Consider the following 144,179-nt stretch of genomic DNA (forward strand, 5'->3'; position numbering starts at 1 on the left):
TGGGGAAATTAGTACACAGTAAATTACGGTGTGAATTTACTGTGTACTACCACCCTGCACGAACTCATCATGTGGACTGGCAAAGAAAAAGGATTAAATTCCTTTAAATTATCTCACATTTGCCATGGACAGACAGCTACCATGGATCAGCTGACATGCAGCAACTTCATAACCCGCAGCGAGCCGTTCGCACGGTGAATCCCCTCGGAGGAGAGGGGCAGAGTCACAGGGCACTGTGCCGAGCAGCTCATCCCCTGCAACTTCATGCAAGAGTTTATTAGTCACTAATTTCCCCAGCTGGCCAGATCCTAAGGGGGTTTACTTAAAAATTACAAAGGAAATCTCTGGCAGAACTCAAAGTAAGACTCAAGCATCCTTGCAGCCTTGAAATCTGAAGCTGTGAGTTAAAAGCAAAAATAGCAGGAGGAAATAAGTGGTGTTTGCTTCGAAGGACAGACTGACTGCGGAGTGTTTCTAGGGGATGTATGAGTTAAACCAGTGAGTTAGAGCGGTGAGATCAGAAGGTGAGCCATGACACTTGAAAACCACGCTGATGTCTCGGAGTTTGGGGTGTTAAAGCCGCTTCCAGCAGCTGCACAGCCTAGCAAACCTGCAGGAGTTTGATCTGCAAAGCCATACGGCATCCGTCTGTCCTGGGAGTCCCACCGGGCACCTCCTGCAGCCCTCCAGCTGGGTCAGGTCCGTGTGTGTGTGTGAGAGCAGGGCACCCAGCCTGCACAGTGACCTCCTTGCCAAGTGCCCTTCACCCTCAGCAGTGCCGCTTCTGGGAAGCAGAGCGGCTGGACACGACTGCCGTGGCTCTGCCCAGCCCTGGCAGGGACCTCTGGGCTTGGGAGGCCGCTGGCGAGGCTCCGGGAGCGACCTCCTTGCTCCACAGCACGCTGAAGGGCTGATGTTGAAACGGCTTTGGCAGGAGCACTCCCCATTGTTGCCGACCCCAGCCGGCGAGATGAGCGTGTAGGGAGCTGGGACGGGGGCTGGCTGGTGGGAATACAATTACTGACAAGTTCATTCCACTAATAAACAAAGACATAAATGATGACGCTGTAAAGAAGAAGCAGGATTCTGTGGAGAAAGCCCTAGAGAGACCTAGTAAGGAGAGAGATGTTTAGACGACTGTTTTACATTACACCACTTTGTAAAATATGTGCTATTTTAGCTCCAAGCTTGAGTCCAGTTAGAGCTGCATCAGGACTTAGGAAACAGCATGTATTTTAATGCCCTGTGAACAGGAATAGCTGATAACTAGTACATTTAAATGTGAAAAGCAGAACTTTTCTCTGGGGGATGTATTATTTTTTTCGTATGGATTTAGTCTTCATAGTTTACGTTACAGCTATAGCATTCCACTGGCAGTCATTTATCTAATGACTTACATCTTTCAGGCTGCGGAAAATGCAGGATAAGAGAGAGAGAGAGAAAGTGATTGTGGGGGGGAGTTCTTTTTAATTTGCATTTCAGGGCTGTACCTAGGATCATAAATATACAGAAGTTAGCACCTGCCTAACATCCCTCAGCTATCTTATTTCCAGAGCATTACGATATGAAAACAATGGGATTAGGGCACTATATGCTTCAATCCCTATCACCCCCGATCCCCAAAGTAAGTCTAAATAGAGCTGGATTTGCTTCTGGTATAGCTGAAATTAAGACAAAGGGGTATGTCTGAGATAATTTTTTTTTTCCCCTGTAAAGCTTAATCTTAGAAAATGCTTGTCTGTGCTAGAGAAATGGATTGCACGTAACATGACAACCGTCTTTTATAGAGGCAAACCAGACTCACTGGGCTCTAATGTTGTAAAGGAAAAAGCTTAACAGGTATAATTAACCTGTGGAATGCCCTACCACAAGAGATTCTTGAAGTACTGGCACTAGTACCATCTGTCTTCATAACTCAGGGCATCAGCGGCCTACTAGCTGATAGCAAGAAGCAATCTACTGTGTGCCTGCATGACGTGACTCCACTGAATGAATTAAGAGGTCGCGGTGACTTTTGGAGCAATGGTCAACTGCTGGAGTTGGAGGAGGTTTGGGTTTCTGTGGGAAAGCGTGCAGTTATGTGCAGAAACGAGCAAGAGGGAGCAGCACAGGATCTACCACGAGGATCTCCCAGGCTGCTGGTCTGCGTGAGGAGGAGAGGAAGGCCTGCACACACGAAGAAGGCTGTGAAGGAGAAAGGTAGGTCATGGTGGGGGTTGCACGTATTCCTCAGCTCTCAAAAAACTAGAAGTTGCTAATTGAGATGGTGGATGAATAGGAATATTCAGTGCCTCTATGATCATCGCTGAGTGGTGAAGGAGCAAAAGTGACTGTCCATTTTGGGCCTCAGAGCAGTTTGGCATTCAGCACAGCCTTGGCTCTCTTGCATATGGGAGGCAGCAGTGCCCTCACATCCCGGGGGTTCACACCTAAAGCCTTTGGGGGAGATGTTCCAGATACCAGACTGTACCTGGGAGTTGGGGTGTGTGTGTACAGTGTTGGGGAAAGGACTACTAGGCTGTGCCTGTTTCACTAAAAGCTCATTTGGAAGGAGAGAGAACTAGAAGCAAGGGTGTGAATGAAGCGTCTGCAGAGAGATGAGCCTTGGTCTGAGGATAACTGTGCTTGGAGGTGAGCTGGGCTCCTGTGTTTTGGTGCCATGAAGCCCTTGTACAGCAGTACAAGTTTCAGCAGCGCTGGTCCTCAGGAACTTTGATACCAAAGACATGGGAAACATTTGAACTTTAGATGACTTCAGACTTCAATTGAAGTTTAGCAGGATTTTAAGGCTGGCGCTTTATATATATAAAGGATATATAAATACGCACACACACACAATATATATATGTGTGTGTGTGTGTATTTTTATATATGCTTTAGTTTTTTTCTCTTCTGTCAAATAAATTCAGTAACTTTCTCTTAGGCTAGAACTGGGGGAGCCTCTCTGGCAGGAAGAGGTTTGATGGAGCCATATGAAGCGTTGAGGCGTCTGCATCAGAGCTTCTGCAAATGTTTCATTCAAGGCCAGCTGATCATTAACATGAATATTTGATTTGAAGTCCTGCTGGTTTCACATGTCACGCTACCCTGGCACTGTGTGAAAGTGGTGGGAGGAGAGACTGGAGGAGGGGAGCGAGCAAGCAGAGAAGGATTTGGCTATCAAAGCAGAGGACTTAGATTCAAAAGTAATCGACAGAAGGAGATTACTTCGGCTCATAGTCCAGACAGGGTCTCTATCCCAGTAAATTAGGCCACCGCCTCATCCAGACACAAACCACTCTATGTGCATTACCAGCTTCATCCAGAGAGAAGGAGACAGTGCCATCACTTTGCTGCCAACCTGGCCAAACAGCAGTTTTTGCTGAATCCTGACTCTCAAGAATATTAATAAAAATAAATGATTTTACCCTTTCTGGTCTCACTTACAGCAGGCTGCTAATAATGCCTTATGAGGCTGCTACACAGTTCAATCAATAGTTTGATTTTTCTGCCCTGGAGCTGCCACAAACACAAACCCCATGCTCAACTGGCGGAGCAAGGACCTGACCGCAGAGACAACTGGGGATGAAGGGGGAACACAGGATGCAGCTCCTCATGACTTCTGGGAAACTTGGGCATGGACCACTCCTGCCAAGCCCCATCCCGAGCCTCCTACCACCACGGCCGCATCCTGCTGAACCCACTGATGCTCTTTGGTGCCTGGCGCTGGTTATTTATTTATTTCCACGTCGCCTATGGAAACATTCGAGTTTGACAAAGGGGAAAAAAGCAATTCAGCGTCTTTTGACAGAGGGAGGTTGATTTTCATTCGAGACAGAATGGCTCATTTTTACCTTTTTAGCTCCTGGAAGAGTAAAAAGTGAGAGGTCAAACCTGCATCACCATGACAACCCCTGCAGCGAGGGGTTTTGAGCAGATGAAGGGGAGTGATAATGGAGCCGAAGTTTTCTGCCTGTTCTCATAGTCGCTGGGATTTTTGTTTTGTTTTTCCTCGTTTCTTCTCTTTAGGCCCTGTAAGGTGTGGCCCTGTGCATTTTTCAGGGGTTGAAAGGTAACATAGGGGAGTTTAAAATGCTGCCATACTCAGTTTAGGAGCAGGCCTTGGTGTAGCACTGCCTGGTGTTAAACATACAAACCGTATAAAAAAGAGCATCATAAAGAGCTAGCTGTGGAAGATCAAATATCACCTCACTTGCATTCCCTGCTCTAGTGTAGGTACAATATGCCAGCAAGTGCCTTCACATTATCAGGTTTGCATCAAAGAGAACTGTCATCCCTGCCTTTCCTTGCAGCACCTTTGGAGTCCAAAAATAAGCTCATTAAAACAGCCCTTCTCTGAGGAGAGAAGGGATTGCACTAATGAAGCAATCAAAAATGGGGTGGGGGGCTGAGGTGACATGCTCAGGAGGGATTGCAGGTAAAACTGGAAGCTTATTCAAGATGCTGAGCTCATGTCCTAATTTCTTAGACCTGTGCAAGGAGGAATGCACAACAGCAGATTGCAGACAGCTGAGGCTACAGCCATTGAGCAAAAACAAGTTAAATTAATGTGACCTGGACAATCCTCCAAATTTTCTTCTACCTAGAAACTGAGCCCAGTACAGGGAAAAACACACAAAAGACCAGACTACACATTTTTCTATCATTTTTGCCAGGTACCTACTAAAGCCTGTATTCCCTAAGATGGGAAGCCCTCTCAGACAAGAATATGTCCCCTTTCGTTTGCAAACATAGCACCTGGAAAAGGTTGTGCTCAAACCCCATCTCCAGATGTTGTCTTTTGAACATGAAGCTTCTTCAGTGTTTTCTTCAGTTTTGAAACAACCTTTTGTTGTACAACTGATATTTGAGTTGTGATTGCAACAACAACAAAAAAAGAAGCAGAGCAAGAAATTCTAAAGCATATATTCAAGTGTCAGAAAAGTTAATTTTGCTGGAAGAGGTAGTCAGACTTCAGTGAGATTTATACAGCAATCAGACAGTTATGCAGAGAAGAGGAATAGTCAGAGTTAGCACTAAAAAAGTTTTCAATGACTATAAAACCTCAAGCTGAAGCTGGTCTCTGTGTCCAAAGAATTAGGCTAAAGTTTTCACAGTGGGGATGAATTATTACATTTGTGCCTAGTGAGAGGTTTCGCATATCTTCTTCCAGTGTGGTGGAAGTGGCCCCTGTGTCAGGATGGAGCCCATCATCCAGACAGGCAAACTGCAAAGAAAGAGCACGGCTATGGTCTGTCTGCCATGAGATTTGGGACAATAGCTGCATCAACACATCCACCCAGCAGGAAAGCAGAGCTGGGCTATTGGGATCAGCCTGCAGATAAATCAAAGCAAATCTGAGCGATAGTGATATGATGTTGCAATAATAATTCACTCCTCATGCTGATTTAGAAGAGGAAGCCAATTCAGTGTTTCACAAGCATCAGGGCCAGCATACAGCCCTGTGGGACAGTGTGAAAGAGAATAATCAGTTCAGATGGAAAGAAACTGTAGGTTATCAATTGCATAAAATACAGGCCTGGCAGAAAACAGACGAGATAATTTGTGGACAGGCCTTGGATTATAATCTCTGTTTAGACAAGTGATTTATGAACTGCTGGACATTTGTATTTTAATTGACCAATCTGAGAAATTAAGTTAAATATGAAGACCCTGTATATGATAGTGTTGCAGCAACATTAATTTAAACAAGATGTTTGAGTATGACAGAAAATGCAATTTCATCCTGATAGTGATGGGCTAGAAACCTCAGCTTTCCTCTTCCTGTGATGTGCTTGGGCTCTCTTCAGTGAAATTTGAACTTTCATTATGGTCTTGGAGAAGGGGAGAGCCCCTTTCTGCTGGTGCAGCTCAGGGAAAAACTCTTTTTGGGAGTTCATTCTCTGTGGACAAAATAATAAATGCCAATCACATTGGCATCAGACCATTTGGACGCTTTAATTACATTTATTTGATTTTTGTTCCTCATTGCAACTCCATTCAGCATATTGGAGTCAATGAAACCTGATGTTGTTTTGGATTTACTAATAACTCTTTGAAAACCAGACTCATCTCAATGTGGAAACGTTCTGAAAATGAATTGCAACCATCCACAACTTTGCCATGCCCCCTCCCCCCCCCAAAAAAAAAAAAAAAAAGAGAAAAATCAAATTCCATAGCTTTTCAAACATTTGAATGTTTGAATGATACCTGGTAATTATATTTTCTTTGAAATTATACTTTTAACATCGCAGGTTACTGATATGGCTGGAGCTCATTAACTTTGAAACATTTCAATTTTAAGAAAAAAACTTTCCCATGGCAATGGAGTGCTCAATCATAAGAATAAAACTAGCCTAGAGAAGACATCAGGACTGGCACAGAAAGTGTGAAAACCCATGCAAGCTCTGCAAAAATTCAAAAGGGTATCACCTAATGCTTGAGAGAAGAAAATAACAAGCAATTCATTTCTCTCTCTCCAGAGCTACTCCAGTTTACCTTTCGTCTGTGAAAGATGCTGGCATGGCAAGCAAATATTGCTGTCCATGGGTTAAAGTTCAAATGCATCACTTGAGTAGATGAGGAGTTCAACCAGGGCAGAATGACTACCCGTTTCCTTTGGGGAGTGGTGACAGTGGGGTGGGGTGGGGTGGGGACAGACGTGGGTGTGTGGTGTAGGATGTAGACAGCCACAGCCCTTGTACAGCAGTTACCATAAAGTTTAAATAAATACAATAGCCTAATTTCATATGGAAGTACACTTTAATTAAGTCTCTGCAGAACAATGAGCTGCTTCCATAAGAGCTGTGAAAATCATCACTAGGGACTGTCCAGAGGAAGAGAGAAACAAACAAGAGAAGCTCTCTTTGTATAGAAACTATGTACAGGAAGTATTTTGAAAAGCCGTTTCCAGTTAATTTACCTAGGAAGAATTAATAACGAACTCTATTTTTTTTTGTTCTGTTTTTATACAAACTCCCTAGCCCAGAGTCTCATCATGCTTACCAGGTTGAGGAAGATGCAACTTATTTGCGGACTAATGCAAAAACATCACAATATATTGTGTGTGATGTACACCAGTAGGCTTAGCTGAGACTGAAATGAGTTGCTTCTGGGGTGAAAAGCTTTGTGCAAGATAAACTCCAGATGTATAAGGAAAAAAATCTGTTCTTGATGCATTCCTCATGTTAATATGGTGAGGTATAGAGATCAATAGGTGCTGGGAAAACACCACATTTCCCATTAATTCCTTAAATTCCTTTATTTCCTTAATTAGGTCTGAGTTTCTAATGCACTGGAATTACTATGTGAAAACAAATAAATTTGCCTTAGCATTTCTACTAAACCTTGGATGCTTAAGCACATGTAAGCACAGGTAAGACTAGCCATGTTCATCACATTATTCTCTTCCTCAGACTGGGATGCCCAACAAAGGAAATTTCAGCTGCCAAGAGTCCCATCAGGCACGCTATAACTTGTGATGATTTGGGGCTCAATAACACCTACAGAACAGGTACGTTCATTACAAAGACCAAGTTGAGATGTTCCCTAAACCCCCGCCAAATGCAAATCTGCTCAGGTAACAGAGCAGACTGATGTTCAGCTAGATGTTTCCAAAGTATGATTTTTTCCTTGAAGCCTTGGTGAGTAATGGGTATAAATTACCAGTAGTCTAATTTTTATCTATTTATTTTTTGATTGATTTATTGATTGCCTCATGGTATATTATAGATAATTTTATTTATTTTATTTTCAACTTTTTATAGGTTTAGAAGTTGCCAACTTATCACTTGCAGCTATACAAGACTCAGGCAAGTCAGATCTAGGGAAGCACAAAATCATTTGATGCTTGTCTTATATCTAGGCTCTAAAGGCTTTTGTCCAGGCACTGCCTTTGTTTGCTTTTTTTTTGTTTTTATGCAGCTAGGTAACATAGCTGGGCCCAGCTCCATATCAGTTGTCTTGGGCACGGCTGCACTGCGACCAGAAAATCATTACCACCAGACGATCATCTCTCAGTGCATGCAAGTTTCTGCCACCTGTTTGAAAGCGAGTTGAAGCACTTGTGGAGGTTTAATCGAAATCTAAATACATGTGACTGAAATTGGCTCTCTGTGATTATTTATACAAGTAAATCTCTGCTTCTCAGAAGCTCCCAGAAATCAAATGCCAGCCTTGTATGATTTTTTTTTTCCAAAGGAGTAAATATTTGGTGAAAATACTTTGCTGTATTAATTTTGTTCTGCCTTCTCTCAGGCAGGCCTGATAGGGATGGAGAGACTCCTGGTGTGCATCAATCAGCCCACAGTGAAGAGGGACCAAGCTAGCTGAGTACTTGGTCCATAATGAGTTATCCTCAGAATGAAACCCAAACGTTTCAGGTAGCCTAGAAAAGATCTTAAAATGGCTCATTTTTCCTTATACATCTACATATCCAGCTAAAATCTTCCAGGAAATGTTCCTCATTTCAACACTAGGTACATCAGGTGTATTTTAAGCAGGAGGCAGTTTAAGCAGAGTAACACATATTTTCATGTTTTCCTAACCCCCACCTGAAAGCACATCTGCCAGTAAGTGGTTTATAACTTGACAGTCAGCCACTGCTAATTTCTTAATGCTATATAATGTTCTCATTCCCTGTTGCTGACCTTTTTTTTTTCACTTTTACTTTTTTTTTTTTTTTTGGGTGTGTGGTAACCCTTTTACCTTCTTTTTCCCTGCTCAGGCCCATTAGCAGGATGTTGTGCAATATGGTGCTTGTCATCTGTTTCAAAGACACAGTGATGAGATACAGGTATGCCAGATGGATAAACCTAGTGTGACTAATTATTGTGTATTTGCCTTTAATTATTATCATTTATTACCAGAGAAAAGACAATAGAGGTTCCCAGACTCAGAAAGGAATGTCGGCAGAAGGGGATTTTTTTTTTTTTTTTTCATGAGACTGGTACATCAGCAAGAAAAGTTTTCTTCCTGGGGAGAAATATAAGCAAACGTCAAGAAAAGAGGAGTCAGTGTGACCTGTGCAATGCTCTCCTTTCCTTGACATGCTTGAGAATCAGATATCTCACAGGTAATACATAGTTTCTTTGTAATTGTAGAACAGCTTTTCCCTTGCTTGAATGTACATGCAGGACATAATGAACGTATGGGGATCCTTTAGTCATTTGCAGGGATATCTACCCTGGGATGCAGTGTAGCCTTTGGTCCTCTTTCTGGTCATGTCCTGGGAGGTGAGGACATCCTGAGCTTTGCCTTTTTGGCACTGGAAGAAGGGGGGGTGAGCTGGTCTGGGTACAAATGGGCATCCAGGTGAATGGGAGATGAGGCTTTCCATTGCTCTGTAAGCCAGATGGACCTCAACTGCTTCATGGTGAAGTTAAACCCAGAAGTCCCTAAGCTGCAATTTTTGTATAAAATATAGGCTCAGGGTAGAAAATATCTTCAAAAGGTTTCTGTACCATCAGGCTGAGCCCTCAGACCTTTGGATGGAATTTGCCTCCCTATCCAAACCTAATATACAGGGTCTCTACAGTGTTTGTTATAGACGTAGACTTTCCACTTTTAGGTATTATAGCCTTATTACCAATAAGATCCTCTCAAAAACAAAACAAAACAACAGCAACAAAAAACACATATAAGACAAATATTTTAAAATAAAGGGGATATCTCCATTGCGTCTCAGTAGATCTAGGCCAGACACTTTGCTCAGCTCAGGACCCACAGCCTGGCCTGACATGCTAGACTACTTTGAATGCCAGAAGGTTGATATCAGTAGGAAACTTCTGGAAGTGTTAACACTATGGCCCCCAAAGTAGCTTTCATTTTACAGCTGAAATAGCTATTATTTACTAGTGCAAGTAGGATTATGATGGCTCATAATTCTGATCTTCTTGCTCTTAGGGCACAGCACTTTAATTTGGGAGCAACCATACTGATTTGGTAAACAGATTGAGGAAGAGCTTCAAACATGGTCTTTAAAATTCATAAGAATCTGATTTAGTACATCTTACACTGATATTTTAGCATATTGACTCTATGGCTAAATTGCATCATAACCTAGAGGACCAGTGATACACCATGATCTATCGCAGAAAGTACAAGACATAATCAATGTCACCAATCTGCTGCTATATTTTTATATATAGTATTTGTCAGACAAATATGTGCAAAGGCACTAAAAAAACAAAGTCCATACATGGACAATTTACAAACAGGAGAAAGGGCTAAATTTGCCACTGTTTGCTCTGAATAGCTTACCCAGATTACAGGCCAATTTTGTTTCAGACAGAAGTATTTTCCATAACAGAGTCTGCTGAAGTCAAAAGAGTACTATTCCTTTGGCTGCAGGATGGGCTCATGGGCTGGGTTGTATTTTGGGATTGGCAGCTCTGACCATCTCCCTTTAACCCATTTCACCACAGTTTGACTGGAACTTGACTAAGCACTTAATATTCTGTGATTGCCTTGATCCTGGACTTCTACTTCTAAACCTAATGCAATGTCATTAATATATAGCAAGAAAAAGCTGCCCCTGATAACCAAGAAATATTGCATTAAGTAGGCAGACTGGGAAATAAATATGCAGAATCAGCCTAATGAAATAACTTGCCTTTGGTTGCAAGAACCTTCATCGTTCTTAAGAAGATTTAAAGCTAATCTGACTTGGAGCTGTTTCAGTCCAATTATTTTTCAGGAATTTTTGGGGGCTTTATTTTCCTTTTCAGTACCATTATTTAGTCTTGACAGTTTTTATTTTGTTATTTTTTTTGCATATTGAGTAAATGGGAAATAAGTTTACCACCATTTTTAAGGAGAAATGAAATGCCGCGTAATCCAATTTTGATCAAAATTCATTTTTGCTTTCAGGGACAAACCAGTCTTTGCAGTTATCTCCACATGCACAGAGTTGATAATAAAGCAAAGTAAAGCTCACATTCTTTTCCCAATGAGAGAAAATTGCACGTGGTGGGAATGGGGCATTGTTTGGCTGAAGAACAATGTGCCATTCCTCCAGTGTGTGGCAAAGCAGGAGAATGACTAGAAGATGATTTCTCCCTGTGCTTCCACTTCTGTTTCTCAAATGTTTACAGGCTCAAAGTAAGCCTTTTTTTCCCACCTCTGGCTGGGTGGTTCTCTTCCCTGGAAACCTTTCTGTCTCTCTCTCCATATGCCTTGTGTTCAAAGAAGATAGCTCGCTACCGCAGCACCTTTTCCGAAGGCAGCCTTGAGAAAGACAGACAGATTCATCCGTCTTCACAGACCTGTTTTACAGCTCCTCTGCCTTCCATTTCAGTATCCATTGTCATTTGGTTTTGCGGAAAAAAAAAAAAAAGCCACAATGCATCATAAAAATACAATCCTTTTCAAAACAGTGACTGTACAAACAAGCCTTGTATGTTTTACATGGTGCATAAAGGTATTTTCTTTCTGTCCTTCCCTTCCTTCCTTCCTTCCTTCCTTCCTTCCTTCCTTCCTTCCTTCCTTCCTTCCTTCCTTCCTTCCTTCCTTTCCTTCCTTTCCTTCCTTTCCTTTCCTTCTCTCTCTCTCTCTCTCCCCCTTTCTCTCTCTCTCTTTCCTTTTTCATTATTATTATTGTTATTGTTGTTATTATTATTATTGTTGTTGTTATTATTATTATTATTATTATTATTATGCTGTCTTCAGTGATTCCTGTTAAGTTCCTAGCTTGTTCACCTGGTATGGTATTCACCTTTGCCCTGGAGAACCAATACCTAAAGGAGGCATTGCGTTTCTCTTGTGCAACATCAGCAAAATTGGTGGTTTTGAAACAGTTCTTTGTAATCAAGCAAAGCCACTCCATTCCTCCTATAAATGCCCTTCTTCCTTCCCACTACTCATTTCCTCGCCAGCTGCTCTGAAGTATGGGGTAGTCTTTTCTCCATGTGCATTCTTCTCTGACATCAGTTTACTTCTCCATGTTCTCAGAGGTCCTTTGTGTGTATATATACCTTTTGTCCTGCAATGGCTATATACTGATGTTGCTTCAGGTAGGTAAGCAGTGGAGAGAAAATAAATGGTTTGAGGAACTCTGGGAACAGTGCTGGGAGTTGTAAGTGAGGGGACAGGCAGTAGAGAACAAGAATATAGGGGAATGGGGATTTGGGCCTGTAAAAATCTTTGATCTTCACTTTCGTACTAGTGGAAAACATAGCTTTTAGTGAACTTCCTTTTATCTTCAAATAAAACTAGTCATTCAAAGATAGCTGTGTCAAATACTCATTCATTTACCAATACTGACAGCTTTTTCTTCTCCACGTTAAGGTTAGTTTAAAGATGTCTTATGGTTACAAACATGTGATTCAGAACTGATAGCATTTACACAAGCTCTGCTGCTGGAGAGGATTCCCCGATCTCTGAAATTTTAAGAACGAGTTCCCCCCATGCTGTTGTTCAAATAGTGAAAAAAAAAAAAATTTCAAAAGCAACACGTACAGGAATACTTGTGGACTTTATTCACCTAGATTTGTCTATCTGCATTCATATGGACATCTCCCAGAAATGTGCCTAGCGTTAGCCATTGTCCCCACCAAAAAAGGCCAATAAGATTTACATTATAAGTAAGTGGCCACAATGGGCATATATTAACTGTAAGTATGCAGCATCCCTGTTTCCTTAGAAAGGTTCACAGTTGGACCCTTCAAATTAGACAAAGAGAAAGCATGAACAGTTGGTGTAGTCCATAACTCAGCTGCTGAAAAAGAGGAGACTGAATCTAATTGTTTTGTTCCTGGTTTCTTTCTCTGGAACCTATAGAACTATAAAACTATGAAAAGATGTTGGGCATATGAATGAAGCCAGATGCATTGTATCCTGGCATTATCCTCCACGATATGAAAGCACTTGGAAGCCCTGCTGAATTGTTTTTAGATCCTCCCCTTGAGGTATGGTGCAACCAGATTTATGTTACATCGTGAGCTGATACCAGGGTTAAGAGTAGACTTTGGATTTCCAAGCTTCCCACTAAAGTATATTTCTACTGTATTTCACCTCTGTTTTAAAGGGCTTCAGCAGTTTAGAAAAATAAGGACTGCTATCCATTGGTTCAAGAGAAGGCAATGCAAAGGGCATTTTTCTAGGCTGAGGCAGAGCATTGAATATCAAGTAGATTTATTCAACCAAAAGAGCTTTTTTCCAAGGCATCTGTCACTGTATCACCCATCCATGTGAACCACTTGGGATTCTGAGCCCACATAATTCTGTGAAAAAAGTAGAAATGGAACAGTTCACTCCTGTGTGTGGCTGGGCTGTTCTCTGAGATGAGCCTGGCCACACACCTGAGTCTGTGTTGTCACATAAAGTAAGCATTAGATGGGAGGATCCATTGTTTAATAATCATCTTGACATTATTTGCAACTGCCAATTGTCCCCAAAGGAGGAAGCTGAGAGAGATAATGCATCGGTATGGGATATTATGAAATGGATCTCTATGGTACTCTCCCAAGACAGATAGCAAATGTCTTCTTTTCCACAGTGGCAGGAAGCACCCATGCTTGTAACTAAAACCATGAACTTTTTATACAGGCTGTGTTGCCTTTCCAAGTTACCCTTATTTTCATTTACTTCTCATTAGTTACCTCCTTGTTTGTATCTATTCTCCTTGAGATCTTGCAGTTTCTTGACTCTTCACCCCTTCTATTTTCCTCACCATCTAACCTTAGAGCATTCTTCTTTCTTTCTCTCTCAAAATCTGCCTTCTGGTATTTTCCATGAATCCATCTGCATTGAATTATTTATAGTTACAATAAAGTCCGCTTTTGTCTAATGTTTATTTTCTTTAATAACAAGAAACATGGGGAAAATGTTCCAAAGAACCGAAAAAGGACTTGACTTTTCCTGGACGCTAGGCAACGGTAGCCAAAAAGTACAAAACAAGCCGTAGGATGTTCGTAAGATGCCTTCTAAAAATAATAATACTTAGTAGCTTGGTATCTAATGTGCTTTTTGCCTTCATTATATTTCTCAAGTCTGAGCCCTGGTTATGATGTTGTCATGTCACTCCAAAGGCCCTAATAGACAAGGAGTTACTGTAGAGGCAACCAGGGACAATAAGCAGATGGATATGGCTGATGGGGCCAGGTCTCTGCTACCTTCTCATTGTCCTAGGTGTTTTATATAGGTCATGGAAGTCGCTTATGCTGGTCCTTCCTGGCCAAAGGGTTTATCTTGTGTCTGGGAGAAATTAGAGCAAACAATATATCTTACTTAATGAGTCATTGCTAGTCCTTTGTTACCTTTTATTGCTTGTTTGAATTTTCTTTTCATTATGATTTAAGGGCTTTTCCCATCTCCTTTTCAAGTGGAAGGTTTATGTTGTTCATTTGCTTCTTTCTTCCCTTCAATTATGCGAGTCATGCAAGCATTTCCCCTTGAACACTTTCCAGCATCTCCCACCCCATACCTCTCCCCCCCATGTCCTCCCCCTCATTTACACAGCTCCATTCTCCTCTGTATTTCCTGCACTGCCTACAGTAATTGCACTTAGCATGGATGCCATGGGGGAGGGAATATGGAAAGGGAGATGGTAAAGAAAGGACTTCTGAGTGATCTGGATGAGTTAAAACTGGACATTCCTCTGCTCATGTTAAAGATTGAAGATGTGAAATAAGCAGCGGAAGGAAAGGAAGAGAATAACAAGTCAAAGTCCAGGTCCAGGGTGACAAGAGTCATACCCAGCATGGAGGCAGTTGGATCTTGTCTCTCCAGAGGGAGCAAGGAGGGACCTGGAAGCTACAGAGATGGGATCCCAGAAGATGTGGTTCTTGCTCTCCACTCCACCCACATGAAACAAAAGCCAGAGGGTAAGGCTTACTGAGCCCTCCTTACCACCTCTCCTGGCAAAAAGGTTGTTCGGGGTGGTTGTTCAGATGCAGGGGTGGTTTATTTTTTCTCTCACTCATTCTGTTTCCTTTTCTGTTCCATACCCCTTGACCACTTGTTGTATTGCAATTTCTTGTCTAAAAAAATGTCTTAACTGCTTCTGTTCCAGCTCCAGTGTCTAAACCACAGGAAAAGTAAGATTTGGCACCACGGAAACAGTGTCCTCCAAACTTCGGGGCTGTATCTACAGGCTGGGGATGAAATCTGCCTCCAGGACTTGCAGTGACCTAACCCTGTGCTCCCCAAGGTACATTATGGCTGTGAACACCACCCCTCTTTCTCAAAGCTGCTTTTAAGTGTTTGCCTCAGAAAGAACAAACACATGCCATCAAACAGCCTAACTAACAAACAAGCCTTCAGAGACCGGCAGTTCCCCAAATTAGCCCTCAAAACTCTCTGAAACTTCACTCATTTGGATTAAAACCTATCTGGATGCAGAACACTTGAGCTAGAGGAGCTGCACATCTGTGTCAGGTACCTACTTATTTGTTTGTTTTTCATTCTCACACTCACCTACGTTAGCTGATCTCTAGCTATCAAATTGTGATGGAGCAAAGGTAATAAAATGGCTGCAGGACAGAAAATCCTGCCTGAAGTTCTCCCATGGCTCAGCCAGACCTAGAAGATGCACAATTCAATTAAAAGAAATACAAAGTTTTTCTCTCTTCATCTTCCTGCTTTTTCTGTCTCTTCTGTGTATTTCATATATCCATATATATATATAAATAAATACCCACGCACGCGCATACGCACATACATGCACAAACCCACCCCTCCCCTTTCCAATCCTTCCTTTAAGGTTTAATTTAACAATAACATTTGCGATCGGGGTCCTGAGCATCTCAAGGGCATTGCGCTTGAAATTGCACACACTCCGCACCATTTATCATAGCCTGACATGTGTCATGTTCCAGACTGCAGCTCCAAGAGGTTACAGCTCACGACTGCTCCTTTGTTGATCAGCTGCCGAGACAACTGAGGCACCTTTCTTTCTTTTTTTCTTTCTTTCTTTCTTTCCCTTTTTTTTTTTTTTTTATTATTAAAGCTGCACTGTCCTCTTTTCAAAGGGTTCATTCTGACACAATAGAGAAAGCAAATGAATCCTTCTCCACTCTCTGCAGTCTCCCCACCCAATTTTTGTCAGCACCAATTCGGATCCTATTTACCATCGGTTTGATAGGCTAGCCTGTGCTGGTTAATATTACTGCTTAGTATTAACTGTGAGATGGATAAACTCTTTTCAAGTTAGGTCTCTGCTTCAGGAGAAGAACAGGGTGCTGTTAACTGCTAAGGATAACAGGGACAACGGTAAGGGAGCCCTCAAATGTTTTCTGGTGGCAAAATCCAGGCAAGATTTTGCCAAGCCAGTGAGCTTCTTCCATTGCTGAACGTCAGCCCTGCAACTTCAGGATAATGAATTTTTCCCCCTCCGCAGTTTCTGATTCGATTACTCCATCCCTTCTCCTTTACTTCCTTGGTGTCTTGCAGAGCTCTTGCTGCCTGCAGAGCACCTGAGACCTGCGTGTATCTTTGCAGAAATGACGCCTACAGCAATTCAAGGAACCAGGCTGTTCATAAAGCATATTGACAAGAGCTACTGAATTGTGCTCATAAATCACTTGTAGATTGTACTTCTGCCAGTCTTCATCCTTCCAATCAGCATTCGTACAGGTTATGGGTACAGGTGTCATCACAACTTAATGGGTAAGGGATGCAAAATGCTATTGAAAGAAAGAAATGGGGTTGGCATACTTGTCTAGGATATGAACAAAAGCAGACTTTGCTTCATATTTTTCTGTTTTCTAGAGGAAGTAGGTATGTCAGGTGAGCTAGTCATTTCTTTTATAATAATTTAAAAATCAAGGCAATTTTAAAGCAAGAAATGCTGAGCTGGAGCTGATTTCCACATTTCCTCTCCCTGTTTTCAAGTTCATGTCTGTCCTGGAAGACTCAGAGCCTGAATATTCAGGTCCCAAAGCCTGGCTGTGTTTTGGAATGATATTTGATCCTTCAGATTCCTATTCCCCTCTGAGCTCTAAATCATGCGATGTTCATCACCACCTGTTAGCATCAAGTACAGCCTCTGCAGACACAGTTGGGGTTGCGTTACTTTCTCTCCCTCTCTCAGCTTTTGTTGATGGATATTTTCAGAGGTTTCCTTGGCTTTAGAGGCTTTTGATTAATCAGAAGTGCCAGATGGGGAGGCTCAACTACTACCACCACATTTGTGTCACACGCCTATTAGAGTCACAAATGGAGGTTTGGTGTTCTTTTGCTCCTTGCTGGCAAGATTTGGCACTCCATCCTTCACTGTATGTTGCTCACAGCCACCCATCGTGACCCTCTTGCCTTCCAGATCAGCACGGGCCTCTTTTACAGACCCAAACTGCACTTTGCTGTGTGAAGCTGTCTCTTTTTGTCCCCCCTTCTCTAGTTTTACGGCCGTAGCTGGGTAGCTCCATGCTCACAACACCCTTCCTGGTTCCACAAGGAGCCGGCTCCCCTTGCATCACCTTCCTGACCTTGACTCCTGCTTGCTCCCTTCCCTCCCCCTCTGCCAGTGCTGGGGCACCTGCGGGGCCCTGCAGGGATGATGTAGTGCCACCAGCTGGGACTCAAGGCGATGGCAGGGCTCCGCCAATTTTCAGTCTCATAACTCTCCCTGTCCCGGGGCACACGGCCACCTGCACGGTCTTGCCTTCCCCCACGTTGAAGGATGGAAAAGGATTTGCAAAAGCAGGAGAAAGCATGGAGGAAAGCCATGAGTAAAGGGAGAGACCACCATAAATGCTGCTGCCTCATCAGTCTGCCAGCTTCAGCAAGTGCCGGGTGTTGGCACTGCTCCTCTGCCCCCAAGCAGAGAAGCAGCTTTATGCTGCTGGGCTGCATGGTCTTGAGCGAATATAATGGCTCCCCACAACTCCTAGTGAGACTTACTGAGGATATTTAAGAGGGCTGGAGCCACATTATTTATGGAGAGGCTGTGCCCTGGGTGTGCCTGTGCCTCGCTCTCTTTTTAGGACAGCTGTTCCCATGAAAGCTGCTACGGTGTTTTAATTCCTTGCTCCAGAAAGCACAGGGACCGGTCTGGCCCCCAGCAGTTTTAAATGGAAGATAAATAATTTTAAAAGTATTCTGTGGACTTGTAGGGAGGCTGCAGGAAGAAAGAAAAAAGAACATATTTTATTGTCAAGCCCCCTCCCCCCCCCCAAAAAAAAAGCCCTTCAGCTCCCCCACCTCTGACAAGAGATATTCTCACCATAGTATTGCTCAGGAATGAGTTTCCTTTGGGCAGGGATACATAGATACTCTGAGCACAACAGAAACATGACAAGGAAGGCAGCTCACACAGCAGTCAGGCAAGCGGTCAGTCCTCTGAATATCTCAACCATGCAGTAGCACTATGAGTGGATTCAGAATTGGCTGAACATCCTGGTCTCCCTCTGGAAGGAAATATGGCTACAGCAGCCTCTATTTATTGGGATGGCATTGGGGGAGGCTGGAAGTTAATTGGTTCCTCGGATATGAAGAATAAAAGTAACCTTGGGTCCCTCTGCTAATAAGAAAAGGAGATAACCACTGAGCCCAGCAACATATAAATAAGAGGAGAACCAATAATGACTTAAAAAAAGTATTTAAATGCAATCAGGCAGAGCTGTTTGAGATATCAGAGGAAAGAATAATGACATGTGTACAGTAGACACAATGTAGATTACAATTTATAACAGGATACAGGATGGAGCCAGCACTTGATTAGGGGACCATGTTACAAATTTTTCAGCATATGTCCTCTGTTTTTCTTTGCCTTGGCATAGAGAGCTGGGCACTGATGGTAAGTAAATCAGATTGTCAGAAAATGCCCATGTTGATGAGATTTGCAGGATCCAAAGAAATTAACTTGACTTGTATTTTAGACAATTCTGCCATATCCATTCCTTGCCCAGAGCTGTCAACTGGAAGAGTTGTGCCTGCTCACAGCTTTAATCAGAGATAAAAATTATCCCTAGTTCATGAATATGTTTATCATGAAGATATGTCAGTGGCAGACAATAGATTCTCAGCACAGTTCTGCATGTCTTCCACTAAAACATGTCATATACTGAAGTGTCTTGTTCTCTGAACAGCACCCTCATACTCAACACATTGCCCAGCTCATGCCCAGACACACGCAGAGCCTGAGAAAGGGGAAGTCCTCCAGGATGAAACACAAGGAGCTTCTGTTGATGAGCCTGTAGGACCTTAAAGCTCCCTGGGTATCTGCTTGCAGTGCCTTTGCTGCATACAAACTGTTCACCTGCTTACCAGGGATGAAGTCAGGAAGGAATTTCTCCCTCCATCTCATCACAAAGGCTGCTGGGGCTTCTTTTATCTTCTTCCATGGTTTAAGGCTCAGTTTTCCCCTGGATGTGTTCGCAGAAGCATTCCCTGCAGTTGTTGGGACCTGAGATGTCGGCATGGCTCTTGACCACTCCTGTGGTAAGTTGTGCTTCCAGTGGGGTGGGGGAGGCTGTGATGTGTCATTTCCTACGGATAGTCAGGCTATGACAAAAAGAAATGCTCTCCATGGTTTGAGTAATCCTTTCCACTTCTAAATGTCTTTTCCATGCCAGCCTGGTAACCTCCCAATCCTCGGAGTATCCTAAATTAAAGAAACCAACACCAGAAAAAACAACAAAATCAGGAATGCAACTGGCAGAGTAGCAAAGCCGAATAAATGGTTGATAAGGGATGTTTATGTGTTGCAGTGTGTTATTTTGGCTGCTCTGCTTGTCAAAATCCCCCTAGAAAACAGAGAGAGCACAAGCAGCTAAATGAAGGCTTCTTGCGGGGCAAGGGCTGGCTGGCTGGCAATGTGTGTGCGTATGGTGTGGGTATAGTTTTGTGCGTACAGTGAGGAGGAGGGAAGCTTGTCATTGTGTTTTCTTTTCTAGACAGTCATAAACACCTCTGTTTATTTCCAGCATGCCGTCTAAATTCAAAATTAGCATAAACTGATGATGTTAATTGATTTATATGCATGCAGGCAGTGCTTTATCAAAGGTAGAGGGACATAAGGTCATTCCCCTAAGGGCCTCCAGGGAGCAAGTACCCATCTGAGATAATATTGAGATTGGCATAGTTGGGTATATAACTGCTTCCAAGTATGGAGAAATTGAGTTCTTTGTCATTAGCAAAACAAAAATAAAATAATATTTTTTTTCCTATTAATATTTTAATTCTCCTTTTAATAAATGCTGCCCTCGTTGAGGTCTAGGAAAGTGCCCTCCAGGTCCACCGGGGGGTGGCACAGGCTGCAGCTGGCAGGCTGGCAGCCTTCCCAGGGAGCGAGAAAGTCATGTCACAGTGGCCAGCTGAGCAAGGCACTAGAAATTTTATTCCCTTCAGGTCACTCTACCACAGCCATCGTGGAAGTGTCAGGGTGCTTCCTTAGAGGAGGCCAGCGATGACATCTAGACAGTGAGTAAAAAACAGAAAGTTCTCTACCTTCTAAAGAATTTCATGAAAATATTATTTCATTTCTATCTATTTCTAGAGCTGTACCAAGAGCAGAGCCTCAGCTTGCAAGTTTCAAAGGACAGAAAATATTTCTCATCTTACACTGCCGCCACCTTAGAAAGGGAGGGAAGGAGAGGAAACAGTCTCAAATATACTGTGGTCATCAAAATATCTCACTATTCCAATTGGTTTTCATCACCTGTTTTAAAAACTTAATTTTTGCTAAGCATGAATATGGGATAATCCGAGTTGACAGTTATTATTATTATTAATTATTTTTTTCCCCTAAGTCTGGGGATCTAGAAGTGAGATCTATCTCAAAAAGGAATCTTACTTTTGTAGGCAAACGTCCCCTGCCTGGCAAATTGGGAATTTTGCCTTCCTTAATGGGAGCTGCACTATCTGATCGCTGCCTGATGAAGTAGTAGCTCGGCGAGGCCACCTCTATGCCGAACAACCCCATACATCAGAGGCCATCCGTTTGAATTCAATGGCTTTACTGGTGCTAAGAGAGGATATTGGAAACCTGGTCTTAAATCACACTTTTCAGGTACTAAGTGGCAATGAATGGAAGAGAAAAGGAAGCAGGAAGCTTATAGGATTTAAGGAGTTTCTTTTGAAAAAGGAATCTACCCCACTGCTGATGGCCAGATGCTCATGTGTGTGTGGAGATGTGCAAATAAAAGCAGGGTGTAAAGCTGTTAGCGGTGGTTCACAGCAACAGACTAGCTCCTGTCAAGGAAAAGCAGGTTAGGTAAACTTTTCAGGTGTTTGGAGGTGAATCTTTTCATTTGTGCACAGCCCTCATTTGACCCAACTATTTCACATCATTACCAATTGCTTTGTTCGTACGTATCAAACTTCCTTCTTGTGCTTTATTGGTTTCTGCTCTCACTGACCTCTTCCAGCAGTTTACTTTCTAACATCCTGAAAGCTTCATCATGTCTGTTCAGTGCACCTCACCTAGGGCTGAGATTAAAAGTTAAAAAAGAGAAAGAGTGAACACAACAGGAGAAAAAACAGAAGAGCTTTTGGCAGCAGCCTGGTGACACACTGGAGTAAGTGAAATGGGATGGGTAACCACCTGGAATAATAGCAGGGGGGAAAAAAAGGAGAGAGAAGAAGCTCAGAGTATTGGCTCAAAGAGCAGGGCCTGGGTGAGAGCATTAGTTGAAATAGCAAGCTGAGCAGCCCCCAGGAATGGAGAAAGCAGAAAGTGTATCATCTCAGCTCTCTGTTACAAAGAGAGATGCTGAGAGCAATTAAAATAGAATATGGGCTCATTTGAATCACAACACCAAGCCCAGATTCCTTGTATCCTCTCCCAGAATAAAACTAAAGTGCAAGACGAGTCACAAGGATATCTAAAGTGAGGGGAGGAAGGAGAGAAGGTAGAAATCAAAGAGGGGAGAGCAGATCGCATCTGACCCTGGTTGCCGGACATTTTGCTATACCACAGTGGCCTACGAGGGACAGAAAGGAGGTGAGGGGATATCAGCCTGGCCAAATTTCACTCAGGCTGATCCCAGAATCTCCTGCCTCTTCTGTTCTGGGAACTCACAGCAGGGTTATGTTTAGGCTGCCTAAACAGAGCATTGCTGCCATTGGTGGAGGATAAACATTTTAATCAGCATAGAGGGAGTAAGATTTGGGAGTCTGTCTCTGCTTTCAATGGGAGTGACAATGGAAACATTCAGTACTTTTGCCAGGAAACATCTTAAGATTTATTTGGTGTCAAAAAAAAAAATATTCTTTGACAAAATAGAACCTTTTTTTTTTTTTTTTTTTGGTGTTAATTCTCTACTATGTAGTAGAAAATTAAAGTGCAAAGACAAATATTGTGTCCCCTCAAAAAGCTGGCCTGGATTCGCTAACACAGTCAGAATCTTTCTTTCAGTTTTCCTCCAAAATGTATTTCTGACAAAATTAGTTTGTTGTTATGAAGTGTTTCTATGTTGAAACTATATAACTTGCAGTTGGTATACATGTGACAATCTCTAACTCTAACACACTGAGAAACCCGACCTGCAGGTGTTTGTCTCTCAGGTTATCCTTTAAATTGCAAAATTCAGTCTTTGCTTTAGGTTTACAGTACCATGAAATGTCATGAAGTTCAGTGATGCTTGGATTGGGACTTTTGATTTTGACACATCACAGCAAAACACTGGGAGATCATGTTAAAGGAGAAGGAATTTGAGGAAAGAGCATCAGGAAGTCTATTTTGTAATGACAATAAAAATTATGTGGCTGCCACTGCAACTACATGAAGTCTCTTAGTAAAAGGCACTATGCAAATTTCAAAATAGAACTTTTGGTTTGGGGAAAAAAATGCATTTGGCCTGAACTCTTTTTTAAAGAACTATATGATTTTTTTTCTTTTCTGTGTACATACTGCTTATTTTATAATGCTAATGAAGAATTAAATTGCTACATCTTCAGACTAATGACCCTTTTCAAGACTATTTTAACAATGCCTTCACAGCCTTTCCAAATCACTGCTCTGCATTTAGGAGACAGAGGGAAGTTTAGATTCCATGTCTGCCTTTAGTCTTTCTGCCAACTGTAGATTTGAGAAATGCAATGCCATGTCCCAGGGTACATAAAGCTTTGCTTTGGCGTCCTTGACATCTTTGGTCCTTGTTGTGGCTATCTCATAATTCATGCAAGTGATGCCATACAACTGTAAGTTTTTCATGAGGTCATAAAACTGATTTATAGAGGCTTTTCCCATAATCTCCAAGCAAATTAAAGAAGGCTGATGGAGCTATGCAACTCACTGTTGCCTCAACAATGGTTTCATTCAGAAATGACACTGAATAAGATTGAGGTATTAAGATAGCAAGAATGTCCTTAAGAAGTCTTGTCTGTCTGTAAAAAATGGGGTGCCTAAAAACCAAGAAGGGTTGTTTCTTCTATACATTTTGTTGATTTTACCCATGGCATCTACCATAAGATTAGTCAGACATTTTCTTCCTTTGCTTTCTGCTTCCAAATGCAAAAGTCTGATGAACCCACTGCAGATCTCTACTTGGTAAAATAATATGAGTTTGCAATTCTTTCCTTCTGATATATTTGAAGTTAAAGAATATCTCTCCTTCAGTCAGCATATTATATTGACTTTTGACTTTTAGAATAATTTCACATTAGTAGACTAAATTCTACATGTATATATATACACATAGACTATATATATGCATATACATAAATGTGTAGATACATATGTATATCAATATATGTAAAATTTTGTAGAAAAAAATATTATTGCAAAACACAAACATCAAGCTACTGCATTTCTAAGCTGCTTAAAGTGGACATTTCAGAACTGTAGTAACTTTATACTTCCATCTTTACTTCTGAAGCTGTACGTAAAGTGCTTGCATTTTGACAGAACTATATAGTCCAAATAAGCTCTCAATAAACTGCCTCCAACTTCAATATATGCCCCGTGTCAGACTTGGAGAAAGCTTGGATGTAGTTCCAACCTCTGTGGCTGGGGCTGAGTGCCAATTATACAGTAGCCAATGGTCTATACCTCTCTTTTTTTTTTTGCCTCTGAGAATCTCTCTTTTCTAGCTAAAATGTTCAAGAGAGCTTGCAAATTATTTGCTACTATTGCTCTGGAGTTGAAAATAACCTTAAAAACATTTCTCCATAGTAGCAGTCAAGGTGATTCTTCCATCCTTTCTTAAAAATGGTAGCATATCATTCCTATCTTTGCTCCTCAAACTCTCCCCAGAAGGTTTCTGAAGACCTTTTTGAGGTAGGTGATATCCTTTTTGGCTTTCTTTTACATTTGAATATTTCATCTCAAACTTCACAGGGAGACGACTATCTCCCAGCTGCATGAAACCATCCAGGAGTGTTTTATATGTGTGTTCTAAAGGATTTGATGCAATCTGTACTATGATTATATATAAATAAAGACAGAAATTCTTTTGAAAATCACCTTTTTATTGGAATGAGTGGGCCTCTTAGAGGAAAAAGACCATAAAGATCATACGCAAACTGAGAAGGATCTAAAGGTGAGAAATTCAAATACTTTAAACAGTATTTGAAACACAAACATTTAAACAAGACAGAGCACAGAAGACATCCTTCCTTCAGAAAATTAATTCTTAGAAGGACTCCTTGAGTGATTTAATAATGAAAATACTGGACAAAATTCTGATCTCATAGTTTTGTGAAATAGATGTAACTTGACAATATGAGTTTATTAAAAGGGTGATGGCATCAACTTTGTCATGTTCAGGTGGAGTGTGAATAGATTTAAGTAAATAAATAAAAGACAGCTTCTTTGACACACACAACAAAACTGTATTTCAAGGCAATGCCGGCTCATGGCCAGTGTACTACAACAGGATAGTAAAAGAAAACAATGAAATCATTAGGTACTGTGGCCTTGCATTTTATTTTTGGTTCATGTGTTATTATTACTATTATTATTATTGTTCTATTGTTAATTCTTGTAATTTTCTCATGGCATTCCTTAAAGCCTCATCTGTTAGAATCAAGGGATCATTGGGAGAATTTTATTTATTTATTTTTATATAATACCCTAGATTTTTTAGTTGTAGAAAGAAGCTCAAAACCATATTTTGAGTGCAACTTGCAAACTAAAAGGAGGCACATAAAAAGACACCTATATAAGGCCTGCTATAAAATACAAAATTTACAAAAGAAAAAAAAATATGTGTGTGAAACACAGAAGCTGCCCTAAAGATCCCAGCACTTAATTTAAATGTCCCCAGTGCCAGTAATTAGAAAGAGCCTGGCATTCCTTGTTACCCTGTGAAATTACCTGCAAGGCCTTTTCATATTGTTTTCATGCCACTATTTTCATGCTCAGTAGAGCACTAAGAGTCAATGATGGGCAGCTCTTGTGTTAGTCTGTGAGTCACGGAGTATCCTCCTTTGACCACTCTTGAAAATCCTCAAGGTGTTTAATGATAATTCCTACAGACTTTTGAAATAGAGAATTCTCCTTTTTCTGCCTGCTCCTCGGTACCTACAAGGCCCATCTTCTCCACATGTAAGCACGCTGTTTCAAAAAAATATAAATACTTTTTAAATTTTTTTTCTTCAGTACCCTCTGTAATATACTCCTCAACAGAAGCTATTCATGAAGTATGCTTCTAGACCAAAGGCATTCCAGCTTTGAACAGTGAGTGCACTGCCATTTCCCCTCCATTTTTTTCTATGGTGCTGACTATATGTGCGGCCATCCATAAGGGTGCGGAGATACCCTGGAGAGTGAAGAGATGGCTGTGGTTATTTTTCATTATTATATACTTCACTTTGTAATAAGTGAGATCCACAGCATATGAATATTGGTCTTTTAGATCATCGTATCATCAAGCACAAGGAATCTTATGTGCCTCAAAGCTAAATAAAATAAGGTAAGTAAGCCCAAGAAAAGTAGTCTGGTGAGGCAGTAGAGTGTTCAGGACCGTGCAGTGCATCCTGTCTGACTGAGAATTACGTTAGGACTTAGGGAACTAGAGAACAATTACTTTTAAAGCTAAAGCATTGTCTGTATCTATAACTCATCTCTATCTATATACATAGGTTTTCTTCCATAACATAAATGTATAGACTTATATTTCCATTGTTTTGCAGATGTCTTTGGGATAACAGAGAACAGCAAACAACTTGTGATCCAAAAGGAAATAGCAGCACTAGCAACAAGACTGACGTTCAGCAGTGGTGGTGATGGTGAGTGTTGAGTGTCTATCTAGAGCAGATTGGATCAGATGTGGTATTTTAAAACCAAGCTTATAACAGATCTGGATTTTGAGAAACATCCATGGACACGCAAACAGGAGATCTGTCTGTCTGCATCACAGTGCAGGAGGGTTGGATGGTCCTGCTGAGGCCCTACAGTGAATTTCCAACCCTGGTTAGCATTTTGACCAATAATCCAAGGATGAGAACTATTGAACTCCTAATCAGTGCTAAGAAAGTTATGGATATCTATCCCCAGAACAGCAGTTAAGCTCCAGGAGAAATATATTGTTATTTCCACTGCTCAGTGATGCTTTGGTACCTCCTGCCTTTGCATAGTGATCTGGTTTTTGGAAGCACTAACAGCCAGTCCTAAGGCTGGGCTGATTTTGTGTATGCAGACAAGTGCCAGCAAGAGCCTCCAGAATGCCAAAACTTGGTTTTAAAAAACCACACTCAGAACCACAAATCATCCCAAAGAAAAGGAATTAAGAAAACATATCTAGCATCTCAAAATGCTACCATTATGTCCAGAGTGAGATGTTTAACCCCTTACAATTTAAGCTACAGGAGACAGGCCTGAAACATTTCATTTTGATTTTTTGGTTCTTTTCCTGATCAGTTTTCACTGATTTTATGGGTTTACCCTCTTTCTGAAGAAGGAATGGGATTTCTGTGTTAGCAGCTGAGTCCAGTGACTCCGCCCTATCTACAGCCTATTAGGTATTCATGCTGCAAGAGGTTGGCTTTTTAATTTTGGCAGGGTATCAAAACTCGTGGCAGAGTATAAAGAGTTTATAAGATCTTCCATATTGTAGACTTCTGGAGGGAAGGGCTCTACCTAACAATTCATTTGGCATCATAAAATTGTAAAATTGCACACAAAAATTTACACATGCACATACACTTTCCTACTGTTTCAAAATACAGTGGTTTTCTCCACTGTTTGCCTTGGAGTGAGTTGAGAGAATTCTGGTTTGGTTAAACTTTCTGCCTCTCAGATAAAAAACAGCAGCAATTTTCTGCTTGAATTTCTCTGTGACTAAATCCATTGATCATCCTTTCTCTCTGTGAGTGAGGAGTGTGTTTTCTCTTTAATAACTCCTATCCTTCTCCCTGAATATTTTTTTCTCTCCTCTTCACTTGTTTGTGTTGTGTTGGTCAGTCCACCGCACTATTCCTCTGAGAGACAGAGAGAGCGCAAAATTGAAGTTATTTTATGCTTGGTCTCCCTCGGTCCCAATTTTCAAATCTTCATGTCAATTTTCACACATCAGTGTCATATGGTGAATGCTATGGAAATTTCAGTGGGGTCCTTGGGAGACAATTTATACATGACCCCCCTATTCCCTCCCCTAACCAGGCTGCAGAGCCTGCCTTTATAAAGAATAAGTGTATTTATAATTAATGTGGATTTTAAAACATAACTACATTCAGAATTTTTCCTGTTTGTTGTCTCTTTTGCAAAAGGAGTGCAAAGGAATACAAGCTCTCTCCCTCTCCTAATAAATTGGCTCAAGTTAAATGAATAAAAATTATAGCATGTTGAAAGAAAAAATCAACTCATTATTCATTTTAGTTTTTTTTTTTTTCCTAAAAGGTATGTTGAAAAAGGTTTATCATGAAACTAATTTGGTAATCACCAGTTAGCAAATGCACTCATTGCCACCTACCTAGGTGAATCAGAAGGTTAGTAGCAAATGAAACATGGTGCAGTTTGGATTGGTAATTGTATCTTCTTGTAAACTAATGAACATACATCACCTTAAGAGTCCTTGGTGAGTAAAATCCTAGCAACGGACGCAAAAGCTCAGCTGACACCATCAGAGCATTTCAATCATTGACCTTAAAATGGGCCCCTGACATCAGAAAGGGGTGCACTGAGCCTACTCCATTTTACAGCATTAATTATCCTCTCTGTGGGGGGGAAAGAAATGATAAATTGTCCAGATTATTTATTAGAGCATCTTAAATCTTAGCCGTTCATGAGGAGACCTAAACAGCCCCCCCGATCCTCAGTCTTTTGATTTTACTTAAGGAGGTTAGCAGTGCATCATATGAACTTGTTTCTCTGTCTCACCTATCATTGACACTTAAAGGAAGATTTTCTATCTATGCCAACCATCACGTAGTCTCCTTTTCTTTTCTTTTTTTTCTTTTTTTTTTCTTTTCTTTTTTTTTCTTTTTTTTTTTTTCTCCTAATTTCCAAAGGACCCCATCTTCCCTCAGCCCCATATCTCCTATGGACACTCAGCACCTTTCGCAGATCCCCTGTTCTACCATCTGCCTAAGAAACTTTTTATCACTCAGTTCCTGTATGTCCTTCCCCTCAGCCTTATCTGACTTTTTATGCTTTTGGGAAACTCTTCAGAACCACAGAGGTAGTGGGACAGTTGAGGGTGTTTTTCTTATAAAAACTCTGGAGATCGGTTTTGGGCTTTGCAATTCAATGCCTCATCCACAAGGTATAGAAATCAGAATCACTTCATCCTCCAGTTTGTTTAACTTGCTTCAACGCCAACTGGAATGTGTGCAGCAGTGCACTACAAACCTCTCCTGAGCCCCCTACTCTGGTGACTTTGTGAGCAGCCTCTGGAAGGGATAGCTTTATCGTAATTGTTCTCCTCCTTCGATCCGGTCAGAGGGAAATGACCTGGATGAGCACTCTTGCTTTGCCACCCAGAGACCAGCCAATGCTCTCCGCAGGGTCAGCAAGCAAAAAGCACACCATAGCCCAAAGCTGGTTGGCTAAAACGATCCTCAGAAAGGACTGTAGGAAATATATTTGTATGGCATTTCTGTCACTTCACTGCTGGCTGTGATCTTATCACATATCCCAGGCTAAGGCAGGGAGAGGCCAGGTGAATTCCTGAAGGACAATTCAATAGGGGAAAGGGAGTATCCTATAGATCCTGGGGCTGCCCCTTCCTTTAGGTGCAGGTGTCTCTGGAGTCACCATAGTGTCAGACCCTCTTAAAGAGGAGGAACCCCCTAATGCAAAGCCAAAAGCTGTAGGAGATGTTCACCATGTGAAGAGCTCTTAGTTTGGTGCCTTACTGGAGGAATCATCCCTGGGACTGTGACCAAGCTTTTACACTTTATCAGGGACCTGCCTGTAACACTATTGCAACAAGTCTTCTGGTGGTGCATGAGGTTCTAGCTCTGGGACAGCTTTGCACCATGGAGTCATAGCAACATCATCTGGGAGCTGCAAAATGCACTAAAGCTGAAAATCCATGTTTCCATAGCCCATGACACCTCCAGTACAGTCCTTGTTTCTCCCTCCCAAAAGCAAAGTTACCAACCAATTTCTGTGGCAAATTCTAATGTAGGCAGTTAGGTGCCCCAGTTTCCCCATAGATTAGCAGAATCCGATGGAAGAAGATTCGGTAACATGTCTTTGCTGAGTTGACTAGAGAAGGGTTTAATTCAAAGAGTTGTGGTGGTGGAAGGCAGGCAGTACACCTGGCAGGCCCAAATGCCTACTGGGGACTCTGCTCCATGGGATACTCTGGGGAAGGCAGTGGTCAGACATGCTTGAGACTGAAATCTAGCTCCACTAATGATTCTTTCCAAGATCTTAGTCAACTTACTTATTATTCTTGTATCTCAGCTACCCTTTCTAAAGCTACAAGTACCTCATTTCAGGGACTGTCATCAAGATTTACTAATTATACAGATTCTACCACAATTAATAATTACTGTTAAATTTCTGTGTACCAAGGAACACAAAACTGTGGGCAGAGAAAGCCTGATTTCCAGGGATGTTCTTGCTAGCTCCAGCTGAATCAGAACAGACTGTGTCTAGAGTCAAATCATCTGAGGCATATTCACTGCTGGTGAAGTCTGTGTTACACTGATGTAGCTGACAGAAGGTAGAGCCCTCAGCTATACTATATATATTTCTATGTAGACAGAGGCAATCCACCAAAGCAAGGCACTATAGCACATAACTCACATGTGCCTGTGCGCGTGTGTGCACCTGGGTATGTGAGAGACAGAGAAAAAGATGAGATATATCGGGAAACATATGAGAGATGAGACAGGAGAGATAATTTCCAGAAAGTACAGCCACCATCAGAAACTCTGTCTTTCCAGCTGGAGGGGTTTGTGCTGCTGGCGCTTTTCTCTTAACTTGACAGCTCAACTCTTAGGCCAGCTGATAGTCGCTGCCTATAAATTTAATTAGAACGGGGGTAGGGGAGGAACAAGCCTGTTCGGCACTCGGCACAGAGCTGAAAATAACCAGCTTTAATACCTTTGACATTGAAGCACCTGCTAAGGGCACAAACCGCTGTACAGCTGACTGACCCTTCTCCGAAGACAGGACGTGTCACTTCACTTGTCCTCGATATGTGCTGCCTGGCCGGGGAATCACATGCAGGGCTCTGCAGGTCTGCTTTTCCTATGGCACCACAAGGCAGTACTTCGCTCCAGAGCAATCAGAGAGGGGAGTTCAGCGTCTCCGACCATGTGAAAAGGGGAGAGACTCAGCCACCGTAGTGGCTGGTGTGCCTTAGATATTTCATTTTTCTCTCTCTGATGTAGAGGGTTATTTTCCGTGCTTGCAGCTAAGCACTGTGCTGCAGCCAGCCGTGAACATTTCTGTTGGCCCAGCTGGCCTCTTGCTTTAATGCTATTCTCAGGGCTTTCTCTGGGTAAAGCGGTGAAGTAAACATTGAAACCTTACACTCATATATACGTTTAATTGTGTACTGATTTTATGCTAGGGAAAAGACTGTTCATTTCAGGTAGAAAACTCCCATCTGAGACAAGAGTTTAGAGAATCCCTCACTTCTGGTACTTCTTGAGATGCAGCAGTGCTCACCTAGGTGCTGACTCCATGGTAGAGATGGAGCTTTTGATACCATGTCTTATAACCTCTGGGTGGTGCAGAAGCTGTTTGGAGATTCTGGGGTGTTTGGCCTCTTTCCTAGGCATGCTGCAGGGAATCACTTGTGATGGCTTTTGGTCGTGGGGTTTGGATAGCTCTTGTACTGCCCAGTCTTGACTGTCTGTCAAGAATGCAGACGACACCTGGATACGTTCAACCTTGATATTGCCAGCAAAAGGCACTGTTGCTACCAGAACCATTTTTCAGAAGTGTGATTTTTCATTTTTTTTTCTATTGTTGCTGAATTTAAACCAAATATAATTCAAAGTAAGTTAATCAAAATCAATTCAAGACCATGTTTAATCCCCCCCAAATTTGGGGGTATTTTTACAACTTTCAGGGAAGGACTTTGTGGAGCTGTCTTAACTTCAGGAAGAGACTATCAATGCCTTTAATGCATCTTCCTCACCCCCTTTCTTTTTAGGGTCTCTCTGCCATGCACCATGCTACCTGGCTATGATATCCCTCTGGTCACATTTGCTGGGACCTGAGCCTGAACCAGCACACCCAGCCTCTGAGTAGGGCACGATGCCAGGCAAAAAGAGTCTAGGCAGCCTTTGCATCAACCATGCAAAACCTCTGAGGGCAAGACAAAATGCTGTTCAAATGTGCTACTGAATTTTGCAATATTCAACCTCTTCAGACTTAGCAAATGCCTTCAAGTCAGAGATCAGGCTACCAGGTACCACAAGTATAATTGTGACTATGCAACAGTCCGTAATGCAACAGCTCTAATGTGAAGTTATTACTGGAGGCACAGTGTTGATACCTGTGTTAAGCCTCTGAGCATTGCCCAGTGTGAACTATGTGTTTCCACAAGACTGAGCAGACCCAGACAGAGCTGATTGCTCTTGCAGTTAATAAAAAGCGCTGCACTTTCTCTCTTGACAATCCCGACACCTGAGTGCTTCCTACGTATGACAGTTAGCACATTCTGGTTGCTCAGTGGCCTGTGAGAAATGAGCCTCTTCTCAATTTAGTTCCTATCATCAGACAAGCGGTACACACAATAAAAAACACACCTTGACAGTCAGCCCCCAAAGTAGCCCCGGGGACCAAGGGTCCAGACTTCCCTTTCTCTCATATATGATCCCCATTAAATTGATGCAATTTATTGGACTGGATCCTGCTCCCTACTACCTCCAGGTAAATCAGGGTAACTCCACTGAGGTCACTCTGGTTCAGTGTCAGAGCACAGAATGACCTAGAGGAGGGGAACCTCTCCTGACCCCACCAAGTTTCTTCCCTAGATGGAGCTTGTCAGGCCCCCCTCTAGTCAAGGCATGGTAAAAGTATTGCCTCTGTCATTACCTGAGCATTTGGCTGAGGAATTGCCCTTCCTGCAGCAAAGAGCATCAGGGTGGGTACGAGCTCCTTCTTCCCCAGGATGGTGAGAAAGGTGCATGGCAGAGGCGGGCTGGGGCAAGAGGAAGTGGGTGGATATTGCATGGACTTCACTCCAGCCTGGCCCAGCCCATCAGGTTGTGTCAAACGGAGCTAATATAAATGTCAGTGCACTGCTTTCAGTGGTGAAATCTCTGTTTGTTGTAATATGGTTCATTTTCAGTCTTCCAGCTCTATGGATGCTATCAGCTGACAAGTCTGGCTAGTATCCTCTGCCAAAAATACACGCGCTCTCAACATTTCTCAAGAGTTTTTTTTTTTTTTTTTTTTTTTTCCCTCCTGTGACATACTCACGTCAAATTTTTTCCCAGTGCTGTGAGACACAAGACTGTCCACACCTCCCAGATAATGAGTTTAACATTTCAAGGACAGAAGCTCTCAGTCTGAGTGAGACACGGGTAGGATTTGCAGGCCTGATTTGGGGCAGGTGCCGAAGGTGTCAGTGCTCTTCTAAGCTTCTTTGGCATGCTCTGTTTTAAAGTAATCAAAACCAGCAGAAACAGATGATGTATAGCTTGAAGTACCATCATTATTATTGCTATAGTTAAACAGTATGTTGTTATTAACAGTAGCTTGAATTCTTTCCTCACCATCCTTTGCTTTTAGGATAAATTCAATGCCCTTTTTGCAGGTCAGGATGGAGCTAGGATCTCATCTGCTGCTGGGATCCTCCACAAGGTTATCCTATCCTGGCCCTCCTTTGGTACAGTTATCCAGTCCACTTCTGCTTCACTTTCTCACCCACATCAGAGCCATTTGTCTCCTCTTTCCTGGCAATGTCCTCTCTCTTCCCCTCCTCCAACCCTGGTCCCAGTCTCTCATGACTTCTTCCAACCACATTTTTGACTTCTTCCTCAACTTTCCCCTTTTTGTCTTTGTCTGTAGCAGTGTACAGGCTCTTGCTGATTTCTCTGATGAGAAAATTGAATCAGGTTGTTTTTCTCTTTTTCCTCCTTTTGTCATTACAGTCACAAACATTTTTCTTCCTTTTTTTTTTTTTTTTTTTTAACCCTTATAACCCAGAAGTCTAATTTCATCTCTTCATCTTTATTTTCCCTTCTCATTTCCTTCCTCATACTCCCAAAACCTTTCACCATTCTCTCTTCAACAGGTCTCACAGCTCAATGCTTTATTCCTTCAATCTGTAAGCATTTCTCCTTGTCTATGTTTGCCTCTCTGGAGACCTTGCTCCCTTACCTCTCTAGGCTTGCTCAATAACCTTTCTCCACCTCCTCTGTCCTGTGCACCCAACCTTACATCCCACAGAAATAGCTCTCAAAAAATCTTTCCATATTTCTTCTTGGGCAAAACCTGGTAGCAGAATGCCACCCTCAGCCTCTTGAACCACCAGCCACTTTTGACATCATTGCTTACTTTTTGAATTCTGTTCTTCTGGGCATCTGTGACTCAGTTCTGTATCGATGCTGCCATTGTTGACTGAAGGCCCCTCATCATCATCCCCACCTTACAGTTCTGTGTTGGCTTTGCAGATATTAATCCTTAGTCTCTTTCTTTTCTGCTCCCATACTCTTCTCTAGGCAACCTTGTCTGCATATACAAACTCAATCATCATTGCTATGACAATGACTCACAAGTCTACTCCAAATTTATTTTCTTTTGTCCAAAAGTAAAATTTCAGGCAGTGCCTTTGACATTTACTCATGCATGGTGAGCCATCATCTTAAGCTGACCATGAATTTCTAATTTTCACTCCACAAAATCCTGCTTGCTTCATCTTATTTCTGTCATGACCTGCAGCCCACACTTACTGTTACTAAAACTTCTAATGTGAATGATTTCTTCAACTTGTTCTAATTCCTCTAATTTACTGCATGCAGAATGTGTCTATGTCTTTCTGAGTTTTACTTATAACAAACAGAAAAGATGTTGAATTTTCTGACCCTCTACAAAACTAAAACTCTTACAGAGGATTGGAACTGCTTGCCTATTATCTGTGGAAACATCCCCTTTTCTGGACAAATTGGATCACATGCCTGTGTTTTAAAATTGTTCTGTAAATGTAATTTCCCTAACTTGTTAGTGTGACCAAGTCAGAGCTGTCTTGGTTTCATTCCCCTGGCAGCCCTTTTCTCATGGCAGTTCCTCTGTTTCACTAAACACAAGCTACTCTTCACTTCAGAGGCACTCTTCTGACTCTCACACACCCTACAACTGCAGCTTGGTCTGCTGAAACACTGCTGTCTCCACTCAGGAACAGGTCTTAGGAGCAGTCAAGGAGCCAGAGCCCCTTTACCCTCTCAGGATGGCTGGCTAGAACATACACACCGTCTCCTTTTGAGGGCAAGAGGTGTGTTTGCAAAGCTCCTCTTCCCTGGCTGCAGCTGTATTTTGCTTGTTTTGGTTTTGCTTGTGCATTCCCAGGGATGACAACAAGATTTCCTATTTCATCAGGACCAAGCACAGCATCTTCATAACCTCTCTAAAGGGTACTGTGGGGTACCTCATGCAATACAGGTGATAAACAACATGCATTAGAAAAATGGTTTAACTGGCCGTAGGGGAACACTATGGGACAGTAACCAGCAACAACTGCTTCAGACTGGGTGTCTGAAACACCCAGACTTTGCTCTGGCCAACTGGTGGGCCAGCTCACCTGGCCTCAGTTGCTCTGCTCTGACTTTGTCACACTGCCCGCAGAAACACAGGATCACCAGGATCAGAGTCAGTCAGTTCCTCCAGCCAGTGAGCATCAGTGGTGCTTTTATTCTGGCAGGCCAGGATCATTCCAGCACCAGGGAAAAACAGGCACACACACAGCCCTCTCCTGCCCATGGCAGCCAGAGCACCTTTCAGACATCCTGCCTCACCTGCTGACACAATCCATCAGTGCCCACTGAAATCAAATGCAGCTAATTGGAAAGCGATGACAGCCCAGGGACTGCTGGATTTGCATGCTAATTCCTCTATTTTGGAGTCACACAGCCAAGCTACAGGTAAAATGAGACTGAGCACTTCATTGCAGATGATTTCCTGTCTTCTCTTCCCCAGCACACATGCACACATACACATACACTTTCTCTTGGGCTTTGCTGTCCTGAAGCCAAAAATCAGCTGGAGATTGCATTACATGTGCTTTCCAAAAAGCCAGCCAAGAACTGCAAGGGGCAACATGTTTTTGTCCTCTCGGTGGGACAGGGCTGCAGCCTGCAGCTGTAGATGAGCCTTTAAATGGCACAGCAGCACAGCTTGCGGCTGGGAAGCGGAGCTTTTTCTGCAGGTTGGGTTACAGCTTCCTCCTGCTTTTTATGCCAGAGCCTAGGATGGATTTCTGGCTCTTGTTTCAGGCAAAATTCTTGAAGTTTTGCTTTGAGTATCCAACCTCCTCTCCTGTTCTACCACTGGTGTCTGCCCCTGCTCCAAGTCTACCAATTATTTCCTTTAAGTGTCAGCAGCACACCAGACACACGGAGATATAACCTTTCTTCAAGTTGATGCTGTTAAACTATTACTTGAAACTGAAGTCGCAGTTGACAAGTGCTACTTCAGTCACTAATAACTACTTCAGAAGTGCTAGTGGTGTCTTGGCTCTTAATGTTGTGGCTCAGGGCTCAGAGAACGTCTTAACAGGTCATTTAGAGCCATCCATCTGATCCGAAACAAGATCAGTCAATCTCCCCACTGGCTTTGCGCCTTGCTTGCCTCAAGGTCCTCTGTTCATGCCCCCAGAGCTGCAGCAGTGGTGAATCTGGGTGGCTGGAGTGGCCATCCATCTTCTGGAAGGGCTGAATATGGCCCATTTGTGGGATCAGGCTCTCATCTCCTTGCACTCATCACAATTTCTACTATTTTATTTTATTTTATTTTATTTTATTTTATTTTATTTTATTTTAATTTTAAATATTTTTATCTTTTTAAAGCAGGCTGAATACTTTCTTGAGAAAATCAGGATGCCTGTATGGGAGGAGCAGGACAAGTGTTCATGCACAATTCCCAGCCTTGCAGCAGCAGGTAGGAAATAGTCTTCCTTTTGTTTCACACTCCCCTATTTTCAGGCTCAGCTCCTTCAGTCTAATCAAAACATCTGAGGTATCTCAGAGCCAGAGGCTTCTCTGTTTGGCAGGGGTCACACACATTTCCCTTATATTTTGGCAGATTTTTGGCACAGTCTTAGGATAAATTGGGAAGAGAGTAATATAAGACAAGGCCAGATCATCTAGGTCACTGAGCCTTATGCCCTGTTACTGCAGACAATCCTGTAAGAGATGTTAAATCCAAAACAACTTCCACTTTTCCTTTGCCTCCTGCACATAACAAGCCACAATGTGGTATAACAAACTAGGGCTGGCTTTTCAGCAGAAAAAAAGACGTCAGTTTTTAAGTCTCCTTGACATGACAATGTCTTCATCTAAATCCTGAAGCCATATTTTGGATAGGCCAGCCTTGGTCTAATGTCTTTTAGAAAATGATGCTCATTTAATTCCTGAAATGTGAAATCTAGGTCTCAGGTCAAGAGCAGAGATGTTCTTTAGCTGAAAAATTCAGATCCATCAGAAGCTGTCTGTATGAGTCTGTAACTTTCCAAACTTCGGATTGCACCTCGACTTCTACATCTATATATAGTCTTTTGAAGAGTGGGATCTAAATAAAAATACCCTTGAAGAATGGGGCATTTTTTATGCTTCCACCCCTGCAATTTATTTGAAGACAAAAGACCAGGGCCACAACTTGTCCGCACAGAACAAATAGCCAGACCTCAGCTTAAACTTTATCCCTCCTTTATGCAATATCCAGCCCAAAATTGCTTCTCAGGCAGCAGTTTGATGGGATGTGATGGGAGATTCTCCTAAGACACGGAGGGTGAAGGGACTTGCCACCGTGAGAGACGTGGAAGCACCCCTGCCAGAGCAAGGCTGCTTTGTGGAGTGCTGTACACGCTCCCAGAAACTCAGGTCGGTAAAAGAGCTGTCAGAGACTTGAGTTTATTGAAAAGCATGTGGATTACATCTAAACAATCATAACTGCTATTACTGTCAGTGGCAATATTCCCTTCTTGACACATATGTATTACTACTAACCTTCCAAGCTATTTCCAGATATTAACTTTACAAAACCCACAGAGACGGTTAAGAATTGTGGAGTTGTGCCCATTCCACAGGCAGGCAAAATGTACCAGAGACTAAAATTAGGCTGATCTGGGATAAAATATAGATAAATAAACAAAACAAATTATTGTCCTAGTAATCATATGGACAACTTAAATCTAGTCCCAAACAATTAAGATTCACCCTTTTATGACTCCTAGATGACAGACCTCTGGTCAAGCCACATACCCCCTGGTAGTAATAGGCTTAGTTAAATCTCTTGCCAGGCAAATTTCTAACCTTCATAAGTTGTGTTGGTTATTGGCAGAATGTATCTACATCACAGGGAAATTTTTATCCTCAGTGGGGAATACAGCTGGGCCAAACGAAAGCTCGTGTTCCACCTGTATCTAGCACTGATCGTGTATGCATATGAGAAGGCAACAGAAAGCCCATTCATAAGGCAGTTGGGTCTTTATATCCTCTCCATGTGTATGAACTTATGGTTGTGTGAACAGCCATACCCAGTTATTGAAGTGTTTGATGACCCCAAGTGCTCAAGGCTTTCTTATTCCATCTCATTTCCCATTGAAGTTTTGTACAACCTTTTTACTGGCTTTCAGCCTGCAATAAATACAAATGACTTGCCAATAAAAGCTGGTGTCTCCCTCTGTCAGGAGGACTGTAGCATCATTGTTATTTAAGAGGTGGCAGTTTTGACACAATGCTTATTTAAAATTCGTAAAAGAAAAAAAAATGATGTAATAAATCTGCATGTTCTTCCTAAGCAGCTATTGAAAGTCTGAATGCTCTTCCCCTTTCCAAAAGCTTCAGCCGTTTAATGTTTCCTAAGTTGTTTTTACATGAATTAGGGCGTTTGAGTGAAGCACTGTCAGTTACAAAACCGCGCTGTTGTCTCCAGCTAATTTTGTTTTAGCAGCTCTTTTAAACTGCTAAATCTAGTTTTTAGTGTATGATGATTTTGTTTTGTGATGGTGTAAAACAGCTGCTACTTTTCTGATGAGTTGCCTGTTTTCCATTTTATGTCTCTGCAAGATGTTGAGTTTCATCATGGCCCAGTCTGACAAGCAGCTGAGAAGAACCTGCAAAAAAACAAAATCACGACAAAAAACAAAGATCCTCCAATCCAGGGGTTCAAACATCTATATGCCCAAACTTAGAATGATCAGTCCCTCCTCATTCTTACCCTGAGATTATCTTGGATCTATATTAGGACCATCAAAATAATGATGAAAAAGTCATATTAGAAGGGGAGCAGATTACTTGCTGTGTTAGGACATGAGAGGACATCCAAGTTCCCCAGGCTGTTTCTGGGGTGCTGGTATGGACTTGGACAACTGTGCTGGTTGTGCTGTTGATGTGCATGTTGCTAAAGAAGACACCACAAATCCCTTGCAGCAACTGATAGGGGACATGGCCAAACTGGCACCTACCAGGCTTTTCTGCACTGGGGTGACAGAAGACAGATGTCCAAGAGGGTGAACTGAATTTGAGCATTTGGTACTTGCTTCACCTGGATTACCCCCAATACCAGAATGAGAAAGTAGAGCCAGATAATTTTTTACCAGATAATTTTTTACCCATTTACATATCGTTAAACTTTAGCAAAGGCCAGCTACAGAAGCCCAATGAGGCTGGCATACAGCAATGAAAGGTGGCCCAGACATTCACTTCTCTTCCCTCTGGCCAGTGCTGCATTTCCTGGGGCATGAGTTGTGTAACATTTCTCTCATACTCCCACCTCTCTGTTCAGGTATGCCAGAAGGATGAAATTATGTCTGGGAGTGGCTTTCCAAACTCCACCTCAGGCTCTTCTGAAATTCTTGGGTACCAAGCTCTTCTCATCAGCAGGACCCAGGATGTAGCTCCTTGTGGCAGTCAGGAGATGGGAGCAAGGACCAGACTGACTGTGAATTAGCTACACCTCAGTAACACTTTGGTCTCCCTTAGGGCAAATTCCTATTACCTTTGTGCAAGGTATGTTGCACTTTATGTTTGCCAGAAGTGCTCATGAGGATGCACATTGCATTCTGTATGTCACCCTTTAGCTACTCACTTTCCCACACAGGCAAACAACCCTTCTTTACTCAGTGGCAGAAGGCTGAACAATTGTCTTTGATCTGTCTTATCCCCTGTATTCTCTGGGCTGGCATTTGTTCCATGTGTACAAAAGCAAGAAAATGATGAAAAGTATAAAAGAAGTGCTCAAGGAACTCCTCAAAAAGACAAAGACTAAGATCTTTCCAATAATAACTCACATCCCATAAAAGCATCTTAGATTTGGATAGACAAATTGGAAGCAGCTCGCCTCCCTGATTCTTCCTTCCCTTTGTGCTTACCTCTCCCCAGAACAACACGCAGGCTTTTCCATAAGCTGTGCAGCCCATTGAACAGCAGTGGTCCAAACTATTATGGAGATCTTAAACTGCTGAATTGTTACAAGCTAAAATTGATTGCCTACTGAGCCTGTGAACTGAAGTGCTAGAAAGTGCACAGAGAAAGATAGGGAAAGGGTGCTAAGGATTTTGCTTCTTTATGCTTCTTTTTTCCACTTTTCTTTTGCACGAAACACCATCATAAGCTTTCCAAGCAATCTTGCCTTAATGAGTTCTACATCTCCCTCTCTCAATAATCATTGGACAGTTTCTCCTGGTATTTCCAACATAAAAGGTATTCTCAGTTTGTCTTCTAATTTTCTTGTTGCTGTGTCATTGCTGAAGAACTGCACAAGTGCTTCAAAGTCAAATCCAGAGGGAAAATTGATGATGTGGATAGTATGACATTTAATCCACCCTCAAGCTAAAAAGCCTTTTTAGCTTTCTAAAGCTAAAATTCCTTTCTTAGCCCGTTTCACTCTATTCTGCATTGGTTTTATTAGCACCCTCATCACCAGAGCATCTGAACACCTTCAAGTAGTACATTAAGCAACGTGACTAACATCTGTCACGTATAGTTTTCTCGTTCTCTCTCAGCATCCTTAAAATGAATTTAGTTCTTGTGCTGGATCGATAGCACTGGAGACAGACGGTCTCTCTATAGCCCTGGCACAGGCACAGCATGCATGAGACCCCTGGATGGATCCCCCCAGACCTGTTGCCGCTCTGCCATCACCCTCATTTTGGGTACAAATTTGGACCAAGTTTTGTCACAGCAGGACAGAGAAGTACGAGCTGGTCTGGGAGGTCAGACAAGGTTATCCATGGTAAATTTCTGCCACTTGGAGCCTTCAACAGAGACAGTGGTTTCAGGTGCTTGAACTCAGGTCAATACAGGTCCCATGCTGAGTAGGGCTGGCAGAACTGTCCAATGGAGCCAGCACCAGGAGCAGGATCCAGGCATCCTGAGGCACTGTAATTTCAAGCAATATGTTTTCTTAATGGGCCAAGTACACTTTGCCTAATTTTGCTTTGAGTGCATGGGACTGTTATTGCTCAGTGGCCTCACACAGGTGTTTAAGCAGTTCTGTGGTTTGATTTCTCAATAGCAGCATAAGGTTTTATTGGCTGTTACCTAAAGAGTAACTTCAGAGTAAACGAGCATTCACATACAGTTGTGATGGATGCACATGGAGCTATGGCAGAAATCTCATGAGCTAGTGACCTCTTTATCGTGGTCTGAGTATTTTGGGTAAGAGTGTAAAGTAACTGAAAAAGGAACTTATTTTTGTACAGTAAGAAGAATTAGGAAAATTTATTTATGCTTCCCCAGAAAACTGTTGGCTTCTCAGTTCTGATAATATGAACTTACTGAGGAAAATTCAATAAGTAAATAAAATTCTGACATTTGTGAGGATACTGCAGTAAGGGATATGTTTTGGCTTATGAATATGTGTTACATGGCTGACTAGGGGACTCTGGTCTCTGTGTGATAACCTAAATTATATAGATTTTGAAGCATAAGAGAAGTCTAATCCAGTGCACAACTTCTCCTTGTTCTAATTCCACAGTAGGTCAAAAACCAGTCACCAGCTTGTACCTTGCTATCCATAAAAACAAACCCAGGTACGTGGCTGGTTGGAAACCCAGCACCCTTCAGCAGAAATCAATCACGGCATGTTCTGGAGCCTTTCTCTGGACAAAGCCCCAGACTGTGCTACAGAGTTAGCAGTAATGGAAACATCAGATATCCGATCAAGAAAGACAAATACATCTATTTCAGAATACATAATCTTACCACATATGTGAAGTAGTTTTACCATTAGCAAGTTGTCAAGCATTATTGAATGGAATTAACCTCTTTATTTCTGTGTAGGATCAATTCTGTTTCCCCTCCCTCTCCCTTTCCCAGTACAACGAGCTTTTATATGGTACACATTGCAACGCCTGGGGCAGATGACACTTGCCAAAGGGCTTGATGATCAATTCTAATACAAATCTGACATGAAAAGGCTTGGGAGAATCTGGATCAGATGATCAATGGGAGACAGAAATCCACATTTAATGCTGTGATGCTCCTAAATGCCTGTGCCTGTCTCAAACACACTAGGATCCAAAAGAAATCATGATCCACAAAGACAACGTATGGACCAGTGCATGGAAAGCAGCGGGAGGATGGCATTTCACATGCCTTTTCTGAACTGAAGATCATAGAAGTGTTAGGAGTAGGACTGACAGCCCTTCAGAATTTAGTATGAAATTAATCATAAAAAGATAGACCAGAGAAATGCTAGTGGTCTCTTGTCCACGAACTCTGTGCTACAGAGTACATGGGCAGAAATGACTTCCCAGGATTTTTATTCAGTAAAAATCTCTGTTAGATTCGCATCTCTCATTCAAAGATGAAAGAGAGACCTATTACCAGTCCCAGACCTTGGAGCCATGCCTTCATTTACCACCAGTTGTCTTTGCTCCTCTCTCTTTTTCTTTCCAAGCCTGGCTGTGTTTGAGTATTCATGAATGCTCTTTATTATTTCTCCCCTCGCAGTTGCTTTTTTCTTCCCACACCTGCCAACATTAGCTCCTTCCTTTGAATCACGCTGCCATACAGTCTAATGCATGTGATCTCCATGCCAAGATGTTATTTAATTTCCCAGCAAAGTTCTTTTGGTGTGGAATGAGCCGAGCAGTAAGAGCACAGGAGGGGAGGCATAGACGGGGGTGGGAAAGGGAACAAGAAGGAAGAAGGACTCAAACTTATGTTGCCTCTGGCTTCGACAATCAGAGTTGTTTCAGCAAGTGGCTGGGGAGCAGCGTGGGTGGGGTGGAAGTGGCAGCAGGGGGTTCATAGACAGCAGGTTGCTGAATCAGGAACCCTGACACTTGTGAAGTACTCTGTCAGGAACATTAAGTATCTAAAAGTGATAAAGCTTCAATTTGCTAGTCCATTAGACTAATTACTGCAATAATTAAGTAACTACTTGATTAGAACTAATGGGTACCTAATTATCCAGGAGAAAAGTATCAGGTGGCAATTATCAGGTGGCAATTAATAGACTGGAGTTAATGTCTTAGCACTGTCTTTGTATGAATTCATAAGCAAGGTAAAGAAAACAAACAATAACTTATTAATATTTATTGGTGCCACAGCGTTTTTCAGCTTGTTTCATTTACACAGAACCAATTAGTGAAAAGACAGTTAGTGTTGCAAAGACGTAAAGTGACTGAAGCAGGAGTTTGATTTTAAAGGAACAGGATCACATTAGCACTTATAAGCAAAGACAAATGGGTATCAGCCAGGGACTTGGTTCTGGTGCTACTAATTCATCAACAGAAGAAATCAGAGTAATTGAACTAAGTATTAATAATGAAACACACAGGAAGGCAGCTCCTGTCTTAATGGGGTTCACTTTAGTTTTGGTCCCTCCCTGAGTCTTCATCAGCATTTTCTACAGTGCTTGGGAATTGGAGAGAGTACCTTCGTGAATGAAGGGGAGCGTCCCGTGGGCATAGGTGGGAGACGCTGCAATAAAATCTTCCAGATCAATGCTGCAAACTCTTTAAGGCAGACAGCTTTCCTAGGCAGCTAATGCCTGGTTGCAAAGCTGCTACAAATACAGTTTCCATAATGAAGGTGGTAGAACAGAATTCTTGCCTATATACTATGTTTACCTGTGTAAAGAAACCATAATGAAAACCATAATGAAACCATCTCCATTCCTGGTAATTTCTCCTTAGCTTAACAACCATCCAGAACACCACTGGTAATTAGCACAAGCAAAGTCCAAAAATAAATCTAACACTCAGCTTTGAGTGTTTTGTTGTTGTCGCTGCTGTTTTCCTTTGATGGCCATGCAAAGGGCTAGTTTCTTAGATGACATAAATTGATGCTGTTTCTTGGGTGTCAACACAACTGTAGTGATTTACACAGAACCAAAATATGGGCCTAGCATCTATGTTTCTCACCCTCTTCACCGAATTCCACTGGCTTCAAAATTCAATATAAAAAAAAAAAAGAAAAAAGAAAAAAATAAATTCTTTCCTACGTATTTTTATGTCCCTAATCATCATTGCTCCTCTTAAATGTGTTTCAAACAAAAAACCATTCTGCATGCAAGTTATCTCCTAGTCTCTCTATAATAGAGCTCATATTAGCAATAATTACTCTCATGAGTAAGAGTTTTTACAATGTGACATGCAATGAGCTGGCGACAGCTTTTAGAACACAGAATGAAGCCTGGGTTGCCTTATACACTTTTAAATCCTTTAAAATTCAACTGTTAACAAATGAAAGATCAAATTCTCAGGTAGATTTATATCAGTGTAGTGAGATGTAGCTTTGCTAAGTATATCGCTTTATAGAAGTTGAGGATCTAGCCCCTGCACTAGCTATTTTCCCCCCTCCATCTTTTTCTCTGTGATATAAATAAATGAAAGGTGTCCAAATCATATTTTAGACTGTGTGCAGAGTCACATGCTAAACCATAATGTCTCTATATTCGAACATGTAGAATGATAAATGGAGATAAATCTAAAATTTATAGAACATGAACATTTGCATAAACTGCAATATCCAAACATATAGGCTGTTAAGTAACAATTGTCACAAAGGACATAAAAAATTCAACTTTGTTTCATGAAAAGAACTCAAATTCCTAACATGATTAAGATAATATATCATTTGTTCCTATCTTATTAAAGACGTAATTGTTGTTAGACACAGAAGTGGCATTAACTCTAATCTGGCTTTATATATGTACAAATAGAAGGGGAGGTGAATGTGAAAATTGATGCTTTTGGTGATCCATAGGCATTTTATTAATGTTTGAATAATAACTGCCTGGAGGGCCTGTTATAAATTAAAGGGATGAATTGAGATATAAATTTTTATGAGGACTAGTTATACATTTCCATTATGTGTTTAAAAATGAAGGAATTACTGTGAACACAGCAGAACTCACATTTATTTGAGGTGATTTGGATGGGAGGGAAGGTGCAGTGAAGGAAGCTTCATGCTGGCTGTAAGAAAGATGTATCTGTTCCTTTGAAAAGATATATCATATGTCATGCATGAACTCAGTTCTACAGGAGACTTTTCTCTGCAGCTGATTTCGCATGATTATTTATTTGACAACAGCAAGTGATGATATAGCAGTGAGTTTTAGGCCACTTAGAGAGGAATTCTTATTCTTAAATCATAGAGGAGTTCCCAAACCCCAACCATTGTCAAACCAGAGTTAATCTATGAGAGGAACCCAGTAATCCCTTTGGCATTTATTTCTCATTATTCCTCCTGTCTGGATATACACATCTTCATTTGTAGCGCATCTATGGGACCAGCAGTGTATCTCAGAGCTTCCTCCTGCCCTTTGTTGTGGCTGTGTGTGGGAGCTCAGCTCTCATTGCTGAGCAAGCACCGTACCTCCTTTGTTATCCTCCAGTGCAGATGCCCTGCAAGATCCTCAGATAGTCCCATCAAAGTGCTTTTGCTGTGACACTGTGGGGTGACCATAACCCAGTATCTTCACTGAGGCAAGCATTTTGGCCTGAGAACATGTCTGTTCATAATGGAGAGGGTGTATTACCACAATATTAGGCATCCACTTAATATTCCGGGGACCTGTTTTCTGCCTGCTGGTTTATTGCAATTGACCTCCAAGAGCAAAGCCTATTAGACCAAATTCTCCGGATTATTTTGGATTTAACCCTTGTTTAAAGTCTTGATTTCTCTTGATTTCAATACGTTCCAGCAAACTGATACCCTGGAAGTCTCAAGCTGTTTCCTCTGTGCCACAGTTCTCTGGTTGTAAAATGGGGAGACTCACGGGAGTGGTTTGAAAAGACAAAATGTCCTCATAGCTCTCATTAAGGTTCCTAGTTTTAGCAGCCCTTTGAGTCTGGACCAGCACCACAAGTAGCTCACTCTATGACAATTGACCTCACTCTGTGATAGTAAGAGGAATGATCCACATTTTTCCTTCACTGATGCAGATGGATCAGCTTTCCAGGACCTTATTTCCTCTTCTTTCAGCTGAGGGACCCAGTTTGTGACCCTCCTATTCTTACTCAGATCAGGTTCCCGGTGTCCATTTCCTTCAAGAATAACACTATGTTTGTGGCTATCATCTATGTGGTACTCACATAATGAAGGTTCTCTCTCATAATGTCATACAACTGACCTGACTGCCTGGGAGCTGATCTTGAAAATATCTTCTGACTAGCACCAAAGCAGTGAAAACTGTTCTCTAGTCAATAAAAACGTTTTCTAAAAGTATTTCAATGCTGGACAAGTGACTAATTAAGCAAAAGAATCGCACTGTCTGTTTTCCAAAACTATATTTTTGTCTGTGTGTGTGTTATTCAAAGGACAGATTCACAAGAATTTCTTCAGGGAAGGTGCAGGGGAATGTTATAGAGAGTAAGCTCTATGACAGAATTAGCAAATGTATTAAGTACAGTGCCAATCTGGTATAGCAGAAATGACTAAATACCCATCAGGGCCTGTCACTCGTCAAGAAGTGAAATCTTAGACCCATTTAAGTCAATGACAAATGTTCACAGAATCTGGCTGCAAGTTAATAAATGTTTGGAGCCTGTATAACTCAAACTCTGATATTTGTCAAATTAATTATTTGATTGATCTTATTGTCTGTCAAAAAATTCTTTGTGGAGTTAGAAAGCTTTGTGTTTTACTACCTATAATCTTGATGAAGAAAATGTCATACAAGTATAGGGATATATCATTGTATGTTTATGTTGGGTAACAGACGATTATTATACACAACATAAAATCATATAGCTAAATATGGAATTGTAAAATTCTCAAAATGGACCACAGCTAAGGTTATATCTTCTGCCTCCTTTCAGTCATTTCTTGGTTTGAGAATTTCTTTTATCATATTCTTTTAATTAGGCTACATATACGTAAAATGAAAGAAAATAACTCCACACGTACACCAATTCCTTCAGCTTACCCTTGCCTGTAACACAAAACAGAGGATTTCAAGACTATATACATCAGGTGTTTTCAGCAAAGTAGCAGCAGCAGCAGCAAATCATAGACATTTGTCATTCCTTGGAGCTGTCTGACAGTTCTGACAATTCATTAGGCTGGGCTGAAAAGAGGTTTAGAAAGCAAAGGAAGGATCACAGGTAGTGGAGTTGCTTTTGCATGATCCAGTAATAGCTGATTTGTATCATTTTTGGTGATGGATACACTGTTCAGATTAAACTCAGCTGAATTTTTCCCCTTTATTCTTCTCTTTTTCTCCTTCACTAGGAGCTTCTGGGCACTTTAGTCTAGATTTAGACCTCGATTTATCCCAAGAAGTAGATGCCAAGGAAATTCTTCCTGGTAAATACTGATATTTGTGGCTTATGAGAGCTATGGAGAAGTGAAGTGAGTTTTGCTATTCTGTTCCTACCTAGCAAGGCTTTTCTTTTTTGTCATGTTTGAGTTATATTCTTTTGTATGGCTATATCGTGACATGTGCCATTCTTCAAAGTCAGAATCATTCCCACCTGAATGTATGCAAACCAAACCTGCATCTTTGTTCAGTGATAAATGCTTCCATTATCCTGCTCTTTCCACTTACTGATTTGCTTCTGAGACCCGTATACAAGCAAATTTATTTATTTATTTTTTTTTTTTTACTTGAAGGCAAATCTTTTGCAATAATGCTGAATCTGCAGAATAGACCACCTGGAAAATATTTGATCTTCTACTGGAAAACATTTCCCTTTTGCAGGCTGGTGGACTGTCTCAAATCATGCCACAATGTAAAATGCTTGGGTCAAATTCTGCGCAGATGAGGCAATGCTGTCTGGCCAGATTATCCCTGGGGTCAGGAGATGATGGTCTCGGGGATCAGTGCTATCATGGAGCTCACTTTGTCCTGTAGAGGATGAATAGCTTTCCATCTTCATTTTGTCTATTTTATAGCTGCCACAGAAGAAGCAGTCTGAGAGTCTGAGATTGATCCTGACCCAGTATTGTTATAGGTAGGTCCAACAAGAGCAATGTTTGCTCTTGATGACTGTTGGAACATACTCATTTAAAAAACTCTAACATACACGTAAAGGAAGGCCTTATAGAAATTTTTTCTTATATATATATGTAAATTTTCCCAGAATCTTAAAACCTTCATTAAAATTCTAACTACTTATAAGTTTTACCTGTTAAAAATTTATTTATTTATTTATTTATTTGTTTGTTTGTTTATTTTTTCCCTGAGGTTCAAAATGCCAGCTGTACTACCTGGACATCCATCTGAGATGCAAGTCCTTCCCAAGCATAATTTCCTATGTGTCTCAAGCCAAAGGCTTTGCAGCTTTCAGCCACTGAGAACTCAGAGACAGCTTTTTAGCTGGACAATCCCAGAACTAACCACAATGTTGGTGTTCTGCTTCTTCCAGTTTGTCTTGATGGGCCTGAAGTCAGCTTCTTTCTTGTGGAAATAAAGGTATTTCTGACCCTGTCATCCTACACAGAGGACTAGGCAGTATAAAGCAATTCACAGTGACACTTGTGGATGCTGGCTTGTGTGTCGTGTTGTCTGATGTGCCTCCTTATTTGCTTGTAGGTTGTGTGATTTTTGCAGTTGTTTGTGAGCGGCAGGCTGCAGTTGCTGGTTTGTTACTCTGGAGTTGTGCATGTGGGTTGAACTGTTTGCATTAATTATTTTTAATAATGAGTCATATACTGAATTACAGGATCCTATCCATGGATAGAAGAACAAACAAAGAAACAAATAGCCCTCCTCTCCCACCCCCAACATAAGTCATATTTTGTCTCCTCTGACCTCAACTGGCCCCTTAAATTTCGTATCAAACATTAGAAAGAAAGAGGTCAAAGTGAGAGCCCTGTTAAAAAAAACAAACACAACCAGCCCAGATATGAACTATGGGAACTTGTCATCTTATCATCCTAATTGAAGTCGTTCTGCAATGTATGACAGTCCATCATATATTCTGCCAGTCAGTGTGTCATACACAATGTGTAACGAGAGAGCTCATAAACCCAGAGGGGAAGCCCCTTCTTTTTTATTACTTTATTTGATCATTTTCATAAAAATTCCCTTTGCTCAGTACAGAGGGATGTGTTTATTAGCCCCATTAAAGCTTTGTCCATTCATTTGACACTGATTTACACAGCTTTACCCACAAAAAAAAATCCCATTATTTCTAGTCTGGAGAGGTGTCTTTTTTTATTGTGTGATGAAAAATAAGTATTTAATCCCACAGGTGAGGGAAAAGAAAGGGGAGGTTGTTGTCAGAAGCTCAGATGTAAACAAAAGGATTCTTTAGGTATAATTGACTCGGAGAAAGAAAACATTTCCAGTAAACATAGAAAAATAAATAAATAAAGATGCTCTTCCCAAGGAGCGCGCATTGAACCAGGCTCAGCTGAACTTTTTCTTTTTTTTTTCCCCTGTGTGCCTTCATTAAAAACAGCAAAATTTGGCAAAATTTCCCTCTGTGTTCTACTCATGAATGTTTCTAGAAAATATCAGCTTTCATACGCAAATATTCTTGAAGTGAAATTGGTGGCTTCCTTTGAACACAGCTAGTGCCTCAAATCCCATCTGCTTTTCCTACAACACGCCCACTCATTATCTAGCTTATTTGGCTTTACTTTATTTTTTTTTAAATGAACACAAATTAAGCTATTTAATCAAATATGTACATGATTACATGGCATTTTTGCATAAGAGTTATACACCCACGGAAATCATTAATCACAGATAACAACACTATGTTAAAATTAGACATTTTGCTTTCTTTCTTTTTGCGTGTGTGTGTGTGCTTTTTAACATAATATCCTGCGTAGCTCTAATTTCACCTCTACTCTCATTTGAATAAAGCAGGATTGTTTTACATCAAATTATTCATTTGTCTGTAGCTCTGATAATTGGTATTTATGTTTAGGCTTGATCTCAGAGGAATAATAATACAGGACTTGAAAATAAAATTGGAATGGTTCAAGTCTTTTTTTGTTTCTTCCCCCTTTTGCTTGCACAGAATGTCACCATGAATGTCCATGGGCAAACTGGATAAGAAAGAGTGTCACAATGCAGGACAACCTAGGAGATGACAGGTATTTCCAGGCATAGCAATGATGAGATCAAATTCCCCTCAACCTGCCTTGTTTGCTGATCTTTTAATCAGATTCAACTTCACTGCAGCTATAGCACAAGGTTCCCTGACAATGTGTGACAGCATGTGACAGAAAAATATTTTGATTTTTTTTCTTTTGACCATTTGATGCTATTTCAGATATATCTGAAGCCCCAGCAGCACCTGTTAAATCTGCTGAACTATTTTAGCGGTGGTTTTTAAATGTGCATAAATGAACTGGAGGGTTTGGGACTTGTGTTCATATGCGTGTAGTGGAATCCAAACAGGAAAGCTGGGAAATGATCTAAACCTTTTGAGGTTAACGTGCCATGAAAGAGCATCAATGACCGAAGAGGACATTATTAAAAAGCAGCCAACCTAGCTCAAAAAGAACCACTGTGTGAAGCAAGAGCCTGCAGAACAACACCCAGGGCTGTTTGTGATCCCACAGGGATGTGTATTTCATCCCCTGTCTTCATCTCTCCAAATTTCCTCTGAACTGCTTCTGAGCCACATTCTTGAAAAAGAAAAACACCAGCAACTACTGAATGCTTCTTATCAACCTTTTCCCTGCAATCTGTTTCATATTCCTCTCACACCCGTGTTCTCACAGTGTCTTGGGGAAATGCTCGGATCAAAGATAAGAGAGAACAAGGAAAGGAATGAAGCAAGAGACAAACAACAAAACAAAAAACACCCCCCAAACTTTTTGACTAAACTCCTCTGCGAGTCATGTGCATGATTACAGCAAAGTTAAAACTGCCTTCTTCTTCGCCAGTACTTAATTCCTGCTTTTAAAATCAGGCTCCCTTTGATCTTGAGGATTGAAATGATCTGGAAATGAAACAGCCATTGCTTTGCAGAAAATCTGGATAGGGTCCCAGACATGGCTTTTACCTGGAAAGCTTCCAAAATAGGATGAAATCTCTCTAGTTTCAGAACAAATTGCAAGATTTTTTTTCTCTATGTCTAGTCCAACTGTGGAACTCCAGCCCTGATGTCTGCTAGTTCCCAAAGTGCAGATGCAATAACCTCTAAGGTGAACTGTGAGAGTTATTCCTCCATTTTCTACCCTCTGCCTCTCCTCTGAGGATCAAGGGCTGGGAGAATTTTATTAAAGCAAAGGCTTAAATTTCTGGGCAAATTTAAGCTGAGGAGACAGTTGGCTATAACCCAGGCTAGGTCCAGCCACATGAGGGTTGGAAAGGACAAAGGACCAGGAGCATTTGTAACATCTGGATCTTGTTGCATGCACAGAAATATCTGCCTGGCTTTGTATGACCTGGTCTCACAGCCAAAAGGGCTGAGAAATGTGGTTAAGAGACACTGAAGCTGGCTTTGCCCTAGCAAATAAGTCCCACTGAGAAAGCAAGCACATCAATATTTCTTTGAGTGTGTTTCTTTTAGTTAATATATTTCCATATGTTGCATGAATATTTCTTTTATTGGGGATTGTAAGTCCATCTGGTACTTGTTGGGAAGGCTTGAGCTGGCAGATCCCTACCCCATGCTGTTACACAGAGATCCCGACTGCTCTTACAGGGATGGTTATGTTGTTGGGTAGAGACAACTACTTCTCAGCTATCTTTTCAGTTAGAAGAATTTCCAAAGAAACACGGACAAGCAGGTTACATACAATCAATAAGTTCCCATAGTACCATTTTTTTTAATGTTACAAAATGTGTGAGGGCTCCATCTCTGAAGGACAGCAGTCCATGGAAAGAAACCTTTCTCTTTTTGTGTGTACTGCCCAGTGCACAAACCGTGACCTAGGAAGTGTAAAGGAGAAAGGATGCCTGAACGTCAATACTAAGTGGAAAATGTGCTGAAATATCAGAGTTTGCCAAGACAATGAGAATCACTTTCCCTGCATGTGTTATTAAGGAGCTGGGGAATAATTATCTGCTTTAATATAAGCTTTTTCCTTCTGCATGATTAACTTCACTGATATCAACAGAGAGTGTGATGACTCTGAAATGACAGCTCCTGGTAGCACGTTCTGGGATTAGCAAAAACAGGTTGTCACTTTACCCCAGTCAGGAACAGCCAGTCCTGTCGTGCGGAGTGCAGGACAGAAGAGCCGGGTTTGGCAGCAGGCATCTGACAGCCAAAGTGTGCAGTGGGTCCAGCCTCCTGCCGGGTGGCTCTCGGCTTGGGCACGCAGGGCTGGAGACTCGGTTCTTCTCATGCAGGGCTATGTTGTGGTGGTTTTGCAGCTTTCAGACCCAAATCACCTGGTCACCCTCATGATAATCTATGACTTACCACCTCTGATCTACATTAGCCTGGAGATCTCTGAGATGCCTTATCCTGAAGTACTGGCTCTCCTGATTTCACCACTTTTTACAGCAATGCACAATAGACACAACTAAGACTAAAATATTATATACTTTAAAATGGCTTCTGATGGTAGCCCTATCTCTTACCACTCAAGGTGCAAAGCAAGAGCACATACATCAGCTCGTGGAAGGGTTGGATGGAGAGGAAGGACAAAGACACAAAAGAGTAGGTCAGAGTAATGGTATGAACCAACCAACCAATCTTTTTATTCTTACTAAAGTTGTCAAAAAATCTGTCATATGGCTTCTGTGGAAATTAATCAATACATAGAAAACTGCATAGCAACTACGGGGACAACAGGAACGTGCCTATAAATTAAAAGAAGCTACTGTGAGTATGCAGAGCTATCTGAGGGAAGCACTGGGGCAGGGTAGCAAGCTCAGTGGAGCTAGGACAGGGTCCATATAAATGGATCCTTCACTAAAGTCCGTATTTTGTCAATGTCAAGATACATAGGAGCTGAAAAACAAAGCAAACTCTGCCTGGAATCAAAATAAAAAATTTAGTCCAGCATCATGTTCCTTTGGAAACGTCATAATCCTTTTAAAAAGATAACAAAATGTCTGTATGTTTTTAAAGAAACATCACAGGTGAAAGGACTCATTCTCAAAATCCATGAAATATACAGTGATGAGTTATTGAGGACTGGGGGTGGGGAAGAAGAGAAGGGGGGGGGGGTGTGTTTTTGTAATTCTGTAGGCATCTCAGTCCTCTGGTGAAATGATGTATGGGGCAATCGTCTGGTAGGGGCTGATGGGATGTAAATGAAACTAATTAAGGAAATGTCAAACATAATTAATAAAACAGGTTTAAGTTGCAAAAGCACTGTCAGCTGAATGAATGGGGAAGAATGCTGCATTCCTATTGTTGTGGGGCTTGCTTGCTTATTTATATATTTATTTACTTATTCCTTGCTCGCCCCTTTGGCGTCCCACCAGTTTTGCAGTTGCACCATTCAATTAGATCTCAGAAAGCTCTTGGTAGATGCTTGCATTTCCACCTTGCCCCCCTTCTGAGCTGGGGTCCCATAGAATAGGAGGAATATAAATTTGCCCTGTCGGCTTGCAGCCTGGGAAGAAGAAGAAAAAAATTAATTGCTAACTCCTCATCTTCCCCAAGTACTACAGGACATTAACATAACCAATTTGCTTGAACTCCTCACTGGCTGCTTAATAGAGCATCTGACCAGCTGATAAGACCTGGGTGCTGCTGCCTATGATACCTTGTTATTAGCATTTTCATAATATTTAAATATTACAGCCCCATGATTCACTAGCCTCCATTCATTATTGATAAGTACTAAAATAAATAAAGAGGGTTTATAAATAGCAAAGGGGGGTGAGCGACCTATAATTATGGCAAGCAAATTAGGGTGCATGGTAGAGTCAGTTACATTTGCCTAGGAGTAATGATGCTCAAGAACTTTTTCTCCCCAGGGACCAGAAAAATAATGGATCCCTGGCAGCTGCAGATGGGCTAGGAAAGGCTGTCACCCAGGACACTGTTTATATAAGTTAGGCAGAGCATATGGCTCTGCGTCCTGCCTGTAGCCTCCTCCAGATATTGCAGTTTCAATTAAAAAAAATAAATACATAAACAAAAATAACTCTACACTGGACGGTGATCATGGGGAAGGGATATGAAGAGGAGAAAGTTGTGGGGAAAAAAAAGCAAACAACCTCAGCGAGTCCACCCAAAAGTTTCTGATGAGGGCACTCGCAGCAGTTCAGTGATCCAGTAGGGGTGATACCCATAAAAATAGAGGCTATTCAGCTGAACCATTGAAGAGAGAAAGACAAAATGCTGTTTCTGCTAAAGCAAAACCTTTTCCATGTTCCAGTCTAAGACAGACATATTTATATACCAAAGCTTTGAGCCTGAGATGATAAAAAACATGGCCCCAGTTGCAAGTAAGAGCTACTAGAAATAACCACTGGATGCTTTATAATTTAGTCCCTGTGGTTTTATTTCCATTAATCCAATCAAGGGCCTTTTTTCTTTACTAATGAAACTGGAATGAAACACAAAAGGGAGGCTGATCTGTTAGCAGGTGACTGTTCCTTATAAGTTATTCATTAAAAACACCCCAATGCTCTGGTGCTGAAGGAGGCCGTACCTACTTCTGTATAAATTAAACATAACTGACTTGGTTGCAAGAAAAAAAAAAAAGTTATTTCTCTTAACTTCAAACCATTATACTGCACTTAGAGGAAATTACACCCTTGCAGACGATTGAAGACTAACCCATACATACCAGCTGCCCCCGTTGTTTTCTATTCCAAGTACCTCTAAATATCTACTGTGGGCATGAATATTACTAATATTTTGCAGTCAATGTACTTTAGGTAAGTTAGGAATGGGTCTTGGTTTGGCATTTCTTGTGAATGTTAGAGTAGGCTCAGAAACAGAAGGGAAGAACTTTGGCAGAAAAAAAAAAAAAGTACAGTTGGGAGGACTTCCCCATTTTGATTTGTTTCTTAATTAAATTCAATTACATTCCTAGTGAAATTCCTTTTGTCTTCTTATTGCTGTTTTTCAATCCATTCATTGGAAGCTTTGAAGAATGTGCCACTGGTATTTCTTGGAAAAACAACAACAACACTATCTGAAAATGTTAACTTGTCCACAAATTTCACAGTTCATTTTTGACTTTCCACTGCTGTTTTCAGTTTCTTCTGGAAGTCTTCTCTGGACTGCATTCTTATTGCAATGTAAAATTCTTGAGAATTTTTCTGCACCTTATCCAAAAAAAAAAAAAAAAAAAAAAGACAGAGAAGAGAAGGGAGGGTATTTGTAAGAGCAATCTTCCAATTTGCCATCCCCAACAGCCCATGCCTGGAGCCTTGTCCATTTTGATATATCCAAGAAAAAGTCCTACCTCACACCTATTCATCCTTACACTTTGAAGGTTTACCAAGTAGACAAAAGCTCGGCAATGAACGCTAGTTCTGCAGCAAGCAGAAAGAGAAGCTTGAAAGAAGCAGAAAGTTCAAGCTTGGGTCTAAGCTGTCCATCTTCAACACAAGCATCCATCTTACAAAAGGATCCTTAGGCATCATGTAGATTCTGTTTTGCCTTAAAACTCATGTTAACATCATTGCGAAGAAATACAAATCCAAACTGACACAGACTTGCTTGTCTCTGCCTTTGTGTTTAAACACAGATGGCTGCTTTTGTTGTGCCGCCGCATTTCAGCCAATATAAGCAGCAAAGTACTTATCTGGAATATGTATCTCTTTTCTCCAAACCCTCACAGTTTTTTGTAGGTGAAATATCATTCTTAAGAATAAATACAGCGTTTTCATGCATCTTGATCTAATCCATTAGTCCTTATAATTTATTGTTAAGTGCTTCAACATAGGAACCATGACAGCTTTAAGTAAAGCATATAAGCAGGCATCTGCTTTGTATAAATTATAGGAACCTTGGTTGCACAAGTTTTCAGAGACAAAGGTCTCTTACAAACATCTGTAGCTCTGATCTTTGTAGTGATTTTTTTCACTGTAAGAGGCTTTGGATCTTGGAAACAGAAACAGAGCAAATCTATGAACTACCTGCAGACTTGTTATTTACATTTGTATTTGGTATTGTGCTAATGGCTCCAAGAAAGGAGGAATGCGATTGACATGGGGGTTGGGAGATGGAAAACACTTTATTAGTCTCAAATCAGCTCCTTGGAGGCTAAAGCCCTGACTAACTATAACTGGAGTGGATTGTCTTAATCTGACTGCTGTAGTATTTTATGTCTAGTCATTTAGGCTTATTTCTGTAAATACTTAGATAAGCTTGAATCAATTACTTCAGTGTCTCCCTTTGTCTCGTGCCATCGGAAATGGCATGGTGTCATGATACAAGTAGGCAGAACAGCAGGATCAGGGAAATAATACCTGGTTGCACACTGAGCAAGGAAGATGTGCTAGCATGGGAGAAGCATCTTCTCAGAAGATGGCTTCTTATGCACAAAAAAGGATGTTTCACGTTCTTGCTCAGTGCCTCTCAAAAAGGAAACCTTCTAACCCAGAGTGGCTGCAAAATCAGTGTCATTCCAAATATCAGACTGCCCCAAAGGCCTTTCTCCCCTCTTTCTATCACTTTTTCTTTTTTTTCCCTGGCTTTTAATGGACTATGAGACATCTGAAAGGACAACAGGACTTTTGCTGGTGATATGCAGTTGACCAAAGGTCTGATGTGCAGATGCTTTTGTCACCTTCTTGCTTGTGCTACTTGGATTAATTTGGCTCACTTATGAAGCCTTACGCATTGCACATTCTCTGACTAAAGCTGAAAAAAGACCGGCAGAGCAAATTAATTGAAACACGGTAGTCTGCATCTCACTTCAGCACCATCGCTCTATGCTGGAGCTGCACAGTTCAAAGTTAATAAATAGGCTGCAGTGTCAGGAATGCCACTCACCAGGGTAAAATGCAACACAATGGTGGACAAGCCTGGTGAGCGGTTTTCCTCTTCAAAAGTAGCTTGGAGACACGACTTCACTCTCTTTAGTACCTCCAGATACACAAAGGCATAGCTGTGAAGGTGATGGGATCATATCAAACTTACCCAAGTGCAGAGCTTTGGTTTAATTTTTTTTTTATATCAATGGCTGGTCTCAGCTCTAATTAACCTACTCCCCTATCAGTCCATTCCCTCCCCACATGCAGTCTTTTCCCCTTCCTCTCTGTGATCTCCATTTCACTGCAGAGATGGCCTGGCAAAGAGACATTATTCTATTTAGAAGCTGAGCACCTCACTAGGGGTGACAGGCCTGTTTTTAGGTCATTTATCTAATTGCTCTTTGCAGATAAGAATTAATTAGCCCGATTATTTTTCTTAGTTTTTGGATGGGTTCCCCACCTGGAGAGAAGAAATTCCTCCATGTCAGTGATTAATTGCTGAGCCAGAAGCTTACTGCCTTGCATTTGTAATAAATGCCGACTGGTTCTTTAGGTCGCATTAGGAACCAGGCAGATTGTGGTTAAAATATACAGGATAATAAAGCATTCGTACAAACAAGATCACTGCCATTAGATTTTGATTAAATATTTTAATTTATCTGGAGGTTGAAGGACTGCGGGAATCAAAAGGTTTAAGGTCTCTTTTCCCAGCACTTTCCGATGAGAGCTGCCCTATAACCCTTTGATCTAAAACAGATGAACCCCATGGCAAGGCTTCAGTTTAGGATTTGGCACAGCTGGTTTGTCTCATACTGGTCTGGGTGCTCTGAGGGTCATAAGTGTGCAGCCAGCTCAACTCGGCTGTGATAACATTTTGTGAACTAAAATGGAGCAGGGATTTGGGTGAGGTTAAGGGAAAAAGGCTAGGATTTGTGTGTGAAATTATGGCAGGTTTATATTCAGCTGAATTTAATGCAGTAGAAGTCGCCTTTATCTTTCTCTTCTTTTTTCCCTCTTTCTCTTCTTTTTCCCCCTTTTTCTTCTTATTTTCCTTTCCTTTCCTTTCCTTTCCTTTCCTTTCCTTTCCTTTTGTTAGCATTCAGCTCAAATAAATTAATGCCTTTCTGCAGGACATGCTAAAGAAAAGCACCATGGCCTCAATTCACATGCTGGCCAACCTAGGACAGGCCTCTTTCCAGGATTATATAGCAAGTCAGACAGTATGATCTCTTGTGCCCTTAAAACCTGATTTCTGCCCTAGAAAGTTCCTAGAAGAAAATGGGAGTCTTACCATTTATTTCACTGTGCTCGTGAACTGTTTGAAGCCCCTGATGGCCAAACAGGAGAAATTAATTGCTGGTGTTAGAGCTGTTTCTCTAACACAGCTGATCACAAAATACATTTAGCTGCCTACTTCACAGTGATCACTACCACCTCAGAGAGATGAGGACTGAAAAGGCAGAGCAATGAGATACTGACTGTCTTCCCTTGGTCTGACTCCTGTCTCACAGTTGAGGGATGTTAGGAGGGCAGTACCGGGGCATTTGGCAGTTGATGCTTTTGCTGTGTCTGTTCTCCAGAAAAAAATAAATCTTCCTCATCCCTAAATACTTACAGAGCCTTTAAATCGGAGAGAAGTCAATTAGGGTCCCTGGGTGGACTTTTGTTGTTAGTGGGCAGAGCTATTTTATGGGTAGTTGTTTGTTTGCTTTTTAATGGAAAAGGAGAAAGAAAAAAAAAAAAGTAAAAAAAAAGAAGAAAAAGAAAGAAAGAGAACCCAGAAACATGGCAATTTCTTTCCCACTAAGTGAGCTGGAGGCAGAAGAGAACTGATATTTCTCTAATATATAGGAACAATATTGCATTGTAAAAAGTAACTTTCCATGGAACTTTGATTCTTACTCAACCCCAGTATTTTGAGAATACCATTCCCAACTGTGATTTAAAGACAGAAAAATCTACTGCTACACTGATGCTTAGTCAAAAATCAATGCTTAGAAATTGCTCTTACCTTCAACTTCCAGCTACAGGACATTATTTTGGCTTTGAGCATCAAGTACAGCCTGTGTGAATCAGATACAACTGATATTTCTCACTACCTAGAAAACGATCAAAATTCTTTTACCTGTTCTTTCGTTAAATTGAGATTTTATTGTTGTCACCATAGCTGTCCACATTTCATACCTAGACCTATGAGAACACACGCCCAAGACAGAGGACCTAACCATTTTATTCACGGATATCCAAGGGGAGTCAGATACTTGAGTTCAGTGAGAGTTGAGCTGATAAATAATTTTTTTTTTTTTTTTTTTTTTTTTTTTTTTAATGCTAGCTACTGGGCCCTATTTTAACTAATACATTACATAATAATTTGGGAATAAAGACAACATCTCACCATGTCACTGGGAAGATACATCACAACCTCTGTTTTTCGCATGTGGAAATGGAGCCCCCACGAGTCTGAATTCTTTCCCTAATGCCACAAAATGTGTCACTGGAAAAACTTCACACAAAACCTTAGCAGTCTGCTCTCCTTTAAAGCCCACACCAAACCATTTAATTTAAGTAAGATTTACCTCCCCCACCTGCAGTGTCATTTCTGGCACTGTACATGAGGAAAATTAACAATATCGGATAGCCTGAGTTATTACAATGAAAGATGGTTGCTAAGAAAAACCATGATGATAGCCAAGAAATTAATATTACAGAGATGAAAATCTTCTTATAGACCCAAAATAATAGATGTTCTGTATCAATATATGACTAATCAGCACTCAAGGATTTATCTTTCAAATTACAGAACATGGTGGAGACATTTAATGCAATATGGTCTCCCTTCAGAGAGATACAGTATGTGACTAAATATCTCCAGTGAGTAATATTCACACTTACTCAAGTACTGTAAATATATCCCTGATAAATCTGGAGAGTGAATTCTTGTAAATTCTTGTTTAACACTGTAAGGAAGCTTAATAACTTTCCAATCTATCAACATGTTTTAATTTCCTACTGTGCACTTTCTAACCATAGCAGGGCATTTAACAGAGGAGATTCAAAACTAACAGAGAATGGACTGCCATGCATCATTTCTGTTAGAAAACCTTGGTATCAAATATGCAGCTGACTTACTGTGTGGGTTTGGGCAGGAGGTTTTTGAATGTGAATGTTTCATTGCAGCTATGCCTAATTATGCATGCAATTTTTCATGTAAAATTAAGTGCATGCGCAATGTGCAGATTAAAAAATGAAAAAAAAATAAATCCTAACTACTACTAAGTGGAAATGTCTAAGAAGCTAACAGATGGGTGCAGCCAGGTAGTTAAATCAGCAAGTATCATACTGAGGCAGATTTTCTAAGGTCCAAAATGCAGGCTGAATAGAAATATTGATAAAAATCATGCCATACATAACAAAGTCAACCTATTTTAAAATGAGATTTAAGAATGGTAACTTACATGTACTTTGCATTGCTTGCAAGTGTACAGATTGTCTTATTAATAAATTAGCTTTATATGTATTTATTCCTTTATTATTATTATTATTTTTTTTTTTAACCATGTGAATGGTTAAAATCATGGGCCAGGACATTTGGCCTTGCTAGGTCTGGTGAAAAATAGACAACAAGGTGAAGATACCATCACCAAGGTACTACCAGGATAGGTTTCATCTCCCTTAAAGCAGTGCATATTCATAGACCAGAGTAAATTACATAACGATATTGCTCTCCTCCACTTCATGAGACAAGTGAACTTTGCTCAGACCTGTAGAACAGCTGGGACACAAGCCATGCAAGGTCGTAAGGAGCAGGAAGGAGAAATCAGTGCAGCTTCTTAAAATCTTGGGGTTTGCACTGCAGTAAAATGTCAGCAGCCACACTGGCCAAAACCTTATCTGCCCAGTGTTCTCAGATACTGCTCTAAGAATAAAGTCCAGAAATAATCAGGTCTATGAGAGAGAGAGATGCCTGAACCATACCTGCTACATTTGGAATCGATCTTTACTGATACACCTGAAAATAACTTTTTTTTCACATGTGGTAATTATCTCTGTCTATTTACAGTGTTTAGTTTTGCTTGTTTGTTTGTTTTTCCCCTAAACTTCAAGATATTTTTATATGCTTTAATTTCATGAAATGTATTTATTTATTTCTCAGTAATTTTGTATTGAAGGCCAGAATCTGTGGTCTGTTGCTCTGGCATTTTCTTTGAAGATTTCTTCTACAGATATCTTCTAGGGAATGATTTTAAGGAAGTGAGTTGCTGTGCTCTCTTATGAAAACATATGCAGCAATGGCCGTATACTATTTTATAAAGTGTTCAAGTTTTTTTTTTTTTTTTTAAAGTATAAATTATTCAGTTATGATGATGATGCTACTATGGATATAAACATGTTTCTAGTCCCAGAATGGGCATAAACTACTTACTTGGAATAGCAAACATAGCAAACACCAGAGAAAACAACCGATCTGAGAACTGATGACTCACTATTTCTTTTTTTTTTTTTTTTTTCCCCAGATCTAGGCATCTCTGCAAGAGAAACATCTTCCTACGAGTGATAGTATGAAATTCCCCTGTTCCTCCTACTTGCCTTTCCCCTCCATAGGGTCTTTAAACTTACTTCAAGTATTTGAAAAACTTCCTACATTTTTCCTATAAACTTCCAAACCAAGTTCCCAGAGTTTGTTGAAGACGTTTTAATCCTCTGCCACCTGACAGGACTTTCTACTTATCTCTGCAAAATACATAATTTCTGATTTTTTTTTTCCCACACAAAAAATTCAGATTGGAAAAAGCAACAACAATAACAACAAAAAACACACAGAAAACACAATACTTAAAACATTACAAGACATGTCTAACAGGCCAAGGAGTGAAATCATTATTTTCTGACCACATCAAGTCACCTTTTGCCTAGCACAGGACAGAGAAATTAGGAGTACAGAGAGAGATCTCCTTTTTGTCTGTTATTCATGTAATGAGCAACATCACAGCAATTCACAGCAATCTTTTAAATGTGAATATTATCAGTACCAGTACTTCCCTTTGGACAGGGCATTCCTAGACATCTCCTGTTATGCTTCACACCTATATGGTGTAATTGAGCTCCTGGTAACTCTCACAAAAGTTTTTGAGATTATATTTATTTCCATCATTTCAGGACCTTCTTTGTAAAGATGATTATCTTTTAATACCTATTGCCTGTGTGCAAGAGGTGACTCTGCTTTTTGCAAAATCTTCTTTGCAAAACACATGCTGAGTGTATTAAGGTCGTCCTGATGAGATACAGCACTGGTGAGAGAATCCTTCAAACATTGCTTTTTCTCCTCCATAAAGTGGAAAACTCTAAATTATATTGTTGATGTTAGATACAGCGTATTGGTAAAGGTCTCGCTAGCTCTCCCGAGCATGTCTGCTTGACTTCTAAATTCACAGCATTAAAATGTTTTCATTCCCTTTTCCTTCACTCCCCACTTAATCCTTAAGCATTTTCACCTTAATCCAGAAGTTTTCAAATGCTCTGACAAACCAGCTAAATGTAAAGAAATAGCTGCTTCTCTTAGCTTTTTTCCCTGTCAATCATTTAAAACCCAGCGGAATGTGTGATGAGGATGACTCAGTTTGTAGAAAAGCAGCAACTTAGCAGTTGGCTAATGTTTTGCGAGCTGCTCGGTTTAGACAGATGGAATACTTGCATTTCACATCTCAGCACTGTCCCTGATTATGGTTTTTTAGTAGTCCCAGGTACTAACTATCTCAGCATGGGAAGAGATTGGTGGCAGTCTGGTGTTCACAGCTTACTTGTGATTCTGTAAGGTTTTCTTATTATATTCAATAGTTCTGTCAGACAGGTGTTGGAGGGATGCAGTTGTACTTTGGGGAATAGCAGGTAAATTTATGCATCTTTAAAGAACTGGCAGATTCAGCTGCCTACATATGATTTAAGGGCCTGATCCCAAACCCATTAAACTTAATGGGAGTTTTTCATTGACTTAGTTGGCTTTGGATTAGCTCCTAAGTGAATTTCCAGTAGAAGGCAAAACCTCAGCCAACAAACCTGTCGATTTCTTGGCACAGTCATCTCCTTTTAGTGAGCAGTGGCACAACTAAACTTTGCAGAGCTGTCCAATGAAATTATTCAGACAAATACAACTTTTACCTGTAAGTGAAACATACTTTCACTCTCTCATCTTGAACCTCCAGAATCCTTGATAAAGGAATATATTGCAGGATTTTCCCCACAGAAATTTTGACAAAATCGGGAAGATGAAATGTAGGCTTTATTTAAAAAGGAAGAATTCATTGTCTTGGAATTGGGAATTGCTGAATGACGTCGGATCTAAGGCCCATAGTGCTGTGTGCTGAATTCAGCTAATAGCAGATATCCGAGGAACAAAATAAGGATTTTTTGTTTCTAAAATATTCCATTGTTTTTCAGTGACCTGTGGCTCAGAAACTTCCTGAACAAGAGGAGAGCTCTATGCATTGAATAGCTCTTAGTGCATTTTTTCTTCCATGAGTTTCTCCATCGACTGTTTTTGAAACTATGCAACCACCCCTATGTCTTGTGGCAAAGAGTTTTACAAGTTGTCTTTGTGCTGCAAAAAGAGAAGTCTTGTTCATTTTGAACATACCTTTTGCTAGCTTCATTTGATGACTTTTAAGTTGTAGATTACTAGAGACAGTGAGCACTCATTATCTGTTTGCCATTTCCAGGAGAGCCAGAATGTTAAAGACCTGTATCTGACCTCCTCCTCCCCCTCCTAGGTTGTTCTTTTTCAAGATAAAAAGTCCTGATCTGTTTAGCTTAACTCAGAAAATATAATGCAACTTTTCCTAACCTCAAATAATTATGGAGCTGCAATTAAATTTTGTGGCCAGCTTGGATTCAATCAATACATTAGGCTTACTGGACATGATGCTATTTGTTCTGACTTTTTTTTTTTTTTAATATGGAAATTAATCTGACTCAACCTCCCCCATGAGATATTGAAGAGGAATATACAGGAGGAAAAAAAAATCTCTATTTTGAGGATTCCAGCCAGTGCATTAGTTAATAATGAGGGACATATTAGTATTCTTGAAGTTCCTATAGTCTCTATGCTTCATACAGAGCTGTAAAATAAAACAGCCATACCTATTAATATGCTAATGTTATATGCTATGACCATGTTGCTCTCTCTCTGAGTATCTCCACCGTCGTCCTGTCTCTTTCCACATCACATTAACACTCCCTGGGTGAAATCCTGACCCTGTTGAAGTCAATGGCAAAACTCCCATTGACTTCACTAGAGTTAGGATTATCTCCTCTGAGGAGCTTTATGACTTTGCTCCTGACTGTTTTTCTGTTTTCTCATCCTACTGTATTCCCTACTCTCTTTTCCTCTTTTCTGATAAATGCTTACCCTTGTACTCTCATTTATTTTCATTGTGCACTCCTAATTCAGCACCTTCTTGAAATGAGTCTGCCAGCATGGAGAAGTCTGTTTAAATTTTGTATGGCTAACCTTTCACTGCTCGCCACTGCTTAGGCATTCTCTCCTTTTCCTGCATCCAACCATGGCATAGGATATACTAAAACTGCAAGAATAGGTGGAAATTGCCTGCCTGCCTTCTCAGATGTCTTCAGAGAAGGTTTTCATATGCAAGACACCTACGGTTAGGGAAATGCTTTCCACCTTGAATTAAGTATTTGCACTCAATAAACTCATGATATTAATTCCTCACAGTCCCGCCTTATATTTTAAATTTTATTTTATTAGAGTTATGCACAGTTACAGAAAAATAAATTACCCTAAAATTAGCATGTTGAATAGGCTGAGGAGTATTTAGAAATGAGCAGAGAGTAATGCTTTGTAGATAATTTATCATGCAGGCAGGAAGAAAGAGTTTGCCTGACTAAGGACTTCCGACCCTCCATGAATATATAGTGTAATCGGTAAAATAAGGAGTTTGCATGATCGAGCACTAACTCGAAAAAGGTCACAACACAAGGTTCACTTAAATCAATAGAAAGACTCCAATTGTCTTGGATAGAGGCCTAAGAAAGGATTTCAGGATTTGACCCACGTGCATTGCATGGCACAGAAAAAATACGTACATTTTTTTTTCTTTAATTTAAATGCATAGGCTGAGCGGCTTTATACTGTTGACTTTGAATAGTTTTGAGTCTAAGCTGAAAGACCTCAGAAACTATTAATACCCTCCAGAGAAATATCAGCCTGCAATAGTGAGTATGGATCCCTCTTGTTGACCTAGTTTATATCTACAGAATCAACCTACACAATTCTTTTCACCAGCTGCTCTGTGGCTTAGGGAGATGGGGTGTTAATTAATGAGACATTTGTTGAAATTTATAAGGGCTTTTCCTATCCAGGTTAGACATAAATTATGAAGGCTCTGGCAAAGTGGGCAGAATATTGTTGACTGTAACTGTTCTGCTTATTTTAGCCAGTACTGGAGAAAATAGGACTTCAAAGAAGACCTAAGAAGACCTACGTGAGCGAGCAAAGAAGACCTATGTATGCGAGCAAACTTGATGAGAAAAAGATATATTTTTCTATTTTTTTTTTTTAAGAAAGTAGCAATATGTAGCTATTTGTTTTTCCTCTTCACTACGCTATTACTTTTGACATTTCTTTTCCAGTAGGGCCTTTTAGTCCCTGACCTGTGAGGTAAAGCATAATCCCATACTTATGGGATAGCGATCTGTTTGAAATAACTATGATGTCATACAAAATTGAGTATTATCTGCTGCAGGGATTCCACAGAGATAAATACACTGGCAATGCACACACACACAGAAAATTAGACAGATTTGCTTTGAGTATTATGTAGTCTCCTTTTTAATGTTAATTTCTCACAAATATTCTAGTATGGGAATTTAGTAGCAGACATGTTTGTAGAAACAGCTACTTTTAAATGAGTGTTGGAGAACAGTGGTTTTCTTAATAATGAAAAGCAAATTCCCATTCCTGAATCATAAGCATTGTCATTGTCAAGCTAATTCAAAGTCTGACATTTTATCAGTCAGGAAAAAAAACATATAACATGCATTTAATTAATATCTCCCTCTGAGTGTTTGAACACACACAGGAGTCTATGATAGCCATTCATTTATAAGGCTTTTGGACTCAAGCAGTAGATCCAGATCTGGAGGTCCCTCTTACCATTCACCCTCAACCCTTCCCTTTTCTTATGATGTGCCAAATTATACATTGATGGGGCTGATATTTTGTAACAAAATGCATTTTTATCAGAAAATGCTGATTCACCAAAAACAAAACGTTTCATGAAAACATATTGCTTTTGATGAGCTTCTAACAAAATACAGGTGGGCTCTCCTAAGTGTTCATTCTCTCTCTCTCTCCTTTTTTTTTTTTTTTTTTTCTTCATTCACCTTGCCTGATAGCTCCTAGGGCCTGCTTGAGGATCTGCAAACTCCAAACTCTCAGAACTTGTGGTCTGATTATTTGGGAGATCCCATCCTAGCCATTAATCATTCAAAATTAAGAGCCTTGCAGATCTAGAAAGCTTATCAGAGCCTTTACAGAGCTTGTAATTTGGGTGCTTGGCTTTTGGGTTCAATTCTATTCTGATTTCTTTTTTTCCCTAGTTTTTCCCTCTGTACAAAATTTTGATTCATTCTGAAAGTAAAAACCAATAAACAAACCAAAGAAATAAAACTCCCCACATACCATAAATAAATAAATAAATAAATAAAAATCATTCCACATTTTCTTCTTTCTTTTTCTCCAGAATTTCTAGCAGAATCACGTTTGGGCTTTTTTATCAGCTTGCATTGTAACCGTTTTTTTTTTTTTTTTGCATGAGCACCATACACACCTGCTTCACAAACCATTCTGAAGATGGGAACCTGAATTTAGTCATTAGATTTTTCTTATCGCTAAGAGCTTCTACAAGCAGAAAGAGAAGGGTGAAATCCATCAAACAAATATCTTCCTGAATTACTACTATAGCAAATTCAAGGAGCTGCAGCTTCCTTTTGCAGTTGCTAGACCATTAACAAAACCAGCACAAGTCTATATCTTGAGGACAGTGGTTGAGCTTTGCTGAAGACAATTCTTGAACTCCTGTAAATGCTATTTTCCTGAGAGACCATGCAGTTCTCATAGACTTGGAAATAAAAGAAGGCCTTCTGCTCAAATGGCTATCAAATCCTTTGCTCTCTCCTTACTACCGTCTCTACCCTGTGACCCAGTCTTCCCTGGGAGCAACTAGCTCCTTGCTAGTCCCATTACTGCTTAAGTGCAGTGATCTGTGTGGCAATCAAAGAAGCCATTTCATGTTCCTTGTCAGGCACCAGTCCTCCTGATCTCTTATCAATTATCTGTCAAAAGAAGAGGGTGTTCTTCTTCATTAACACATTGCAGTGTGGTAATTAACAACCAGATAGGACAGGACTTAAAAAGTGGCCTCTCTTGACCACTTGTTCAATAAATATTGACATAAGCACCAGTAAAATATGTCATATGGGTCCTAGATAAAAACAACAAGCCAGAAAGGAGGAGAAAAGCAAACAAAGTGCATCACAACTTGTTTTTTTGAAAAAGCCTCTATCAGGTTTTAACATCAAATGGAAATTGGTATTTACCAGCTGGGCATTATTCAAGCCTAGGTTGCCTTGTTTCTTGTTTCTCTCCTGACTAAAGATGCTTCCCCCTCCCCCTGTCTTTGGGTGGGGGGCAGAAAGGGGAGGTTACCTTCCTGTTGAAATAAGCCAGCAAGAACTTTGTCAAGGAATGAACTCTTACTGTAACCCACACCTCATTTGTCACCCTGATGGGCTGAGGAAAAGTGACATTTACAAACTGAGAATGAAAGTACATCCATTTCACCAGTCTGACACCCTGATATAATAACTATTTACCTTGAGAAAGAGGGACTGAGATTTCCGATTCTTGTGAATCTTCTCACTTTGGCACTTATTTTCTCACTCTGTCAAACAGCCCCAGATTAATGGAACAATTTGTTCAACAAATCATATTAGCAGAAAGCGCACAGGGTAAAGAGAAGGAGGCGGGGGAGCAGGAAATTTTTACTCATTCATAGCAGTGGTATCTCTGCAAATAAAAATGTAGTTATGCCTGACATTTACAGAGGTACAATGTGAAAGGGAAAAAGTGTAATGACTTTGGGCAGTTGAGAGATCACTTTGCAAGAACAGTAGTGCTCAAAAGGGAATAAGATAAAGTTACACATAACATCTAGATTGAGCTTCTTTCTGGAACATATTTGTCAAACACAGCAGGATCCGTCTGTGTTTAAAAAAGAGTTTTCCATTAAAATTAAGCACCGTGTACTTTCCTAACTATAAAAGAATGCTCCCTTACAGTCTGCATTTCAGAAATGTTAGGTAAAGAATTAAAGTAAGTTGGAGCCATATGGTGAATGCTACAAATCCTTCTTGCTGGTTTGATAACATTCAAGGGACTGATCCAACCCCCGTCAAAGTCAATGGAGGATTTCCCATCGACTTCCCAGGACTCCAAATTGGGTACAGAGTAATAAGAAACTCAGCTCTTTTTCTGTGACTGTTGCTCATATACGCTGTATAACACTTTTTTTTTTTTTAAGAAAATAAGAAAGAAAACAATATTTTTTTTTGTATTTTCCTATACATGTATAGTTTTCACCATGGAGGTGAGAGAATGGAAGAATGCAAAAATAGTTATCCCAGCTTTATAGAGGCAAAAATGTAAGCATAACTGATCCTGAAAAGTCATCTTGGGTGTATGTTTTGGTTAGGAATTGTAATGAGCTAAGACTGTATTGATGAGTAATTCACTGGGCAGCAAACTATACTTATTCCTCACAGTTCTTTAACCCAGAGGTCCCTGCAAAAAATGTGTTTCAGTATTTATAGTATATACACAGTAGATTATCTTTAAAAAATGTTTCTTTCCAAGTCTGCGATGCCTGTTTCTGATAGCCATGAAAATATACAGAGCAATGCAGCATCATCCCCCCACATGTATGCTCACACACTTACAAACACATTTTAAGAGGACATTCTAAGTTTGCCATCATGTTAATTTATTTCTGTTAGCTTGGTACAGCAGCACTGTACCCTGCATCTTCAATGAAAATTGACGTTCCCTTGTTCCACGTTTCTTTATGCCATGACCTTGGGTGTCAAGGGAAAATATTGCTTTGCATCCTTGTGTTGCTTGAGTCCTCCTTCTCTCTTTATAGCTTATTACTTGGCACACTTCAGAGCACTGTGTACTGCAATGAGATATGCACTGTACAGCTGGCAACACTAGAAATACTTCAGGCTATGGAGATAAGGAGAGCTGAGTCTGATTGTGCACATAATGTTTTGCCCCAAATTCAAGAATTTAAATGTATGGTTCAAACATTTCTGATGGTAAATTTTCATTTTCCTAATAAAATTCCTTCCTTTATGGCTTGTCCTATAGCCAAGTAAAGCTATAGATCAGGGCTTTTCCATGAGGATGCTGATTCTCTCCAGATATCTTAGGTACTTTTGTATGCTGAGCTGGATGAAAGGGGAGGAACCAGCCTTCTACCTGACTGGGGAAAAAAATATCTGAGAAGCCGAAGTCATTACTTATTAATTCAACTGTTTTTTTTTTCTTGTTGTTGTTGTTGTTGTTTTTTGTTTGTTTGTCTGTTTTTACCTGTTTTAGAGAAGAAAATACATGTATAATTTGCTGAGGATCAGAATCAAGGGAATCCAGTGCAGTTAATGCAACTGCACTTTACAGCAATACTGCAGAGAGCAGAATCTGGCCTCTTCAAAATGTAGTACAGGTTAAGGGTGTCCACTGCCAACATTTCCTGAGCAAGCACAGCAAAAGAAGAGTTGCTAAACCTAACCCGATTTTAAGTGGCTCAACCTCTTCAAGCTATTTCAGTAAATCAAGAGCTTCTGCAGAAATATTGCCCCTTTCCCCTCTCCACCATGCTGAGGAGGACACAGACCTTAGGAAGGCTGTAAAGTGCCTCTGCTGTTCCTTCTCTCCCCACACACCATTTTACTTTGTTGTTGTTGTTGTTTTTGTGTTGTTGTTTTTTTTTGTTGAATTCCTGAAGTTCCCAGTTTTAGATGGCCCTGAGGGCAGAAACACCAACATCCCCTACAGCTTGAATAGTAACTAAAGACGGTAGTAGAGGCTTCTTGGCTGCTTCTCCTTGGAAGTCTCCAACGTAGCACATACACAGGAAACAACGTAATTAGTTCAGAACAAAACTTTTTTTTACACTTTGAGGTTTACACCTCACTGATCCTTTTGGATGCATCCCTGTTCCACGGAAAGTAAATTACAGCACAAGGACTCAATTACAAGAAGAAGTCTGCGAGACTTGGCACATGCCATGGTCAGATGGCAGGTTCTCCTGCCAGTTTGCAACCCCCGAGGTAAACAGAGATCAATACCAGCCTGGTAGGAGGAGTTTCTGGGGATTTTATTTTATTAATAGCAATTCTATTCTTTCATTTTGGTAGGCTACCACAAAGGAAAAAAAAAATAAAAAAAAATAATCTGGGTTTATATCTTGGGGGTTCAAGACAGTATTGGATTTTTTTTTCTTGTAAATGTGAAATTTTGTAGATGGAGCCTCCATATATATATACACACACATATACATATATAGTGAAATAAGCTTTCAGTAAGGGTTATTTTATCTGACAGTGGCCTTAAAAGGATAAAGAAGGTGCCAAGGTGGCTATATTACAGGAGGAAATATGCCATAAGGAGGTTGAAAACAAAACAAAAATCAAAAACAGAACAGCTCTCCCTCTCCAGAGAACTGGAAAAGAAAGAGACACAAAGCACTGATTGTGGGTCTGTGCTTCCCAAAGCATCTCTGTTTGCCAACATATTTATATTACAGAAGCAAGTGCTCTCATCTTTTCCCAGCTGGGGATTCTCCATCTCTCCAGGCCTGTTCGTTTCCACTCAGTCACAGATGGAAAGATGGGCTAGAGGTATTTAATACCTTTTGTAATTTTCTAGGAAGGACTAGAAGGCACAAGGACTCTTTTTCAGAAACGGGTTCTACGGCAGTGGTCAGTTTGCAGACTGTGAACAGTGAGGGATGCTTCAAGAAATAGTGATTAATCCATAAAAAAAAAAAAAAAAAGAATAAAATCTGAATCTCAACGACTAAAATCCACATGTTGATGTAGGGGAGCATTTTCCTCAAGAAGAGTAAATCCTGTATTTTAATACTGACCTCTTTGAATTTTTCATTTTTACTGTTATGGCAACTGGTGTTTTTCCTTTAGAAATATCAGCAATTCAAGCCATAATTCCTATTCCCTTCCTGGATCCTCCATACCACTGGATTATTCTCCCTGAAAAAGAACTGTAGTAAATGGTCTGTGCTCCCGCTGTACCATTAGAGATGAGGCAGTCTAATATCACACACAGTGTACACAGTGCCTACCTGGGCACTAGAGTAGCTCTCCCAGTCAAAGAGATGGATTTTTGGCAGGAACCAGGACTTCTCCAGGTGCAATCACAGCTGTTTGAGTTGGATTTTATTGTGTAAGCATCACCACAACCCAACTCTCTGTTGTGTGTATGAAGCTCATTGCCAAGACAGTATTAAAAAATAAAAAATAAAAAATAAAAAAATTAAGGTACTGTCCTACATTAAACCCTATATAACCCTATATTAAATCCTATGTTCATAATTGTATCTCCATTGGCTAAAGCTGGAGGAACACCCAGGACCATAAGCAGAAGTTGTGCTAACCAGACCTTGTTCTGGAGTCCTCATTTTGCAGAGCATATGAGCTCAAGACCTTTCTGACTTACCACTCATGAACATTTGAGGGTTAGCTTTAACTCCCAAACACTAGCATTAGCTTGTGTGTCATGTGAGAAGGTTTTGGTCATGTGAGAGTGCAATCTCCTGAAAGCTAGGCTCTGCCCAGAGCTGCAAACCTATATACATATAGCCAACGGGAAAATTTTATAAACTGAAAACTAAAACACTTAAATATAAATATATATATACATATATATCTTGCAGTGAAAAATGCAGCAGACTAATATGAATTATGACTAACATTTTAATTCTTTGGTGACATCCTTTATAGCTTATTATCTGTAAGAATTCTTTCAATATTAATTAAGTAGTTCCACACGTGTAGGACTTAACAAAGCCTAATAAAAATTTTTAATGGATAGGTGTTTCGTGGTTGGACTCACTGCTGTCTAATAAGGTGAAAATTCTGACAGAAACTATTTCTCCAGAAAGCTTTTTCTGGTCTAGGGACATTCATTTTGCCTCTCTCCTGTGTAAAGTTTCTGATGTCTAATGGTGACAGACGTGTACACACATACACAGACTGTGATTGCATAAGACTTGTTTCCTGAGTAAACCATGCTGAAAAAGCTCATCAAAAATGCTAATCAGAATTCGAGACCTTCAAATGCTGTATGATACAACATAGCTACAGCTTTTCGTGTGCAGAAAGCTGCAAAACATAATATACATAAGACTATATGTGTGTATAGAGAGTTTATAGATATATGTGTATATATTTGTGTATGTATATATAAGCAGTTTTTCCACATACTAGAAAAAAACTCTTTTCTTCAGGCACCAAGTTATCAGTTTTGTTGCCTGTGCCATTGAACACATATTAATTTGATGTGGCTCAGCTTGCTGCATAACTCATCCAAAACATGAAAGGGGACAGAGTGGGTGGGTTGTCATATACCCATAACACAGCCTGGGGCAAATGGGCCCTGGACACCCACGTATTTAGAAATCTGATGTACCTGTGAAACCTTTTTTCACCCCTCAGGTTAATATGGAGATACTCGTGTGTTTTACACCCTCTTCTCATCAGGCCAATGGATAGTGACTTGCTGAGCTGAGACATAAATATGGCATAATCATCAAACGTGAATTCAGGTCTCTCCTGTTGAGCAGGTAACAGTCTAAAGTGTTTAAACTGATACCTGCCCAGCATGGGGTATCTTAATCAGCGACACATTCCTGCACTTCCTCCCTCTCTTCAGTGTACAGAGACAATGACCTCAGGAAGACAATTTTATTTTAGTGTTCAAATTTGCCTATATGAATATATTTTTAACTCCTGCATTGCCTCATGGATGGGCACTGCAGTCTCTGCACAAAGGAGAAGGTTGTCTTTATGAAGGGAGTTATAATGAGAGGTCACCAGATTCAAGGATGAGCACCTTAACAATCAGTTTAAACAGCTTAGAACTTTTTAAAATGTTCATCATTTTAGGCCAAAACCAGAAGTTAGGCCCGTACCAAACAGATTTACAAGTCACATTCTCCTGCAATCTGGAGTTGCAGCATGGCTGCAAACACCTGTCGTCCAGCTTGGAGGGAAACCTGTTTTTTTCCATTGCTGTTCAACTCCTGCTGGGCACAGACTGCGTGGTAGGGAAGAAGTCAGCAGTTACTTTTTGAATCTCAAGCCTGTTTGTGGCCATTAGAGGCATATTCCCTTGAAGAGGCCTGGTCTTGAGTGAGTGCTTGGTTTCCCTTTAAGGATACCTGGTGCTTGGCTGGAGGAAGGGCCTAACACCCCAGAAACCCATGGATTTCATATGTGCCTCAGATTTTTTTATGATGGGCTGAAACAGCCTCTTTGCACACTGATTTTAGGACAGGGTAATGGACTGGGAAGGGGGCTGAAAATTTCAAGGCCTGAGCCCAGCCCTGAGCATTCTTCCCCTTGTGTAACCCCAGCAGCCTGGGGTTCCCCACCATGCTCATTCGCTCCCCTCTAACATATTGCCGGTCCCTGCCCTTCTCGCAAACCGGGGCTGGAGACACTGCGCGTCCCCTTCCAGTTCGGGATACTTCCAGGCCTCCTTGGCTTTGTTTCTCACTTTCACCACAGCGGTGGCAGCAGGAGGCCTTATCTTCACCTCCCAGCACTTCCCCCGGTGTGCGTGTGGGAGCCAGCGTGCCACAAACTTCCAGCGGCGGCCGGGCTGACAGGAAAGCTCTCTCGCCTTGCGCCCGATTGCCTAGGCCGTGTCCCGCCGGCCGCGGCAGCGCAATCTGGCAGCTGCAGGGATTTCCCGTCGCTTCCGCCAGTGCTGGCTCTGGGCCCTCCATCTCTTCCTGCGAGGCCTATGGTTGGGGCCAGCAGCAGCCGCCCGGCCTCAGGAAGCCGCCGGCCGCAAGCAACGGCGGGCGGGCAGGCGGGGGCGAGGAGGTGGCGGTGGCCAAAACCTATTTGTTCAGTGGCAGCCGCACCGACACGCGCTGGCCGAGCTGGAGGAAAACAAAAGGGGGATGTCTGCTTCAAAAAGGCAGGAAATGAAGCAGCACGGGGGACGAGAGACCTATTGGGACTGGGCTGGGGCTTTTCTCTCTTAACCTATTGTTTCATTATGTATGAAAAAAAAAAGTAAAAAGAAAGAGAGAAAAAAAATAAAAGAAATTGAACACATCCTGTGACCTCTTATCAAGCCATCGGGAAGAAAAACAAACAGCTCATTCATCTAAGGGCTGAGGGTGTTTTTGATGTGACTGCTGGACTCGTTAAATCCGCCAGGCCAGACGGGCTGCAGAGGGGTCAGGTCCCCCCCCCACCCCGGCACCCCCGGCTGCCGTGCGGACTGGCCGCTGTGCCATGCGGGAGCTGTTTGTTTGTGAGGGTTTCTGTATACAGTGCCGGGCATTTCCCAGCTGGCCGTGGCCCCCACGCCCCCCCGGGACCTCTGTTCCCTGTGTCAGGAAGTCTTTCATTCCCCTCTTATCTGCAGAGCAGAAGATTTTGATCCATGTGTCCCCTCCCTTTTTTTGGCCAGACACCTATAATTTTCCACTCTTCTTTTTCTTCCAAAGGAGATGACATTTAAGGGAAAACAATGCCACTGCTTTATTTAGCTTCTACCTATGATTTTGCGTTTAATTATTCTTTTATGGTTGCTGTATTCGTGAAGAACAGCTCTAAAGTGCTACAAATCTGACCTACCAGCACCTTGGTGATCCTGGTTCACACACATTCACATAAACTTGTTTACATCATGCCTATAAAAAAGCTGTATTCACTTCTTGGATCTTTGGCTAAGCTCTTAGATTTTTAAAGCCAGAAGGGGTCATCAGGTCACCTGTGCTAAGCTGCTCTGTAATTCCAGTCTTAGTATTTTACCCATTTCCCACTGTAGTGAGCCTAATAAATCATACTGAGCTAAACGATATCTTTCGGAAAGGCATCCACTCTTGATTTGAAGACTTCACAAGGTGGAGAACCCACCATATCCGCTAGTAGCCTGGGTCATTCAACTTTAGCAGAGCACTTAAAGTATCTTCTGAGTAGAAACTGATGTGCTGTTCCGGCACATCATGCACTCTAATGGACAAGTCTTTTCCAGCTTCAGAAGGGTGCAGTTAAGTGACCAGCTCTACTGAGCAGATGTATAAACTAGTGAAAGCTGCTTTTAACAGAGATACATCCCTCTTTTGCGGTGTAGAGTGGGCCTGCAGACTTGCATTGGCCTTGGCTGAAGGCCATAATAATGGCAGTGCAAAGGTAAAAGGGAATAGTTCAAATATTATTACATTCCCAGGAACTGGAAAGGTCCCTTAGTCCTCAGCATAAGGACTATGGCTTCAGCAGCTTGGAGTAGGGGAAGCTGTCCATCTGAAAGGTTTCTCATGAGAAAGAACAATGTGTTTATACTGTTGTACTAGCTCAATGTTGAAACAAAATCCAGTTATTCTCAACAAAATAATTTACTCCCTGGTCTGCTTGAGACAGGTAATGGGAGTTTGGGCTGTCCTGACTTGGTCCAACACCAGAAAAAGCCTCATCTGCAGGTATCTTCATACCACACCCAGTCTGAAATATTAAAACACCGGTCTGGACACAGTGCTACCACCAGTTCAGGTTCCTTGAACTGAAAAAGCTATAGGAATATAAAGAAACCCCATAAGTCCCGAAGGAAACACAAATTAAGCAGCATGCTTATTAATAAAATCAGGCTATGGCACTGTGAAGATTATTTCTTCAGGTACACTGTTGCTACTGGTCCTTTATTTTCTAGATAGCAGGCCAGAGTAAAACTGCAATGATATATCATTGTAAAACACTGTTTGGAAGCTCACTTGACCTTTCAATCTTGGTTCTTTCTGTATTAATCCCATGCTGCATAAATTATAAGAGGGAAGATAAATATTTAGTTTCTTGCTGTTCTGAACAAAGTCCCACAATGTTTTCTTTACAGGCTGGAGCAATTCATAGGAAACCAGGAAGGAGGCAGACGGCCCAGTTGTCTTCCCATGATACTGGTAACATAGACTGCACATCTAATTGCTAAAACAGAGAATAAGGAACTGCAGACAGGTTTTTTTTTTCTTTTCTTTTTTTTTTTTTCCCAAATTTTCAGAGAAACATGAATAAGTAAAATGGAGGGAGAAAAGGAAATAGGAGACATAAGGGAAAAGGTTTTATTGAATTCACTGATATTGTGGCACCTAAATGTGCTCTAGATTATGCAAAGACTTCCAGAAGAACAAAGAGGCTTTAAACCCTCACCCCAAATTAATATTCAACACAAATTGCTCTCAGAGGCTTTGAACATTTCCCTACCAGGTGCTTCAAAAAAGAAAAGCAAAAAACGTCAAAACAAAACACACAACTCAGAATCTGATTTTCTTTTGCTCTGATTTATCAGCTTAAATTAGGACTGTTTGGTTGGAAGATTTTGCCCTGAGGATTTAGATATATTAATGCATTTTTTCTCCTATTTCCACGACATTGTTACATTCGAAAGCATTTCAAGAACTTGATAAAGTTGCCCAGTAGGTCTAACGGTTAACTTGAACCAATTGCTCTGAGTAACATCGTTGTTCTCTTTAGCTAATTTATCCTTGGCTAAATCTTCAGTGAGCTAAAACTGTGTCCTGAAGCAGCTCCTAAGTTCCCATGAAGTTTAGCTACAGTTTTAATTTCAATGGAAGCAGAATTGCACAGTGCAGGGATTGTGAGTTAAATCACTATTGCAGATGATTGTAGGTCTACAAGGAAAGAGGTCAAGGGTGCATGTTTTGTATCACTCCTGAAAGTGGAGGGACAAAGAAGAGCAAAGAAGTGAGGAAGAAGGGAGAAAGCTGACTGAAATATGCTATGCCATAATTTTAAGGAATTTTGAAACACTCCGTTTAGTTTTCTCTTGTTTTTACTGATCTTGTTGACATCCTTGCAGAATGGCTGATGTTATGGACTTCTCAGTTTCCAGATTCTATCAGAATTGAAACACTTCAAATAAGCATTCAATTTTTGCATGGGCTGGACTTGGAATTTGTAAAGTACATTCATCTACTGAGTCTCCTTGACTCTTAAGACCTCTTCATTTCATTAAAAGTACAATATACTGCTGGTCCTGAAGGAGAAAGTACTTCCTGAGCCTTTAGAGGGAGTCCTATACAAAGACCAAGTGTGAGGCTCTTGAAGGCTTTCTTATCCCCTCATTGAGTGTTAATGGGATTTGTATTGATTCATTGATGGAAGATTACATTCCTTAGTGTCTTTGTCATTAATACTTATTGGCAAAATGTATGACATGTGGAAGGTCAATATCTCATCCATATCTTTATTTTTTTTTCCTAATCTGGTTTCTAGTAGTTGGAAAAGTGGCTCTGAGACAGCAGCCAACTGCAACAGGGGCTGCTAAAAGAGGCCTCAGCTACCAGCAGCCAAAAGGAAATCTTAAAACATTGATTTTCATGCACAGATTGGCTCCACTTCTTCCTATACATACAGTACCAGAATGATAAAAAAAAGTTAGACAAATATTTGTACATATGGCTAATGAGAACACCTGTCATAGCAGTCAAACAAGCTAATGGGAAAGAGATGGGGTGGGTGTGGACCTCACGGTGTGTGTTGCATCCCAAACAGCTTGTTTTCTCTACTGATGTCGTCTTCAAAGAGTCTTTTACTCCATCTCGTGAATGTGCTAGATCTACTGCCCTTGAAAACAGCTGGGTTACCACTGGACAAAAGGGAAAGCCGCCCCACTTTGAATGAAGGCTCATTAAAACCTATAGGTACCAGATCCTTTGCAGAGATGTCTTGCAAGCTGGGGATGATACTCACATATAGACAGATGTCTCCTAGGACCTGGGCTGGCACCACCAATTAATCTCATGTTGACCACAAAATGACCATCACCTTATAAAGACTTTCATTACTAGTGACTGGCAAACATCTGGAGGTTTGCTTGGGACAAATACCAGTTCAGCTGCCAAACGTTATCTGAACTATCTGAACCTCTCATGTCTAAAAAAATTGGGCTGGAAAGCTCATCAGATAAGGATTTACCCTGTGATTGACTGTAGTTATTGCTTCCAGATGGGCTAACATTACTGGCATAACTGCCTTTAATTTGGTATTTGGTATATCCAGTTCTGGCTCAGAACCTAAGAAAAATCACATAGGTAACCAAAAAATATACATGTATTTTAAATTGTACAAATAGCTGTTGAGCTTCATTTTTCCAGGTTTCATTTTCCAGTTTCTATTTCCTAATTGTTCCTGAAGTGAAGAGAAAACTGTGGGTTTTGTTTGTTTGTTTTGGTTTTGTTTTTCAACAGACCAAATTCTGATTAATTCCAGTGAAATCTTTTGACATTGGTCTGCCATGTTTGGTAAGGGTCATGGTAAAAGAGGTAGGTAAATGGGAAGGATGTGAGGATGTCCATATCACCCCATTTAGGAAAGCTACTGAATGAAAAGCCAGGATATGTACAGATAACTGGAATTGTCTGCCTGAACTTTGACAATTTTATTTTATTTTATTTTATTTTATTTTATTTTATTTTATTTTATTTTATTTTATTTTCAAATATGAAAAGAGGTCAGATAAACAAAGTATTCTGTTCAAAAGATGCCTACAACAATTCCACCTATAAATATTTCCTTTGATTATTTAAATGTTAACAGTGTACAGTGTACGGTTACAGTGTCAGATTTCTAAGTGCAATGTTTCATTTAGTCAAACATATATATATTTTCATTTCTTGGTTTGCTGACATTTTTGGAAATTGTTTATTGGTGCTGATTGACAACATTATTGGCCAGACCTTTTTTGAACAACTAGAAAATGGAAAGCTCCTTTTTCTTACTCTTATAGAATAAAACAAAGGCTACTGTAGCAGTAAAACAAGAAACCAAAATTCTCCACAAAGACAATGTCATTGATAGGAGTAAAAAGACTGCGACTGATGGTGGGCCAGGACTCTGCAGACATGAGAATGGGAAACTCCAACGTGACATGAGAAGTTCAAGGACCCAGAGAGGAGCTGAGATTGGTTGGATGCCTTTTTAGTGTCAAATATTCACATAGACCATGTTAGAGACTAGCAGATGTACCAGAAGGAGAAGTTGGTCAGTTTGAAAAAGCAAAATATATCTTGCAAATGAGAAGAAAAAAATGCTCCGCTATTGTAAATCTGTAATATGTCCACAAACACCACGTGATTTTGATGGCACAGTATCTTCATGCAGGGTCACCTAGTGATTAAGAAGGGAGGAATTCCCAACTGAGTACAGGTCAATGGTCCAGCTAGTTCTCTAGCCTGCCTCTGACAGTGCCAATTTTGAAAGATGAACAGTGCCGTATTTTCCCAAGGGAAGCAGTGGAAGTCCCATGTCAGGGGACTTTTACAACTAGACCAGACAAAACACTAGAAAATGTACTGTAGCTGTAGAAAGCAATTCTACATCAGCAGGGAGATGGATTGAATGATCTAATATGGCTCTTCCATCTGCAATTCCTGGGAGTCTATGAATCACATTTCTGTGTGGCAATGCAGCCGAGTAAATACAGTGCAGAGCATCATCATCAGCTATCTTGGTATCTCTGTAACAGTAACATGAGTAAATTAGGCAGACAAATTCCAAAAATGGATATATTTGACTCTCCGGTTCTAAATCCATCTGTTCAAACTAGCTATAGTACAGTATGCTGCTGCTAATTCCTAAGTGTTTCAGGCTGGATAACAAGATATTTTGTGTCAGGTATGCTATTAGTAAAGAACTAAACCATTATTAGCTCATATTTTGTTCTACAGAGTTAGTGTTTTCTAACTCAGCTGGCACATTTTGGATTAATGAAAAGAGTGGCCTAGCTATCTATAGCCTCTGTGAATTTTAACTTTAACCATATGGAAGGATCTTGTAAATGTAGACTATAAAAATTGAAAATATGTCAGTTTAAGATGCAAAGTGTCTTCTGACTAGAAAAGCAAGGGTGGAGGGATTGAAACATCTTATTCCCAGACAAATCAGCTCAAGCTTCTTCCTGGTCCTATGCCCAGATAATCCAGAAATAAATGAAGTCACGGACAGTTGGGGGAGATGTCAAAGTTAACCAGATGTCAGACTAGCCAAACATTTCTTTTGTGCACCCAACCAAGCTGAGGAGGTCAACTAAGCTTAGAAAGACATCTGATTCTGTTGATCAGTTTGGGAAAAGGAAGTATCAGACATTTCAAATTTCATCATCAACAATAATCACTACTGAGCAGAATTATTTGAAACACATTTATGTAATATTTCTATGGAAATAAAAGTCATATACAGAAATATTATAAATTTAACAAAAAGTCCGCTGTTCCACCCTGATACATTTGCTCAACAGAAAAGAAAAGAAAAAAAAAATCTCTAGCAGATAGCAAGATACTTTTAGCTGTATTCTTATAAATCAAACAGGAAGAAAATATTTATGACCTTACTTGTTCTTTTCATTCTGGTTGCAAACTTCTACAACCCCAGTCATCACATGCATATTTTCTCATCACTGTTCAATCAATCAATTCAATCCCTCCCCTCACAGTCATGATCTTTCCATGTCCCTTCTTAACTTTCTTCATTAAGTATTTCTCCATTTCCTGCATTTGTAGTGGTGTTTCTGCTACTCTCGTGGGATCGTATTTGAGAATATGCAGTCCCAAAGATCCTTGTCCTCATAACTGGCTTCTGACCTCAAACTCTGTGAGAGTGCAAGCATGGGTTGCCTCCAAAGCCTCATGTCTAATGGCAGAAGCCCACGTCAGTGAGATTGGATTAGAAAGGTAAACCTCATTAGATTTCTGAGATTTGACATTACATCTGAAGCTCATCTGTTTCAAGTGCAAATAGTGCAATTCAGGAAGAGTGATGATAACTGCACACATACCTATTTATGTAGATCTCTCTGTGTAGGTGTATGTTCACAAAATATTCAGCACATCTGAACAGAAGGGTTGGACATTTATATGGGACATTATTCAAGGCTGTGTGCCTACATACATGTGAGTGTGTATTCCAACCAGATGACTAAATGTGCAGGTTTTTAGTTGTCAACAGGCCCTCCTGAGAACCCTAACTATTCATGAAGATATTGCAGAATTCAGTTTTATGACATTTAGACCTGTTGATTTATTCATTCTAAACTGCAGCATCATTTCTTTGCAATTCTTCATTCATTTTTCCCTTGTTTAAAAAGTTTCATTCACCCAGTCATAAATAAGTAAGTAAATAAATAAATAACCAGCACGTGGCTTGGGTAACCAATTCCACACCTTTGTGGAGAGCGAAATTGAACTGTCTATAAATAAACCATAAGCAGAAATGTGTTTGCATAAACTATTTGATAAACACTTCGGAAAAGAGCTATTGGGAAAAAAATCCATCTTCGTATTTTTCACTGTGAAAATGAAAACCACTTTCAGGGAAGGGAAATTTGCACCTTTTCTTCTATTTTTGGATTGGCTTGGTATAAAATGTATTATCAGAAGATGTTGAAATTGATAACAGATTACTTTTGAAACTTAATAGTTAAAGGTTTTTCCACTAATACTAAAAAAAATATAATAATAATAATGGTTGGTTGGTAATATTTATCACTGGTTTGGCACCTGCTCTGGACAAAACAGCCAAACCCCCTTGACAGAAAAAGGAAAGAAACAGGTTCCTTCCCAGGACAAGAGAGCCCAGCACAAGAAAAACACCTGCAGTAGGAGTACTAAGATCTATGGAAGAACAATCAGGACAAGTACCTTTGACACCTAGCTTTTGGCTGTCTGAAGCTGAATTAGATGAGTGCTCTTGTAACCAAGCCAACATGTTTATTTCTAATGTTGTTTATAGTTGCGACCCAACTACCAAAAGACCTATGAACATCAGATGAACTGTATGTGTGTAAACCCAGTAATAATAAAATGCAGCATCTTTGCCACAGCAGTAGAACAAATGCCAGCATTTAGTAATTAGCTGTATATATTTACACTGTATCTGTTTTGTACCTGGATTTATTAGAAAGGAATCTACAATTACAACAAACAAACCATTTATAAGACTTTGGGACAAAATAAACTGCAAAGACTGTAGAACTCAGTAATGATTTTTATTACCTGTAGGTTTCTGGATTAAGCAAGGCATGCGCTTAGAGGTTTGTACTACAATATAGCCCCAAAACCTAAATGTTGTGACATTAGCAAGTAGCTTGTAATTAAAGTATGTTGCCATTTCACCAGGCTTTCATTTACAGGAGAAAGTGCAAATTCTGTTGTATGTGAACTTTAGATATATCCAACTTTTTTCTTTGTTCTTTTCTTTAAAGCTTTGCAACAAATGCATCTCCATATGCTTATATTAGTTAATCTGGTATTAAACATATTGGCTGTGCAAAATGTTGGCATGCATTAATAAATGTTTTCATTTTTTTATTCTTTTTTTTCCCTTACTTTAAATTCTTCCTTTGACTACACAAGCAACAGCTGTCTAGCTTCCTGTTCAGTACTGGATCTAATGCCTCTACAGAAATCTAGGTCAAAACACTTGGAATGCATGAATATCAAACAGAGTTTTCAAAACAGTAAATGAATACATCTTTAACTGGTGACATTTTCCTGTAGCATATGGCTGCAAGCTCAGGGGACTGCATGCTTTTTTGATGAATATGTTCCGTCAAAAACCAAGGAATGGCAGTGGGCTTATATCACCTTCTGTTTTGCCTTATGAAATGATAATGCAAACTCATAAATGGATACTACTATCACAAGACTTCTACCTTTTGTCCAATCCCAAAGTAGTACAAGGCCTAGTGGTTAAGAGACTAACTCTTTGGTTGTGTTAAAGTATAAAAGATAACTGTCAAAGATGCTTTTTTGTAAAGCACTTGCCCGAGTCATAGAGGGCGCAAGATTACCTGCATTTCCATGCAAGTGGAAAACAGCAACATACGGTATCAGGAGAGAGATACAGATTAAAATTCTGCAAAGAAATTAAACCGTGCAAATAATTTCTGCAAAAGAGTGGCATGATATACCAAAGGTAATATTAATATGTATATTAATATGAAAAGTAGTATTACTTTTCTGGCGCAAATATACAGGGAAAGTTGTACATTTTTAATGACAGAAAGAAGAGAGTAAAATAATAAGATAAAGTTAAAGTGCCAACATCACAACAAACCCCCTATCAAGACAAAAGTGACAGTCCAAAGAAAGCTGCTCTAACAAGCTTGCCTGTTATTCTCTGAGAAGAAAGCATGGGTTTGGCAGCAACACCAGAGCCTGTTGAATAATTAATTAACTAACAATTCTGACCAGTAGGAAATGATAGAGTTCTTATTTCTGATCATGTATTCATCTCCTCAAACAACAAAAACTGTTCATGCTTAATATCCCTCTAGGCTTATGAAGCAGGTAGAAAACCATCTAATTAAATACTCCTGAATATTCCTGAGACCTAGGGCTGGTGATTGTCAGCTGGAAGCACAGAGTGTCTTGTCCAGCAAGTGATCAAAATTTGACTGTGGCTAACATCTTTCCTGGTTCTGACCTCAGATGCCCTGTAGGATGGAGCAGGGGAAAATAAATAAATAAATAAATCAGGATCTTTTCGAAACAATCAGCAGCTTTTTTTTTTGTTTTTTTTTTTGGGGGGGGGGGAGTGATACCCTAAGCCAATGTCAGAATTGAACCCATTTCAATAAGCTATGATTGTGTGAAAGTGTACAGTTTGTCTTGCAAGTCATATTTTAAGCATCTATTTGGGTCACTTAAAGTCTTTACATTGCTGAATATGAATCAGGATTTTTGTGAAAGGATTCTTTTTGTATTGTAAACCTCTTTTCAGTCCTGTAAGCCTAGCTTTCTGCCATCCTTTAACTTCCAAGCACCATATTTAAACAGCTGAGATCACACTTTCATTGCCTCTCTGATATTCCATTAATCCCACATCACCTGGCTACCTCAGCTCATAGCTCTGGGCTGGGCTGAGAGTGGGGAAATAAAGAGTGTGTATGGGAAAGAATTTCAGAATTGACTAAATTTCGAATACTTTTTTACTAGTTCCTGTAAGCAAAACGGAAACATCCACTTTACCAAAAGATGAAAGAATGGACAAATTAAATGTACAAATAAAGAATGGCGATCATTAGCCTCCCATGCAATGCACGCCTCACAGTTTACAGGAAACATATCTGCTTTCAAAGCTATTTCAAATACTGCTTGATATATGTTTTGGGGAAAAAAAATTAATTGGTTAAATAAAAATGAAAAATATTGATCCTTTTGAAATAGTTTCATTTTCCCTTCATATTTCTACCATTTCTAAGTGCAGTTTTGAAACATGCAATCTCTTTTTTTTTTTTTTTTTTTTTTTCTTCCCTGGTTCTCTTGCTGTTTTTTTGTAGCTCACTGTCACTCAGGTGAAACTTCAGTACATTTAACCCTAGAAAGGCAATAGCAAGTGTTTAACCTTCACGACAAGGAAATGTATTTCTTAAATATATGCCTATCAATAGTATCTATAGTAGGGTTTAACTGATTAAATTATGCAAGTATTTAGTTACCTTGAAAAACAAAATCACTATACCCCTCTTTTTTTGTCCACTTAATAATTTTTGTCCACTTAATAATTTCTCCTTGCCTGAGAAATACTAACAATTCAACAAATCATCCCATATTACCCATTGGAATTACTATCCTTCAGTTTATTGAAATAAAAAGACAATTTGCACAAAACCTTTCTGAGAAGTTATTTAAGGTTTGTGTAACACAGTCTCTGCACTTCTGGCTCTGTAATTTTTTATTGTTGTAGCATTTTAACTTAGGTACATTTGACTTATCAGGAAAGCTGTCGAATTTACATTCCTTTGATATTAGGCAAATGAACTAAAATACCTGGTTCAGAAGGAACAAATCAAATCACTTCATTTTGAAGATGAAGATCTATTTTCTTTGAAATCAACAGAAAAAAAAAAAAATGGATTTACCTCCCTTAGTTCTCAATTTCCTTTACTTAAGTTAAACACAAAGGCTGGATACTGACATATCTGTCCAGCTTTGAGAAAGAGAAGGATAGCAGAGCTACACAGCTAGCTGAGCAGGGATAGTAATATTTGAGCTACGAAAACAAAGCTCATTTATGTTCTAAGCTTATTTTATTTTTCTTAAATCAACATTAAGAAGAAAAAGTTGAGATATTAATTACCCGTTTACTGCCAATGTAGCGGAAAATGTAATTTATAGACCACTTGCAAAAAAAGTGCTTGGTTAATTTAAGAACTCAAATTATTCAAATAACATTTTGAATTTGATTATTCGTATAATTGAAATGTTGCTCTCGCAGCCTGAATTGCTTTTCTGAGTTACAACATCAGCAACAGTTAACTAAGACCTCACTCACTGTGGAGATGATCACAACTGTGATCAGGAGAGGAAAGAGAGATGAAGCCAATGAACTGCATTTACCTGGATATATTTACAGGCAAATTAAATCAAGATTTGAGGTTTCTACAGGCTTTAGCAGGTCTATACATACAGAACTCTTTCCACTCCCCTTATTTTTCCAGTCACACTAGGATCAAAAACATTTGCTCCCACAAATCTGCATCCCTGAAATTAATGATGTAAATAAATCAGATCATCTGTGCCTGAATGGGCTGACCGCGCCTTTGGTCAAACACTGATCACTGTGTTATGACCAAGGTGTCAATTTTGTACCTAATTGTGCTCCTGGGCTGCTACAAACAGATCCCCTCCTTCACCTAGAACCCAAACACTCTCTTGTTTTTTCCTGCTCTGGAGCAAATGCAGTTGACCCAACGTCAACAGTATTTGGCAAAATGATACTACCCTTTCTCCAGAGCAATTAGCTGTGTGTACAACCAAACTTTTGTTCAGGATTAACCAACTCAGAAATTTTGGGAATGGAGCTGTATATATTTTGACCTGAAGTTTACCCAGTCTCTCTCAAGGACCTTCCTGAAATCTCTACAGAGTGATAAAGTGGTGAATTTGCTCTAAGCCTGCCACCAAATATATTCTGTGGAAAATTTACCTTGAGAGAAGGAATCCCACCTCAGAAATCTCTGACATGAATAATATGGAATGTATTTCATATTATTTTCTACAATTCCAAGAAAAATAGGGCAGAATCAGTACTGTTAGATACAGGTTATCTATTGAGCAAAATCTTAATTTTCCTTTGCAAAAATACATTTGAATTCAAAGATATCAGCCCATATATTTCCAACTTCAAAAATAAATATTTCCTATCCATAGTAAGGGGGGCGGGAAGAGATTAAATGGGATGAAACAAAAATGCAACATTTCATACTTGGCACCTAAAACACTCATGGAAATAAACCTTCTGAAGCACAGTGCATAAGAGGCTTTAGTGAAACTGGAGAAGACCTACTTTATATTTCAAAAGGGGATTAAGATATTTAAACAATCTTGCATCTATAAAGGAAAAGAGTCTCACCTGGCCTAGAGCAAGTCTGATTCCAATGTATTTGGATTTTCTTAGTAATAACATCTCAGCTCTTCCAGGATTTAGAAAAGATTCAGGCAGATCTAATCCTGTTAATATTCCTATTTGTATATCAATTTGAAATTCTCTACAGTAAGTTCACATCAATTACTTTTCCTTAGTGTATAAAGGAAATTGTGGTTATTTATTAGATATAATAATTAATATATACATATATATATATATATTTGGCACAATTTCCATGGAATTGTCCTCCTGTTTCTCCACATGGATTGCTTTAAAGCCAAGGGATCCCCAGAGGATGCAGAAGCTCAGGTTTGGGTACCCAGCTGCTGGAGAAATCCCTCAAGTTTCCTTTCTATCAAAGGAGGAAGCTTAGATAAGTGACAAAAATACATAATGAATTATGCAAAATCCAAGGCCTCCCCCTCATGCCCCGCAAAAACAAAACAAAACAAACAAAAAAATAAAAACAAACAAACAAAAAAACAGTTTGAGAAATTTTAAATATAGTTGTATTGTTCCAGAATTTCTATAAACTCTCTTCTACTATTATTATTGCTCTTGTGTCTAGGTGGAGATGAATGGTGCACATTCTTTAACTTGGGCAAGCAACATAATTTCTTTCAGTCTAAGTCTCAAATGATTGAATACTTTTTTTGCTGAAAAATATAAATAATGAAAATGAATACCTCAACCTGAGGTATACTCTGAAAGCTTAGCAAGTGTTTACAAATAAGTATAAATAAAGTATTTTAATAAAAAATGTCCCACACCTTTAAGTATTATTTGCTTATGTTATATAAGACTAGAACTTCTCAGGAAAAAACATTAGTCCGTCATGAAAACTTCTTTGGACCCTGATGTTTTTATTACAAATCTAATGATACCCTGCAAAATAAAACAAATCAAAACAGACCCCAAACTGTGGGATTTTCAAAGAAAGTGAGGTGATTCATATGTCATTCAGTTTAAGTGCCTAACTTTATCAGAATTTGAAAACCCTAGCCATAATCAGAGACTGTGTGCACAACAAGTTAGAAGGATTTTAAATGACAGATGAGCTTTGAGAATTATGGATGAAATTAAGTGGGAGCTTTTTTTTTTCTTTTTTTCTTTTTTTTTTTTTTCCCAAATTCTCAATGTCTCCAACAACTATGCTTCATACTTTGCTGCTGAGAATATGAAACACTTGGACAGCCAATGGCATGATGTTTTCTGTTAGTTTTTTTTCACACCCTTCTTTCCCAGCTTGTCTTTTCTTGTCTAGTCTTTTCTTTTCTAAACAAGTCTAATTCACTCTTCACATTTCAGCTTCCCCATCCTCCAGTCTTTATTATTCCTTCCTTCTATCCAGCCTGCCTTTCAGCTAGGAAAAGGACGGGTTAATAAAGCCATGATTAAGCTGTAAATGGCTGACATTTAGATATCACTATGAATCAACAGCTAAAGTATGGGTGCAAATGATTTTTATTTTTTTTTTAACATGGGTTTGCAGTTCTTTTTTCTCCTCCTTACATTACAGTTTTGCAAGGTGCAAAGGGACAAATTGCAAATTGTGCTACAGCACCCATGGTCATCCCCCATTGCATACCCATCTCCCAAGCATCAATAATAAAATTTGGAATATTTGTGCTTGAAAAAGTAAGGGTGGAGTTATGAAAGGCGGAGGAGCAGCTTATCTCGGGAGCATTTCACCCTGGCTCACAGGCAGCCGACGGAGGCGCGAGCCAAACGAGACGAAGAGAGACAGAGTGCCGGGCAGCACAGAGACCCCATTAGCGATTCCCCCGCCGCAGTCTGAGTGGCAGCTGGGAACAAGGCGCTGACTGTTTGCCTGTTGCCCATTCTTGTGTTATTGGGTAAAATAAAAGTTCTTTTCTCTGAGAATCTTTGTACAATAAAACAACTCTCAGTCATTCGCGAGTCAGGGGCGAAGAGAAAAGGGCCTCAGTGTAAAGTGCTGCGAACTGGCACATTGTTTCCAGTCATTTTCTCACTATTCATATATAAGGGGAAAGAGGGGGAAAATAAAAAAAGGGCAGAGGGATGAGAAAGGAGGGGGAGGGAGGAGGGGCAGCTTAGGGTATCTTTTGACAGAAATGTCAGATGTGCGGGGCTGCCGGGGGAGGAGAGGGTGAAGTGTGTGTCTAAAACTTCAGAGTTTTGCCTGAAAGTCTCCAGCTGAGCCCCCAGCCACATGCTGCCCCCGGCTTTGACTCTTTGCCCATCTTGGTTTTCTCTCCTTGGCTAAGGTGGGATAGAAAACAGCTCTTTGAGACCTGGAGGTCGGAGTGGTCCAAATGCTGTTCTGCAGAGAAAGGACAAGATGGGCACTTCCCTCCCCTTCCGTTGTTGCATTTCTCATGGTTTTCCTAATAAAAGACACACTTAGCAATTTAATTAGCAAAACTCGGCAGAGCTGAAGGTCTGACTACTGCACATGACATCATATATTTCTAGGGATCAACAGCATAATAAACAGCCAGATAAATGTTTTTAATGAAATCTTTTATTCAAGAGTCTCACAGGAACTTTGTTCATATTAGGTGTTTCCACAATAATAATAATTAAAAATTAAAAAATAAAAAAACAAAGAGCTATGTGACACTATCAATGGGAAAAGCAGGGCACAGCAACTCCCTAAAACAAAGCAGTATAACTTCTTTTCTATCACCTGGAAGAACATCTACTTTAATGTCCTGATCACAGCTCCTGTGCTCAGAGGCTACCTACTAAAGTTGAGAGAAAAGTGTCTCCTCCAGCACAAAAATTTGACCTTTAAAATCACTGTGAAGTAACAACACAAGTGAAGACAGGATCTGTGGAACTTCAACAAAAAATCTAGTTATTCTTTCATGGTTTCTCTAACATAGGATAGACAAAAAAACTTCTTCAGGAGACAAGAAAACTAGTAATCTGGAAGAAAGGAGAAATTAGAGGACTGATAAGGAAGTGGAAGGTAAGATTAAGGCATACCAGCAGAAGACATGGAAAATTACAGCACAACATTAGCTTGATGGCTAATTTATTCTCATGCCAGGGCTTGGATGTAGACCCAGTCTGAATAGAGAGACTGCTTGACTCCTTGAGCACGCCCATGTTGGGCCATCAGCAAGATACATTATATGGATTAGTACTGATAGGAGGGAGTGAGGGCATGGCCATAGCTCCCTAAAGCCTTCCACTCAGAAATACCATATACAATTATAGACATCATGGAGTCCTTATTGAATGTCTCTTGTTCAAGTTTGGCTCTGTTGTTTATAATTTAAGTTACCATGAGATTTTAATTCAGCAGAGGGAGCTGTGGATGAGAGTGATGTAGTTCCAGCTGAAAGAAGATTGATTGTGTTCATTCAGCCCCCACAGCCTAAAAATGCTCCCTATTTATTTTATTCAAGTTCTTGTTACAACACATCCCTGAGTTGCCAAGTCATTTTTTCACTAGCAAAACTCCTTTCCTTTTCCCTGCTCACTTATGTGGTACAATCAATCCCAAGAGCATTCTGGTATTTCACTCTATCTTGCCCCCCTAGTGCTCAATCTGTTTCATGGTGGCTACATGTATTACATGAGAGAGAGCTCAGTATTTTACAGATCTCGTATGGTCTTGTCTGCCACTTGTTGTATATTTATAAGTGGTACTGAGCTAGATCAGATACGTTCCCAGCTTTGGGATGGCCAGGACCCATGATCTGAGTGATTCCATGTAGGTTATCTCTAATGCCATTGGCAAGCTTCCTTGTTTAGCAAACTGGTGTTAAAAACAACATATCCAGTGGTTTCACATCATGATTACAATGATTTCATAGCTTTGTGATTGCCAGTTAAGCCATACATAATGTTAGAGAAATAGCCCAATCACTTGAACTGTCATCCAGTAAAAATAAAAATTATTGGCCAGAGACTAAAGGATAAAGCAAGTTCAAGTACTGGAACAGAAGTTTGTGAGCCAGAGCTGATCCAGCAGAAGCTAGAAGTACATTTGCACATAAACTAGTAAATTATATATTTGTCCACTCAGTAACTATAAAAAAATGTAAACCCACCCAGCAAGCGACAGTGTGTTGCAACAAGACAGGTACTTTTTCCTCCAAAACAACTGAGAAACTCTTGTCTTTCCTAACATCCCATGGTATCTGAAAGCTTTATTTGAGCATACCCTGCAAACTGTATTTGGCAAGGCTTATTACAGCTGGCCTCTCAAGACTGCTCAGCAAAATTGAAGTAGATTTCTCTTCATGACCTTCCTGTGCTCTATCTTTTGAACATAGCTAGTCAAAATTGGGCTAAATAAATACCACCATCTTTAATAAGGTCCAGAAAACTTTTGTACAAACTGAAGTAAACAGGAAAATCAAAAATAGCTTGGAAGCAACTGCTTATTTGCTTTACTTTTCCATTTCTTCCATTTTTCCTTTTTTCTTGCTTCACATGTGGTCTATTGAGGTTGGAAGTTCTTCACAGTATATTTGTAATGAAAAAGTACAATCCACTCTGATGTCTATGCCCCTTACTCATCAACAATAAACACTATCCTGCTTCATGGGTTCGTTTGTGTCCTTACACAAGGCAGTGATGACAGTTTTTGACAGCATATAACTGTACATGTAGTAAGGACATTCTATCAGTCCACCTCTGATACTACTTTATATCATGTTTAAATTTGGAAAAAGCCATGAAATGTCAGTTTTATACTGAAATTCCTTGATGATGCTCCTGTGCTGTTCCTAAACTCTGCTTGGACTTTAAATGTGCACTGCAGCAGTGGCAACAGTAGTGGAGATAACTTCCTATCCCATTTCTGTGTCTGGAGGTGGAGGCAGACCTACTTTTCTGTGGAAAGGCAGGAGAACAGGTCAGACAGGTTTAGAAAGTTTCATAGAGTTGACTGTGAAGCAGAGACACTTACCTGATAGATGAGCTCTGTTTAGTATCAGAAGAAAATGACAGCGTACAGCATAGGGAGTGGGTGTTGAAAGTGCTTTTTCTCATTAGCCCAGTCAACAACCTCTTGCTTATGTGAATTATGAGCAACCTTTATATCCATAGGCAATGGATTTGACTGCAGTGAGCAAAGCAGACAAGAGCTGAACACACACAGGGACATACTGAATCTAATTTTGTGCCATTAAAATGATCACCACTATCATTACTACTATTACTATTATTATTACTATTATTATTACTTTGCATTGCTCTACTATGATGTCAAAAGGCTTTAAAACAGGATAAACAGGAAATTTGAAAAACATTTTGAAATTAGCATGCAGCTATTAAAAAAGTCTGTAAAAACTTATGGCCCTGTTAATGTAATGTTGTGTGAAAAATTTCTCAAGACCATTTGTTTTGCATGATATCATGATGAGCACACTGGAGGTTCAAAGTGGTGAAGGTATGGAGAATGAAGAAAAACAACACAAGGCCATCAGACTAAGAAAACAGGAGTAAAAAAATTTCCAGTGCTAAATTTGTGTCTGACTCATACATCTATTCAGCTGTATACCAGCATGACCTGTGGTTGTTATCTTATAATAGTTCAGCATTTGCTTTGTTATTTAAACCTATGCAACTCTCATCTTTCTGGGAGTTTTTGGGTCAAGAAGAAGTGAAAGCCAAGGGGGGTCAGGTCTAAAACTAGGTACTCCTTACTGCTGATCCTCGCACTGCTCCTGATTTACTTGCTGATTTGAAGACCACTCTTTCATCATCCTTGGGAGTAATCACCTTCATTCAGCAACAGGAGTGACTATGCCCGTTACTCCCATTATTTAATGCAACAAGTACATAAGGTTAGAATGAACTGCCATCAACATACAATTGGTGCACTGTGATTCTTCTCTTTGCTCTCCCATTTTCCAACTAGTTAAAAAAAAATAAAAAAATAAAAAAAGGAGGAAGGGAGGGAAATAAACTCACCTTTATATTTGTGGGAGTTACGAGAGGTAAAGCTTTCCAAAGTTCTTTTGATTCCAGCACAACTTCATGACAGTGGCATTTTGACCTTAAAATGTTTCATGAAAATGAAAAGAAATCATGGAGCATTTGCTATGCAATTCTGACTTGAGAAGGTATGCTATGTGGCAGAACCTCCCAGCTCAAACATCATTGCTTTTAGCAGTCACTGCCAGAGCCATGACTGAGGTACAAAAATGTGCTGGTGCTCCCTTAAGCAGAAAGCCGAGAAGTCTGCATTTGTACCAGTGATTTTATATATCTGAAAACAAATAGAATATTTTCAACCAGAGTGATTAATCTTTTATTAGTGCAATATATACATAAAAAATAATTGTGGTCATTGCATTGTTAGAGAAGTCCTCCGAGTCTGGCTCTTTGTAGGTCTGCAGAAAAGTTTTGAAAGCAAGTTCAATAACATCTGAACTATTCTTTAAAGCCAAGCTTTGACTTTCAAGTGGCTTTCATGCATATCTCTACACATGCAAGCATGCTGATGATCTTTCCTCTGAATTTGACATCTGTGCCCAAAAGTAGTGAACTTAGTTAAGAACCATTTAACTAAGAATCTGTCTTTGATGCATTGTCTCTTACCTCTTGCTGTTTTTAAACAAAAGCAAGCATACACAAACACACATCCACACAAATCCTCAAATGTCTGAATAAACTCATAACTCTTTGTGTGCAGTGTTACTTGGAAGAGCTATAGGGCTGCATAATTACCCCAACTCCCGCATCAGGCAGGGAAAGTTAGTGACATGTTGAGTGAAATGCTACACTGTGTTAATAACGGTTTTGAAAGAAATCAGAAAAGTTAATCATGTGTGGACACAGGGTTAAGAAGCAATGTAACAGACTATTAAGTTTAATATAGATATGTGATATAAGCATATGCAGACAGCCATTAGCATAAATTCATGTTACAGAAGAGCAGTGCAGCATACCGCGCGATGGATTTATAGCATACGTGGTGTGCAGGACAGGCACCAGAACGAGGAAGAAATGGGTCAACAGATTCATAGACAGGTCTTGAGTCAGATTGGCAGAACTGGGGCAAATACAACCAGGCTGCTTTTCAATGGTGATGTTGTCTGAGAGTGACTATCTATCATATAACAGTCAAATTGCTTGGCTGCTGTTTTCTGTTGGCTCGAGCACGAAGACATCAAAGTCTGGAGTGCACATGAGGTCCTTTACTTTGCATTCCTACTATGCGATGAGGACAGCTCTCGCAGATCAATTTCTGCTCCCTCTTTCTGTAATGGAGATACTGACAAGATCTGCAAAAGCAAAAAGTCCAATGTTGCTCAACAAGAGTAAGAACTGCATTCTAAAGCCCGCTTATTTTTGTCTCATTTACCTGATTTCAGGATCCCTCATTCATGTTGTACTGATTTTGCTTAGTTACCAGCAGAGCTGAGCAAAGAATCTGTAGCAAGTTCTGTGAATTTGCCCTCTTTTTCTCCTCACAGAATGTCAAAATTATTCATTACACAAATTCACTGAAGAATTCCCCCCAATTTGCTAACTGTCTGCCTTGTTATTTGACATCATCTAAATATATGTGGTTAAAACTGGCTCCTGCTAACTATTCTTACTTGTAAAACTTGATTGCAAGCACATTTCCAGAAGACAACTAAAAAAAGTTCAAAACTGTTTACAGTTAGATTATTCACAATGAATTCTGGCATACCCTAAGAGAAGCCAAGATGGAATAACGGGAACTCCTGGGGTTTGTTTACAACAACTGGCATTTTACCCTCCTCATCTAGTGGTTAGTGCAATGCAGAGTAATTGGTCGGAGGCTGCAACTGGACTTTTGACAACATTTATAGCACATATAAATTGCACTGAACCACTTGTCCTTCATAATCCCAGAAAGTGCTTTTACACTCAAGATGCTTCCTGCATTCTGTGTTCCTCCTAGCAATAAAAGCCCACAACAAAATAGTGGTAGGCCTGATTCAATTTAATAGTGGTCTCCTCACAATACCTACAACTGTTTAATGTTATGAATCCTTAGAGCTATGCTACTCTTTCATCAACAAAAGAAAAGGTTACAACCTTCCCCATGTACAATGTTTTTATTGTATTTTGCCTTTGGGAATTTCCAGCCCAGCCTAATCTCTATCTAATTGTGTGTGAGGGAGAAAGTCTCCCATCAGCTCAAAGGGTCATTGATATTCAGGTGAGAGCCAAGCTGTTTTCCAAAGTTTGATCATTCCTTCGTCTTCAAGGGCTGTTTGGCATCTTATCGCTCACATGTGAAATCAGCTCTAAAAGTGAGTGTCCTTTGGGAACTTCAGCATGGGCCCCGGTTTTGCTCATTGCATTTGCAAAGTTCCCCAGATTTTAGATTTTTAGCTAGATTTGGATTTAGCTAGATTTAGCTAGACTTGGAGCAATTTGCAGCTTGCTAGTGGTTATTTCAACAAATTACTCGATTAAAATGATTTCTGTCCCTCCTGTAATCCCCAGTGCCAGTGCCTGATTCCCCAAATTTATTGGTAGTGCATCTTACCAGGACCGTTTTAGAGGCATATTTAAAATAAACCAGAAGGGGACTAAATTTAGTGCAGAAATGAGAACTTCAGTCCTGAAGTACCAGTCTTTGGCTGGAAGAAAGTGGTTTTCATAGATGCAAAGTTGTCTCCAGCTATTTTGTGATATCTGGCCTGGCCTGAATAAATCATGGGTTATTCTGGATCCTAATGAACTGTTGGGTTCTGCATTACATTTGCCTTCAGAATGTTGGTTTTTACACTGCAATTAAAAGGAAAAGGATGGAGAAAAGCTGCCTGACTGAAAGGACACCAATTGCTGGATGAATCAAGCAGACTTCTGCTGATTGCACTGTGATGCCAAAGAGCACGGTTTAGAGCCAGACTTCCCTGAGCATAGAAAAGCATTGGCCAGGAAGACTCCTGGAAATGCTGCTGAGCTGCTGAGAATATATCATATTCTCAAGCTCAAGATGATGGCAGCAAAAATCTTACACTTGCAGAATGACAAGGTTATCTCATAGGCGAGGTTAACATACAGCAGAAAAAGGGTTCTCTTTTTTTTTTTTTTTTTTTTTTTTATTTTTTGGGGGGGGCAGGGGGAAGCAGGGGAGAGAGGGGAAGGAGCAAAAAGAAGTGAAAAACAAACATTTCCAGCCATTTGTGCTAGATACATTGTAAAATAAGGAAAAAAAAGGAGAATGCTTTACACCAGAACCAAACGCATGCACTTTATGTACAGATTGATTTATACAGCACAGATACTGTATAGACATGTTATTACTGAAGTTTAGCTAAGATAATATTTATGATTTAGTACTTGTTACCCCATTACCATCCTGCACTGGACATCTCCATTTGCCTCTAAGACACCAATTGATTTAGCGGCACCAGCAGGGAAAAAAACAAACAAACAAACAAACAAACAAAAAAACAGATGATAGAACAGGGAAGATTTCCAAGAAAGTCCAAATGCAAGTTTAATCAGGAGAGAGAGCCCCAGTATTGTCTTGTGCTTGCTTTTCAGTGGCTGAAGAGCTCAGCTAACTGCTCTGTATTCCTAGCTTGGCTCCTTCCTCCCCACCTTAAATAAAGCCCTCCCATCATGCTTATTAACATTCCAATTCATCAAAGCAATTGTTAAAAAAAAAAAAAAAAAAAAGAAAAAAAAAAGTTATTTCAGCACTGGTGGAAATTATTCTAACATTACATTTCAATAAAATGCCCCCTCCCCTCAGTGTATAAGCAATCAATGGGTTAAGTTTAGATCACTAACGTATGTTCCATGACCCCAGAATGCTTCATCAAATGTACTCATTACCAACTGAACAAGTGAATGAGTAGTTGTGAGCCTCGGTTTAAGCGCTGATGGGATTGTGTGTGAGCCCCAACGTGGCCAAGGTATTTAAATTTTGATTTTTGTAATGGGCTTTGACATGTTTCATTTCCTCCGAGGGAGCACTCAAGACCTCTGAAAGTAAATGTTGCTAAAAAGTCATCAAGGCAGAATATTAAAATGCCATCAAATGAAAATTTCACTAATGCAATCCGGCTAGGCCTTCAGGTACCTGAGCGAAAAGGGGAGTGTCAAAGGTCCCGCTTCTTTTAGTGAAACATTATTTGTTCCTCTTCACTGACTGTTTCTCCAAAATAAATTATTTAAAGTCTTATTTCTTTTTTCTCCTGGGCCCTTTAAAGTTCAACTACGCTGAGGAGAAGTGGGGAGGGGAGTTGGGGGAAGGAGGTGTCATATGTAGAAATTTAACAAATCACTGTGCATGCATGGAGTGCTGGTGAAGATTGGGTTATGCTTGCTGGGTGTCTGTAGCCTCGGTACGGGCAGGGGGCAGGCGTGGAAGTGCTCTGGTGCAGGGCTTCAGCCAGGCGTGGGGCAGAGACCCACACGCGTCATTGCAGCACCACATCTCAAGGACAGACTTCAGCCCAGTATTAAGCACATTTCCCCAGAAATTGGAGGGCTTGGAGGTCGTGTGAGTGCACCTGGCACCTTGCAGCGCTCCTCTCGTTCCTTCCAGACAAAAGGGTGGTTGGGAATATTTTGGAGCTGTTCCTCATTGAAATGGTAAAGCAAGAAGTGTTCAGAGGAGTAATCAGGTGGTGGAAAAGCATTGTAATGGTGGGAGTAGGGATCTTGCTTTTCTGTAGAAAGCGGAGGAAAGTCAAAAGGGCATTGAATTTGGCATAAAAGAACAGGAGGCTCTGGTTTCACTTCCACTCGTTTTCCGCCTGTGCAAGTCTGTGACTTTCTTTCTGTCCCTCCTGACTTCCAGCACTGACAGGGCAAAACTTAAGCCCCTTGTTCCCAGGAATCTGAAGGCAAATAAGAAAAAAAAAAAAAAAAGCCACTTTATTAAGAAGCCTAATTCAGCTGAGCTTCATTCAAACTTTACGAGAAGGATGAAACAGAGGCACTCTGACCTCGTGCAGATCCCTTCCCGGACGACTCCACCAAGGATATGGGAACAATGAACTCAACCAGTGGAACAGAGAAGAGGAGAACTGCACCATCAGGCCGAATGCTGATTGACTGAATACAGGCAGGAGGCTCGCTACGGTCAAACTTCATAAAGCTGATTAACACATCTCTGCCTGATACTTATACCACCAGGAAGAGGGCAGGCAGCAACTGTCGGGGGAAATGCAACTATTAAAAGAGGGTTGCAAAACAAGTGTTTCCAAATGATTCATAACTACCCTTTGTAACCCTCCTACTGTTGTTTGCTTTGAGTGAAGGGAGCAAGCATTTTTTTCCCTCTCATAGTTATTCGTGTATTGCTCTAGACTTGATGCAAATTCTGTGCAGTGCAGTTAATAAAAACAAGAGAAAAGATATGCTGAAGCAATCTCCCCAATTGCTCCCCAAGTCCTGGAAAAAAATAAATCCCCTCTGCACACCCACAAAGTAAGCAATCTCATTTCAAAACTCATTCTACCAGTTCCTGACATTGTGCTGTCTGATTTCACATTAGCACAATGGATGGAAATGGCATTTAAGCTAATTATCTACAGGAGACTGAGCAAGGGGTTTAGGTGAGCTCCAAAAATTAGATGGGAAAAAGAAAATTAAAAAAAAAAAAAGGCAAAAAAAACCACTCCCAAAATGACTGCATAAAATCCTTGCCCCCCCAGAATTCAAGCTGGTAGCAAACAGTTTTTATGTTTTCTGGGAAATCCCCTGAAAACCGAGCCCCACCTGGGTGCTCAAGGAGAGTAGTGTTGGAGTTTACAAAGCATACACAAATGCTTCCCACTTTTAGGGGGGATTTTGCAAACACCTGATTTGTGAGCCATCTGCCAAAGTTGTGGCTCAGATGCATTTCATCTCAATTGGGATTAGGGTGAGTGATCCAAAAATGTGCATCTCAATCTAAATGTTGCGGGTCATGTCCCACGACATTGGTTACCTTGTCTCCTCTGGTATTCAGTATGCAAATGGGATGCAGCATGAAGTGATCCAACAGCAAGATGTGATAGGGAGGGAAAAGATAGGACAATGTGTCAGGGAAAGAGAGAAAAGTGTTTCAGGCTGTGGAAGAATGGAAATGAGAGGTTGGGACAAAGCCGTTCTAACGGAAGAGTATGGTGCTGTATGCTTGAAAGACATCAGACTTGTTGGGAGCTCGTGGTTGAAAAATATATAGAGGCTGGAGATGACAATATAGTAGCCTAGGTTGGGATGTGGGGAAAGGAAACCTAATGTCATTGGGAATATTTGAGTGCCCTTTGAAAAGAGAATAGATCTCAGATTGGGAGAAAAAAAATGTTATTAAAGTAATGCTACTTCATTTTCTACTTGCAAGGGTTTTCATCTGCTTTTTTGTTAACAGAGTTTCAGTTACCTTGAGAAGCTGAGATTGTATTAAAACAAATAAAAATAGTCCCCCTTGGTGCAACCAAGGTTCCTCAGATCCCAATCAATATTTTCTTTCAGCTCACTTTAAATTTCAATATATTTTGACATTCAAATTAAGAGGACAAACACAAAGACTTTAACAGAAATTACAGAAAAGACAAAACTCAATTTCTTCACGTTTGTCAGTAATTTTCAGCAATAGTTACAGCTACAGAAATATTTAGGCTGTAAATGCTTCTTTCAAAATGCCATTTTGGTTTAACAGGAAAAAAAAAAAAAAAGGAAAAGTCCCACGGACCAAATTGTTTCTTTTGAAGAAGTCTAAGAAGAACTCAAATGTTTTGTTAATTTTCTTTTTCAACTTGAAATGCTGTTTTCTCAGTATGCTTTAAGTTGATTAAAGTTAGGACTTCTCAAGAATAAAATATTTCAATATGGATTGTTTTTTTCTCCAACTCACTGAGGCATTCAGGACATTAACAAAGGCTCTTTTTCAGCTGGACTCTAAACAGTCTATTTAAAAAAAAATCACAAACAAGCTGAAAAATCAATTATTCACACAAACCTAGTATTGACCTTCTCTATAAATTACTCAGCCATCCAGTTCTGCCCACAAATTCATATATGTCACAGTGAAACCAAAGGAAATTGTAAATATGAAACTGGCTGTAACTAGACTGTTCAATAAGTCTTACAAGAAAACACATTCCCTAAAAAATCCAGCACAGAAAATGTGGGGACTTGCAAAAGAAACTACATTTTCATTGCTTTTGGAAACTGACTTTTTGAAACTTCTGATTTTCTTGGCAGTGACCAAGAAACCCCAAATTCCCTTCTGCTTCACAGATCACTCCTCTTTATGGTTTGTATTTTAAGATTAGATTGAAGGACTTGAGAGGCTCTGTTTCCTGCTGATTTCTTGTGTGATGTTAATCTGCCCAGAAAAAGACAGGGAGTCATCTGCAACCACTATAGAACACTATAGGCCAGGGAAGCGTAGGAATGGCACGGGCAGCCTGCAGGTGAATTGTAACCTAGCTGATCCAAGCAGACATTCAACCTTTGCTAAAGCCTGGTAGTGTCCAGCTTTGTAGTTTCAGTGTCATGCTACATTCACCAGGATGATAGCAGAAAAGCTACGAGAGATGCTTAAACTCCACCCATTTGTCCTGCCCAAATGTTTCCATGCTTTAAATTCCACATGCACTTGGAAATACTTTGAAACTGAAGTGGTTGGAAACCATTTGGGATTTTACAGAGTCTCTGTTTCAAAACCAATCAGGACTTTTTTGTTGTTGTTCTCTCTTTGTGAGTTTGTTGCTTCATGGCAAATGCTACAGAAAAGAAGCAAACCCTCCTGAGACACCATTTTGGGAAAGACTTTCAGCTGTCAAGGAGAGCATTTGACAAACTTCTATAGCACAAATCCTCTGGCCTTGTTTTATCTGACTTGGCACAATGAAGATATGATGCTTGCAGAAAGTAGTATGTTTACTTTAGTTCCTTTTCCAAAAACTCAATCAATATTGCAGCCTCAATGTCTCCTTTTATAATTGGTAATTACAGCCTGACTGCCTTGACACCCAAGCATCTCCATGTGTGTTGGTCTATGCAGACAGAATAATGCAGCATCACTGTATCTGCATTTAGAGAATGGGGTCATCATTTTGGGGTTAGCCATTGACTCTGTACTTGAACTTCAGCCAAATGTTTGCCTTCCTTTGACCTTCATGTATCTAACTGGAAAATGTCTTTTGAAAGAAAGAAAGAAGTGCTAGTTATTGCAGAAGGTTCCTAAACAGCAACAACAAAAGAAGGGCAAATAAGGCCTTCACAATTTTCTGTTGGGACTTCTGACATGAAGCCTGGGAGAAGAAAGCTTGATTTTTTTCTCTGGCTAGACCTCTGAATTTCATAGCATAGACTTAGTGCTATGCACATCCATTTGGTTTGGGAAGCTATGGATGACTGACAGTTCCTGTAAGACCCACATGAAACATGGATGATTGCCTTTAAAAAAACCCTTTAGCATTTATTTTAACTAGCTTACGTCCTCCACTCAATATCTGAGATCTGCTTAGGCAGGTTCTGGAGGGAACATTATCCAGGAAGTGCTAACAATGCACTTCAGTTTTCTTCTGGACTGACTTGCGGCTGATACACTCCCAGTCTGTTTCTGAGAAAACTGTTTTCTGATAAATATTATTTGAAAGGTTAGTGCCCTGTTCAGGAGAGAGATGAAGACAATTTGTTCTGGCTAATAATGAGAAAAATGCTCAACGAAATATTTGCGCAAATGAAATTTTACGGTGAACTCAGGTTTCCCTAGGTAAAGACCTTCATTGCATTCATCCCACAAAAGCATTCTGCTCTCAAAAGTAAAACAAGGTTGCAGCTGTTGTAAACCTTCAGATTTTGTAAAAGGGAAATCCCATAAAAGCACATAGCTCTGATTACATAGACCCAGATTTTCCAGAAGCTCCCTGGTATGTATAATCTTTCAATGGAGAAAAAATAAAAAATAAAAAATGAACAGTTTGGGTCATTAGGGAAAGGTGAACAAAACCCATAGTTAAATGTACATCAGCATGGAAAACAAAAGAAAGCAAAATCAAGATTTGAAACTAACATGCAAAGAAAGTGGTATCACTCCACTGTATGAATAAACAATTTGTTGTCTCTCTATTTGCAAAAAATAAAAAAAATATAAAAAAATGTACAAAATAGATGTGGGACTTTGAATAAATGTCTCAAAAATTAAAAAGCTAGAGGAATACTTTCTTAAAATCAAAGGGGAAAACCCCGAGGAGCTTTTAGCATTGGGAGAGGATGGAGTCAGAGAGAAGATGAGTGAAAGAGTTTTACAAAATAATGAACAGCTTAAAGAAGCAAAATCAAGGAATGATTTGTCATATGTCTTATATTACCAGAACAATGAAGTGCATTTAAATTTGACAGAGTAAACAGTTTTCTTTTTTTTCTTTTTTTTTTTTTTTTTTAAACCCAGTGACATATTAACCCCTGTGAGATTAATTTCTGCAAGGTCTCTGAAATCAAGAACTTTGCAAGAATGAAAAATCCATTTAACATTTATTTTGATAATGATGAAATCTATTGTTCAGTTTGAACATCTCTAACACACTTTTTTTTTTTTTTTTTTTCCAAGGAGTGGGAAAAACCCTCGGGCTTCCTGGCAGAACTCTAAACTCTAATTATTTAGGGTCAGGAAGAAACTTCTTCTCTTGGCAGGTTATCCCAGAGTTGCCCACTAGAGGGTCTCCAGGGTGTTCCTTGAAGTCATCTGGTCTTGGTCATCATTAATAGCAGAGAGGCCGCATCCAGGATAATCATTCCTTTTCCCCCATGTACCAGTATATTCCTGCATCCAAGCTCTTTGCAAATCTGTATTTTGCAGAACGGTCTTTAACTGGGGTCCTTTCCTGCAGCACAAAGGAAAGGCTGTTTGTCCCTCTGTCCATCCAATTTTACCTACCCAGTCCTATGGGCTCACATCAGAACAAAGAGCTGCGGGGGAGCGAGAGGAAGACATACACCAGGAGTAACAATCCTGCATCCCTTTGCAGGGATTTTAATGGTATATGTGAGGAAAAGTAATAAACGGGACATAGCCCATTAGGCAAGAACAAATTTTCTTCCCGTAATTTTATCTTTGTTTAATTGAATATTTAATTAGTATAAATATAAAACTAATTTTTTTTATGTGTTCAGTACATTTAGCAAGAAGTGTTGATCCTGGTCTGCATCTTGAGAGGCATTTATGCAGACACGGACAGCAGCCATGCCCTTCTTGTCCCCTTCTGTGTGCTAATAGAAGTGAGCGGGTCATTTGGCATTAGCAAAGGAGTAACTTAGCATTTGCACTGAGCTGAATCTTGCCAGACTGTGTGCATATTGGAGCCAGTAGACAGCGGCTCCTTTCACGTTGATGAATGGCTTTTTTCAAGCGTTCTGCTCCCTAGTTATGAGAAGGGTGACCCGGTCAGGAGACGACTTTATGAAGCTATAAAAAATGTATGTCACTTCGGACTCTCTAATGTCACGGGAAAAAAAAAAAAAAAGGAGAGAGAGAGAGGGAGAGAGAGAGAGACGGAGAGAGAGAGGGGAAAAAAAAACCCTGTGCACAAAAAATAGCAGGGTAATAAGCCTGTTTTCAATGCACTAAATAGCTTTCTGTCTACAGCCCCTGTGTATCCCTGTGAGCCGGGGCTGCCGCTTGCTTCAACAAAGCAGCGAGGGTTTTGTGTGTGTTTAAAAAGGTTGATTCTCTTTGCCTTCCTATCACAGTAAATGCTTATCATGATGACAACAAGGCATTGGGAACACAGGTCGGGTGGCTGTTACGTCGGCTGCTGCGAACAAGCTATAATGCACTTTAAAAAAATGTAATCCACTCAAGGTGGCTCTGACTTTTAAGTATGCAGAACAGCTCGAGAGAAAGGCACCATAAAAGCAAAGTAGCTTTGAAAGGACCTTTTCATCTAATATTTTATAAAGTATTTTCTCTGTGTCACAAAGAATAAAAAGTAAAGGATTGCCAGGTATGTTTGCCCCTACACCTTTGGTTTAATACTCTGGAGTTTAAAGATACTGCCATGTAGATTTTAACAAAGACGGCCCTCTGTAGACCCATAATTTAGCATTCATTGAATTTTCCCATTTCTTTTTAGGCTTTGATATGCATATTTCATTGCATTAGATGCTTCCCCCTCCCTCATGCCCCCTTCCACCCACCTCCCAGAGATGTAGCACATTCTATAACTGATGTTAAAATGTTAATTTGCACAAGGTAAGTGGCCCGGAGGATTGAGGGCAGAGGCCTTTTCTTTATTAGGATTTCAATTAGTCACGGGCCAAGATGGGAACGCCCAAGTTCTGGGTTTGAACGCTGCCCTTGCCAAAGTTGAGATGCAAAAGCTCCTGAACTCCTAGACCCAACTACGGGTTCACTTTCCTGTTTTTCCTGGTGCGATTTCCAGTTCTCACCCCACCCGGCACTGGAACAACTTGCATCATGGTAGAAACAAGATGGGCTCTGAGTTGAGTGCCTGGCTCAGATAGATCATGGACATTTCTCTATAGAAACTTGGACACCTCTGTGCTTTTTGACAGGCACAAATCAGTTTGGAAGGAACGCAGATCAGTAGGATTTAATAACAGCAGTGTGCAAGTTGGTGTTAAATGGGCGGAGGTGATGCAGAAATGCAACTTGCACCCTTCTGGTATTTTGTGGGGTTGCAAAATGGACGTAGCTTTAATTCATTTGGAAGTCCCTGGAGACTGAATTGAGTCCTAATGAAAGTTCCCATTGAAGTTAATGGACCTGATTCTCTTCTCATTGCAGGGAGTACTTCTAATTAAGTCAATAGAGTTACAATAGCATAAAACTGGTGTATGTGAGAGGACTAGCAGGTCTTGTGAGAGTTGAGCTTCCTAATGACAGGACTAAAATTGGACCCTGAAAATTCTGATCACTCTTGCACTGCAATAAATTCAGTGTAATTCCATCAAAATGCATCGAGCAGGTAGTGGCCTAAATAGTGCAGGATTCTTCCCTGGTCATAACTGTGCAATTCCACCTTCTTCCTTGTGGAAGGAAGATCAGGATTTTGCTTTCAGTGGTTGGAGTACAGAAGCAAATGCAAATCCAGAAAAGGGGATGATTTTATTTTGATTATTATGTACTAATATTTAAATCGTTTATCACTGCAACCAGCATAGACTTAAGTCACTGACAATACTCCCAATTCTTTCTCTCTGGCAGAGACACACCTCAAATGGTAAAGCTAATGGAAATCAAAGAAAGTCATGGTCACTACTTCCAAATGCTTTCTTTCTACGGAAATGCATTACACGGTACAGGACAGGTAGGGAGCTTACCCTAGCATCCCTAAGACTGTGCAACAGCCTACGACAGAACTGGCTGTCACCACCAGAACATCCTGCCTTAAGCCCAGGGCACTTCCCCTGCAATGGGAGGAAAGAAAACCATCAAACAGCATTCACTGAATGGCCCACTTCTCCTGACTGAGCCCAACAGCAGCTGAGCTTTACCTACCAGCATAGAAGGTAGAGATAGTCAGTGCACCAAATCCCAAGACAGCTATTTAAAGCCATACTCTTTTTTTTCCATACTTCTGTCCTCTAAAACTGTTTAAGCTTGATAATGCATAAAATATATATTTTTGCAAGAAAAAAAATTCTCTCCATTTAAGAATTTATTAACAATTTACATAATTGCTTAAGTAATCTGCATAATTGACAGAAAGTTTAATTTGACCCTAGTTCAAATGCAACACTTATGGTTTTAAATTGAAATGGGTATAATTCATTTATGAGAGTAATTAAGCCATAGTGTCTAACAAATACAATGTATGCTGCCTGAGGCCTTCAAGGCCAGAACATGCTATTAGGATGTTTTATTTAAATACGTCAAATCTGTTCATCTCCAAAGCCGCCTGTGTTAAAATATATCAAATGTCTTACTTGACCTTTAAGGTGCCCTACTGAAAGCAGGGCATTAAAAAAAATAAAATAAAATAAAAAAATCACAGGCTTTCTTGTGTGCCTAAGAAAAGGCAGGAGCGGTTGAAAGGAGACCAAGGGAAGAGTGCTCTGAATGAGATTATCACACCGCCCAGCAGCAATGCAGCTTTAAGGGACTGGTTTTGCCGTCATTGAATGAAATCCACTGCTGAGTGCAGTGCCAGCATATCTCTATTTACAACCACGTAAGCCATCCAAATAGAGCTTATGCGATGCAGAAATCTCTGTGTTGGCCTTCTGTGAAGGACAACCCAGCAGTCCCTAGAAATCCCTTGATTCCTCGGAGACCATTCAGGTTGTGCTAGCGTGAGCCAAGGCAGAGGAGGCAACCCCCAAATGCCAGTGCTGGCCAGTGATCGTCTCCCATATTACCCCCCTGGAGGATGTCTGCTTAAGGTTACAGCTGTCCTTTAAGGACAGATTCAGTAGTCATTACTCAGTCTGAATGATACTTTCCTTTAGCTTTATACCTGTCGACATTCTGGCTGCCACTCAAGGTCCTAGACTGACTGTTAGACTTCACATTTCCCTATATTTGGGTTTATGAAATTATGGAGAGTTTAATCAGCTATAATCATTTTGCCCTAAGGGTTGGAAAATAAAAGGGTAGCTAAAGATACTTGTGAATATCTAAATCTGTGGAAGTGCAGTACATTTTTAATGAAAGCTTCCCTGCTTCTGTAAGGCTGCAGTTAGGAGTGTTAAGATGTTTCTTGGGAAGGAAAAGTGCTGAAGACCTATTCAGCATGAAGAAGAGTTTTTATTTTTGTTTTGGATTATTTTTTCCATGTTGGTGTGCTGAGATCCCTTCATGGGCCTGTCAACTCCCAGGTTTAGGTCTGAGTCTGCAAACCCACGCCTGACTTCATCTGATTCTCCATGTTGGACTACTGGGCTGACTCATCTTCCAAATACAGTTCCAGACTTGTTGGAGTACAACAAAACCTCAGCTCCTCAGTAATTTCAACAAGTTGATAGTCAGGTATTAAAAGGCTGATCATTCTTTCTTGAATGAACATCTAGTATTATACAGTAGAAATATGAAGGTCTATGTGGTACATGCTACCACTGCTAATCTTTCCTCTGTAGTCAAAAGAAAGGGAGTACGAAACTGGACTTTGGGTTGTTTTGTTTGTTTGTTTATTTTCTCCAAATGTATGTTCCTAGTGTATTTCAAGTTGGACCTGCTCATTTTTCTAATTAAGACATTATGTGACAGACATAGGAGAGATGAGATGCAAGATGACTGTATGCCAAATAGCGATTTCAATTACCAGTTCTGTAGACTAAAGCTGTCTGGTATTACGGAATTTATTAAAGCCCTTCCATAAGTGATGAGAATGTGCAGAACAGTAGTTTTGCCTAGTTTTGTGGTTATGTCACTAGTTTCATGATAGATGGTATTTCTACATCAGCTCCAGAGAAAGAGGAGCATGAAAAGTCAGCTTTCATTAAAAAAATCAGTAGAGATGATCAAATCACAACAGTTCGACAAGTCACCATGAGTCAGCTGAGCTGCAGCAACCATCCCTGGGCATGCTTTTATCTGAAAGCAAATGCTAGCTCATACGGTATACCTCAGGCTGCCTTGAAAGAGGGCAAAATGAAGTGTATTATTTTGCATATGCCCCAGGCAGAAAAATGCAGTAAGTTTCCGCAGCTCAGCTGACACATGGTAACTTGCTACAGTTTCCTGATAGCAATTACAAAGCATACTTCTCTAGCCTGTTTGCAGACGGGACATATAATTGGAAAACACCACCCTAATTAATCCAAACTAAATAAGGCCCATTACATGTTTATTGATTGATTAATTGATTGACTGATTTTTGAATTTAGATTAAGAAGTAATCAGCTAGTTATCTTCTTTCCCTGCCCCTAAAATCTAGTTTATAGTTTCAGAATGATTTCCCCTGAAATCAATATTAGGACAAGAAAGATGTAAAGTCCAGTTAGCTGAAAAGTCTGAATGACCATGTGAAAGGGTGAAAGTCTTAAAGTCCATGTTGGCAGATAAGAAGCGCTTATGAAGACTTCACAGAACAGATGTGAGGCACTAGTTTTAGATTAAAAAAATACTGAAACTTCTTAAAATGTTGTTTGTTATGTCAGTGGATTCTCTGCAACTGCACTGGTCTGATATAAATGGGTTAAGAGTGTCAAAACCAGTGTCATGTAAGCAAGAGAGTACATTGTGGTTTTAAGAAAAGGTCACATGTAAATGTCATAAAGGGTTTGTGCTTCTGGTTCTATGTTCTTACAAATGAGTGAGATTATTAAATCTTCATATATATATATAAAATAAAAATAATGATAATAAAAAATCTCTAGGCTTTTACTAGTGTTCAGTCCCACCTGGGAGGGAACTCTCCAGGTGACACTTGGATGGAGTACCCTAGGAACAGGGAGAGGAGAACAGTGGGGCAGGAGAGTGAGGGTCCTGGGGAATTTCCTAGGAGATTCCAGTCACAATTACCAGGTCAGCTGGGTGAACCTGCTTGGAAAGTCTGCAAGGCAAACTGACCTCATGAAAATTAGGCCATCACACACATCTCTCCGAACATCTTTGATTCCAGAACATCTGCCCAGAATCAAGCACCACTAGTGAATTACTGATCATCATTACTGATCTAATAATAATCTCATAAATAATACATCGCCTTCAGCTTCAGGCAGCCAAGTCGGCAGCATGAAGTACTACTAACCCCGAAGGCACAGATTTCTTCTAAAGGGCCTCAGTTGAGCTTGTACCATCAGTTAAAAGTGCATGGGTTTTATAGCATTTAAATGCCTGATTTGCAGTTTCCAGGTAGCTGTCTAGATAGCAGTTAGACACTTAGGTAGCACAGAATACTTTTACATCTGTAGTAGATAATTTCTATAATAAAATTAAAAAAAAAAAGTTACGTATAAAATGTTGCATATAGTTTTTTATTGTATAGGAGAAAACATACTATTATTTGTTCTAAAAGAACAAAACCAGAAGTCATTTCCTGTTATATGATGGTTTAATAAAGTCTTCATTTATAAGCCTCTAGATCCAGTTTGATTAGAAGGGAAGGTCTGTGATTAAACCAGTCAATCCGTCAATTGATCCTTGTTCAGCCCATTGCTTTCTGAATGTTACTGGCTTGATTCAGCAATCCATGCTTACTATTTTATTCTATGTGGAAAGCACCGCGGGGAGCAAATCTGTGCATGAACTTATAGCCTGTTGCAACACATTATTAACTCTCCACCCTGCCATTCTTTGTCCCTGTTAAGAATAGCTTTATCAGGATATATAACTTCAGGATAAACTAGGATTGGCTACACTGACATCATTGAGATAAGCCCAATTTATTAAAGTCTTGCTCCTTGTGTTGCTTTGCTGGTCCCCTGGACAAGGTTTGCATGTGAATGTGGGCTGGATGCTCACCAGTAGTTCTGGAGGAGTGTCCTGGCAGAATGTGGCTTTCCTTCTGAAGTGTTTCATTTCAAACAAGGTGGAGATTATTTTCAGATACTTATCCAGACCACTCTGCCATAGTCCTGAAATATCTTTAACATGTAAGTAACTCCTGCCCCCGTTAAAACTTGAATAAAGGGGTTCATACCACAAGTAAGACATCATTGGCTATATCTCAAAAGCCAACCACAGTTAACATCTAAAAGGTAGTTTGTTTTGCTTCCCTTTCTGTATTGCATTGTTCCAGAACAAATTGCACCGAAATCTTTAAGGCTACCAAGAAGCAGATGTTCCATAAGAAAGGCAGTGAAAAAAATGAGCAGAAAAAGAGGGCTGGCTCCTAGGAAAACTAGTCTATCTGACTAAGTAAAATGTCAGGACCAAATCCCACAGTCTGAGGTTTCGCCCATTCACTTTAAATTTTTTTTTTCTTTTGTATTTTTTTTTTTTTAAATCATAAATTGTATTCTTTGCTCAGGCTGTAGCAAATTATTGTGTATACCCACAAGTAATTGTAAGGGCAGCTGACATCATTTAGACATCAAAATACCTGATAGAGCACTTAGATGTGCAAGTGACCTTAAATATACCCACTGAGAGTACAGAAATGGAAAGAGGGCTTTAAAGTCTGGCCTCTAGATTTTAAGTGCAGGTGATTCTGTGTTGTTTCATTTGAAGTGGTTCTAGCTGGGCTTGGAATTTGCATCCCTGCGCCATCAGAATGGCCTGTATTTTCTTAATTACCAAACAAATGGAGAGTAGCTGCTTGATTTTGACAGCTCCTTTGTGTATCATTCTTCACAGAACATGAATGATTAATGGAATTTTCCCAACACAGTCAAAGTTGTTTACTGATGGAATTAAAGCTGAAATTGGCAGTGCTCTTTAGGGAGGACTTTTTCTATAATGTCACCAGACCTGCCAAGCTCCCCTAAAAAATAGGGACAATTAGTGATGGGTCAGAAGGATTCTGGGTATTAAAAGGTTTGGTTCTCTCCAATGACAGTGAAAAGGCAGGGAGAGAATAATAATAAAAAAAAAAAAAAAAAAAAAAAAAAAGCCCTTTATTGATTATTTCCTTTATGGAATAATATCCTTGCATCCAAGTTCTGTGCTTGAATTAAAAGTGAAAAAAGTTAAAATTCAGTGTCTGAAAATATGATGTACATAGAAGAAGCCAGATAAAGGACACCCGTGTCTTTGTTACCATTTGAAACATTAGAAAGGGCTGGAGCAACAGCTATCTGGTGAAGAAGGCAATCAGTACTGGCAGACAGAATGGAAGATGGTTGATGCTTGTGCATCCTGTCTTGTAAGGAAGATTACATGGCTGTTAGATGGGCTGGAGAGCTGTTTTCACTGGAAATATACCTGTACAGACTGGGAATGGGGATGTGCATCAGAAGGAAACGGCAAGAGGCTGGTGGTCACGGCATGTAATGACAGCATGAAAGGAAGCCAAATCCAATGAGTAAGGCAGAGCTACAGTCTAAAGCATTTAGAATTATTCTGAGCATATTCATAAGTATTCTTTTTCCCTTGTATTTTCATCATTTGCCTTCTTGTCCCCTTACATTGCCAGATTCCACAGGCAGAAAAATTTGTGGGAGTAATATCCTCCCATCAGCAGCAGTTCATCTGGGACACACTTATGAAGTTCATAAGAAAGGCAAGCCCTACACAGCATGCTCAATGTTTAAAGTGTTTTATGAACAACTTCACACCAACCCCAGGAGACAGTTAGATAAGCATGTGATTTATTTTTATTCCCATTTTCCAGATGGAGAAAAAATGGTGGAGTGACCTTCTAAAGGCCGCAGCAGGAGTTGAAACTGAGATGAGATCAAGGAGCTACTGACTACCCTGCCCATGGGGAAAAAATCAGATTGTTCTGCATCTCTCTTCTGCATCTATTGCACTGACAAAAGCCTTTTGCAACACTCACGCGAATGTGTCTACAAGATGGATTTTTATGACTGCAGTGGAATCTGGTAGATGGCCAGGATACTTTGGTTTTTAGCTATCCCATATCATACTTCCCTCATGTGCTTCTCTCTCTCCTGCCTCTAAGCATTTTTCAATAAACAGGCAAAATTACCCATGAGCAAGGCTGCAAGGGACAGTGCAGAGCCAGTGAAGCAGTATGCCTCCCATGCTTGTATAGTTAGCAGCAAGTATATATAACAGAGCCCTGCCCTTCCTCTTCTAATCAAAGTGGCTTGCTACCAGGTAGGTGATCAGCTGCCAAAGGAGATTAATCTCCTCTTTTAGCATGTGTTTTGGGGTTGGAAGGGATATCTGTTGCTTTGGTGTGTTTTTAACATCATCTAAAGCATAGCCAAGGGATATAATCATACCCTTGAGAGAGCAAAGGTACAATACATAGCTAAGTGCCTCTAATCCACAGCAGCATGATTATCTATTGATAACTGCCTCCTCCTCTTTAGCTGTCCTACTAATCTTGAGTTTGGTTAATAAAAACAAATGAGTTCAGCATGCCACAGCAGGGTAGAGAACATGTTTTAGGGGTGTCAGGGTGGGGGAAGGTTAAATGTTCTGTTTTGTTTTCTTTTGTTTTAATGCAAAACCCAACTGGCTTGGTGATCTCCAGATATGCACAAATACTGATGCCAGATATTCACTTGTACAGACAAAACGTAATACAAGTACAAAAGGGAAGGCTGGGGTGGAAGAAGGGGAAATGGCTGGGACCGAGGACTGGGAGCCAATTCTTGCCGTGATGTACTCTTACTGCCTTTGTGATCCTGGACAAGCCTCTTAGATTAAATTTAATAATGAGGGTTGGATCCAATGACTGATACTAATTGGAAAGCAAAAGGCCCTTTCACCTTCCGCTACTAAATTTGCACCTGACGTTAGTTACCCGTAGTTAATTCTGTGCTATTTTATCCTAAAGTCAGACTTCAGCGTGGATGAAACCTTATTGTAGTTGCTGTTGAACAACAAAACCTTTATTCTACACCATCTTCAAAAAGTTATAAGAAAGTATATAATTTTACATGTGTTTTAAGAAATGGAAGGGCTTCCCAAAAGGGCCCAAGAAATGGAGAAACACACTATTAGTCAGAGTTGGAAACATAACAAAAAATCTAGTGCAGCCTTACCATAAGTACAGATAATAGATGGTGAGTGGTGTGTTTGAGTCTGGTGACACTTGCACTTGACCTGTGCAGAGTTACATGTATTACACCATCGTAACACGAAAGGGAACATTCATATGGCGCAGCACGATGGTACAGCAGGTGTATGCACCACCCAGTCATTAAATTAAACTGAGGACGACAAATGTTTTTCTCATGTTTGAAAAGTATCTGTAGAAGGTAGAAAATCTTAAAAAAAAAAAGGAAAAAAAAAGTTTGTTTATCCATCATATTTTCCAGGCAACTGTTCTCTTGAGAAATGGGCAAACAAATAGCCAGAAGTGAGTGGTGGGGAGAGGAAAGATATATATGAATTATTTCAAGCAAGGCACATCTTGGAAATACCAAGTCCTTGTACTGGAATCTTATGTTCATGTTCTTTCCTGGTGCTGGCAAGGGTTGGGTAGTAGTCTTGGAAGAAATCAGTTTACCTGGGAAGGCCTGGGGCCTACCTGAAGAAAACAAAATTCCTTTGAGCAATGCTCTATCCAGCCATTGCAAATGGTCTCAGAATTCAAGCACTTCTACAATGGTCATTTGATCGTGAGACTGCCTGGCTCTTACACTATTTTAAACTGTTCAGAGGCACAACCAACTGCTACAGCAAAACCTAAATAAATAAATAAATAGAATTGATCATATGCCCAGGCAATACTTACCATGGACTGTACTTATTTTGGCTAAAGATGTACAAGGAAGTTAAAAAAAAAAAAATGCCCTGAAGAGAACAAATGATCAACAAGACAGTTGAAAAAGCAACCACAACACCCTGACTTACTGGAACCATTGCAAAAAAAAAAAAAAAAATCCAAATAATTTGATCTCTAACAAAGGAGGGCCTGTCAGGTCAGTAACCCAGAACTGAGGTAATGGTTTCATATAAAAATAGCGCTTGACTTAGTGTTCATTTTCAACCCACAGTAGTAAAAGTAAAGTTCAACCTAACAGCAGCTGTCAAATACCTTCGCCTAATCCCCCCATAGCTGCTTTGGTACAATTTTGGTGGTGTAATACACGGTATCACCTGACCCCAACAAGGCCACTGCACTGTTAACACTTTGCCCTTGGGGGGCACATGCGCAGGTCAGAGCAGCTACAAACTTCCCCTTAGGTATTTAGGAGAAAGACCTGCTCACACTCCAGACTACAACTCTGCTGTACTCTGGGCCACGGGAGTGCGGAAATGTGTTTCTTTCCAAATCATTAAAGCCTGGCATTTCAGAGCTGGGCTCCAGGGAAAATGTCCCTGGCTCTCTGTGCCTTCCCTCCAGTATTTCAAATCATAGATGCTAAGCTTCAGTGCACCTTCCTGCTGGATTTTCAAACAACTTGGTGTTTTGCAGGCTTCAGGATATTATAAATACTGACTTTTTTTTTTTTTTTCCTAACTATGAGCTGTTCAGGGCATTTCTAGTGCTTGGGTTGTGATGTGCTGTGAGTAGTACAATGGAAAGAGCTGGGTTAACAAATCTCGCATCCCAGCAAAGCCTGAACATAGATCTCTCCATGGGAAAGGAGCATTGCCTAAGGGTTAAAGAAAGCTATTGGGATATATCTCCCCATCAACCTTGGATCTCTAATTCTCTGTTCTTATCTAAATACCACATGCCTTCCCTCTGAAACAGGCATACCCGATGCCCAATAAAACTTGTGGTGTTTTGGTGTCCATTTGCATGAGACAGAAGGTGCTTTGGCACGTTGTCCAAGCTGACCAGAAGCCAAGGGACAGCATTGCTATGATATGAAACAACTTGCAAGAAAAAATAAATCCAAGCCCAGAGCTGTAGCTGACAGGTGCGTAGTGTCTGATCTTCCTGCAGGTAGGCAGATAAAAGTTTACAAAGACCTTGTTGTACATGAGCAGAAACCGTGTTTCCATTCTGGTCATTTTTACTACAAATTCTGCTGAGCTCCACTTTCTCTTTACTCATCATCTGTACCTGCAGAGGCTTTCTGTTAACCCATCTCTGAATAATTCCCCTCAAGTCTTCTTTGATGAGACTTTCCACATATTCTAAACTCAGGATGGGAAGTGGAAAGAAGGGATGAGAAATGTGTTCTCTTATCACAACACCGTCAATGTCCTGCACCTATGCAACTTCAGGGAAATTCAGATAAAGCTGAAGGATGTGGCCACTTTTTGCATGTCTAGACAATCTGCATACTTTTCCTTATCCAAACAGGCAAGTCTGAGACACTTGAGGCAAAAGACTTTGGGGTGAGTTTCTAGTTCCTTTCAGTAGCTCTTCACATCTCACCTTAACCTCAGTCTTCTTCTCTTTGGATATTTATTGAGTTTGAACCCTTAGTTAATGGAAACTTCTAAGATTTCACTTGGCATGGAGGACACCCCATATGGGCAAAGCACCAAAGAGTGAAGTGTTTCCCAACTCCATTTCAGAACAATTTATCTGGGAATCATTGACAGATGCTTTTTTCAGCTATGAACAGACTTTTTTGACACCCCATAACAACAAATATTCTTTCCCTTGGGTATCAAGTTTGTTATTTAACTCTACATATTTCTCCATTTCTTGGTGTTCTTACACTGGATGAATAAATGATGATAATAATAATAATAGTTTTAATAACAATAATGGAAATCAAATGTGTTTTTTTGTTTGTTTGTTTTTTTCCTTTAAGGTACAGCATTGTTCCACTTGACTGGCTATAACAGACTCAACTCCTTGAAAGTAATGGAATTACACTGCCAGCACAGTTCACTGGTCTGCCTCATTTTGGAAAATTCATCTCTCTTAATGTCTCAGCCACACTGAAGCTCAGCATCAGTTGCTAAGCCATGGGAGCTCAGCGTTGTAACCCAGCAATCCCAAATCTCAGCTGTGCCCTAAAACGACCAAATACTCAAATTAGCATAATAGGAACAAGGTTCTGTTCAACTGTGTGATCTGAGTATTTCTTTGGGAATAAAGTGGAATGTGACGCGATTCAAATCAGAGGGAAATTACCATTTTATGATTTCACTGTGTAAGTGCTACTGTACAAGAATGTACAATTTTATTTGATTGATATTTATTATTGATTGATATTTAAATGATTGCTTTACCCTATGGAGCTGTTCTAACAAGGGACATTCAAGACTTCATAGTAATTTTACAAATCTGTCCAGTGAAGCAGTGATTTCTTTGTCTGAAAGCCGCCTAAGGTTCAAAAATCCACCTGTTTAAAACTCCAACCAAAAATTCACTAAGTCCACCTTCCTGTATCAGAGTTCAGGTATTTATATCACAGAGCTCACAACTAGATACCACTAAATGCTGATAACATTACCATACTAGCTTGAAATAGCCTATTGTCTGTACCTGCTGATAAACACCAACGTTTTCACCTGCAAAACGTGCTACAACTTGATACCCAGACTTTAAAAGTACAAACTATTGCTTTTCCACACATACACAAGAAGCAGATGATTTCAGAGGATTTGGATTTTTAACAGGGATACTGCACTAACACATATTCCCCAGGCACAGAAGACTGAGAATTTCCTCAGGCAGACAGCTATCTGGGGACTTTCCCTGCCATGTCTTACACCGTGTGCATGCTCTAGGAAAGGAGTCATATTTAGCACAGTACAATTTACCTGCATGATTAACCATTGACGGTGGTTTTGGATGTCTAATCAGATTATATTGGGTTTATGTACAATTTCCTAAGTAGGCCGACTGATAGATTGATCAAGGGTAGATGGGATCTGACAGCAGAATATTATGGCAGAATTCTTCCGGTGATGGATGAGCCCACCTTGACACAAACTCCAAAGCTTCGCCTCTTAGTAATAAATCTCAGCATGAAGTCATCTGTCTCTGACCTGAAGCTCGAAATCAACAACTCAGGATACTGAAGTTTCATCGTCTTTATGAACATTTAAGTTGGCTCAATGGCATAAATACACACCTCCCGCATTCAATCTCTTTAATGGTGGCAGGCCTTATAATGTTGGGGGGTTTTGTTTGTTTGTTTTATAAAAGGTAGCGACTCATAATGATTCTCTCACCAGCCAAGGAAATCACTGCTAATAGATTACATTCTGCACAATGCTTAATGAGCCATGATTGGGAAAGGAGATGGGAAATGGCACTTTGGATTGATTTAGCAAGGATTCAGTGAAGGCAATGCCATGACTCCACAAATCGCAGTAGATTTTACGTGGTGTCATAGAATTATATAACAGGCACCTGAGGTAAAACCTACAAAATGTCTTGCTAGCTTGGGAGCTGAACTTGCATTTTCAAAGCCTATTTAAAGCCAGATTCTGAAATATACAGCTAGTTACCCAGAAGGCTTTTTCAAAGCTTGAGTAACTTCCAGTAGGAGATGATTGGATAGGTTTAAAAAACAAAATGAAATTTTCCCCCAAGCCCACCTGCAAAATCTCCTGCATCCCTGGAACTCCAAAAATTGAAATATCTCATTCCTTTCTTGTAAACTGCAGTATGCACAGAATATTTGATGGCTTGATGTGGTGTTCACACCATCCAAAATTAATAATTTAATTTGCCTGAGACTTAATCCAAAGCCACTGAAGATACTGTGGCACTATTTCTTCATGGGATTTAAGCACCTAATTCTTATCAATTTCAGCAGGAGGTCAAGGTTTAGTTCTTTCAAAGATCCAGGTGCATGAGTCCTCAGATCATGTTTACATGCACTCATAATGTAAAAACGTGAGGCTGTGTAATAGAAACCCTCTGAGCTCCCTGTGCTTGGTAGGCATCCTGGGTACCCACTGCAGCTCACTGAATTAATTGAGTAATGCTTTCAGGTGACCTACTGTAGACATTTTCATCTGACGGAGCCAGGAAATGGGGTAGCTAATAGACCATTTTGGAGTATTGTAAGATCACAGCAATCTGATATTTAAGGAGGTTAATATAATACTAATTGGGGCCTAGGTGAAGAGTTCGTAAGACAGATGAACCCACCTGAATTTGAGAGCTTGAACAGCCAGATCCTTAATCCACATTCACCACTGCTTTGAGTGTTTTTGCTCTTTAACTAGAAAGGAAAAGAAACATCAGGAGACTGCTGTAATTGACAGCTTTTCCTGACTAACATTCTTGACTGCATCTTCGAGGTTCATGATTGCTGATAACATACCAATGTCATGGCCAATGAGAAAAATCAACTTGTAGGATCAAATTCACCTCCTGACTGACTCTGGTAGACCTAAATGCACACTCCGAGATTTTATTCCTGCTAAAATCAAAGTCTAGAAACTGACAAAACTGCATTATTGTCAACCCCTGTAGGGAGGCCAGGAAAGTAGGAATAACAGTTAAGATAGCCCTGCATGAATAATTCATAGGGAATAATTTATTTGATGAATCGACCTTTTTTTTTTTCTCCCTGTCCATGGCCCTGTCCACAAGCAGCCTCTGATATTCTCTCCTCTGTTGTTACTCAAATTGAAAATATCTACTGAATAATTTCTAAGGATAATTCTTGTTCTCCAAATTTGTCCCTGAGCAGTTCACTGTGAACATTCAGTATCTGAAATTCCAGGGCTAGTCAGACACACAGATCTCATGGTGTTATTCCTGTTCTTTGCATAAAGGGCATATACATATGAAACAGTGCATTTTCCACTCTAGCTATTGGAAGTCATGAGCCCTTTAATTTAGTGTTAAGCTCTGTAAGGTTCATATTTGATTGTAAGGCCCCAGTTCTGATTCACATGACATAAATAACATGTATAACAAAAGGAAATAAGGCTTTTTGTCAGGGATTTTCTTATCACCCTGGAAGTATCTCCCGGTCGAATACACTAGCTGCCCAATGAGACCTTAAGAAAGCCACGAGTGAAAGGGAGCAAATTCAGATTGTAAGTGGAGAAAAGGGCAAGCCCTGGCCACCTTTCCCAGCACCTCAGTGAGGAGGGCACACCAACACCTTCACCCCACCCAGAGCCAGCTGAAGTTTTCAGGGCTTGCTCAGCCCTCTGAGCCTGGTCCAGGAAAGCTCTGATCTTGCATACAGCACCTTCCTCATATTGCAGAGGAAATAATATGTAAAACTTTGCATTTTCAGTAATGTAAAAGCCTTGCCAGTTATTTTACAGCTCCCACGCTGGTTTTTGAATGGTTTGGTGCAAAGCAGCTCCTCATTCCCTTTGAAGCATGATCATTTGTTTACTTGCTCCACTCATTATGTTCTGCACTCACGTAAGGCGACTACAAGACTGACTGCACATCGACTTTCAGAATCAGGGGAAAAAGGGGAGCAAGACAGAGAGTTAAAAGTTTCAGCTATAAAAGCTTTTGACACATCTTTCTGTCTCTTTCCGTCCATGTAATCAATCTTCTAAGTTTCCAGGAGCAGCTGAGATTTTTAAAAACAGCTGTAATCTGTGGTCATTGATGGTGGAGTAGATTGTTTGCCAAACTATTACCATAACTGTCAACAGAAATCAGAAAATAATCTCATTGTGCTGGACAGATGCCTTTCCTGCATTATTGATATAGTCACTCCAGAGTAATAGAGAAATATAAAGCATTGTTCTATTTACAAAAGGAGATTGGCCAAGTCCTTGAGAGTGAGCAGGAGGGACAGGCACTTAAAGGAAGTGAGATATAGTCAACTCAGTAAAAGTTATGTGTCAGGGTCATGTGGCCTCCATAGTCAGCAGTAGAATCTCAGTTTTCAATAGCTTTTCCTCTCCTTTCTCACTTCAGATTTAGCTCCATAGCTTAATCTCTGACTAAATGAGCTTTCCAGGGTTTCAGTGCAGCACCGTGGAATTCACCCAGCTTTTCCCCCTTTCCTCTGGAAAGGATGTCAGCATGACAACCCCAAATGTATCTCAGGGACTGCCACATTTCCAGAATATGCAAAACCACTTCATCTTCACCGTGCGCCTCTGTGTAGCGAGGATAAATCAGGTCAGTGCTGCCCATTATAATACAATATAAGAGAAATTTGTTTGCCTGCCATCAAGATATCTCAGAAAACACTTCGCAAAGCAATGTACTAAATATGAGCATTGCAGCAAATCTTTAGGCAGATGGAGCAGCCAGCCTGCATTTAGCCATAGCGCCCACAGAGTCTTTTGCTCTTACAAATGTTTGTATATAGAGAAGGGCCCAATTTTGCCTTGGAATCTGCTACAGTGAACTGATAACCCCAAGATCCCCATTTATAGCACAAATGAATAAATATCTATATATTCGGAGGACTGGAGGTGGGACTGGAGCTTCTATTTTCATTTGAACACCATGCAGGGGTCAGGCACAGTGAAAGTCCCGTGATCAGCTGAGGACAGGATCCGGTAGATACATGGTCTCCTCCTGTCTTTTTTTTTTTTTTTTGGAAGGTTTTCTGATTTTAAAAATTACCTCACATTTCACTGCAGGGAAAAGTTTCTCTTCTCATCAGCTTCTGAAAACACAGAATTGGATTTTTTTGTGGAGGCAGGAATTATCTATAGAAGTAGCCCTCTATTTAACTTGAAAAGAGAAATTAGCTTTTACAAAATTACAGCAGTATTTAGCTTATTCTTGTTCAAAAGCAGCTATGTGAGATCCTAGCCTCATTTTTGAAGCAACAAAAGTACTTTTCGGCAGCTTAGTGTTTTGAGGCAACACATGGCTTTTTTCTTTCTTTCCTATGATAAAAACATACAGATGCAACCTTTGTCTCAATACAAAAAAAGATGGAAATAAAATCAGTTCATCAAATTTGGCATAATGAGAATTATTGTCATGCTATAAAAAATAATTTTAATAACACCAACAACAAAATTGCTTTTGCCCCAGTTTTACTGAAATGTCTGTGAAAGAGCCACCCTAGTGAAGCAAATGGATTCTCTGGTGTAATGTGTGAAATTCAGCAGTACGTGGAGGAAAAAAAAACAAAACACAACCAACAGCAGGGCTAATTAAAGGACAAATTCTTCCTGGTTACTACCAGTCGATAAATAGCTTGGACTCATCATGCAGACTGTAAAACATTTGTAGCTTTCAAATCAGAACAACTTATTGTGAGAAAAATGCCTTCATGCAGAAGGACAGTCTGTAGTCAGGAAATGAATGCATGAAGAACCCTTGACACTGCATTTGTCTTGACACATGCTCTTCTGCTCTGAACTTATGCTCTGGGTACCAAGATGTTCTGAATCCCTTAGCACACAGCATGGACAAGAGGTTTGACCCAAGTCTTTGGTGCCTTACACCACCAATTTATACCTATCTCCAGCACATGTGAGTGCGCACACATGCACACAAACAGATACCAAGACCAATAGCATTTTTAATTGAAAAGCATAAATTTGGCCTGCTAAATCTATTAACGTTTTGTTTTAATTAGGAACCCAGCTGCTTCCTGAGATTTTGCAGTCTGGGTTTCAGAACTTTAGCTGTACTGAAAATGAGTCTCAAGTGAGTTGATTGAGTCTTTCAGCTCAGCATTTTTACAGACTTTTTGGAAGAGAGATGTTTCAAAAACTTTCCACAGCACACACACAAACCCTCCTGTCCTTGGTTTGCCTCATGGAAGGCAAAACTATCCCCCCTCATCTTCACATTCTTCTTAAATCCAGATGAAGTTTCTCTATCCTTAAAGAGAGTATTTAAAGTCCACTACTGGTCTTAAACATAGTTCTCGGAGAGGATCAAATGGGACTAAATTAGAAGATGTTTTTGCCACCCAGAAACATCCCTTCCCTAGTGCAGAGAGTGCAGTTAATTAATTAGACTTCCTGGTAAGTAATGTCACTGTTATTTTCTTTTGTCAAGTACCTGAGAGTTAAATTCAGGGAGAAGCCTGCCAGATTTAAGGACCCCGTCTTGGGGCTCAGAGAAGTCAAGCAATAAATGTGTCCTTTTCTTGGAACAGTTATTTAATCAGATCACACATTAATGAACTTCAGGGCACTCCAGCACTCGCTCCTGCTAGGTTTGCATTGCCACTGCTAGCCAGAGAAGCACTTAACTGAGAAAACACACACCGTGCTGGTGACAGTGCATGGTCACTTAAGAGCAAGGCATCCTCCCAAAGCACCAAAGTTTTTCCAGCCTTCATGTAAGGCTACCTTTTATGATTTTTTTTTTCCTTCTTTCCTTTTCCAACCCAGTGCCACTTTCAGAGCCTGGTATCCATATATCTACCTATGACTCCAGCCCATGGAAAAGTTATGAGAGAAGGAAGCAAAGCAAAGTCAAGTGAGGTAGCAATGCATGTCATCTCATGTGCTGTTAGGAGGACTGAGAAGCCCTGGTTTCAGCTGTATACACTATTCCTCACAGACGGTTCCTGGCTTTGCTCCTATTTGGATGCCCAGGTTTTCTCAGCATTACCCTCTGAGGGTAGAGGAATTAGCTATCTGATGGCCTTTTCTATCCAACCAAAAAGGGAAATCTGGCATAGGATGTCTTCAGCTTTACATCAGCTACTCAGAAAAAACTTTCCAAATAGCTCAACTCATGACATTAGTTTATTTTACCAATCTAGCTTTGATTCACTGATAATAAACATGTCAGCAAAACTTTTGGACATACTCATTAATAATAAACAGAAATCTAAGCTCTCACTAGTTTGTCAGAAAATGGGGATTGCTTTCTCAAAAAAATATTGTTAGTATAAAAAATAGGTACTGAAATGTTTTCATGTATGTCTTCAATATTTCACTAAAGAATTCCAGCCTCCTCAAGCAGGGAGACCTCTCAAAGTAAGAAGTTCCCCACCTATAACAAGTTCATGCAGACCAAAAGCAGTCAGCCAGTCCTAGGATTTTGTAGAGTCCCCTTGATTAGATCTATGGACACAGATTTAAGGTCTTTCAGTCCCATTTTTTTTTTTTGTCATGATACTCATGTCTTCTCTTTTAACTCTGCTCTTGATGTCACAGAATTATATGAGATGCTCAGACTACATTAAAGATAGATCTCTAGTTTGTACATGGGAATATGGAAGTTTGAAATATATATATATATATTTTTTTTTAAATCTGAATTCTGTATTTCTTTTCAGGAAAATTGTTATACCTTAAAACCAACCTAAAATCTTCCAAATGCAGATTTTTAAATTTTATTTGACATGTCAAATTCTTAACCAAATAATGGAAAAAATAATCCAGCAAGGATGTTGCTCTTTTTTTTTTATCTGTTATCTTTAAACAATAGCATAGCTTGGAGATGGTAAGAAGGCGAAAGAGGGAATGACTTGGCCAGCTCTAACTGTAATCTAGAGCAAGCCTAGTGAAGTTCTGAGTGGTACATTGTCTTCTTTGGGCTCCAAAACAATTTCTAGTCTTTGCTTCCCAGACCAGTCTTAATTAGCTGGGTGCTGCCAGTTCTTGCTCATTAGGACATTTCATGACTTTACCTCTGTCTTGCTCTGAAGTCCCAGCTGCTCAGTCCTGCAGCTTGCCAGTGCTGTGGCTGGGGAAACTTTGTATATCTACGAAGCCTACAGCAATATCCAAACAGGCCTGGACAAAACTGGGGACTGGAAGGTCTTGGGTTCCAACAGCTGTTTCCAAACCTCAGTGACAAAGCTTTGTGTTGCAGCACTGAAAATGTCTGAAGCTTGCTTAAGTTAAAAGAAGAAAAAAAAAAAAAGCCTTGCTGATTTGAGAGTGCTTTGAGGGAGGGCCTCCCTCACACATTTATTGCAGCACAGCTGAGATTCCCTCCTGATAGCACTCCCCTTTCCCCTTCTCCCAAAGGGCTGCTCTGCCACCTTATCTCAAGTCTTTTTTGGCTTGTTTACTAAATCTTCAGTCTGCCCACTCAGGGTTAAGTACCCTCACTTCAGTATGATCCTCCACCACGTGCTTTGGTTCTAGGGTTGACTCAAGTAGAAGAGTCCTTAAGCCTCAACAAGCAGATTGAAAACTCAGTAAACAAGCTGAAGAAAGAAACTTAAGAAGTCCAAGTCTCCAGCCACATAGGCATGAAAAACACTTTATATAATATGTATTTACAAGGAGGTTTTCAGTGACTTTGTGATGATTTATAGTATGTACGTTTTATATCTTTTAAATTTTTACCCTTCCACAACCCTTCCTAGTCAAAGATAGGTTTATTGCATACCAGTTTGCCCATACTTAACTCAATCTTACTAGTTAAATACTGAGAACCACTATGCAGAATTGCTTGTTTTTTCGCAAAAAGAACAAATGTCAAGGAAAGTTAAGTGAATTCTTTTCAAAAATGCCTTTCTGCAACCTATCAATATAAATGTTCCAGAGGTATATTGGATATAAACTTACATAATCCTAGGTATATTTAGAGTTTCCATGGAAACCATTTCTTTGACAAAAGAACATTGCTCTGGGTTATTTGTAACTCACACCTGGCCAAGTCCAGCTGTGGACCAGGAGGTGACTCTGATGACACCAAGGGAATTGACTTGGCTAATTTCAGATTCTCTGCCAGAACAGAAGGAGCCAGGAACATTCCTTCATTATCCATGAACGAAGACAGTAACAGTGAAGCAGTTTAGGTAATCTGACCCCTGGAAACATCCAAATGCCAGCCTACCTGCCTGCCCCCTTGCAGGGACCCTTCTGGTTATGGTGTTTCTGTAAAAGGGAGTGAGTGGGCAAGGTCTCAGTTCTCCTTAAGTGAGCATGCATATTCCGCATGTTGCAGGTTTTCCCCCAAGTGTAAGCTGCTCTTCCATAAATGCTGTTTTGACAGCAGTGTTGCAGCTTGCCAGGACTGCTCCCAGTGCAGGGTGCCTGCATTTGTGCATCTGCAAAGGCATCTGCAGAGTTGCAGTCCTAATTCTCACACCATTCATCTTCCCTTCTTTTACTCAATTCTTCCAGACAAAAGGGGAGGGGGAGAGAAGAGTCCAGTCTGACCTTCTTCCTACCTCCGGAAACACTCCAATAAGAGAAGCTGTAAACTGTAGCTGGATTTCTAGCTGACAGCAGCTGGGAGTCAACAGCAGCCCGTCTTATCCACTTCAGAAGTGATCCCTGGCTGATGGGACAAATATTTCCTATTTATCAGCTTCTCTCCCCTCCTGGATAATTCTAGGGTTAATCCACCACACCACCTCCTCAGCCCAGCCCCGTGATATTGACACTTAAGAAACACAGAGCTGTTTATATTTCATTGGAGAGCTCATACTATCAATTTTCACATTAGTGAGTCCAGCTATTGCTCTCTTCTATCGGGATCTATTGAGTGGTGGCAGTAGAGATATCCGCCGGTAGTGAAGGAAAAAAAAAATACTTAGCTGTCTGATGAATGTTTTAAATGCATAGGGTTCACCTTGGGGTTGGCTGCTGCTCAGATTTTATCCATTAATAACACGCGGGGCTGCCACACTACTCTCCAGGGCTGATAGGAAAAATAGTACCACTTACAGATCCCCTGGTTTGCCTCGGGGAGAGTGCACAAATGCAGCACATATCATACATTTTTTGGGGCTGAAATTTACTCCACAAGAAGAAAAAAACGCAAACATTCTTATATTAAGAAACAAAACCCAACCTTATTCCTGCAGCACAAAGGGAAGTTGCCATGTAGACCAGTAGTTGCAGACCTCAAGTGTTTTGCTTAGGCTACGAAATGCCTCTGGGCAAAACAGGGGTAAGATTTCAGAGTAAAGGGCCTTTTTTAGCTTACTGCCCTTCAGGTTGACATTTCACCCAGCAGGGGAGAAGAATCTGAATTGTTACAAGGAGCCAAGAGCAAAAGAGTGGACTCTCGGTTGGCCGTCATCTTTCCAGCAAAAAAAATGTCTCATTTATTTATATTCTTTTTTTCCCCTTACCATTGAAACAATTCACAGGAAAATGATCATCAGAATAAGAATTGTTAACTGATAGATTATTGTCAGCATTCAGTACAAAAACACAGCCAAGTGCTTAAGGGTAAGTATTATTTTCATCTAGCGATGAAGCTAAGAAAGGATTCTGCACCCAATTCCCTGTACATTAATGATCTGAAGATATTTGGGTTGGGTTGCATTGTTTTTCCCTCTCTTTCAAAGTGAGCCACAGAGCTCTTTGCTGCCAGGAAGTGTTATTTAAGAATATGAGTTTCTTTTGTAAAGGGAAAGGCATAATTAGATGTTAAGAGCTGATTATTGTATTGTTCTCCACAAAGATTTGCAAAAGGAAACTGCATTTGAAGAAAGAAGGGAAAGTGTGTATTGTGCTTGGAAAGTGAGAGGTATCTGGCTTAAATATTCTTTGTCTCCATATCTGAAAACTTTTCACAAGAGATAAGAAGTAACCCAACTTTCCACAGCACTCTGCAGATATAACTTTTGCTGCAAGCAGCCCATTTACCTACAATACCTGCTGGTGTAACCTGGCACCAGAGTTCCCACCCCAAGGACCAACAAAATCAACATCTCCTCAAATAGATATCACTCGAAACAGAAAAGCATGTTTTTTTTTTGTTTGTTTTGCTTTTGTTGTTTTGTAAGGAGCTTCTTGAAACAAGCCAAAGTTGTATCCATGCAATGTTTGTACTACTCCAGCCCCAGGGAGCCATTGTACCTCGTGCTCCTCCCTTAGGCCCTCAGAGAAGCAAGATGTTTCTAACAGGCAGCTCACTGAGAAAAAATTTGTAAGCAATAAGTGTGAACAAGGACCTGTCTAACTCATCCAAACTCAGTAAGAGATTTAGGGTAGACACTGGTCCATGTTACACTCAGAAGAGCACTGAGCTACAAGGGACACCCACTAAGTACCTCTCTGTTCTAAGCCATACCACAGGGTACATATGCTATTCAAGTTTCTATTCCACCCATCAAAATATTTAAAATAAAGTTGTCAAACCTCATTATTTTCTCTGGACAGTCCTGGAACAGTCCTCAGCAGATTGTTCAACCAACACAGGCTTTCAGCTGCTGCTGACCTCCATTTGTTTTTCAGCAGCTGCATCTGTGAGAGAATAATCAACTTATTTGAGCATTCACTTCTTTATTACTCTTCTCACCAAGTGAGAAGTGCTTCAGCCCTGCCTAACACCTCCTGGAGCAACAGAGACATTGCCACCTCAGAGCTGCCTCTCCCTGCTGCTACTTCTTCCTCCTTGGTCTCCACTATGTCTGTAGGTTATGCAGTTCATCAATGAGTACAGCTCAAGTACCAGCCAGAAAAATAAAAATGAGGCTACCTATGCTTTAATGGCTGGCATGATGACCTGGCCACCCTAGCAAGACCTCAGCCTTGCACCAGCCTGTTTCACCTCTGCTTCTGGAATCTACACTAGCTGTGATGAGCTGGGAATCACTGTGTTTTTAAACAGCTGGACTTCTTTCTAGCAGTTCCAAGGAAATTTGTCCTCTTCTTTTAGGAAATAAAGTAAAGAATTTAGCTAGAATTATGTGTTATATCCTGCTCACTGTATCCTTATCATTTTCCAAGTCTCTTCAGGGTATCTCATTACAGAATTCTTTAAGGCCCATTTTAAAGCTCATAAAGTGATTTTTCTCCTACCAGAAGTTTGTTCCAAATCTTCCCAGATATCATGCTAAAAGGTTCTAACCTTCAAAATACAGGATTGTATAAAAGAGAAGCAACACCTAAAACTTTCCAGTCTATTTTATATTGCTACCTATAAACCACACTCTATAGCACCTAAATATCTGCATCTAAGCTACATACATGAGCACAAAGAGGAAGGAGTGGTAAAAACACCTCAGCCTCCCTGACCCCAAACAAAATGGCTCACATAGCACACACTCATCCTTTTATAGCCCCTTTCCCTGCCCTCTTTTCACTCTGTGAACTCACAGCTTCACATGGAGAGGAAATTAATTAATTAATTAATTAATTAATTAATTAACCCCTTACATACAAGAAATAAAGCAGTTTTATATTTATCATACTTTTGTGAAAAATAAACTGCTGCACAAGAGAAGTTCTTGGAGCCAAAGGCTGAGCTGACACCCCCCTGATTTGGGGACAGGTGTCACAGTTTTAATCTGCAGTAACAGCCTTTAGCTGTATCACAATTAACACACTCCTTGTGCCAAAGTACAACGAATTTGTGTGTTCTCCATGGACCTGCTTGCAGTCTGAGGTGAGAACTAATGAATTGTCAGGGCTACACGAGGAAGACAAGGACATAGAAGCAGAGGGAAAGAATAAGAATACAAGCATCTGCGTGCAGAGGACAAATCTGCTCTCTCTCATATTAGGCAGACAATTTGTAAGGCATTGGTAACCGAGCCATCCCTTTCCCTGCAATCACTCTGTTTAGTTAGGACTGAACCCAAAGGCAGTTTGTACAGGACTTTGTTTGAACACATCCCTTCAATTTATTTATTTATTTATTTATTTATTTTCCTTCTATGCATCTTCATCCTTCATGGTTGATTTAGATTATGATGTAAACTAACCGAACATGACACAGCTGCTCTCTTCAATAACCAAGGAGATGCCGGCTGCCACTCACCCTGGCATGCTGGTGATTCACAGCAGGGCCTACTGGGCTTATGGGGGCCCTCTTTTTTGGCATCTGTCTATACCATCCTCATGCAGTTTGCTGAAACAAAACCAACGATGTTAGCAGCATATGGGCAGCCAGAATAGGGGTCATTTACCTTATTTGCCAACAAAGTAGAGGACAAGGCCCAGTGGAACAGCAATAGATTGAGAAGAGCTGGCGACACAGCAGCAGAAGAGGAAACTGTGAGCAGGAAGGATCCCAGGAGTCACCTCTGCCCATATGACCCTTTCCTTTGAAATGTTTAGTTTATGAGGTCTGTACAAACTATTTGGCTTTAAATTCTGTAAGTTTTGATCAGCTGAACTGCCTCTGCCAAGCCAAACTCATATGGTGGAAATGGACACCCCACCTCAGATATGAAGGCCAACTCCAAAGTTTGCTGAAAGCTGAGAAAGATTTTGTTGACAATCAAATTCATCTAAGAGCTAACAAAAAAAAATAAATAAATCACTTCCATCTGTGTACGCTTTGACTCGTACAGGCTTGGCCTGACACTGGAGAAGCCAAAAATCTGTCAGGGATTTGATCTAATTGTACATCTAACCTGACCAGAAGTAAGAATAATTGGAAACCTCTCAAGTAGATTGTTCTTCGTAACTTACCAGGACAAGCCACACACCATCAGCTTGCACAACCCAACTTCTGCGAACAAAAGCAGTCTGGATAATTTTGGAGAAGACACCAAGCATTCAGACTTACAGATTAGCTTTCTCTGTCACTGCCAGAAAAAAATTAGGAACTTATTTCTGCTGTGTAATACCTCTAGGCATAAGGTTAGAGTGCTGGACATGTTTTAACATATAGGCTATGCTGAAACAAAGAACTTGAGGAAGGTGGTTAGTGGAGAAAAATAGCTCTAAACAGAATGATGTCTGCATAAACCAAGGATGACAAATCTGCTGTTACATGAAAACATAGGTATATGGCACCATGAATTTAAAAGGTGCCTCACATAGTAGATATAGTTCAAGTATTTATTATGATTCCGGTTCATAAAAATGTCCCCCTTTTTGTTAGCAATTTTTGCCTACAAAATTAAACTCGCTCATTGTACTTGTATTCATAATATGTAAATATTCTACAAAATGCTACCTCTCTTTCTATATCTATATAAATGCTTATTTAAGTTTCTAGTCTCTTCCCTGTGTAGTTCTTCTTGTATCCGAGAACATATATGTTTATAAACCCCTCAATTTTGGGAGTTCACTGCTTCCTAAAATTGTTTAGGATTATAGCCTCAGATAGCACTAATTTTACTTGACAGTTTTACCAAAATCTTTGTTTTAAAAATTATTTTTCTTGTTGTTTGTTTGTTATAAAATTAATATTAAAAGAGGGACGTGTAAGTTTATATCTAGCTCAAGTTTATTGAAATATAACCACAGGAAAAAAAGAATCACAATCAGACTTTTTAGTGTTTTGTTAATTATATCAGGAATATACATTAAAATGCATTCTTTTCCTTAAACTGTATGTCTCAGTCTGTAACAAAGTGTCTGTACCTCTTGATTGAGTAAAATGTTTAACAAATACCTTTAGTGTTTTAAATAAAACAAACAAATTGCATCTAAGTACGAAAAGTAAAAATGTTGTAAATAAGGGAGTTGTTTTTCTTTTTTTTCCCCTCACAGCTTAAAGCTCCACTTTCTAACTTAGATGCGTAAAGATTTTTTTTTTTTTTTGTCAGCTTCAGCACAGAGAAACATTAAAATTCATCTCACCCCAAACCTTTGTCGGGAAAAAAAGATGTTAAATATCAGCAAATGGATCTGATAAGCTGCAGACTATTTCTGCTGTCAGAGAATGACTGTAGGACAAAAACACATGTTCAGGATTTGACATCCCTTGGCATCTTGTAATAGCCTGCATGAATCCACACCTAAAAACTGCCAACACAAGCAAAATTGTGCCCAAGTTTCTTGTAAGTTAAGCAAGCAAAGCAGAGACATGAAACGTGGTTGGATTGAATATAGAAACCTAAAGACCCCCAAAACTGACCTTGAGATCATTTTAGCGAAAGATCTTCTCTGCACTTTTGCAGCGCCAGCCTGATTTTCTCTTTATAAAGAGCTCTGTCATTTGTGTGTACGCATGTGTATGTGTGAGTGTGCAGGACTGTGTAATAAACACTTTATTAGGGAAAAAAAAAAAAAAAAAGAGAGAACTTTCCATAGAAGAATAAAAAGCAAAAAAGAACTGCTGAGTAATACAAAACAGACTTTTTTTTTTTTTAAAAAAAAGGTTTAATTCCTTAGAAGAAATGTGAAGTAATCCTTTGGCCTGGATTTCTAACACTTCAACTCCACCCCCTCACTGAAAGAAAAACTTTTTTTGTGATTTGTAATTCAAAAGAGATCACTGTCTGGATGGCTTTTTTTTTTATTTTTTATTTTTTCTGCTTTCTTTTTCTCCCATTTTGTTAAAAATGGTATAAAGAAGGAAAGAAGGGATATTTATGAAGAGGAGGAGGCGATCTGTTTCAAAAACTGATTTCTTCTGATAAAGCATCAGGTTTTGCTCCGCCAGATACAGGAAGAGCTGACTTTTTTTTTTTTTTCTTTTTACTCCAATGCCCTTTCCCCCAGTCCTTTTATTTATTTCTATTTTTTAAATTTCTAGATCCTTTACAGAGATGTTGTTCTTCCTTTCTTGGACTCAGGTTTGCCCACTGCCAGCAGGAGAATATTGAAGCTGCTGGACCCAACAGAGCAAACTACATTCTCCAGAAAGTCAGGGGGTTGTCTCCGCATTTTAGGAATTAATGTTTTTGGACTATCATATAACTAGTGATGGCATCTACAGGAAACTACATGCTGTGGTGTGAGACATTACAATTATGTTCATCCAATTCACCCAGCTGAGGGGTACTTTCCCAAACTTTCCCAAGGCAAATTCTATTTTCAGATCTCCTTTATAAAGGACTAACATCTCTGTGTCCATGTTGGCTTTAGTCTTTTAGTATAGAGTCAAAAGGACCAGGAAGCTGGTCCCACAGTCAGTCTGTCTGGAGCAGTGGTGCAAGCATACATGGACACTAGGCTCCTTCTGGCCTAATGGTGAAAAGGGAAATGGGTCTTTGCAACTGAGAAATATTACTGAGAATTGAAGTTTTATGCCAGGACACGGTCAGGCCAGGATCAGGAAGGTGATTCTCTCCAAAGGACATGGAACAATTGGCAGCGTGCCTCCTCCCCTCCTCTTCCTCTGAAGCACCCCTGGAGTCAGGATGCTGCCTTTAATGACTCAGTAGTCTGCTTGGCTGTGGCAGATCTTGTATTTCTGGAGAGAATCAATATAAACACTTTCTTTTGTCTTTCCTTTTTTTTTTTTTTTTTTTTTTTTTTTTTTTCCCCTTTACCCATTGTAGTGCCTCTTATTTCACTGTCTGCTGTCTGTCCTCAGCGCCAAAGGAAACTGTGATCCATAATTCCCGGTGCTGCCCAGCCTGCAGTAAAACTGCTCAGTGTGAAACGTAATATGCAAAAACTTTTTCTCTCTTTTTTGTTTTTAACTTTTTTTTTTTTTTTTAAATCTTTTTGGCAAGCTCTGGAAAAAGGCTTGTTTCCTGGCAGGAGAAAAAGCCAGCCTTGGCTTCAAGCAGCCACTGACAATTCCCAGCATATGGTAAGAGAGGGAGCTTCCGCCTACCCCATCAGGTAAGTGCCATCTTCCTCACTACTGCAATGATCGATGTCACGCTTGGAGAGCGCTGGCTGCTGGGAGAGGAGCCAAGCAGCCAACTGGCCAATACAAGGGAACAGGTCAGGGTGGACAAGGCCTCTGGGTGAGGAAGGCATGCTAGCATAAGTATGCAACCAGGAAATGTGATGTCTTGATATACCGTCATGTGCTTTGGGTTTCTGGCTCCAAAGCCCAGTCTGAAAGATTTACATTACTTATGTTTGTGTTTAAGTCCCTTCATAAGGTGTGCTGGAGTTTTTTTGCACAAGCCTTTCAGCAAATAGAGAATTGCTTGCATGCCATTCCCTCTCTCCTTTTTCTTCACTTTATTTTCTCTTCTTGTGTCTTTTCACGTTGTTTTTATAATGAGTTATTCTTTGGCTAGAGGAAGACCTGATGCCACATTCATTCCAGTTCTGCTCATGGACTCCCCATTATTTTGGAGCAGTCTACTGCAGAGGCAAGCACTAAGGCAGATTCCTTAGGGTAGCCACAAGTTTGCCCTGTTTAGTCTGGGGAAATGGTTCCACCCCAGCTTGGCCTCAGGTCCTCCTTCCCAAACTTTTTCTTGCACAGTGCTCAGCAGCCTCACATGGGGGTTTGGATGTTTCAGAGCTGCATGTTGAGGGCTGCATGTGGCTGCAGTCTGCCTGGGAGGGCGACAAGGTCCTGTGCTGTGGTCCCACCCTCCTCATGGGGCAGGGGACAGTGCCAAGAGCAGGTGCCACCCCCCTTGGCTTTCCCACAAGACAGGCTTGCTCTGCCTCCATAAGGCAGGTCTGCTCCCAGGCTCCCAGTGCAGATAAGCACCTTCAAGATCCCATTGAACCATTAAGACCAGGTCCTCAGCTGTAAATCAGAACAACTCCATAACATTTTTCCACCTCACCTGAGCCCTGACCTAAAGGGACCACATCTCGTGGAAAGAAGGTAATTCATTCTGCATGCTCACTCAATCCATAGACCCTCGGCCAAGGATGCTTATTATTGCTAACTGGGGTGCTGTTTTTTATCATAGTGGCAGGGCTAAGAGTCCTAACTCATTTCACATAGAGCTCTGAATAGCCATTTTCTGGTAAAAAGTTTTGATGTGGAGCAAACTGAGCTGTTCTCCATTTATTCTAATGAGGACTATGCACTTTGTAGCTCATTCTCCAACACAGAAATAAACTGTCAGTGACTTCTCTTCTGCCACAGATTGATCTAATACAACTGCCTCAGCGCACTTTGCTTGTGCAGACAGTTCCAGTGCACATTACTGTCATTTCTGATGCCCTAAAAGCTGCTGCCTTCTCCCTGCTATGCTCTTAAATGCCTTAAATGCTCTTAAAAACTGTGGTGACACTTTTACGGGTGATGGGGCAAGGGTCACATGCTGAATCTTTGCATGCTAAGAGATGCAAACGGCAGATTCCCGTCTCTTAGAGGAAAGTGAGGTCTCATTTCCTTTGTCAATAGGTTCCTTGTTTGTGCCTCATTATTACAAATAAACAAAAAGAAAGATGCAACCTTTCTTCAATTGAATTTGAGGATTTTTGATTGCCAGGATAAAGGATAGCCCAAGCAACCGTGGTGCAAGAGTCTCTGTCTGCTAAGTGAAATCAAGCTACAGAGGAAATGTAATACAGGGGGTTCCTTTCTAGAATCCATTGGAAAACACTAAGCTGAGCCTTGCCTATGCCAGACAATGCCTGAGTGCCAGCAATGACCCAAAGTACTGCAGAGTGGCAGATGAGTAGGACCATGTCCATAATTTCATCCACCTTCACTATCAGGTAGGAGTGGGTGCTAGGTAAAACTGAAGAGAAAAAAACAGACAAACAAACAAATGCAACTTATTTGCAACTGCGTGCATTTGTGGTGAATTGATTTTGTGCCCCTGCACTTCAGACATATGCATATTCATCCTGCACAAGTATTTTAAAGGGTTGATCAAAACCCATAATATTATTCTTAAAGGAAATGTTTCAGTTTGGCCACTCTTCTGATCCCAAAATTCTGGGTAAAGTATTTGTTTTAGAGAGGCTGCCATACATTACTAACTTTTTCTTTTCTGAAATTTTAAAAGTGACTTTCAAATTTTAAGTGTAAGGTATTTCATTTTTATGCTATTTGATTGTTCTAACATTCTGTGATTCACAAGTAGAAATGTTTTATAGCATGACAAGAGGCATATACTTTCAGAAAAGTAGAAAAGCTACTATAGTGATGCTAAATAATAAATAAGCCTTTTGATTTTGAAGTAAATTAGATAAATATTTCCAGAATTACAGTTTTAATGTACTGCTAATCCTATTGGCACAACATGAAACATTTACTATTAGACTGAAAAAACAGGGTCAGTATTTAAAACAAATAAATTCCATCCCATCATGATTCTATACAAAATGTCCACTTAGTCTAATTAACTACAGCTCCTGAGCATCGGTGAGTGGATTTTCACATTTAACAAGTTCTATGAAGTTCAGCAAGAATGATTATTTCTTTTGAATGGCCATGCTTATAGAATATTGCTGCCCATCATACGGTATTCATTACTTCTCGGTTTCAAACGTCTGTCATCCACACAGGGAACAGGAATGATTCCATATGACTTAGGTGACAAATCATAAAACATAAAAAATGAATAGCTAACAGCTGTTGGGACTTTTCCTGCTGAAAATGATTTCCTTCAAGTTAATATTTCCTCATGCTCCTAATTTTCTAAAAATGGCAATCCAGATGTTCCAGCTGCAAAGTACAGGTATCTACAACACAACCAGCATCTATGGAGAGATCATGAAAGGGCTTCTCTGCTTTTCTATTCTTCCTCTTTTCTTTTTTTCCCTCTCTCTCTCTCTTTTTTTTTTTTTTTTTTTTTTCCCCTTTGCTTCAACAAGAGTAAAACTTGAACACAGCCAGGTGTTTTCACTTCAGAGGCTCCAATGGCAACAACAACTCCAGTGCTTGGAAGCTAACAAATTTGTTGTGTCACAATTGATAATCAACTCTAGTAAAAGAATGTCCAAATCAATTGAGCTTTAGCAAGGGCAAACTGACTGGACACAGCCAGGCTCCCAGCAAAAGTAGGCCAAGCTTGATAAATTTGCCCTTATTATAGCTATTGATGTTTAAATTTCTTCAGGGATGTTGTTACATGGGTGCCTAGTGGTGACAGAGGTACGGTGACCTCCTTCGATCCTTAATCTACACCTGTTAGTTGGCTCCCTAGTTGCTTGTGAGTATACTCAAGCTTAAAGGTTAACAAAAGAAAAACAGGCCAAGTTTACGCGACTGCAGCAACGGATCAATGCAGAGTAAATAACCTTCTCTGTCTTATTTCCCCAAGCATTATTGATCTGAGTTCTTTGTTCTTTGTCATGTTTCTGTCTTCTAATCCCAGGGGACACTAAACGATCGGCTCATATTGGACATGTTAACTGGCACATTATGACAGCTACCATTTTGTCACTCAATGTGGTGCTATATATAAAGAACCCTCCGTTCAGGGTTTCCTAAGCTGTTCTATCCAAAACGAGCCTGCTTTTTTCCTTTGGTTCCTTTGTTCGCTCACCCTCTGCCCCTTAGGTATTTTGTCTAGAGGTCTGCAATAACACTAAACTTTTTTTTTTTTTTTTATTATTATTATTAATTGCCGCTCCTAAAATTCCCCCATCCTTAAAGATGGACAATAACCCAACAGTTAAAAATAATAGACACTTTTGCAGCATTCAGTGCTCAGCAGGAGTTTCAGGCAGCAGCAAATGCTGGTATCAATTCTGACCTGTCGGGGCTTGTTGTTTTTTATTTAGGAACAGGAGCCCTTTCCTTTCATTATCAAGGTTACATTTAAAGGATATTGCACTTTCTTAAGTGTTCTCAATGGATTTCTATGGGATATTACAGATATCACTCTAGCCATACTGAGCCCAAGCCCCGTCTTTCAGCTGTGCAGATGCTCCAAGTGCCTTAGCAGCTATATAAACTTGCAGATTTGTGGTGGAAGTCTGTGTTCACCAGGAGTCTATTGGATTTCTAACAAAATTAATTGGATTTCTTTCCTTATGAATGCTCCCTCTACAAGCCTATCTCTGAATAAAGACTTATCAATAATAACTCCCAGAATTATAAAGATTTAAAAGAGAGAGAGAGAGAGAGAAAAGAACTGAACTTGGAAGGCATGACAACCTACTATTGCTTATTTAGCCTTCCTCACACTTTATCTAGGGCACAGAAAAAGGCTGTTTAAAAGAAAAATCTTTTCCCTCCTGTGCCAAAAAACTCTCAGTGAAGGATCCAATCACTGGAGTAAGAGTTGTGTGCCTGTCACAGCGATGGAGAGTCCTTCCATCTGAATAGTATCATAGGCATTTAACACCATGAAATTGAAAAGGCATTTCTTAATCAACAGCGCGATATAGGTAGAAAGAGTAGAACTACATTTTAAAATCAAAGAGATTTGATAGAAAGTAAATTCCAGCCTGTTTCTTTATGTATAGGATTTCACTGTATTAGTCATCACTAATCACCAAGCAAATATACCCTGTCCAGTGGACAATAATAGCATTATTACTTTCCTGCCACAGAATCTTATCTTTCTGTAAGTCATGGCTGAGTCAATCTGTTCTTTGAAGAGGTATTTTTGTTAATGCTAAGGAATCCAGGGGAAAAAGCTGCTGTATATTTCAACTGAATTTCAAGTTCCTTCACGTCTCCATAGCTGATAATTAAACCAACTGACCTGCTTCTGCATTGAAGCCTGCAGGAAATTAAGCAGATAATACTCATTAGGTAGATAGGCTTTTGGGGATAGTTTATTAAAAGAAAAAGAAAGAGCCCCCAACCAAACAAATAACACTGAACTATGAATCTCAGAGCAGTCTCATCACTTGGCTCCAGGGTTTTCTCCCTTTTTTTCCACCTATGGCAGAGTTTGGAGTAGTGTTAAAAACAAATTTTGAAAGGGGGATTAAAAAAATATATATTTGCAGTATTTGTCCCAGTTAAACTCAGTCATTCAAGCCTAAAACCCAACCCAAATATTTATTTTTAAAGTGGAAATTGACTATTCCAGTACTCACCTTTAAAAGATGGCAAGGTTGCACTTTTTTTTTTTTTTTTTTTCAATTCAAACCATGAAAATATGCAAAAACAACTGGAATATGGTGTGGTGTGTGTCCAGAGAAGCCTCTTATTTGTTTAGATTTTTTTTTTCCTTTTTGATATGCTGAAAATGTATCCCTAAAAGATATTTTAATGTCCGTAAAATATTTGCCATTTTTGGATTTGCTGATAAACTGAAAAAGCCAGGGGTCATCCAGATTTAACAGACAATTCATGCACTATTTGTCTTTCCTGTTGTAAGCACTTTGGGGCAAAGACCATGTATTTTAATCTCTTTAGATGGTGCCTAAAACATCACAATAAAATCTAATTATTAATAAAACTGATATGTAAAGGTGAGAGTGATGTTGTATATGGGCAGTATGTCTTATGCCACTGGAACATCTTCCTCCATATTTCCAGGCAACATTTATATTGTGGAGTGTGGCATAAAAAGGTCAAATATGTGAGGAGTGATGACATTGTTATCCTTAAAGGGTCAGCTGTCTACAGAAAGGACACATACACATTGTCCAAAAATCCAGAAGAAAATTCAGATTGGCTAAAATAAAAAAAAAAAAAAATGTTTTCCTAAGTGATGTACACAAGTATTTCCTTTCATAAAACTCCATTTTCACTATCCAGCGGGTGTCAAACAACTTCTCTGTTTTGATTTTAGATGCTGTTAGCAGGGTTTTGATTTCCACGCATTATGAGCCCGGTTAACTTCTGCTCCACACTAGGGAATTCTGTGAAGTGATGCCACTGATGTGCTGACATCATTACATTAAAAATATGGCATGGTGGCACGTGTGTAGTGAAAAATAATAGTGCACAAAATAAAATTACATTTCTACTTTGCAAAGCCAACTATGCAAAGCTCCCAGTATGTTTGCAGTGCATATTTAAAAGAGACAGCCCAAACCCTCTGTTGTGACAGAAAAGTTATATTTCACTGTATTATTTTTATGTGGCTATAAAATACTATGCAAAAATACCTCCTAAATGATGTCTTGTTTATTTATTAATTTAGCTTTTTTAGCTGTGAGCAAGATGATGCAGTTGAATTCCCTTAGATTTGCCAGACTTTCATTTTCCTGATCCTGAATTCAGTCTCAAGAGGGTGGACAGATCTCAGCTGAGGAGTCAGATCCCAATATTTAGAATATTTAGCTCTTTGCCCCTTTTTAGGTGTTGGATCAGCACCTACAAAACTGCTAGCTGTGGGGGTAGGCTCTTTAAAGCATACCATGAATAACATTTGAAGGCAGCCTTTTCTAAAGGTGTTTCAGTGGGAGGTTTTGTTTTGCTTTCTTTTGTTGTTTTCTCAACCTGGCCTTTGCCCCTTTACAGTGCACTCTTATGCTCCAAGTACAGAACAGCAGCCAATTCTACAGTTTCATACCATTTGTGCCTTGATAGGGCAGCGGTAATATTCTGCGAAATCTTTGGGGAATATGACTTACCAGCCTGGATTCGGTTTTATAAAGGGACAAGTCTCACTAACTGTAAAAAATCTCACAAAGCTGGTTAATAGACTGGAGGCCAAGTGCTCAGCTAAGTAAAGCCTGGAAGAAAAAAGAAAAAAAATGTTGGTTCCTAAATCATACAAGCAGGTTCAAAATGTACCCATTGTTATTTAAAAAAAAAAAAAAATCTTGAGAAAAGCTTGGAAGATTCTTTGTTCCCTTCAGGAAGTTCTGGGTAGTTCTGCCGACCTTGAAGATGTTGATTTCAGGGTTTTCCACTGGTAAGTGGGTCATTAGGTAAATGACCAAAGAAACAGCGTCAGAAGCTCTCAGACTTGTCAGGAAAGATACTTTACTTCTTCCCATTGGAACCAACTGTGTCCAGTACCATAGAGCACACCTCTGATTTTCCTACTTGAAATAATGAGACATTGTCACAAGTCCCCAGCTAGGTAAAGCTGACATTATTCCTTTGATTTTCATAGACTTATGCTGATTTGCTTTAGCTGGACAATTAATCCAGGGTCTGAGCTTTATATACTAAGATAAACTTTTTCTGGAGTGTGTATGAATGCGTATGCACAGGCATAACTTGGCCGATTTGGTATCTCAGAGATTATTATGACATTAGTAGTAGTATTTCTTCTTTCCTCTGTTTTTAAAAGAAGGAAAAAAAAAAAAAAAAAAGAAAAAAAAAAAAAAGGAACATTTCCATAAATAAAGTTTTTAGACTGTTCAGCAGATTTACCTCCTGCCCTCCCAGGCACACCCTAACCTCTTCTAATAATACAAATGTTATCACAGTCTAAAAAGTTGTTCTTGTCCTTGATGTGTATTTTGCACTCTTGTCAAGGGCCAGAATGGAAACAAACCAGGGCCAGTGCATGGAACGGTCAAACTGAGCACAAAAAGTTTTATTTATTTTTTTGTAAGGTACAAAACAGGATTGTTAGAACAAACAGTCACCAATGAACCGTATTATTCATAATTCTTCACAGTTTTATCCTGGAAACAGACAAATGTGCATTGCCTGAACATATTTTGTTAATTCATTATTATTTTGCCATGAATAGAGCTGAATAATTTCAAAGCATTTTCTTGACAGTAATGAGTGGTGCTTTGTAGCTTCCCTTATCTGTACATTGCTACTGTTTTGCTCATTTCATGGATGGGTAAACTGAGGCACAAACAGTGAAAAAACAGGTCGAGTGTAGGCTACAAAAATAGAGGGAGTTTTGACAATTTTGAAAGACAATCCCATATTCTAGCAAAACTCTGAAATCTTATATTAATCTGGTTCCTCATTTATCTACAGTATGGTATTTAGGAGAATTACTATGTTAAATTAAAACATGGCAAAATATTTTTGTATTCTTAATGAATCTTTAGATGCAAGAAACCTCTGGACCATTTGTTTGATCTTCATATTTAAACATGATTTTAACAGTCACAGTTCACCCATGGCAGTAAGAGACATCAGTTGCAGAAATCACACTAATACAGACCAGAGCTGAATTAAACTGTGTTGATGGAGATAACCAGTTGCATATGTTTTTAGTTAGCAGGAGCCAAATCAGATAACCACCATACAGAAACATTGGGCCTGATGGATATTTGTTTCTGAGAAAAGACTGGATTGCAGCCTGAGTCGTGGTTTAGATGTCTGTCCGTTTATAGTCAGGAATCAGGAAAATGAAATTCTGGATAAAGCAAAAAGGTGACTGGAGAGGAAGGAAGAGCAAAGTATGTGAAGGGCAAAGACATAAACATTGGTGCTGTTCTCATCGTGTTACTAGACAAGGACCTTCTATTGATTTCTCCAGGCATGCTTGCACTTCCTTCCTTCAGTGACTAATGATACGCCCTTTGGGTTATGATGACACTGCATTTCACAGGCCTGCGGGTCGAATACCTGATGTATTCCCTGCCCAGCTCCTACTTTAAGTCATTGTCCAACTCCATGCCAGGCTCTCCTCAATGTGAGGCAAATAAGAAAGGGAGATAATTTACGTCGTTCATCCCAGGACAGAGAATAAAATGCAATTCTTCCAACAGGTTCAAACATAGCTGGATCTTGTCCGAGGCTTTGTTTCCAGTCAGCGGCATTGCATCCAGTCTGGTGTCTTTAATGTTTTTCTCACAACACTTTCCAGAACTCTGTTTCCTTCTGCAGGAGCCCCAAAGTGCATATGTGTTAGGCACACATTTCTTCGCCCACCTCTGCGTTGGAACACAGATTTGTTTTAACTTTGATTAACAATCCTCCACAAAAATTTAAGGAAAGAAGTGACTGATTCTTCTCTCACTTTCAGTAAATTAGGAATAATTCCCCTCTCCCTCCCACCCCTAGGCCACGGAGTTAACACAAATAATGTAAAACTGGCGAAGGTGACAGAAGAGTTAGGCTAAAAATGAAGAAGCCTACTGCCTTCAACACAGAGAATATGGGGCACAAATTATAACTCAGCCTATTTAATTGCCAGGCAAAATGTGGGACAAGAACTCTTGAGGGCTCCCAGTCATCAGTGATTTGAAGCATTCGTTATCAGTAGCCTGTAATAGCTGCTCTGGCCAACCTCCCTTTCATGTTCAAGAAGTAAAAGCAGCAGGAGATTTTTGAAAGCGTGAAGAAGTAAGCATCCGACTTTCACTCACTTTCAACATAAGTTTGTCCTATCACAACCCTGTGTGCCTTTGAACATATCAACCTATATTCCACCAGCAAACTAGCTTTTGCATAATGAACTCTCTGAGCTCCCACAGTAATCACCTGAAAGACCAGTAACACCATCAGTGAGAAATTCAGAATAATGTAACATAACCTTAAACTACTCATCTGAACAAAAGAGTTTTTTTCTTAATATCGAAAACTGCTTCTACTGCTTAGGGAGAAAGATATTTTTGTGAAGCTGGAGATCTCATCATTTAATGTGCAAAATCTACGGTGTCTATCAGGGTGCCTAAATGGCTCATGTTTGCAACAAAATATAGCTGTGAGGCTTTTCTGGAGCTTCTCATAATGTAAATGAGAATTACTGGTCCAGAGACTTACAGCACTGATGTAAAATTTCCTGTCTCTCAGGAGACCACTGTGACTTAAGAAAACCTTAGAGGGCATAGAAATACATTCCTAAAAGCCTAAAACAACACAGATACTGAGAAGCATCCAGACTCCTTTCCACAATTTTCTATTCTTACAGAATACTGAAAACAGTTTAAATAAATGCAGACACACTGCCCCGTCTCACCTTCTTTTGGTGCTAAATCTCCCCACAGAGGAGTTAGCTATTTCTTAGCTGTACTCTAGAGAGCTGCTCTTAGTTCAATGGCAGGATATAAACATTCCTTTCTTGGGCTGCATTGTATTTATGCTGCAATTTTGCCAAGTGTTGATAGAAGAGTCTGATATGTAAAGCTAGAACATGTTTAATCATTGCTTCAGTCACTGGTGAAGGCAGTACATGTGCCCTCTCCTTTTCCCTTTCCCCCATCTCCCCTAAACACATGGACCAATGCAAAGTTTGGGTGCAAAAGGTGGGAAAGCAAGTCCCATTCACTAGCCACAGCAGTGCTAAGAAATACCAGTTTGGCTGGCTACCACAAAGTTCGATCTTAGAGTGGATGGATTGGCATGGATGGGGAAGGGAAGAGAGCTGGGGAACTTCCCAGGCTCTAGTGTGGACACTGTCCTGGAGATTACAGTCTTCCAGAGCAGGGCACCAGGAGTGAGGCTGAAAGTCTCCAGAGACAAGAAAATTTATAAATGGAAAAGAGAATTTTATATATATATAATATATATATATATACAAGGCATGTATGTGCTGTACTGGTGTGCAATATGAGTCTTATTCAAATGCCATATTGTCCCATTTTGCAATAGCAGGTGAAGCAGCTTTCTGCAACAGCCAGGATGTCAAAGCAGGTTCTGAGGGTTCCTTAAGACTTCTCTGCTTTGAAGCTCAATTTCTAGCTTTGTTTCCTGCAACAGTAGGAAAAAGTGATTATTTGTTTTATGTGTCCATCTCTGCATGTGCCTCTGTGCAACAGCTTCCAAACTAGCCAAATTCAACTAAATTTGGCACAAGGGAGAATTTCTTGAAATTTCATGACTTGGTTGCCAGGCTGAGTCAGAGGCTTATTTACCCTAGTAATATGTGATCCCATCAAAATACCCTGCCAGAGGCCAATAAAATGAAGAGACATAAATCTGAAGGCAATTTCTTAATTCTCTTGTTCCTGGAGCTGTTTCTTTCTCAGTTTCATTCATTTTCCTTCTGCTGCCACCATTAGGAGGTGGTGGATGGATGCTTTAAATGTGGTACTCCAGTGCAGAAATACATCACGCCAGCTGATAGAGAAATACGTTCACACACAGGGAATTCCTGAGCCGACTGTTAGTTTTAGAAATATTATTCAAGAGCCAAAATTATGTGATGCTTCTTGGAACAAAAAGACCATGAAAATCAGCAAGAATTTTCCTCCATTGAGGATCTGGAAATCTGTGCCATCTCTTAATATCCAACAGACTTCTCAAGTATCTGGTGTGATTTTTTTAAGTGAAACATATGATAGAAATGGAAAGCTTAATCAAGTTTCCTCAGATTACTAGATTACTAATTATTCATTCTTTGTTGCTTTTTTTTTTTTTCTTTTCTTCTGTGCTTTGCCTGACAATTGAATGTGGCAGAGACATAAACCTGGGAGGTTTGCATTGCTTTCAACTACCTCTGAAAACACCTTTTTCTATATGCACATGGTTTAAGATAAGAAAGAAAGGATGTCAGACATATAATAAGAATGCCAAATGTCTGGACAGAAGATCTGACTTTTTCAAAGGAGTATGTTTACTCATATGTTTATTGAGACTGATGAATTACTAGGGATTTTAATTGTAAAGCTTTGGCTCCTATTGCCACACTTCACAGACTAGGATCAGCAGCTATTTCATCTATTTGTAATTTTATTTCTTTACCAAGTGCCTGATCATGAGAAACAATAACTGTCAGCAGTGTAAACTCCCAAAGGACTTTGAAGATTTACTCTGATTAACTACAGATCCTTCTAATATCTCTCAGGATCAGTCTCTACCTGTCCCAGTCTGAGGTGTAAAGTTGCTATAGACTGTAACTGTTTACAGAAGTGGGAGCCTTCAATAGATCAGTGTATGAAATCATTCCTATTCCTCCACAGTAGTTTGTAAAGTTTCCAAAGAGCTTTCCAGGCTTTCTGGATGAAAGCCACTATATAAATGCAAGATGCCATTATTATTTATTGTTTCAGTTTGACAGAAAGATGGAGGGTTTCATTTTGACTTTATATTTCCATCTCCTCTCCACTTTGCCTTTGTTTCATAACTTTCTGACATGCAAAATTTTCCTTTGTATTCCTTCCAAGCTGTTAAGACAGAGAGGTTGGAAATGCTGCAGCCACAAATAACTGCTATATTATAGCAATTTTTAATTATTATTTGTGTTCTCATTGCAGAGGAGATCAGACTAAAGGCCCCAAGTTCCAGCTTCCTGCGTCTGAAAGAAGCTAGGTCAGGATTTTGCAAAAAGGACCAAGAAATCAATTTTGTGACCCATTGATAAGGACCTTACAGATGGGGAAGTTTCTTTCACAGCCTTACATTCCTGCTCACCTTAGCCCTTGGACGTATTGATGGGAATCCCAAATAGAAGGAATTTACCTGGTGCTAATTTGGGTACCACAGGGCTTAGCCTGTGGTACATATATCTGAAAGGTGAGATAGCCTGACCATTATTTTTTGTTACCTGTTTACTGAAGAACTATTTTTTTTTTTAATTTATCCTGTGGTGGTGAACCCTATTGAATAATTATGTTATACATTATTATTTCTCTTTGAATTTTTAATTTAATATGTTGTGGTAGGGTAAATGTTAGTTGCTTCTACTTTGAGCCATCTGCAATTTTGGTTACCACTGGAAAAAGAAATGTTGTCGGGTATGGTTATGCTGCTTGAGCCAGCTGAAGAGGAGTTTCAATTTGCTGTCATTTTAAAGGACCTTTAGAAGAGCAGAGAATGAGGCTCAGCTCTCATCCCATTACCAGCTTTATTTAATCTAAAATGCCTCTGAGAGAGAGACTCCCTTATCTCCAAGTTGGGCAAACACAACACTGCACATTGATGCAAGATCTGTAGTGAACAATGTAGAAAAAATGGTGGTGTGTGGAATCCTAAGTATGTGAATCTAGCAGGTAAAACAGAACTGAAAATAATGATTGGGGTCTAAGACTGAGTCACAGTTACTGAAGGAGCACAGAAATGAGAACAGCAGAGAATTAGTGTGATGGATACCATAACTGCATTAATGTCACTAATATCATTCACAAAGCAAAAACTAAATTAAAGAAGGGGTGTGCTGTCTAGCATATTATGGTGCCATGTAACCTCCCAAATGCTGAAATAATGAGGTAGATTTTTATTTTTATTTTTATTTTTATTTGGTTTTAATCATGATTGCTCCAGTGTCAAATGAAATTGTAATGAGAAGTGGAGTTGTTACAGAAAGTTCACTGTTTTGGAACTTCTGTGAGATG

The 144,179-nt window shown here is 40.0% G+C and overlaps 3 long non-coding RNA genes across 8 annotated transcripts in view; 2 read left to right on the forward strand and 1 right to left on the reverse strand.

Moving 5' to 3' along the window:
- The first annotated feature begins 402 nt into the window (after nucleotides 1-402).
- LOC121076172 lies at nucleotides 403-51,383 on the forward strand. 5 transcript variants are annotated; one of them, XR_005823375.1, is made up of 13 exons: nucleotides 403-699; nucleotides 1,920-2,199; nucleotides 7,395-7,492; nucleotides 8,705-8,773; nucleotides 14,990-15,127; nucleotides 19,297-19,356; nucleotides 25,460-25,537; nucleotides 25,993-26,088; nucleotides 33,027-33,098; nucleotides 35,130-35,349; nucleotides 36,277-36,364; nucleotides 48,068-48,295; nucleotides 49,854-51,383. It is a non-coding gene; the product is annotated as an uncharacterized LOC121076172 (long non-coding RNA). The 5 variants fall into 5 exon arrangements; XR_005823374.1 differs by lacking the exon at nucleotides 35,130-35,349 and having other exon boundaries at nucleotides 36,274-36,364; XR_005823377.1 differs by lacking the exons at nucleotides 403-699; nucleotides 35,130-35,349 and adding an exon at nucleotides 1,717-1,839 and having other exon boundaries at nucleotides 36,274-36,364.
- A 44,189-nt stretch (nucleotides 51,384-95,572) lies between these two features.
- LOC121076260 lies at nucleotides 95,573-125,910 on the reverse strand. Its single transcript, XR_005823425.1, has 3 exons — nucleotides 125,709-125,910; nucleotides 97,342-97,549; nucleotides 95,573-97,233 (listed from the first exon to the last, which is right to left on the reverse strand). It is a non-coding gene; the product is annotated as an uncharacterized LOC121076260 (long non-coding RNA).
- Nucleotides 125,911-130,734: 4,824 nt separating this feature from the next.
- The window catches only part of LOC121076122, a 13,987-nt gene continuing 542 nt past the window's right edge, over nucleotides 130,735-144,179 (forward strand). The window contains exons 1-2 of one of the 2 annotated variants that reach the window (XR_005823337.1): nucleotides 130,735-131,042; nucleotides 143,103-143,361. This is a non-coding gene — a long non-coding RNA (uncharacterized LOC121076122). Of the gene's footprint in view, nucleotides 131,043-132,708; nucleotides 132,843-143,102; nucleotides 143,362-144,179 lie in introns of those variants that run through there. The other variant, XR_005823338.1, reaches the window with a different exon arrangement.

Source organism: Cygnus olor, chromosome 11, assembly GCF_009769625.2.
Source record: "Cygnus olor isolate bCygOlo1 chromosome 11, bCygOlo1.pri.v2, whole genome shotgun sequence".
NCBI classification, from domain to species: Eukaryota; Metazoa; Chordata; class Aves; order Anseriformes; family Anatidae; genus Cygnus; species Cygnus olor.